We start from the raw sequence: 144,179 nt of genomic DNA, 5'->3' as shown, positions 1-144,179 counted from the left end.
ACTTCCAAATGGAGATTGTGACTCCAAAATCCTTCCTGATTCCCTTTAATTGTTTGGCTCAGGTAACCTAGAAAAACTAACCACCACATTTCTCCCCTGGTTGTTAAGGAGAACATCATTTTTTACACAGATACCGTAACAACAATATTAACCCTATTCCTAACAAACAGATTAAAGCATTTTTTTTTCCCTGAATACAATCTAAATTTAAAACCGATTCGCTTCTAATACAACTCATATATCTTTATATATTTTTAACTTTAGAGGTTGAACTTGTTCAGCTTTCCACATCTCTCGAGATACTGCTTTCACTTGGGTGTAACCTAAAAGTATAACTGGATGTACCTACGGAGAGAAGAACCTTTGCAATAGACAAGAGATAATCACTTAAAATTTGATCACCCTTAACGTGCATTTGAATTTCATTTCCAGTTAAATTTACAGTGTAAGGTTTACCATACAGAATCTCAAATGGACTAACTTTCTCCCTGACCCTTGGGGTTATTCTGGTTCTTAATAATGCCAGAGGTAAAACATCAGTCCATTTCATCTGAGTCTCCTGACACAATTTTCCTACCTGTCTCGTCTCTTAATTGTTTGATTAACTCTTTCCACTTTTCCACTGGATTGTGGCCTCCAGGGGGTATGTAAGTCCCATTTAATTTGTAGTATTTTTGAGATTTGCTGTACTATTTCTGCTATAAAATGAGGTCCCCTATCTGAAGAAAACCCTTCTGGTACCCTAAATCTTGGTAGATTTCTTTTAATAACATTTTCACTACCTCCCTTGCTTTAGTGGTACGACACGGGAAAGCCTCAGGCCATCCTGAAAAGGTGTCAACAATTACCAACAAATATTTATATCCATTACATCTTGGTAATTCAGAAAAATCAATTTGCCAGTAATCCCCAGGCATGAAGCCCCTTTTTACTTCCCCTGGGGGGCTTCTTCTGAATCTTGGGATTATTTCTAAGACAGATTTCACATTTTTGTGTAATACCCTTTGCAATTATTAACATACTAACTCCTACAGCAAATCTTTTAACTGTTTCAACCAATGCCTCAGCTCCCATGTGGGTACTATCATGTATTTGCTTCATCAGCTTCTTCATTATCAGCAAAGTTACCACACACTGTCCAGTAGATGTCACCCACCATCCTTCAGGAGTTTTTATGCATTTCAGTATTTCTGCTAATTTATTTTCTTTTTCAGTGTATACTGGGATTTCCATTTTTAACATTCTCTCTGGAACTAATGCTGCCACTGACACAGATAATGCTGCCCTTTTTGCAGCCTCATCGGCCTGTTATGGAAATTAAACTTGTCGGCCACCATAACAGAGTTCGACCCTAGGTTCCCCCAAGTAAAGTTCAGAGCCAAATCAAAACAAACTAAATTTTAATCACACGCGTGCCGTAATTACAGCTCGAGCTGGGTGCCTCTAAAGAGGGACCCTAACATAAACAAATCCTGGGTAATTATAGTCTTTTCGACTTCCACTTCCCACCCCTCACGCGATAGTTAGACCAATAGTAATTTTTTGGTCTGGGGGTCTCCTGCTCCTCATTGGGTCTCATCATCTTTCTGAGGCAAGCTGTTTTTCTCCTTATTCTTGTTTTTTTGCAGTCTCTGATGATGGTTGTACCTCTGTTTTTGTTGGGTCTGGCGGTTGCCTCCCAAGGTCTTATCTTCCCAGTTGTTTTGGCGTCTTCCCTCTCGGAGTCGGTGACACAGGTGCGCCGACTGCGTGTGGCGCCCTTATCTTCCCAGCCTGAACGAGCTCTGAGGCACTATTTTTTATTAAAATAAGTAAAGATTCGTTACTTTTCCCACGCTCGGCCTAAGGCTTCAGCAAATCTAGCCACTCATGCTAAGCAAGTTTTATGTAAGTTGTGCTAAGCAGCCATTTCTAGACAGTTTCAATTCACTATTCTTTAACAGTTTCCCCCCTTTGTTTTTATGAAGCATCCCTGCTAATATTTTAAACAGAGTTCTCGAAGCCTTTCGAGGCGTACTATCACTTTCCCTAATCTTATGTATAATATGATCGTAAGCAATAGGCATAACACAGTTAAACTGAATACAACTACTACCGGGTGCAATACATGATTATAAATCCCTGTTGCAGTTGGTGACCACCCTACAAGAGTTTCCCAGCCATGATGTTCTCCGTCCCTTTTTACCCTTTCTAAGATATGATGTATCTCTTTTGCATCATGGGGAACAGTGATTAGAGTTTTCTGTCCACTGTTCTGGATGCGCTCTAACAGTCGATGCAAATCATCATGTTGTAGTAGTTTCCTTACCAGGGTGAGATTCATCCCAATGGGGGTAGGTAGTAAATTTTGAATTAATGTATAATTAGATTGTAACAATTGATAAGACGTGATAGGAGCTGAATAATTAAAATCACATCCCATGATTTTGGTAAAGCTACAAATACAAATATTTCAATGATTACTTATATCTACTACAATGCCATCTATAACTACAAGACTACAAAAGGTTCTCATACATACGCATCCTCTCCCAATATATACAAGTATAGTTTCAGGTGTTTCATCAGGGTGTATTTCAAAATGACAAACATTTTGCTCAGCGTCAAGACAAATGTCTTGGGCTTTGATAGTATTACTTTCACAAATAAACCCTTGCTGTTCCTGTACAATACATGCGCTAACGTCCACAGTTTGCCATTTATTTCCATTTCGTTGGGCCCATACTCTATGTTCCAATGGATAGAGTATAGCTCCATTGTGATTTAATCCTAACGCAATGATTGGATATATTGTATATGTTGAAGCATTACGTATTGTTGAAACAAAGGCTGTGGCCTTAGTGTTGATAGGATCATAAGTAAAATTGACCAGATACCACCAGGATTGGAATTCCTTTTCAAATTTGGTCGCATTATCCCAAATTACCTTTCGAATTTCAGTGGGTAAGGTGCCCTCTTCCCCTTCCCTTATAATCGTTGCTACCATAGATTGCATCCACAGTTGAGCTTGGATGCAACTGAGGGCCAGGGAAATATTAATTTGGGTTTCCCCAAGTGCATCCACTATCAAGTGGTGATCTTTTTCATTCATTTTTTCCCATTGAGGTAATATCTCGGATGAAAGCCATTGGTTAGTTCCTAATGCTAATAAAGAAGCCCTCAATGGATGTTTTAATCTGCATAACTCACTTGTTGTTGTGCTCAGTTTATTTACGAGTACTTCAGCATCTATACTGTTTAGGACTCCCAATCCTGTTCCTATGATACCGGTCACATCTCTCCTTGTTCGTTTTGGAGAGGTGAGGGTTTGCCTATGTAACCACGCCGTCCATCCCACATAGGACGTACCTAAGAATGGTGAACAGGTCGGTTTGATTGTAGAGATATAATTTGCATTAACAGCTCTACTCGATTGAGAGACCATGATGGATTAAATAACACTCATTGTTGGCCTGTATTTCTAATCACATACGGTCCAATTTCAAAGATTTGTGGGGATAAGGTTTTCTTACTCTTCATGGTAACAGAGTTATTTATATTGGTGGAAATCATTGTAGTCAGGGTAGGTATTGCTGTACTGGGCTCAATAATGTCTATTTTAAATTTAAATGATAGTCCCACATTGTGGTGAGCCCACAGACAAACTATTAAAACAGGCTGTTCTAAGGTAAAATTGTACCAGCAATCCAGGTTTTCACTGGCACAAATTTTCCTTTCTTTTTCATTTGATTTGATTTTAGTGAGAGAGATTTGAGTCGCCTTCTCATGGGTGGACCCGCCGATCACTCGACACCCTCTTTATTTCCTTTCCTGTCCCTCCCAGGAGTTGGGGAAGTTGGTTAGTATTATCCCAGCTCCATTCATTTTCTGAGTATACTTCAGTTCCATGCATGATTTTTATCCATGATAATTTTAATCACGCGCGTGCAGTAATTACAGCTCGAGCTGGGTGCCTCCGAAGAGGGACCCTAACATAAACAAATCCTGGGTAATTATAGTCTTTTCGACTTCCAGTTCCCACCCTTCACGCGATAGTTAGACCAATAGCAATTTTTTGGTCTGGGGTCTCCTGCTCCTCATTGGGTCTCATCGTCTTTCTGAGGCAAGCTGTTTTTCTCCTTATTCTTGTTTGGCTGCTGGCTGTACTTGTGATGTCTCAGCAGCCTCAGTGTCTCATAGGCCAGTTGCAGGCCCATGGCTGCTGGCTGCATTTTGAGGTCAGCTTTGTCTCAGTGCCTCATACTCCAGTGGGATGCCCATGGCTGCTGGCTGTACTTTTGAGGTCACAGAAGGACCCTTTCCTGATAGCTCAGTGGCAGGCCCCCGGCTGCTGGCTGTCCTTGTGAGATCACAGCAGCCTCAGTGCTTCACAGGCCAGTGGCAGGCCAATGGCTGCTGACTGTACTTGTAAGGTCACATAAGCCTCCGTGCCATATAGGGCAGTGGAAGGCCCATAGCTGCTGTCTGTGCTTGTGAGGTCACAGAAGTACCAGTGCATGATAGGCCAGTGGCAGGCCTCTGGGTGCTGGCTGTGCTTGTTAGGTCACAGCAGCCTCCGTTCCCTATAGGCCAGTGGCAGGACCCTGGCTGCTGGCTGTGCTTGTGAGGTCACAGCAGTCCCATTGCATGATAGGCCAGGGGCAGGCCCCTGGGTGCTGGCTGTTTTTGTGAGGTCACAGCAGCCTCAGTGCCGCATAGGCCAGTGGGATGCCCTGGCTGCTGGCTGCTGGCTGTGCTTGTGAGGTCAGAGAAGCCTCAGTGCCCTATAGGGCAGTGGCAGGCCCATAGCTGCTGGCTCGGCTTGTGAGGTCACAGGAGCCTCAGTGCCTCACAGGCCTGTGGGAGGCCCGTAGCTGCTGGCTGTGCTTGTAAGGTCATAGCAGTCCTATTTCCTGATAGGCCCGTGGAAGGCCCCGTCTGCTGGCTGCCTTTTGAGGTCACATTTGTCTCTGTACCTTATAGGGCAGTGGGAGGCCCCTGGCTGCTTGCTGTGCTTGTGAGGTCACAGCAGCCTCCTTTTGCTGTAGGCCAGTGGCAGACCCATAGCTGCTGGCTGTGCTTGTGAGGTCACAGCAGTCCTATTTCCTGATAGGCCCGTGGAAGGCCCCGTCTGCTGGCTGCCTTTTGAGGTCACATTTGTCTCTGTACCTTATAGGGCAATGGCAGGCCTCTGGCTCCTCGCTGTGCTTGTCAGGTCACAGCAGCCTCAGTGCCCTATAGGGCAGTGGCAGGCCCATAGCTGCTGCCTGGGCTCGTGAGGTCATAGCAGCCTCAGTGCTTCACAGGCCAGTGGCAGGCCCCTGGCTGCTGGCTGTGCTTGTGAGGTTACAGAAGCCTCCCTGCCCTTGAGGGCAGTGGCAGGCCCATACCTCCTGCTGCTGTGCTTGTCAGGTCACAACACTCCTACAGCCTGGTAGGCCAGTGGCAGACCCACAGCTGCTGGCTTTGCTTGTTACGTCAGAGCAGCCTCAGTGTCTCATAGGGCAGTGGCAGGCCCCTGGCTGCTCGCTGTGCTTGTGAGGTCACAGCAGCCTCCTTTTCCTATAGGCCAGAGGGAGGCCCACAGCTGCTGGCTGTGCTTGTGAGGTCACAGCAGTCGTATTGCCTGATAGGCCTGTGGCAGGCCCTTGGCTGCTGGCTGTGCTTGTGAGGTCACAGCAGCCTCAGTGCCTGATAGGCCTGTGGGAGGCCAATGGCTGCTTGGTGTGCTTGTGAGGTCACAGCAGCCTCCGTGCCTCATAGGCCAGTGGCAGGCCCCTTGGTGCTGCCTGGGCTCGTGAGGTCACAGCAGCCTCCGTGCCTCATAGGCCAGTGGCAGGCCCGTAGCTGCTGGCTGTGCTTGTAAGGTCACAGCAGTCCTATTTTCTGATAGGCCCATGGCAGGCCTCTGTCTGCTGGCTGCCTTTTGAGGTCACATTTGTCTCTGTACCTTATAGGGCAGTGGGAGGTCCCTGGCTACTCGCTGTGCTTGTGAGGTCACAGCAGCCTCAGTGGTTAAATTTAAATCAGTTAAATTTAAATTTAAATGATAGTCCCATTTTGTGGTGAGACCACAGGCAAACTATAAAAACAGGTTGTTCTAAGGTAAATTTGTACCAGCAATCCAGGTTTTCACTGGCACAAATTTTCCTTTCTTTTTCATTTGATTTGATTTTAGTGAGAGAGATTTGAGTCGCCTTCTCATGGGTGGACCCGCTGATCACTCGACACCCTCTTTATTTCCTTTGCTGTCCCTCCCAGGAGTTGGGGAAGTTGGTTAGTATTATCCCAGCTCCATTCATTTTCTGAGTATACTTCAGTTCCATGCATGACCAGGGTTGAGAGGTTTAAGTTTTTATCAGAATTTAATCCCATACTTCCGGTATACTTAACACGGGCCTGGGACCTTGGCCACTCTAAGGTTCTTTGACCACAGTTTAGGGAAAGTAGCATTGCCAGGGTTTGAAACAGCAACATGAGCACGGCACTTCTGCCTGCCATCCTGCAGGGTGCAGTAAAGGCAAAGAGATTTGTGTTAGTGAGGCGAGTCCCAACAGATTACCCTGGGGAAGTCGTGTATCCCATCGAGCTTTACGTGGTTGTCTTCATTGTTCTGCTGCAAGCTCTGCTGTGTTTGCTTCTTGGACTGTCACTCGTTTCACGTGAGAGTGGTGAATCCAATTCTCTTTTCCTAGAATTTTAACAGCGTAGTAAGAACTTAACAATACAGTATAGGGTCCTTCCCATTTTGGTTCTAGTTTTGTTTTTCGCGAGAATACCTTTTTCAGCACTTTATCTCCAGGCTGTATATCATGTGCCTGAATGTCTGATGGCACCGGCTGAAACCACTGAGCCTGATTTTGCAAGGCCTTAAACTGTTCTTGTAAGGCTAGTACATATTGTGTCACTCATTCATCTCCGTCTAATAGGCTGGTCTTAGCAGGGATATAAGTCCCTGGTATCGCTAAATGTCTCCCAAAAAGAATTTCTGCTGGTGTTAGTCCTATGGGTTGCCGTGGAGAATTTCAAACATCCCATAGAGCTAAGTTTAATGCCTCTGGCCATTTTAGGCTAGCATGTGTGCATATTCTTGCTGTTTTCTCTTTTAATGCTCTATTCATTCTTTCTACTTGTCCTGAAGATTGTGGGTGATAAGGAGCATGTAGGTTTCTTTTTATTCCTAACGATTTGTATAACTGATTGATTATGCTTGCTGTAAAATAGGCACCCCTGTCTGAATCAATGGCTTCTGGGACCCCATACCTGGGTATGATTTCCTTCAGTAAGGTTTTTACCACTCCCCCTGTGTCAGCCTTTCTTGTTGGGAAAGCTTCTATCCAGCCTGATAACTGATCTACTATCACTAACAAGTGTTTGTATCCATAGACAGATGGCATATCTGCATAATCTATTTGCAGCTTCTGGAAAGGGAAGAAAGCCCATGGTCGCCCCCCCCAAATCTGAGCTTGGCTTGTTATTTGAAAACTTCAGGCAGGTCGGGCAGCTATTCGTTATTCTTGCAGCAGCTGCATAAATTCCTGGAGCAGCCCATACTTTCTGTACCTGTTTAGCTATTGCCTCGGCTCCCCCATGAGCTTTATCGTGAAACCACCTAGCTATAGTAATTAAATATTTTTTTGGTAGAATTGGTTTTTCCCCAATTGTCCATATTCCATCATCATTTTGTTTTGCTTCCCACTGTTCCCATTGTTTTTTCTCTTCCACTGAGCACTCTTTTTCATACATAGTTTTGGGGTCTATTAAGTTTGGCCACTCACTCTGGTCCATCCTTGGAACTGCCCCCATACATTCTCTCAGAGGTTGTTGAGCTGCAGCCCTCGCAGCAGCATTGGCTAGAGCATTTCCTCTGCTAATTTCTCTAGTGTCTTTAGTATGGGCTGGGCAGTGTATTACCGCAATTTCTTTGGGCAGTTGAACTGCTTCCAGCAAATTACGTATTTCTTCTCCATTAGCTAATTTCTTTCCTGATGATGAAAAGAATCCTTGTTCTTTCCATAACATCCCTGTTGCATGACACACTCCAAATGCATATTTAGAGTCGGTATAGATATTTACCCGCAAGCTCTTACCTATATTTTGCTGCTTGGGGCAATGCTATTAATTCTGCTCCTTGAGCACTTACTGATGGAGACAAAGGATTGGCCTCGAGCACCTCAAAGACGTTAGTGACAGCATAGCTGGAGTGACGTCTTCCGTCCAAATAATAGGATGACCCATCTGTAAACAGAACTAAGTCCGGGTTCTCCAAAGGTTCTTCTTTAAGGTCCTCCCGGGGCTTGCTCGAGCTGGCGACCACCTGCTCACAGGAATGATGTGGCTCTCTGTCCTCCGGTTGAGGCAATAGCGTTGCTGGATTCAAAATATTGCATCTTTTGAAAGTCACATTATCTGCATGCAGTATTATCAGTTCATAGCGGTGAGCTCTCTGTGGGGATAGTGCTTGAGTCGCATATTGCTTCATTAACAGTTCTACTTCATGTGGCACATACACAGTCAATGAATGACCCAAAACCACAGGTCGTGTTTTTTTCAATAAGAGCTGCAGTAGCTGCTATTGCTCTGATGCATCCTGGAGTGCCTTTAGCTACCTCATCTAGTTGCGTGGAGTAACAGGCCACTGGTCTACGGTGAGGGCCTAGTTTTTGGGTGAGTACCCCACTTGCTACTCCCTGTCGCTCATGGACAAATAATTCAAATAGTTTGCTATAATCTGGTAACCCGAGAGCAGGGGCTGAAACCAACGCTTTTTTCACAGATGTAAAAGCTTTCTCCCTTTCCCTGGGGCCTTGGGCCCCAGGCCAAAGGCTCTATCTCCTCCTTTTTTGTTGCCTGCACCAGAGGCTTAGTAAGTTCTGCTAACCCAGGAATCCACGGTCAGCAGAAGGGTCAGGCCCCTTGCTGCTGGCTGTGCTTGTGAGGTTACTGAAGCCTCAGTGCCTGATAGGCCAGTTCGAGGCCAATGAGTGCTGGGTGGGCTTGTGAGGTCAGAGAAGCCTCAGTGCCCTATAGGGCAGTGGCAGGCCCATAGCTGCTGGCTGTGCTTGTGAGGTCAGAGCAGCCTCCATGCCCTTGAGGGCAGTGGCAGGCCCCTGACTGTTTACTGTGCTTCTGAGTTGACAGCAGTGTCAGCGCCTCATCGGGCAGTGGGAGGCTAATGGCTGCTGTCTGTGCTTGTGAGGTCACAGCAGTCTCAGTGCCTGATAGGCCCGTGGGAGGCCAATGGCTGCTTGGTGTGCTTTTGAGGTCACAGCAGCCTCCGTGCCTCATAGGCCAGTGGCAGGCCCGTAGCTGCTGGCTGTGCTTGTAAGGTCACAGCAGTCCTATTTCCTGATAGGCCCATGGCAGGCCTCTGTCTGCTGGCTGCCTTTTGAGGTCACATTTGTCTCTGTACCTTATAGGGCAGTGGGTGGCCTCTGGCTCCTCGCTGTGCTTGTGAGGTCACATCAGCCTCCTTTTCCTGTAGGCCAGAGGGATGCCAATGGCTGCTTGGTGTGCTGGTGAGGTGAAGGCAGCCTGAGAGCCTGTTCGGACAGTGGCAGGCCAATGGCTGCTGGCTGTGCTTGTGAGGTCACATCAGCCTCTGTTCCCTATAGGCCAGTGGCAGGCCCATAGCTGCTGGCTGTGCTTGTGAGGTCACAACACTCCTACAGCGTGATAGGCCAGCAGCAGGCCAATGGCTGCTGACTGGGCTTGTGAGGTCACAGCAGCCTCAGTGCTTCACAGGCCAGTGGCAGGCCCCTGGCTGCTGGCTGTGCTTGTGAGGTCAGAGCAGCGTCAGTGCCTCATAGGCCAGTGGGCGGCCAATGGCTGTTTGGTGTGCTTGTGAGGTCACAGCAGCCTCAGTGCTTCACAGGCCAGTGGCAGGCCCCTTGCTGCTGGCTGTGCTTGTGAGGTCACAGCAGCCTCAGTGCCTGATAGGCCAGTTCGAGGCCAATGACTGCTGGGTGGGCTAGTGAGGTCAGAGGAGCCTCAGTGCCCTATAGGGCAGTGGCAGGCCCATAGCTGCTGGCTGTGCTCGTGAGGTCACTGCAGCCTCCATGCCCTTGAGGGCAGTGGCAGGCCCATGACTGTTTACTGTGCTTCTGAGTTGACAGCAGTGTCAGCGCCTCATCGGGCAGTGGGAGGCCAATGGCTGCTGCCTGTGCCTGTGAGGTCACAGCAGCCTCCTTTTCCTATAGGCCAGTGGCAGGCCCTTCACTGCTGGCTGTGCTTGTCAGGTCACAACACTCCTAGAGCCTGATTGGCCAGCAGCAGGCCCCTGGCTGCTGACTGTGCTTCTGAGGTCACAGCAGCCTCCGTGCCTCATAGGCCAGTTTGAGGCCCATAGCTGCTGCCTGGGCTCGTGAGGTCACAGCAGCCTCAGTGCTTCACAGGCCAGTGGCAGGCCCCTTGCTGCTGGCTGTGCTTGTGAGGTTACTGAAGCCTCAGTGCCTGATAGGCCAGTTCGAGGCCAATGACTGCTGGGTGGGCTTGTGAGGTCAGAGAAGCCTCAGTGCCCTATAGGGCAGTGGCAGGCCCATAGCTGCTGGCTGTGCTTGTGAGGTCAGAGCAGCCTCCATGTCCTTGAGGGCAGTGGCAGGCCCCTGACTGTTTACTGTGCTTCTGAGTTGACAGCAGTGTCAGCGCCTCATCGGGCAGTGGGAGGCTAATGGCTGCTGTCTGTGCTTGTGAGGTCAGAGCAGCCTCAGTGCCTGATAGGCCCGTGGGAGGCCAATGGCTGCTTGGTGTGCTTTTGAGGTCACAGCAGCCTCCGTGCCTCATAGGCCAGTGGCAGGCCCACAGCTGCTGACTGTGCTCGTGAGGTCACAGCAGCCTCAGTGATTCACAGGCCAGTGGCAGGCCCCTTGGTGCTGCCTGGGCTCGTGAGGTCACAGCAGCCTCCGTGCCTCATACGCCAGTGAACAGGCCCGTAGCTGCTGGCTGTGCTTGTAAGGTCACAGCAGTCCCATTTCCTGATAGGCCCGTGGCAGGCCTCTGTCTGCTGGCTGCCTTTTGAGGTCACATTTGTCTCTCTACCTTATAGGGCAATGGCAGGCCTCTGGCTCCTCGCTGTGCTTGTGAGGTCACATCAGCCTCCTTTTGCTGTAGGCCAGAGGGAGGCCAATGGCTGCTTGGTGTGCTGGTGAGGTCAGAGGAGCCTCCGTGCCTCTTCGGACAGTGGCAGGCCAATGGCGGCTGGCTGTGCTTGTGAGGTCACATCAACCTCTGTTCCCTATAGGCCAGTGGCAGGCCCATAGCTGCTGGCTGTGCTTGTCAGGTGACAACACTCCTGCAGCCCGATAGGCTAGCAGCAGGCCCCTGGCTGCTGGCTGCCGTTTGAGATCACATTTGTCTCTGTATCTTATAGGGCAATGGCAGGCCTCTGGCTCCTCGCTGTGCTTGCGAGGTCACAGCAGCCTCAGTGCCCTATAGGCCAGTGGCAGGCCCTTGGCTGCTGGCTGTGCTTGTAAGGTCACAGCAGTCCTATTTTCTGATAGGCCCATGGCAGGCCTCTGTCTGCTGGCTGCCTTTTGAGGTCACATTTGTCTCTGTACCTTATAGGGCAGTGGGAGGCCCCTGGCTACTCGCTGTGCTTGTCAGGTCACATCAGCCTCCTTTTGCTGTAGGCCAGAGGGAGGCCAATGGCTGCTTCGTGTGCTGGTGAGGTCAGAGGAGCCTCCGTGCCTCTTCGGACAGTGGCACGCCAATGGCTGCTGGCTGTGCTTGTCAGGTCACAGCACTCCTACAGCGTGATAGGCCAGCAGGAGGCCCCTGGCTGCTGACTGTGCTTGTGAGCTCACAGCAGCCTCAGTGCCTCATAGGCCAGTGGCAGGCCCATAGCTGCTGCCTGTGCTTGTGAAGTCACAGCAGCCTCCTTTTCCTATAGGCCAGTGGCAGACCCATAGCTGCTGCCTGTGCTTGTCAGGTCACAGCAGTCATATTGCCTGATAGGCCTGTGGTAGGCCCTTGGCTGCTGGCTGTGCTTGTGAGGTCACAGCAGCCTCAGTGCATGATAGGCCCCTGGGAGGCCAATGGCTGCTTGGTGTGCTTGTGAGGTCACAGCAGCCTCAGTGCCTCATAGGCCAGTGGAGGCCCGTAGCTGCTGTTTGTTCTTGTAAGGTCACAGCAGTCCCATTTCCTGATAGGCCCGTGGCAGGCCTCTGTCTGCTGGCTGCCTTTTGAGGTCACATTTGTCTCTGTACCTTATAGGGCAATGGCAGGCCTCTGGCTCCTCGCTGTGCTTGTGAGGTCACATCAGCCTCCTTTTGCTGTAGGCCAGAGGGAGGCCAATGGCTGCTTGGTGTGCTGGTGAGGTCACATCAACCTCTGTTCCCTATAGGTCAGGGGCAGGCCCATAGCTGCTGGCTGTGCTTGTAAGGTCACAGCAGTCCTATTGCCTGATAGGCCTGTGGCAAGCCCTTGGCTGCTGGCTGTGCTTGTGAGGTCACAGCAGTCGTATTGCCTGATAGGCCTGTGGCAGGCCCTTGGCTGCTGGCTGTGCTTGTGAGGTCACAGCAGCCGCAGTGCCTGATAGGCCCCTGGGAGGCCAATGGCTGCTTGGTGTGCTTTTGAGGTCACAGCAGCCTCCGTGCCTCATAGTCCAGTGGCAGGCCCATAGCTGCTGGCTGTGCTTGTAAGGTCACAGCAGTCCTATTTCCTGATAGGCCCGTGGCAGGCCTCTGTCTGCTGGCTGCCTTTTGAGGTCACATTTGTCTCTGTACCTTATAGGGCAGTGGGAGGTCCCTGGCTACTCGCTGTGCTTGTGAGGTCACAGCAGCCTCAGTGGTTAAATTTAAATCAGTTAAATTTAAATTTAAATGATAGTCCCACATTTTGGTGAGACCACAGGCAAACTATTAAAACAGGCTGTTCTAAGGTAAAATTGTACCAACAATCCAGGTTTTCACTGGCACAAATTTTCCTTTCTTTTTCATTTGATTTGATTTTAGTGAGAGAGATTTGAGTCGCCTTCTCATGGGTGGACCCGCTGATCACTCGACACCCTCTTTATTTCCTTTGCTGTCCCTCCCAGGAGTTGGGGAAGTTGGTTAGTATTATCCCAGCTCCATTCATTTTCTGAGTATACTTCAGTTCCATGCATGACCAGGGTTGAGAGGTTTAAGTTTTTATCAGAATTTAATCCCATACTTCCGGTATACTTAACACGGGCCTGGGACCATGGCCACTCTAAGGTTCTTTGACCACAGCTTAGGGAAAGTAGCATTGCCAGGGTTTGAAACAGCAACATGAGCACGGCACTTCTGCCTGCCATCCTGCAGGGTGCAGTAAAGGCAAAGAGATTTGTGTTAGTGAGGCGAGTCCCAACAGATTACCCTGGGGAAGTCGTGTATCCCATCGAGCTTTACGTGGTTGTCTTCATTGTTCTGCTGCAAGCTCTGCTGTGTTTGCTTCTTGGACTGTCACTCGTTTCACGTGAGAGTGGTGAATCCAATTCTCTTTTCCTAGAATTTTAACAGCGTAGTAAGAACTTAACAATACAGTATAGGGTCCTTCCCATTTTGGTTCTAGTTTTGTTTTTCGCGAGAATACCTTTTTCAGCACTTTATCTCCAGGCTGTATATCATGTGCCTGAATGTCTGATGGCACCGGCTGAAACCACTGAGCCTGATTTTGCAAGGCCTTAAACTGTTCTTGTAAGGCTAGTACATATTGTGTCACTCATTCATCTCCGTCTAATAGGCTGGTCTTAGCAGGGATATAAGTCCCTGGTATCGCTAAAGGTCTCCCAAAAAGAATTTCTGCTGGTGTTAGTCCTATGGGTTGCCGTGGAGAATTTCGAACTTCCCATAGAGCTAAGTTTAATGCCTCTGGCCATTTTAGGCTAGCATGTGTGCATATTCTTGCTATTTTCTCTTTTAATGCTCTATTCATTCTTTCTACTTGTCCTGAAGATTGTGGGTGATAAGGAGCATGTAGGTTTCTTTTTATTCCTAACGATTTGTATAACTGATTGATTATGCTTGCTGTAAAATGGGCACCCCTGTCTGAATCAATGGCTTCTGGGACCCCATACCTGGGTATGATTTCCTTCAGTAAGGTTTTTACCACTCCCCCTGTGTCAGCCTTTCTTGTTGGGAAAGCTTCTACCCAGCCTGATAACTGATCTACTATCACTAACAAGTGTTTGTATCCATAGACAGATGGCATATCTGCATAATCTATTTGCAGCTTCTGGAAAGGGAAGAAAGCCCATGGTCGCCCCCCCCAAATCTGAGCTTGGCTTGTTATTTGAAAACTTCAGGCAGGTCGGGCAGCTATTCGTTATTCTTGCAGCAGCTGCATAAATTCCTGGAGCAGCCCATACTTTCTGTACCTGTTTAGCTATTGCCTCGGCTCCCCCATGAGCTTTATCGTGAAACCACCTAGCTATAGTAATTAAATATTTTTTTGGTAGAATTAGTTTTTCCCCAATTGTCCATATTCCATCATCATTTTGTTTTGCTTCCCACTGTTCCCATTGTTTTTTCTCTTCCACTGAGCACTCTTTTTCATACATAGTTTTGGGGTCTATTAAGTTTGGCCACTCACTCTGGTCCATCCTTGGAACTGCCCCCATACATTCTCTCAGAGGTTGTTGAGCTGCAGCCCTCGCAGCAGCGTTGGCTAGAGCATTTCCTCTGCTAATTTCTGTAGTGTCTTTAGTATGGGCTGGGCAGTGTATTACCGCAATTTCTTTGGGCAGTTGAACTGCTTCCAGCAAATTACGTATTTCTTCTCCATTAGCTAATTTCTTTCCTGATGATGAAAAGAATCCTTGTTCTTTCCATAACATCCCTGTTGCATGACACACTCCAAATGCATATTTAGAGTCGGTATAGATATTTACCCGCAAGCTCTTACCTATATTTTGCTGCTTGGGGCAATGCTATTAATTCTGCTCCTTGAGCACTTACTGATGGAGACAAAGGATTGGCCTCGAGCACCTCAAAGACGTTAGTGACAGCATAGCTGGAGTGACGTCTTCCGTCCAAATAATAGGATGACCCATCTGTAAACAGAACTAAGTCCGGGTTCTCCAAAGGTTCTTCTTTAAGGTCCTCCCGGGGCTTGCTCGAGCTGACCACCACCTGCTCACAGGAATGATGTGGTTCTCTGTCCTCCGGTTGAGGCAATAGCGTTGCTGGATTCAAAATATTGCATCTTTTTAAAGTCACATTATCTGCATGCAGTATTATCAGTTCATAGCGGTGAGCTCTCTGTGGGGATAGTGCTTGAGTCGCATATTGCTTCATTAACAGTTCTACTTCATGTGGCACATACACAGTCAATGAATGACCCAAAACCACAGGTCGTGTTTTTTTCAATAAGAGCTGCAGTAGCTGCTATTGCTCTGATGCATCCTGGAGTGCCTTTAGCTACCTCATCTAGTTGCGTGGAGTAACAGGCCACTGGTCTACGGTGAGGGCCTAGTTTTTGGGTGAGTACCCCACTTGCTACTCCCTGTCGCTCATGGACAAATAATTCAAATAGTTTGCTATAATCTGGTAACCCGAGAGCAGGGGCTGAAACCAACGCTTTTTTCACAGATGTAAAAGCTTTCTCCCTTTCCCTGGGGCCTTGGGCCCCAGGCCAAAGGCTCTATCTCCTCCTTTTTTGTTGCCTGCACCAGAGGCTTAGTAAGTTCTGCTAACCCAGGAATCCACGGTCAGCAGAAGGGTCAGGCCCCTTGCTGCTGGCTGTGCTTGTGAGGTTACTGAAGCCTCAGTGCCTGATAGGCCAGTTCGAGGCCAATGAGTGCTGGGTGGGCTTGTGAGGTCAGAGGAGCCTCAGTGCCCTATAGGGCAGTGGCAGGCCCATAGCTGCTGGCTGTGCTTGTGAGGTCAGAGCAGCCTCCATGCCCTTGAGGGCAGTGGCAGGCCCCTGACTGTTTACTGTGCTTCTGAGTTGACAGCAGTGTCAGCGCCTCATCGGGCAGTGGGAGGCTAATGGCTGCTGTCTGTGCTTGTGAGGTCACAGCAGCCTCAGTGCCTGATAGGCCCCTGGGAGGCCAATGGCTGCTTGGTGTGCTTTTGAGGTCACAGCAGCCTCCGTGCCTCATAGGCCAGTGGCAGGCCCGTAGCTGCTGGCTGTGCTTGTAAGGTCACAGCAGTCCTATTTCCTGATAGGCCCGTGGCAGGCCTCTGTCTGCTGGCTGCCTTTTGAGGTCACATTTGTCTCTGTACCTTATAGGGCAGTGGGTGGCCTCTGGCTCCTCGCTGTGCTTGTGAGGTCACATCAGCCTCCTTTTCCTGTAGGCCAGAGGGAGGCCAATGGCTGCTTGGTGTGCTGGTGAGGTGAAGGCAGCCTGAGAGCCTGTTCGGACAGTGGCAGGCCAATGGCTGCTGGCTGTGCTTGTGAGGTCACATCAGCCTCTGTTCCCTATAGGCCAGTGGCAGGCCCATAGCTGCTGGCTGTGCTTGTGAGGTCACAACACTCCTACAGCGTGATAGGCCAGCAGCAGGCCAATGGCTGCTGACTGGGCTTGTGAGGTCACAGCAGCCTCAGTGCTTCACAGGCCAGTGGCAGGCCCCTTGCTGCTGGCTGTGCTTGTGAGGTCACAGCAGCCTCAGTGCCTGATAGGCCAGTTCGAGGCCAATGACTGCTGGGTGGGCTAGTGAGGTCAGAGGAGCCTCAGTGCCCTATAGGGCAGTGGCAGGCCCATAGCTGCTGCCTGGGCTCGTGAGGTCACTGCAGCCTCCATGCCCTTGAGGGCAGTGGCAGGCCCCTGACTGTTTACTGTGCTTCTGAGTTGACAGCAGTGTCAGCGCCTCATCGGGCAGTGGGAGGCCAATGGCTGCTGCCTGTGCCTGTGAGGTCACAGCAGCCTCCTTTTCCTATAGGCCAGTGGCAGGCCCTTCACTGCTGGCTGTGCTTGTCAGGTCACAGCAGTCGTATTGCCTGATAGGCCTGTGGCAGGCCCTTGGCTGCTGGCTGTGCTTGTGAGGTCACAGCAGCCTCAGTGCCTGATAGGCCCGTGGGAGGCCAATGGCTGCTTGGTGTGCTGGTGAGGTCACAGCAGCCTCCGTGCCTCATAGTCCAGTGGCAGGCCCCTAGCTGCTGGCTGTGCTTGTCAGGTCACAACACTCCTAGAGCCTGATTGGCCAGCAGCAGGCCCCTGGCTGCTGACTGTGCTTCTGAGGTCACAGCAGCCTCCGTGCCTCATAGGCCAGTTTGAGGCCCATAGCTGCTGCCTGGGCTCGTGAGGTCACAGCAGCCTCAGTGCTTCACAGGCCAGTGGCAGGCCCCTTGCTGCTGGCTGTGCTTGTGAGGTTACTGAAGCCTCAGTGCCTGATAGGCCAGTTCGAGGCCAATGAGTGCTGGGTGGGCTTGTGAGGTCAGAGAAGCCTCAGTGCCCTATAGGGCAGTGGCAGGCCCCTGACTGTTTACTGTGCTTCTGAGTTGACAGCAGTGTCAGCGCCTCATCGGGCAGTGGGAGGCTAATGGCTGCTGTCTGTGCTTGTGAGGTCAAGAGCAGCCTCAGTGCCTGATAGGCCAGAGGGAGGCCAATGGCTGCTTGGTGTGCTTTTGAGGTCACAGCAGCCTCAGTGCCTCATAGGCCAGTGGCAGGCCCATAGCTGCTGACTGTGCTCGTGAGGTCACAGCAGCCTCAGTGCTTCACAGGCCAGTGGCAGGCCCCTTGGTGCTGCCTGGGCTCGTGAGGTCACAGCAGCCTCCGTGCCTCATACGCCAGTGAACAGGCCCGTAGCTGCTGGCTGTGCTTGTAAGGTCACAGCAGTCCCATTTCCTGATAGGCCCGTGGCAGGCCTCTGTCTGCTGGCTGCCTTTTGAGGTCACATTTGTCTCTCTACCTTATAGGGCAATGGCAGGCCTCTGGCTCCTCGCTGTGCTTGTGAGGTCACATCAGCCTCCTTTTGCTGTAGGCCAGAGGGAGGCCAATGGCTGCTTGGTGTGCTGGTGAGGTCAGAGGAGCCTCCGTGCCTCTTCGGACAGTGGCAGGCCAATGGCGGCTGGCTGTGCTTGTGAGGTCACATCAACCTCTGTTCCCTATAGGCCAGTGGCAGGCCCATAGCTGCTGGCTGTGCTTGTCAGGTGACAACACTCCTGCAGCCCGATAGGCTAGCAGCAGGCCCCTGGCTGCTGGCTGCCGTTTGAGATCACATTTGTCTCTGTATCTTATAGGGCAATGGCAGGTCTCTGGCTCCTCGCTGTGCTTGCGAGGTCACAGCAGCCTCAGTGCCCTATAGGCCAGTGGCAGGCCCTTGGCTGCTGGCTGTGCTTGTGAGGTCACATCAACCTCTGTTCCCTATAGGCCAGTGGCAGGCCCATAGCTGCTGGCTGTGCTTGTCAGGTGACAACACTCCTGCAGCCCGATAGGCTAGCAGCAGGCCCCTGGCTGCTGGCTGCCGTTTGAGATCACATTTGTCTCTGTATCTTATAGGGCAATGGCAGGCCTCTGGCTCCTCGCTGTGCTTGCGAGGTCACAGCAGCCTCAGTGCCCTATAGGCCAGTGGCAGGCCCTTGGCTGCTGGCTGTGCTTGTAAGGTCACAGCAGTCCTATTTTCTGATAGGCCCATGGCAGGCCTCTGTCTGCTGGCTGCCTTTTGAGGTCACATTTGTCTCTGTACCTTATAGGGCAGTGGGAGGCCCCTGGCTACTCGCTGTGCTTGTCAGGTCACATCAGCCTCCTTTTGCTGTAGGCCAGAGGGAGGCCAATGGCTGCTTCGTGTGCTGGTGAGGTCAGAGGAGCCTCCGTGCCTCTTCGGACAGTGGCACGCCAATGGCTGCTGGCTGTGCTTGTCAGGTCACAGCACTCCTACAGCGTGATAGGCCAGCAGGAGGCCCCTGGCTGCTGACTGTGCTTGTGAGCTCACAGCAGCCTCAGTGCCTCATAGGCCAGTGGCAGGCCCATAGCTGCTGCCTGTGCTTGTGAAGTCACAGCAGCCTCCTTTTCCTATAGGCCAGTGGTAGGCCCTTGGCTGCTGGCTGTGCTTGTGAGGTCACAGCAGCCTCAGTGCATGATAGGCCCCTGGGAGGCCAATGGCTGCTTGGTGTGCTTTTGAGGTCACAGCAGCCTCCGTGCCTCATAGGCCAGTGGCAGGCCCTTGGCTGCTGGCTGTGCTTGTAAGGTCACAGCAGTCCTATTTCCTGATAGGCCCATGGCAGGCCTCTGTCTGCTGGCTGCCTTTTGAGGTCACATTTGTCTCTGTACCTTATAGGGCAATGGCAGGCCTCTGGCTCCTCGCTGTGCTTGTGAGGTCACATCAGCCTCCTTTTGCTGTAGGCCAGAGGGAGGCCAATGGCTGCTTGGTGTGCTGGTGAGGTCACATCAACCTCTGTTCCCTATAGGTCAGGGGCAGGCCCATAGCTGCTGGCTGTGCTTGTAAGGTCACAGCAGTCCTATTGCCTGATAGGCCTGTGGCAAGCCCTTGGCTGCTGGCTGTGCTTGTGAGGTCACAGCAGTCGTATTGCCTGATAGGCCTGTGGCAGGCCCTTGGCTGCTGGCTGTGCTTGTGAGGTCACAGCAGCCGCAGTGCCTGATAGGCCCCTGGGAGGCCAATGGCTGCTTGGTGTGCTTTTGAGGTCACAGCAGCCTCCGTGCCTCATAGTCCAGTGGCAGGCCCATAGCTGCTGGCTGTGCTTGTAAGGTCACAGCAGTCCCATTTCCTGATAGGCCCGTGGCAGGCCTCTGTCTGCTGGCTGCCTTTTGAGGTCACATTTGTCTCTGTACCTTATAGGGCAGTGGGAGGTCCCTGGCTACTCGCTGTGCTTGTGAGGTCACAGCAGCCTCAGTGGTTAAATTTAAATCAGTTAAATTTAAATTTAAATGATAGTCCCACATTTTGGTGAGACCACAGGCAAACTATTAAAACAGGCTGTTCTAAGGTAAAATTGTACCAACAATCCAGGTTTTCACTGGCACAAATTTTCCTTTCTTTTTCATTTGATTTGATTTTAGTGAGAGAGATTTGAGTTGCCTTCTCATGGGTGGACCCGCTGATCACTCGACACCCTCTTTATTTCCTTTGCTGTCCCTCCCAGGAGTTGGGGAAGTTGGTTAGTATTATCCCAGCTCCATTCATTTTCTGAGTATACTTCAGTTCCATGCATGACCAGGGTTGAGAGGTTTAAGTTTTTATCAGAATTTAATCCCATACTTCCGGTATACTTAACACGGGCCTGGGACCATGGCCACTCTAAGGTTCTTTGACCACAGCTTAGGGAAAGTAGCATTGCCAGGGTTTGAAACAGCAACATGAGCACGGCACTTCTGCCTGCCATCCTGCAGGGTGCAGTAAAGGCAAAGAGATTTGTGTTAGTGAGGCGAGTCCCAACAGATTACCCTGGGGAAGTCGTGTATCCCATCGAGCTTTACGTGGTTGTCTTCATTGTTCTGCTGCAAGCTCTGCTGTGTTTGCTTCTTGGACTGTCACTCGTTTCACGTGAGAGTGGTGAATCCAATTCTCTTTTCCTAGAATTTTAACAGCGTAGTAAGAACTTAACAATACAGTATAGGGTCCTTCCCATTTTGGTTCTAGTTTTGTTTTTCGCGAGAATACCTTTTTCAGCACTTTATCTCCAGGCTGTATATCATGTGCCTGAATGTCTGATGGCACCGGCTGAAACCACTGAGCCTGATTTTGCAAGGCCTTAAACTGTTCTTGTAAGGCTAGTACATATTGTGTCACTCATTCATCTCCGTCTAATAGGCTGGTCTTAGCAGGGATATAAGTCCCTGGTATCGCTAAAGGTCTCCCAAAAAGAATTTCTGCTGGTGTTAGTCCTATGGGTTGCCGTGGAGAATTTCGAACTTCCCATAGAGCTAAGTTTAATGCCTCTGGCCATTTTAGGCTAGCATGTGTGCATATTCTTGCTGTTTTCTCTTTTAATGCTCTATTCATTCTTTCTACTTGTCCTGAAGATTGTGGGTGATAAGGAGCATGTAGGTTTCTTTTTATTCCTAACGATTTGTATAACTGATTGATTATGCTTGCTGTAAAATGGGCACCCCTGTCTGAATCAATGGCTTCTGGGACCCCATACCTGGGTATGATTTCCTTCAGTAAGGTTTTTACCACTCCCCCTGTGTCAGCCTTTCTTGTTGGGAAAGCTTCTATCCAGCCTGATAACTGATCTACTATCACTAACAAGTGTTTGTATCCATAGACAGATGGCATATCTGCATAATCTATTTGCAGCTTCTGGAAAGGGAAGAAAGCCCATGGTCGCCCCCCCCAAATCTGAGCTTGGCTTGTTATTTGAAAACTTCAGGCAGGTCGGGCAGCTATTCGTTATTCTTGCAGCAGCTGCATAAATTCCTGGAGCAGCCCATACTTTCTGTACCTGTTTAGCTATTGCCTCGGCTCCCCCATGAGCTTTATCGTGAAACCACCTAGCTATAGTAATTAAATATTTTTTTGGTAGAATTGGTTTTTCCCCAATTGTCCATATTCCATCATCATTTTGTTTTGCTTCCCACTGTTCCCATTGTTTTTTCTCTTCCACTGAGCACTCTTTTTCATACATAGTTTTGGGGTCTATTAAGTTTGGCCACTCACTCTGGTCCATCCTTGGAACTGCCCCCATACATTCTCTCAGAGGTTGTTGAGCTGCAGCCCTCGCAGCAGCGTTGGCTAGAGCATTTCCTCTGCTAATTTCTGTAGTGTCTTTAGTATGGGCTGGGCAGTGTATTACCGCAATTTCTTTGGGCAGTTGAACTGCTTCCAGCAAATTACGTATTTCTTCTCCATTAGCTAATTTCTTTCCTGATGACGAAAAGAATCCTCGTTCTTTCCATAACATCCCTGTTGCATGACACACTCCAAATGCATATTTAGAGTCGGTATAGATATTTACCCGCAAGCTCTTACCTATATTTTGCTGCTTGGGGCAATGCTATTAATTCTGCTCCTTGAGCACTTACTGATGGAGACAAAGGATTGGCCTCGAGCACCTCAAAGACGTTAGTGACAGCATAGCTGGAGTGACGTCTTCCGTCCAAATAATAGGATGACCCATCTGTAAACAGAACTAAGTCCGGGTTCTCCAAAGGTTCTTCTTTAAGGTCCTCCCGGGGCTTGCTCGAGCTGACCACCACCTGCTCACAGGAATGATGTGGCTCTCTGTCCTCCGGTTGAGGCAATAGCGTTGCTGGATTCAAAATATTGCATCTTTTGAAAGTCACATTATCTGCATGCAGTATTATCAGTTCATAGCGGTGAGCTCTCTGTGGGGATAGTGCTTGAGTCGCATATTGCTTCATTAACAGTTCTACTTCATGTGGCACATACACAGTCAATGAATGACCCAAAACCACAGGTCGTGTTTTTTTCAATAAGAGCTGCAGTAGCTGCTATTGCTCTGATGCATCCTGGAGTGCCTTTAGCTACCTCATCTAGTTGCGTGGAGTAACAGGCCACTGGTCTACGGTGAGGGCCTAGTTTTTGGGTGAGTACCCCACTTGCTACTCCCTGTCGCTCATGGACAAATAATTCAAATAGTTTGCTATAATCTGGTAACCCGAGAGCAGGGGCTGAAACCAACGCTTTTTTCACAGATGTAAAAGCTTTCTCCCTTTCCCTGGGGCCTTGGGCCCCAGGCCAAAGGCTCTATCTCCTCCTTTTTTGTTGCCTGCACCAGAGGCTTAGTAAGTTCTGCTAACCCAGGAATCCACGGTCAGCAGAAGGGTCAGGCCCCTTGCTGCTGGCTGTGCTTGTGAGGTTACTGAAGCCTCAGTGCCTGATAGGCCAGTTCGAGGCCAATGAGTGCTGGGTGGGCTTGTGAGGTCAGAGAAGCCTCAGTGCCCTATAGGGCAGTGGCAGGCCCATAGCTGCTGGCTGTGCTTGTGAGGTCAGAGCAGCCTCCATGCCCTTGAGGGCAGTGGCAGGCCCCTGACTGTTTACTGTGCTTCTGAGTTGACAGCAGTGTCAGCGCCTCATCGGGCAGTGGGAGGCTAATGGCTGCTGTCTGTGCTTGTGAGGTCACAGCAGCCTCAGTGCCTGATAGGCCCCTGGGAGGCCAATGGCTGCTTGGTGTGCTTTTGAGGTCACAGCAGCCTCCGTGCCTCATAGGCCAGTGGCAGGCCCGTAGCTGCTGGCTGTGCTTGTAAGGTCACAGCAGTCCTATTTCCTGATAGGCCCATGGCAGGCCTCTGTCTGCTGGCTGCCTTTTGAGGTCACATTTGTCTCTGTACCTTATAGGGCAGTGGGTGGCCTCTGGCTCCTCGCTGTGCTTGTGAGGTCACATCAGCCTCCTTTTCCTGTAGGCCAGAGGGAGGCCAATGGCTGCTTGGTGTGCTGGTGAGGTGAAGGCAGCCTGAGAGCCTGTTCGGACAGTGGCAGGCCAATGGCTGCTGGCTGTGCTTGTGAGGTCACATCAGCCTCTGTTCCCTATAGGCCAGTGGCAGGACCATAGCTGCTGGCTGTGCTTGTGAGGTCACAACACTCCTACAGCGTGATAGGCCAGCAGCAGGCCAATGGCTGCTGACTGGGCTTGTGAGGTCACAGCAACCTCAGTGCTTCACAGGCCAGTGGCAGGCCCATTGCTGCTGGCTGTGCTTGTGAGGTCAGAGCAGCGTCAGTGCCTCATAGGCCAGTGGGCGGCCAATGGCTGTTTGGTGTGCTTGTGAGGTCACAGCAGCCTCAGTGCTTCACAGGCCAGTGGCAGGCCCCTTGCTGCTGGCTGTGCTTGTGAGGTCACAGCAGCCTCAGTGCCTGATAGGCCAGTTCGAGGCCAATGACTGCTGGGTGGGCTAGTGAGGTCAGAGGAGCCTCAGTGCCCTATAGGGCAGTGGCAGGCCCATAGCTGCTGCCTGGGCTCGTGAGGTCACTGCAGCCTCCATGCCCTTGAGGGCAGTGGCAGGCCCCTGACTGTTTACTGTGCTTCTGAGTTGACAGCAGTGTCAGCGCCTCATCGGGCAGTGGGAGGCCAATGGCTGCTGCCTGTGCCTGTGAGGTCACAGCAGCCTCCTTTTCCTATAGGCCAGTGGCAGGCCCTTCACTGCTGGCTGTGCTTGTCAGGTCACAGCAGTCGTATTGCCTGATAGGCCTGTGGCAGGCCCTTGGCTGCTGGCTGTGCTTGTGAGGTCACAGCAGCCTCAGTGTCTGATAGGCCCGTGGGAGGCCAATGGCTGCTTGGTGTGCTGGTGAGGTCACAGCAGCCTCATTGCCTCATAGGCCAGTGGCAGGCCCCTAGCTGCTGGCTGTGCTTGTCAGGTCACAACACTCCTAGAGCCTGATTGGCCAGCAGCAGGCCCCTGGCTGCTGACTGTGCTTCTGAGGTCACAGCAGCCTCCGTGCCTCATAGGCCAGTTTGAGGCCCATAGCTGCTGCCTGGGCTCGTGAGGTCACAGCAGCCTCAGTGCTTCACAGGCCAGTGGCAGGCCCCTTGCTGCTGGCTGTGCTTGTGAGGTTACTGAAGCCTCAGTGCCTGATAGGCCAGTTTGAGGCCCATAGCTGCTGCCTGGGCTCGTGAGGTCAGAGAAGCCTCAGTGCCCTATAGGGCAGTGGCAGGCCCATAGCTGCTGGCTGTGCTTGTGAGGTCAGAGCAGCCTCCATGTCCTTGAGGGCAGTGGCAGGCCCCTGACTGTTTACTGTGCTTCTGAGTTGACAGCAGTGTCAGCGCCTCATCGGGCAGTGGGAGGCTAATGGCTGCTGTCTGTGCTTGTGAGGTCAGAGCAGCCTCAGTGCCTGATAGGCCCGTGGGAGGCCAATGGCTGCTTGGTGTGCTTTTGAGGTCACAGCAGCCTCCGTGCCTCATAGGCCAGTGGCAGGCCCACAGCTGCTGACTGTGCTCGTGAGGTCACAGCAGCCTCAGTGATTCACAGGCCAGTGGCAGGCCCCTTGGTGCTGCCTGGGCTCGTGAGGTCACAGCAGCCTCCGTGCCTCATACGCCAGTGAACAGGCCCGTAGCTGCTGGCTGTGCTTGTAAGGTCACAGCAGTCCCATTTCCTGATAGGCCCGTGGCAGGCCTCTGTCTGCTGGCTGCCTTTTGAGGTCACATTTGTCTCTGTACCTTATAGGGCAGTGGGAGGCCCCTGGCTACTCGCTGTGCTTGTCAGGTCACATCAGCCTCCTTTTGCTGTAGGCCAGAGGGAGGCCAATGGCTGCTTCGTGTGCTGGTGAGGTCAGAGGAGCCTCCGTGCCTCTTCGGACAGTGGCACGCCAATGGCTGCTGGCTGTGCTTGTCAGGTCACAGCACTCCTACAGCGTGATAGGCCAGCAGGAGGCCCCTGGCTGCTGACTGTGCTTGTGAGCTCACAGCAGCCTCAGTGCCTCATAGGCCAGTGGCAGGCCCATAGCTGCTGCCTGTGCTTGTGAAGTCACAGCAGCCTCCTTTTCCTATAGGCCAGTGGCAGGCCCATAGCTGCTGCCTGTGCTTGTCAGGTCACAGCAGTCATATTGCCTGATAGGCCTGTGGTAGGCCCTTGGCTGCTGGCTGTGCTTGTGAGGTCACAGCAGCCTCAGTGCCTGATAGGCCCCTGGGAGGCCAATGGCTGCTTGGTGTGCTTGTGAGGTCACAGCAGCCTCAGTGCCTCATAGGCCAGTGGAGGCCCGTAGCTGCTGTTTGTTCTTGTAAGGTCACAGCAGTCCCATTTCCTGATAGGCCCGTGGCAGGCCTCTGTCTGCTGGCTGCCTTTTGAGGTCACATTTGTCTCTGTACCTTATAGGGCAATGGCAGGCCTCTGGCTCCTCGCTGTGCTTGTGAGGTCACATCAGCCTCCTTTTGCTGTAGGCCAGAGGGAGGCCAATGGCTGCTTGGTGTGCTGGTGAGGTCACATCAACCTCTGTTCCCTATAGGTCAGGGGCAGGCCCATAGCTGCTGGCTGTGCTTGTAAGGTCACAGCAGTCCTATTGCCTGACAGGCCTGTGGCAGGCCCTTGGCTGCTGGCTGTGCTTGTGAGGTCACAGCAGCCTCAGTGCCTGATAGGCCCCTGGGAGGCCAATGGCTGCTTGGTGTGCTTTTGAGGTCACAGCAGCCTCTGTGCCTCATAGTCCAGTGGCAGGCCCATAGCTGCTGGCTGTGCTTGTAAGGTCACAGCAGTCCTATTGCCTGATAGGCCCGTGGCAGGCCTCTGTCTGCTGGCTGCCTTTTGAGGTCACATTTGTCTCTGTACCTTACAGGGCAGTGGGAGGCCCCTGGCTACTCGCTGTGCTTGTCAGGTCACATCAGCCTCCTTTTGCTGTAGGCCAGAGGGAGGCCAATGGCTGCTTGGTGTGCTGGTGAGGTGATAGAAGCCTGAGTGCCTGTTTGGACAGTGGCAGGCCAATGGCTGCTGGCTGTGCTTGTAAGGTCACATCAGCCTCTGTTCCCTATAGGCCAGTGGCAGGCCCATAGCTGCTGGCTGTGCTTGTCAGGTGACAACACTCCTAGAGCCTGATAGGCCAGCAGCAGGCCCCTGGCTGCTGACTGTGCTTGTGAGGTCACAGCAGCCTCAGTGCCTCATAGGCCAGTGGCAGGCCCATAGCTGCTGGCTGTGCTTGTAAGGTCACAGCAGTCCTATTTCCTGATAGGCCTGTGGCAGGCCTCTGTCTGCTGGCTGCCTTTTGAGGTCACATTTGTCTCTGTACCTTATAGGGCAATGGCAGGCCTCTGGCTCCTCGCTGTGCTTGTAAGGTCACAGCAGTCCTATTTTCTGATAGGCCCATGGCATGCCTCTGTCTGCTGGCTGCCTTTTGAGGTCACATTTGTCTCTGTACCTTATAGGGCAGTGGGAGGTCCCTGGCTACTCGCTGTGCTTGTGAGGTCACAGCAGCCTCAGTGGTTAAATTTAAATCAGTTAAATTTAAATTTAAATGATAGTCCCACATTTTGGTGAGACCACAGGCAAACTATTAAAACAGGCTGTTCTAAGGTAAAATTGTACCAACAATCCAGGTTTTCACTGGCACAAATTTTCCTTTCTTTTTCATTTGATTTGATTTTAGTGAGAGAGATTTGAGTTGCCTTCTCATGGGTGGACCCGCTGATCACTCGACACCCTCTTTATTTCCTTTGCTGTCCCTCCCAGGAGTTGGGGAAGTTGGTTAGTATTATCCCAGCTCCATTCATTTTCTGAGTATACTTCAGTTCCATGCATGACCAGGGTTGAGAGGTTTAAGTTTTTATCAGAATTTAATCCCATACTTCCGGTATACTTAACACGGGCCTGGGACCTTGGCCACTCTAAGGTTCTTTGACCACAGTTTAGGGAAAGTAGCATTGCCAGGGTTTGAAACAGCAACATGAGCACGGCACTTCTGCCTGCCATCCTGCAGGGTGCAGTAAAGGCAAAGAGATTTGTGTTAGTGAGGCGAGTCCCAACAGATTACCCTGGGGAAGTCGTGTATCCCATCGAGCTTTACGTGGTTGTCTTCATTGTTCTGCTGCAAGCTCTGCTGTGTTTGCTTCTTGGACTGTCACTCGTTTCACGTGAGAGTGGTGAATCCAATTCTCTTTTCCTAGAATTTTAACAGCGTAGTAAGAACTTAACAATACAGTATAGGGTCCTTCCCATTTTGGTTCTAGTTTTGTTTTTCGCGAGAATACCTTTTTCAGCACTTTATCTCCAGGCTGTATATCATGTGCCTGAATGTCTGATGGCACCGGCTGAAACCACTGAGCCTGATTTTGCAAGGCCTTAAACTGTTCTTGTAAGGCTAGTACATATTGTGTCACTCATTCATCTCCGTCTAATAGGCTGGTCTTAGCAGGGATATAAGTCCCTGGTATCGCTAAAGGTCTCCCAAAAAGAATTTCTGCTGGTGTTAGTCCTATGGGTTGCCGTGGAGAATTTCGAACTTCCCATAGAGCTAAGTTTAATGCCTCTGGCCATTTTAGGCTAGCATGTGTGCATATTCTTGCTATTTTCTCTTTTAATGCTCTATTCATTCTTTCTACTTGTCCTGAAGATTGTGGGTGATAAGGAGCATGTAGGTTTCTTTTTATTCCTAACGATTTGTATAACTGATTGATTATGCTTGCTGTAAAATGGGCACCCCTGTCTGAATCAATGGCTTCTGGGACCCCATACCTGGGTATGATTTCCTTCAGTAAGGTTTTTACCACTCCCCCTGTGTCAGCCTTTCTTGTTGGGAAAGCTTCTACCCAGCCTGATAACTGATCTACTATCACTAACAAGTGTTTGTATCCATAGACAGATGGCATATCTGCATAATCTATTTGCAGCTTCTGGAAAGGGAAGAAAGCCTATGGTCGCCCCCCCCAAATCTGAGCTTGGCTTGTTATTTGAAAACTTCAGGCAGGTTGGGCAGCTATTCGTTATTCTTGCAGCAGCTGCATAAATTCCTGGAGCAGCCCATACTTTCTGTACCTGTTTAGCTATTGCCTCGGCTCCCCCATGAGCTTTATCGTGAAACCACCTAGCTATAGTAATTAAATATTTTTTTGGTAGAATTGGTTTTTCCCCAATTGTCCATATTCCATCATCATTTTGTTTTGCTTCCCACTGTTCCCATTGTTTTTTCTCTTCCACTGAGCACTCTTTTTCATACATAGTTTTGGGGTCTGTTAAGTTTGGCCACTCACTCTGGTCCATCCTTGGAACTGCCCCCATACATTCTCTCAGAGGTTGTTGAGCTGCAGCCCTCGCAGCAGCGTTGGCTAGAGCATTTCCTCTGCTAATTTCTGTAGTGTCTTTAGTATGGGCTGGGCAGTGTATTACCGCAATTTCTTTGGGCAGTTGAACTGCTTCCAGCAAATTACGTATTTCTTCTCCATTAGCTAATTTCTTTCCTGATGACGAAAAGAATCCTCGTTCTTTCCATAACATCCCTGTTGCATGACACACTCCAAATGCATATTTAGAGTCGGTATAGATATTTACCCGCAAGCTCTTACCTATATTTTGCTGCTTGGGGCAATGCTATTAATTCTGCTCCTTGAGCACTTACTGATGGAGACAAAGGATTGGCCTCGAGCACCTCAAAGACGTTAGTGACAGCATAGCTGGAGTGACGTCTTCCGTCCAAATAATAGGATGACCCATCTGTAAACAGAACTAAGTCCGGGTTCTCCAAAGGTTCTTCTTTAAGGTCCTCCCGGGGCTTGCTCGAGCTGACCACCACCTGCTCACAGGAATGATGTGGCTCTCTGTCCTCCGGTTGAGGCAATAGCGTTGCTGGATTCAAAATATTGCATCTTTTGAAAGTCACATTATCTGCATGCAGTATTATCAGTTCATAGCGGTGAGCTCTCTGTGGGGATAGTGCTTGAGTCGCATATTGCTTCATTAACAGTTCTACTTCATGTGGCACATACACAGTCAATGAATGACCCAAAACCACAGGTCGTGTTTTTTTCAATAAGAGCTGCAGTAGCTGCTATTGCTCTGATGCATCCTGGAGTGCCTTTAGCTACCTCATCTAGTTGCGTGGAGTAACAGGCCACTGGTCTACGGTGAGGGCCTAGTTTTTGGGTGAGTACCCCACTTGCTACTCCCTGTCGCTCATGGACAAATAATTCAAATAGTTTGCTATAATCTGGTAACCCGAGAGCAGGGGCTGAAACCAACGCTTTTTTCACAGATGTAAAAGCTTTCTCCCTGGCCAAAGGCTCTATCTCCTCCTTTTTTGTTGCCTGTACCAGAGGCTTAGTAAGTTCTGCTAACCCAGGAATCCACGGTTGGCAGAATCCTACAGCTCCTAAAAATCCCCTAAGCTGTTTTTTTGTTACAGGACGAGGCATATCAAGAATTGTCTTTACTCATTCTGGATCAACTAACCTGTGTCCTTCTCTTAAGATAAAACCCAAATATTTTACCTCTCTTTGACACAGCTGGAGTTTAGACAGAGATGCTCGATGCCCTTTTTCTGCAAGAGCGTTACATAGAGAAACAGTATCTTTCAAACATGTCTCATAATCTTTACTTGCTAATAACAAATCATCTACATATTGTATTAATACAGAATGTCCTGGAAGTTCGATATCTGAGAGGTCATTTTTAAGTATACGCGAAAAAATAGTCGGAGACCCAGTAAATCCCTGTGGCAGCCTTGTCCAAGTTAATTGTTGTCCCTTCCAAGTGAAAGCAAAGAGATCTTGGCTATCTTCAGCTATTGGTATACTAAAAAAGGCTGCTGTTAGGTCAATCACAGTAAAATAAGTTGCCCAATGGGGTATCTGTAGTAAAATGGTTGATGGGTCGGGGACTACTGGATGTGGAGCAACTACATGTTGGTTTATAGCCCTTAAGTCTTGTACAAAGCGATACTCTGGATCACCATCAGCATCTTGCCTGTTCTTTTTAGCTGGCAGAATTGGGGTGTTATATGGGGATTCACAGACTCTAAGGATATCCATTTTCAGATAATGATCAATTTGTTTTTGGATACTCTTCTCTGCTTCCTTCGGGATAGGATATTGTTTAACTGCAGGAGGCAATCCCCCCTTTGTTTTTATCGAGACTAGACTGGCTGATTTCAGTAGTCCCACATCCATTCCTGAAGAGCTCCATAATTTTTTAGAAACTGATTCTAAACCTGTTGGAATTTGCAGATTAGTTGACTCTGGTTCTGGTGTCTTAGCCAGAACACACGAACCCATAATTATTAGCTTTGTCCCTTCTGGCTGTAAGCAGATCTGAGTATCCAAGGCTTGCAGGAGATCCCTCCCCAAAAGGCATATAGGTGCGTCTGTGGAAATTATAAAACGTCCCCACACTGTTTTACCCCCAATAGTGAGTAATAAGGGCTTAGATAACTTCGTTTGCCCTTTCCCATCACTCCTTGCATCACTATTTTATCTGATGATTTGCATCCTTTAGGCTCAAAATTTAAAAGGGAAAGGGTGGCTCCAGTATCCACTAGAAAGGGAACTTCTAAACCTTCTGTATTTGCCATTACGTGACCCTCAAAATCCAAATCTACATCCCATAAATTTACTCCAATTTCCACAGTATTTTCTGAGTCTCCTGTTTCCTCTCATTGTGGATTGACTGGGAATCGCCTGGTCTCCTCCTTAGTGTTTGATTGTCTCATGCCGGTTCCTCTGTGCCTAACTACATGGGGCCTCACTGGGCACTCCCGCTGCCAGTGTCCTTGTTCCCCACAATTATAACAAACATCATTAACTCCTGACTGTACAGCACATTCACTTTGACTCCATCTATCTCTCCTGGCTCTTTCACGTCCCCTCCCCCTGGGTCCTCTAAATCCATCTCTTAACACAGCTGCTAACACACTAACTTCCTCTCTTTTTTGCTGTCTCTTTTCTTTTGCCCTCTCCTCCTCTCGACTGTTATACACAAATGTGGCTAAACGTAATATTTCATCCATTCGCTTTCCTGGCCAGTCAGGGACATGTTTGGAAAACTACTTTTTAATGTCCGGGGCTGCTTGGTCTACAAATGTGGAAATCATTAGCGGCCTGTTAGCCTCAGCTTCTGGGTCTAGTCCTCCCCCATACATTCTGACTTGCTTAATTAGCCTAGCAAAGTAAGCCGAGGGGTGTTCCTCTGCCTGTTGCTGACACTCCCTCACTTTAGACCAATTTGCAGTCTTTTGTCCTGCCAAAGGTATAGCTTCTTCTAAGTCCTCTCTGGCTAATTGCAACTGCCTGTAATCTGCATCTACATTATGATTCCATCCGGGGTCCACAGCTGGCCAGGCTGTTTGAGCAGTCCCGACACCCCCCTCTGCTGCCCAACGGCGGTTTGCATCCAAAATTGAGCACCTTTCATCTGGAGTGAACACAGATTCAAGGCGTGTTTGTACATCTCCCCAGGTAGGGCCATACGCCCGCATAATTCCCCTTATGATTTGTAACACTCTTTCTGGATCATCCCTAAGTCTGGGGAGCCGTTGACTCCATATAATTAAATCTTGGGGTCTCCAGGGTCGGTAAACTCGTGTAGTGGCGACCCGAGGTACCCCTTCCAGATCGGGTGGGGGCACTCCTGGCACAGGAAGGCCTTCCAGAGGAGCTTGAAAGGCGGGGGCGGAAGGCAAGCGGGGGTATAGGGAAGCTGAAGCAGAGGGTAGCGCATAGGGTGGAATAGTTTCCACAAGTGTTTCAGCAGCTGCGGTACTTACAGCATTCTGAGGAAAGATTCTCTCTTTCCTAGGCGCCTCTTTTCATCTAGCAAATGCCCAGTTGTCCCATAGATACCAGTAATCCATTTGTCTGGGGAACCTGTTCTCCAAATGATGACGCAGGAAAGTTAGTTCCTGGTAACCGAAGGTCCCCTGGGGCGGCCATCGCTCTGCCAGATTACCTTCCTTAGTCAGGAACGGCCAATCCTCCTGACATAGTTGGACTAACCTTTTTCTCCCTAAAGTTTTGGTACCATCAATCTTACTCCAGTTTACCAAAATTTCGGCTAAGGGCGTCCCCTTTTCTATGCCGAAATTATTTCCCATATTGAGTTCCTGAAAAGTGCGTCTTAAGCAAATCAGGCAGTGCACTTCCTTACCGGTAACACCAGATGCTGTAGCTGGTGTGATCACACGCACTATTTCTCTCTTTCTCTTTCTCTCGCTCCCTGGGAACCACACTCACACCACCCGAGTCTTTAACTGCTAGGACTGCTGTCCCTTCGCAGCGGGCGGCTTCTCAGTCGACGGGTGCCCCAATCGGTTCCCAGGCTACACGCACTCACACACACACACGCAAACACACAGTACTGTTTACACTCACACCAGTCACAGTGACTCTAGATTTCGGTCTTATAGTTTTGCAGTGCGCCTTATGCTGATCAGGCTGCACACCCCTCCTCCGGCCGAACCGAGCTGGGACTTAAAACCCACTCTAACCCTGGGGATGGGACTCCTACCTGTCCCCCTGGTATGCCTTACAGTGGCCAGCCCGCGTACACCCCCCCCCCACACACACCTGGTACGCCTTACGGTGATCAGCCCGCGTACCCCTTCAGTGCACTGTTACCAGACTAGATTTTAGAATTTAGGCGGGAGTTTAAGACTCACCTTCTCGGTGCCTCTCGTTGCCAAAGATCCCAGGTGAACTCACCCGATGGCGCCAGATGATTGTTTGGAGATGAGAGGCCCCGACAGTGGTCGCCTAGGGTCCCATCTGGGGTGCCAAACTGTTATGGAAAATAGGCTTGTCGGCCACCATAACAGGGCTCGACCCTAGGTTCCCGCAAGTAAAGTTCAGAGTCAAATCAAAACAAATTAGATAATTTTAATCACGCGTGTGCAGTAATTACAGCTCGAGCTGGGTGCCTCCGAAGAGGGACCCTAACATAAACAAATCCTGGGTAATTATAGTCTTTTCGACTTCCAGTTCCCACCCTTCACGCGATAGTTAGACCAATAGCAATTTTTTGGTCTGGGGTCTCCTGCTCCTCATTGGGTCTCATCGTCTTTCTGAGGCAAGCTGTTTTTCTCCTTATTCTTGTTTGGCTGCTGGCTGTACTTGTGATGTCTCAGCAGCCTCAGTGTCTCATAGGCCAGTTGCAGGCCCATGGCTGCTGGCTGCATTTTGAGGTCAGCTTTGTCTCAGTGCCTCATACTCCAGTGGGATGCCCATGGCTGCTGGCTGTACTTTTGAGGTCACAGAAGGACCCTTTCCTGATAGCTCAGTGGCAGGCCCCTGGCTGCTGGCTGTCCTTGTGAGATCACAGCAGCCTCAGTGCTTCACAGGCCAGTGGCAGGCCAATGGCTGCTGACTGTACTTGTAAGGTCACATAAGCCTCCGTGCCATATAGGGCAGTGGAAGGCCCATAGCTGCTGTCTGTGCTTGTGAGGTCACAGAAGTACCAGTGCCGCATAGGCCAGTGGGATGCCCTGGCTGCTGGCTGCTGGCTGTGCTTGTGAGGTCAGAGAAGCCTCAGTGCCCTATAGGGCAGTGGCAGGCCCATAGCTGCTGGCTTGGCTTGTGAGGTCAAATCAGCCTCCGTGCTGTATAGGCTAGTGGCAGGCCCTTGGCTGCTGGCTGTGCTTGTGAGGTCACAGCAGCCTCTGTGCCTCACAGGCCTGTGGGAGGCCCGTAGCTGCTGGCTGTGCTTGTAAGGTCATAGCAGTCCTATTTCCTGATAGACCCATGGCAGGCCCCTGTCTGCTGGCTGCCTTTTGAGGTCACATTTGTCTCCGTACCTTATAGGGCAATGGCAGGCCTCTGGCTCCTCGCTGTGCTTGTCAGGTCACAGCAGCCTCCCTGCCCTATAGGGCAGTGGGAGGCCCCTGGCTGCTCGCTGTGCTTGTGAGGTCAGAGAAGCCTCCCTGCCCTATAGGGCAGTGGCAGGCCCATAGCTGCTGGCTGTGCTTGTGAGGACACAGCAGTCCTATTTCCTGATAGGCCCGTGGAAGGCCCCGTCTGCTGGCTGACTTTTGAGGTCACATTTGTCTCTGTACCTTATAGGGCAATGGCAGGCCTCTGGCTCCTCGCTGTGCTTGTCAGGTCACAGCAGCCTCAGTGCCCTATAGGGCAGTGGCAGGCCCATAGCTGCTGCCTGGGCTCGTGAGGTCATAGCAGCCTCAGTGCTTCACAGGGCAGTGGCAGGCCCATAGCTGCTGCCTGGGCTCGTGAGGTCATAGCAGCCTCAGTGCTTCACAGGCCAGTGGCAGGCCCCTGGCTGCTGGCTGTGCTTGTGAGGTTACAGAAGCCTCCCTGCCCTTGAGGGCAGTGGCAGGCCCATTCCTCCTGCTGCTGTGCTTGTCAGGTCAGAACACTCCTACAGCCTGGTAGGCCAGTGGCAGACCCACAGCTGCTGGCTTTGCTTGTTACGTCACAGCAGCCTCAGTGTCTCATAGGGCAGTGGCAGGCCCCTGGCTGCTGGCTGTGCTTGTGAGGTCACAGCAGCCTCAGTGCTTCACAGGCCAGTGTCAGGCCCCTGGCTGCTGGCTGTGCTTGTCAGGTCACAGCAGCTTCCGTGCCCTTTATGGCAGTGGCAGGCCCGTGACAGTGTGCTGTGCTTGTGAGGTCAGAGCAGTGTCAGCGCCTCATCGGGCAGTGGAAGGCCAATGGCTGCTGGCTGTGTTTGTGAGGTAACATCAGCCTCCGTTCCCTATAGGCCAGTGGCAGGCCCTTCACTGCTGGCTGTGCTTGTGAGGTCACAGCAGCCTCAGTGCCTGATAGGCCAGTGGCAGGCCAATGGCTGTTTGCTGTGCTTGTGAGATCACAGCAGCCTCCCTGCCTGACAGGCCAGTGGCAGACCCACAGCTGCTGGCTTTGCTTGTGACATCACAGCAGCCTCAGTGCCGCATAGGCCAGTGGAATGCCCTGGCTGCTGGCTGTGCTTGTGAGGTCACAGCAGTCCTGTTGCCTGATAGGCCAGTGGCAGACCCACAGCTGCTGGCTGTGCTTGTGACGTCACAGCAGCCTCTGTGCCTCATAGGCCAGGGGCAGGCCTGTAGCTGCTGGCTGTGCTTCTCAGGTCACAGCAGTCCTATTTCCTGATAGGCCCGTGGCAGGCCCCTGTCTGCTGGCTGCCTTTTGAGGTCACATTTGTCTCTGTACCTTATAGGGCAGTGGGAGCCCCCTCGTTTTTCTCCTTATTTTTGTTTTTTTGCAGTCTCTGATGACGGTTGTACCTCTGTTTTTGTTGGGTCTGGCGGCTGTTTCCCAAGGTCTTATTTTTCCCCATTGTTTTGGCGTCTTCCCTCTCGGAGTCGGTGACACAGGAGCGCAGACTGCGTGTGGCTCCCTTATTTTCCCAGCCTGAACGAGCTCTGAGGCACTATTTTTTATTAAACTAGGTAAAGATTCGTTACTTTTCCCATGCTTGGCCTAAGGCTTCAGCAAATCTAGCCACTCATGCTAAGCAAGTTTTATGTAAGTTGTGCTAAGCAGCTATTTCTAGACAGTTTCTATTCACTATTCTTTAACACTCACAAACACAGCCAGCAGCCAGGGGCCTCTCTCTGGCCTATGAGGCACTGAGGCTTCTCTGACCTCACAAGCACAACCAGCAGCTATGGACCTCACACTGGCTATCAGGCACTCATAGTGCTGTGACCTCACAAGCACAGCCAGCAGCCATGGGCCTGCCCCGGTGTATGAGGAACTGGGACTCCTGTGCCTTCACAAGCACAGGCAGCAGCTGTGGGCCTGCCACTGAACTGTGAAGCACGGAGACGAACATGGCCTCACAAGCACAGCCAGCAGCCGGGGCATCCCACTGGCCTATGAGGCACTGAGACAAAGGCGACCTCAAAACACAGCCAGGAGCCAGGGGCCTGCCACTGCCCTATGAGACACTGAGGCTGCTGTGACCTCACAAGCAAAGCCAGCAGCCAGGGGACTCCCTTTGGCCTATGAGGCACTGAGGCTGCTATGACCTCACAAGGACAGCCAACAGCCAGGAGCCATCCCACTGGCCTATGAGGCTATAGGACTGCTGTGACCTCACAAGCACAGCCAGCAGCTATGGGCCTGCCAGTGACCTATCAGACACGTGTCACGGCCCGAAAGGAGTCATTCAGGACGACCTTCCTCCCCTTAGGACCAATGACCAAGTTCGTGATGCCCTTGGACTGATTTAAGGTGAAAACGACACCAGCCAACCAGTTTAAGATTTATTAAGGCAAAATGGAATCAACTAACCAGACACATCCCGCATGACATGTTTAGGGAAAAAGACAGGAAAAGGGGAAGAGAGAGAGAGAGAGAGAGAGAGAGAGAGAGAGAGAAAGATATCACCACCCGTGGATCCAGCGGCGTCCCGTTGGTCCTCTTCTTTTGGGAGTCTTGGCGGCGGGGGGGGCAGAGGGGGGAAGCTTCCGTCTGGTTCTGCTGACTCCGCTCGAGTTCTTCAGTCGTCGCAAGCAAGCCCCCCCATTCACACAGGCTGCAGTTTTTATAGGTTCTTGCCCGGCCTCTGGGAGGTGCTTCCTCGCTTCCCATGCAGATTAACGGTCATGTGCAGTCCGCCCTCTCGGAACCTCCAGAAACGGGCTGGGGCATCTGGGGCTCTCCTGCTCATGTGCAGATGGCAAATGAGTACGTGCGGTTCGTGCCCTAGAGACGACCTTCGGCCCTTTTCGCACCTTTTTTACACCGTGCAGGTGCACGAGGTTGTTTACTTCGCGGACGGCTCCCGGGGGCGCCAGCGTGGCATTACCTGACGCACCTTGGTAGCGGCGGCTTTGCAGCACCAGCAGAAATGTCGAGACAAAACCGCATTTAGCACCGGTCCTCTACAACACGGAGGCTGCTGTGACCTCACAAGCACAGCCGGCAGCCATTGGCCTCTCACTGGCCTCTCAGGTATTAAGGCTGCTGTTACCTAACAAGGAAAGCTAACAGCCAGGAGCCATCCCACTGGCCTATCACGCTATAGGACTGCTGTGACCTCACAAGCACAGCCAGGAGCTATGGGGCTGCCACTGGCCTATAGCAAACGGAGGCTGATGTGACCTGAGAAGCACAGCCAGCAGCCATCGGCCTCCCACTGGCCTATGAGGCGCTGACCCTGCTGTGACCTCACAAGCACAGCCAGCAGCCAAGGGCCTGCCAGTGACCTATCAGACACGGAGGCTGCTGTGACCTCACAAGCACACCAAGAAGCCAGAGGCCTGCCGCTCGCGTATCAGGCAATGGGAGTGCTGTGACCTCACAAGCACAGGCAGCAGCTATGGGCCTGCCACTGGCCTATGAGGCCCCGAGACAAACGTGATCTCACAACGCAGCCAGCAGGCATGGGCCTGCCACTGGCCTATAGGGAACCAAGGCTTCTGTGACCTCGCAAGCACAGCCAGCAGCCATTGGTCTCCCACGGGCCTATCAGGTAATAAGGCTGCTGTGACCTCACAAGCACAGCCAGCAGACAGGGGCCTACCACTGGCCTATGAGGCAATTGGACTGCTGTGACCTCACAGGCACAGCCAGCAGCTATGGATCTGCCACTGGCCTATAGGAAACCCAGGCTGATGTAACCTGACAAACACAGCCAGCAGCCTTTGGCCTCCCAATGGCCTATCAGGCACTGAGACTGCTGTGACCTCACAAGCACAGCCAGCAGACAGGGGCCTGCCACTGGCTTATAAGGCAATTGGACTGCTGTTGTTGTCCGAAAAGCGGATTCGTTGCCCGGTGTGCAATGAGCCAATAATTACACACTCAGGAGAGACATTTATTTATTTATTTCAGAGTTGCGCAAGCCTGGGTGCTCGGTGGTCTCCCACAAATCGAGCACACCCCCCCAACTTTTCAGGTAGCATTTATACAAACAAATTGCCAGATTTGCGACTTTCCCTTGTACACTGATTGGTTAGTGATTTCTTCATTCCCTGGGTCCCACCCCTGCTTCTCAAGGTCCTGATCAATTAACACTGCCCCAGCTAGGTCAGTAGACGTTATCTCCCAAGGTCCTGACGAAGAGGACATAATCCAGACCCCTTAATTAACACTGTTTCAACAGTGAGAGGAGGCTTTGCTTCCCAAGGTCCTGGCACCCAAACAGGCCTTATTTCTCAGCCTTGGCATCCTCCCTCCTGGAGAGTGGGGCACAGGAATGCAGACTGCTTGTAACTCCCTTATCTTTCCAGCCTGCACCAGCTCTGAGGCCTTTTCTTAACGAACTAGGAGCACGGCCTAAGGCTTCAGCAAATTTAGCTACTTATGCTAAGCAAGTGTGCGGCTACTCATGCTAAATAAATTCTGTCTAAGATAGAAGTTATCCAAATCTACCTACTTCAAACATTCTTTCTGAGCTTCTCAGGGTTGTCTTGTAACAACCTCACAAGCACAGCCAGCAGCCAGGGGCCTGCCACTGCCCTATAAGACACTGAGGCTGCTGTGACCTCACAAGCAAAGCCAGCAGCTGTGGCTCTGCCACTGGCCTATCAGCCTGTAGGAGTGTTGTGACCTGACAAGCACAGGCAGCAGCCAGGGGCCTGCCACTGGCCTGTGAAGCACTGAGGCTGCTGTGACCTCACAAGCACAGCCAGCAGCTATGGGCCTGCCACTGGCCTATGAGGCACTGAGGCTGCTGTGACCTCACAAGCACAGCGAGGAGCCAGAGGCCTGCCATTGCCCTATAAGGTACAGAGACAAATGTGACCTCAAAAGGCAGCCAGTAGACAGAGGCCTTCCACGGGCCTATCAGGAAATAGGACTGCTGTGACCTGACAAGCAGAGCCAGCAGCTATGGGCCTGCCACTGGCCTATAGGAAACGGACGCTGCTGTGACCTCGCAAGCATATCCAGCAGCTGTGGGTCTGCCACTGGCCTATCAGGCACGGAGGCTGCTGTGACCTCACCAGCACAGCCAGCAGCCATTGGCCTCCCACTGGCCTATCAGGTCCTGACGCTGCTGTGACCTCACAAGCACAGCCAGCAGTGAAGGGCCTGCCATGGCGCATCAAGCACGGAGAAAGAAGGGAACACCCAAGCAGACCAGCAGCCATGGGCGTGGCAGTGCATGCCATGCATGCCATGCATGCAATGGCATGCAGGTCAAAGTGACATCATAAGACACAACCAGCAACCATGGGCCTGCCACTGCCCTTTTTGGCATGGAGACACAAGTATCCTCACAAGCCCAGTCAGGAGGCATGGCCCTGCCACTGCCCTATCAAGCACAGAGGCAGAAGCAACCTCACAAGCAGAGCAAGGACTGATGGGCCTGACTGGCCTACCAGGCCGTGAGGCAGAAGTGACATGACTATCTCATCCAGCAGTGGTGGACCTGACAATATCATTTCAGGCAGAGGGTAAAGTGATATCACAGAACACTGAAGGACCATAACAGAACAAAAGGCACTTGGAGGCATGAGCACTGGGAAAAAAGGGCACTAGGAGGCGATGCACTGCAAAAATATGCACATGGAGGACACTATACTGGGAAAAAGGGCACTTTGGGAGCCTGCATCACAAAAATAGGCACTTGGAGGCCGCTAGGCCGGAGAAAAAGGCACTTAGATGCCCCTTCACTGCAAAAAAAAGGCACTCAGACAGCAGTGCACCTCAAACAAAGGCACTCGGTGGCCCCTGAACCACAAGGAAAGGCACTCGGTGGCTCCTACAGCACAAAAAAAGGCACTCGGGGGCTGCTGCAATGTGAAAAAAGGCACTCAGAGGCCCCTGAACCACAAGAAAAGGCACTCGGTGGCCTCTGAACCACAAGAAAAGGCACTTGGTGGACCCTACAGCACAATAAAAGGCACTTGGGGGCTGCTACAATGTGAAACAGTGCACCGGAGGGCCCAGCACCACCAAAAAAGGCACTCGGAGGCTCCTGCACTGGAAATAAAGGCACTTGGAGGCCCCTGCACCACAAAAAAAGTCACTCGGAAGCCCCTACATTGCAAAAAAAGGCACTTGGAGGCTACTACACTGCAAAAAAAATGCACCCTGAGGCCCCTGCACCGCAAAAAAAGGCACTTGGAGGCCCCTGCACCACAAAAAAAAGGCACTTGGAGGCCCCTACACCACAAAAAAAGGCACTCGGCTGCCCCTACAGTGGAAAAAAAGGCACTCGGAGGCCCCTACACCACAAAAAAAGGCACTTCGGGGCTGCTACACTGGAAAAAAGGCACTCGGAGGCCCCTTCACCAGAAACAAAGGCACTTGGAGGGCCCTGCACCACAAAAGAAGGCACTCGGAGGCCCCTACACCACAAGAAAAGGCACTCGGAGGCCGCTGCATCACAAAAAAAGGCACTTGGAGGCTAATACACTGCAAAAAAGGCACTCGGAGGACCATGCACGGCAAAAAAAGGCACTCGGTGGCCCCGACACCACAAAAAAAGGTACTCGGGGGCTGCTACAATGCGAAAACAGGCACTCCGATGCCCCTACACCAGAAAGAAAGGCACTCAGAGGGCCCTGCAGCACAAAAAAAGGCACTCAGCTGCCCTTACACTGGAAAAACAGGCACTCGGAGGCCTCTACACCCCAGAAAAAGGCACTCAGTGGCCCCTACACTGCAAAAAAAGGCACTCGGGGGCTACTACAATGTGAAACAAGGCACTCGGAGGGCCCAGCACCACCAAAAAAGGCACTCGGAGGCTCCTGCACTGGAAATAAAGGCACTTGGAGGCCCCTGCACCACAAAAAAAGTCACTCGGAAGCCCCTACATTGCAAAAAAAGGCACTTGGAGGCTACTACACTGCAAAAAAAATGCACCCTGAGGCCCCTGCACCGCAAAAAAAGGCACTTGGAGGCCCCTGCACCACAAAAAAAAGGCACATGGAGGCCCCTACACCACAAAAAAAGGCACTCAGCTGCCCCTACAGTGGAAAAAAAGGCACTCGGAGGCCCCTACACCACAAAAAAAGGCACTTCAGGGCTGCTACACTGGAAAAAAGGCACTCGGAGGCCCCTTCACCAGAAACAAAGGCACTTGGAGGGCCCTGCACCACAAAAGAAGGCACTCGGAGGCCCCTACACCACAAGAAAAGGCATTCGGAGGCCGCTGCATCACAAAAAAAGGCACTTGGAGGCTAATACACTGCAAAAAAGGCACTCGGAGGACCATGCACGGCAAAAAAAGGCACTCGGTGGCCCCGACACCACAAAACAAGGTACTCGGGGGCTGCTACAATGCGAAAACAGGCACTCCGATGCCCCTACACCAGAAAGAAAGGCACTCAGAGGGCCCTGCAGCACAAAAAAAGGCACTCAGCTGCCCTTACACTGGAAAAACAGGCACTCGGAGGCCTCTACACCCCAGAAAAAGGCACTCAGTGGCCCCTACACTGCAAAAAAAGGCACTCGGGGGCTACTACAATGTGAAACAAGGCACTCGGAGGGCCCTGCACCACCAAAAGAAGCACTCAGAGGCTCCTGCACTGGAAAAAGAGGCACTTGCAGGCCTGTACACCGGAAAAAAAGGCACTTGGAGGCCGCTACACCACAGAGAAAGGCACTCGGAGGCACCGGCAATGGAAAAAAATGCACTCGGAGGCCCCTACACCACAAAAAAAGGCACTTGGAGGCCCCTACACTGGAAAAAAAGGCACTCGGAGGCCCCTACACCACAAAAAAAGGCACTTGGGGGCTGCTACAATGCAAAAAAAGGCACTTGGAGGCCCCTGAACCACAAGAAAAGGCTCTCGGGGCCACTACACCGCAAAAAAAAGGTACATGGAGGACCACACACCCAAAAATAACAGCACTCGGTGGCCCCTGAACCACAAGGAAAGGCACTCGGTGGCCTCTGAACCACAAAAAAAGGCACTCGGGGGCTGCTACAATGTGAAAAAAGGCACTCAGAGGCCCCTGAACCACAAGAAAAGGCACTCGGTGGCCTCTGAACCACAAGAAAAGGCACTTGGTGGACCCTACAGCACAATAAAAGGCACTCGGGGGCTGCTACAACGTGAAACAAGGCACTCAGAGGGCCCAGCACCACCACAAAAAGCACTCGGAGGCTCCTGCACCACAAAAGAAGGCACTCAGAGGCCCCTACACCACCAAGAAAGGCACTCGGTGGCCCCCACATTGCAAAAAAAGGCACTTGGAGGCTACTACACTGCAAAAAAATGCACCCTGAGGCCCATGCTCAGCAAAAAAAGGCACTCAGTAGCCCCTGCATTGCAAAAAAAGGCACTCAGAGGCCTCCACACCGCAAAAAAAGGCACTCGGAGGCCTCCACACCGCAAAAAAAGGCACTTGGAGGCCGCTACACTGCAAAAAAAAAATGCACCCAGAGGCCTCGACACCACAAAAGAAAGGCACTCGGAGGACCACACCACAAAAAAAGGCACTCGGCTGCCCCTACACTGGAAAAAAAGGCACTCGGCTGCCCCTACACCACAAGAAAAGGCACTCAGTGGCCCCTACAGCACAAAAAAAGGCACTTGGTGGCTGCTAAAATGCAAAAAAAGGCACTCGGAGGCTGCTACAACGCGGAAAAAGGCACTCAGAGGGCCCTGCACCACAAAAAAAAGCACTCGGAGGCTCCTGCACTGGGAAAAGAGGCACTTGCAGGCCTGTACACCGGATATAAAGGCACTTGGAGGCCCCTGCACCAGAAACAAAGGCACTTGGAGGGCCCTGCACCACAAAAGAAGGCACTCGGAGGCCCCTGACCCACAAGAAAAGGCACTCGGTGGCCCCTACAGCACAATAAAAGGCACTCGGGGGCTGCTACAATGTGAAACAAGGCACTCGGAGGGCCCAGCACCACCAAAAAAGGCACTCGGAGGCCCCTGCACTGGGAAAAGAGCCACTTGCAGGCCTGTACACTGGAAATAAAGGCACTTGGAGGCCCCAGCACCACAAAAAAAGGCACTCGGAAGCCCCCACATTGCAAAAAAAGGCACTCGGTGGCCCCTGCACCGCAAAAAAAGGCACTCGGTGGCCCCTGCACCGCAAAAAAAGGCACTTGGAGGCCTCTACAACACCTTCCACTGCCCTATCAGACACAGAGGCTCATGTGACCTCACAAGGAAAGGAAGCCGCCAGGGGCCTGCCACTGGCCTGTCAGGCACTGGTACTTCTGTGAGCTCACAAGCAGAGTCAGCAGCCATGAGCATCCCACTGCCTGATGAGGCACTGAGACAAAGGTGACCTCAAAATGCAGCCAGCACGCAGAGGCCTGCCACTGGCCTATCAGGCAATAGGACTGCCGTGACCTCAAAAGGACAGCCAGCAGCCAATGGCCTCGCACTGGCCTATCAGGCAATAGGACTGCTGTGACCTCACGAGCACAGCCAGCAGCTATGGGCCTCCCACTGGCTATCAGGCACTCAGACTGCTGTGACCTCACAAGCACAGCAAACAGCCAGGGGCCTGCCACTGCCCTATAGGGCACAGAGGCTGCTGTGACCTCACAAGCACAGCCAGCAGTGAAGGGCCTGCCACTGGCCTATAGGGAACGGAGGCTGATGTTACCTCACAAACACAGCCAGCAGCCATTGGCCTTCCACTGCCCAATGAGGCGCTGACACTGCTCTGACCTCACAAGCACAGCACACTGTCACGGGCCTGCCACTGCCATAAACGGCACGGAGGCTGCTGTGACCTCACAAGCACAGCCAGCAGCCAGGGGCCTGACACTGGCCTGTGAAGCACTGAGGCTGCTGTGACCTCACAAGCACAGCCAGCAGCCAGGGGCCTGCCACTGCCCGATAAGACACTGAGGCTGCTGTGACGTAACAAGCAAAGCCAGCAGCTGTGGGTCTGCCACTGGCCTACCAGGCTGTAGGAGTGTTGTGACCTGACAAGCACAGCCAGCAGCAAGGGGCCTGCCACTGCCCTCAAGGGCACTGAGGCTGCTGTGACCTCACGAGCCCAGGCAGCAGCTATGGGCCTCCCACAGGCCTATGAGGCACGGAGGCTGCTGTGACCTCACAAGCACACCAAGCAGCCATTGGCCTCCCACGGGCCTATCAGGAAATAGGCTGCTGTGACCTGACAAGCACAGCCAGCAGTGAAGGGCCTGCCACAGGCCTATCAGGCAATACGACTGCTGTGACCTCACAAGCACAGCCAGCAGCTGTGGGTCTGCCACTGGCCTATGAGGCACGGAGGCTGCTGTGACCTAACAAGCACAGCCAGCAGCCATTGGCCTCCCACTGGCCTATGAGGCAATGAGGCTGCTGTGACCTAACAAGCAAAGCCAGCAGCCATTGGCCTCCCACTGGCCTATGAGGCAATGAGGCTGCTGTGACCTCACAAGCACAGCCAGCAGCCATTGGCCTCCCACTGGCCTATGAGGCACTGAGGCTGCTGTGACGTCACAAGCAAAGCCAGCAGCTGTGGGTCTGCCACTGGCCTATGAGGCTGTAGGAGTGTTGTGACCTGACAAGCACAGCCAGCAGCCATTGGGACTGCCACCACCCTCAAGGGCAGGGAGGCTTCTGTAACCTCACAAGCACAGCCAGCAGCCAGGGGCCTGCCACTGACCTATCAGGCAATAGGACTGCTCTGACCTCACAAGCACAGCCAGCAGCTATGGGCCTGCCACTGCCCTATGAGGTACAGAGACAAATGTGACCTCAAAACACGGCCAGCAGCCAGGGGCCTGCCACTGCCCTGTAAGACACTGAGGCTTCTCTGACCTGACAAGCACAGCCAGCAGCTGTGGGTCTGCCACTGGCCTATGAGGCACGGAGGCTGCTGTGACCTCACAAGCACAGCCAGCAGCCATTGGCCTCCCACTGGCCTATGAGGCACTGAGGCTGCTGTGACGTCACAAGCAAAGCCAGCAGCTGTGGGTCTGCCACTGGCCTATGAGGCTGTAGGAGTGTTGTGACCTGACAAGCACAGCCAGCAGCCATTGGGACTGCCACCACCCTCAAGGGCAGGGAGGCTTCTGTAACCTCACAAGCACAGCCAGCAGCCAGGGGCCTGCCACTGACCTATCAGGCAATAGGACTGCTCTGACCTCACAAGCACAGCCAGCAGCTATGGGCCTGCCACTGCCCTATGAGGTACAGAGACAAATGTGACCTCAAAACGCGGCCAGCAGCCAGGGGCCTGCCACTGCCCTGTAAGACACTGAGGCTTCTCTGACCTGACAAGCACAGCCAGCAGCTGTGGGTCTGCCACTGGCCTATGAGGCACGGAGGCTGCTGTGACCTCACAAGCACAGCCAGCAGCCATTGGCCTCCCACTGGCCTATCAGGTCCTGACGCTGCTGTGACCTCACAAGCACAGCCAAGCAGACAGGGGCCTGCCACTGGCCTATCAGGCACTGAGGCTGCTGTGACCTCACAAGCACAGCCAGCAGTGAAGGGCCTGCCATGGCGCATCAAGCACGGAGAAAGAAGGGAACACCCAAGCAGACCAGCAGCCATGGGCGTGGCAGTGCATGCCATGCATGCCATGCATGCAATGGCATGCAGGTCAAAGTGACATCATAAGACACAACCAGCAACCATGGGCCTGCCACTGCCCTTTTTGGCATGGAGACACAAGTATCCTCACAAGCCCAGTCAGGAGGCATGGCCCTGCCACTGCCCTATCAAGCACAGAGGCAGAAGCAACCTCACAAGCAGAGCAAGGACTGATGGGCCTGACTGGCCTACCAGGCCGTGAGGCAGAAGTGACATGACTATCTCATCCAGCAGTGGTGGACCTGACAATATCATTTCAGGCAGAGGGTAAAGTGATATCACAGAACACTGAAGGACCATAACAGAACAAAAGGCACTTGGAGGCATGAGCACTGGGAAAAAAGGGCACTAGGAGGCGATGCACTGCAAAAATATGCACATGGAGGACACTATACTGGGAAAAAGGGCACTTTGGGAGCCTGCATCACAAAAATAGGCACTTGGAGGCCGCTAGGCCGGAGAAAAAGGCACTTAGATGCCCCTTCACTGCAAAAAAAAGGCACTCAGACAGCAGTGCACCTCAAACAAAGGCACTCGGTGGCCCCTGAACCACAAGGAAAGGCACTCGGGGGCTCCTACAGCACAATAAAAGGCACTCGGGGGCTGCTACAACGTGAAAAAAGGCACTCAGAGGCCCCTGAACCACAAGAAAAGGCACTCGGTGGCCTCTGAACCACAAGAAAAGGCACTTGGTGGACCCTACAGTACAATAAAAGGCACTCGGGGGCTGCTACAACGTGAAACAAGGCACTCAGAGGGCCCAGCACCACCACAAAAAGCACTCGGAGGCTCCTGCACCACAAAAGAAGGCACTCAGAGGCCCCTACACCACCAAGAAAGGCACTCGGTGGCCCCCACATTGCAAAAAAAGGCACTTGGAGGCTACTACACTGCAAAAAAATGCACCCTGAGGCCCATGCTCAGCAAAAAAAGGCACTCAGTAGCCCCTGCATTGCAAAAAAAGGCACTCAGAGGCCTCCACACCGCAAAAAAAGGCACTCGGAGGCCTCCACACCGCAAAAAAAGGCACTTGGAGGCCGCTACACTGCAAAAAAAAAAAGCACCCAGAGGCCTCGACACCACAAAAGAAAGGCACTCGGAGGACCACACCACAAAAAAAGGCACTCGGCTGCCCCTACACTGGAAAAAAAGGCACTCGGCTGCCCCTACACCACAAGAAAAGGCACTCAGTGGCCCCTACAGCACAAAAAAAGGCACTTGGTGGCTGCTAAAATGCAAAAAAAGGCACTCGGAGGCTGCTACAACGCGGAAAAAGGCACTCAGAGGGCCCTGCACCACAAAAAAAAGCACTCGGAGGCTCCTGCACTGGGAAAAGAGGCACTTGCAGGCCTGTACACCGGATATAAAGGCACTTGGAGGCCCCTGCACCAGAAACAAAGGCACTTGGAGGGCCCTGCACCACAAAAGAAGGCACTCGGAGGCCCCTGACCCACAAGAAAAGGCACTCGGTGGCCCCTACAGCACAATAAAAGGCACTCGGGGGCTGCTACAATGTGAAACAAGGCACTCGGAGGGCCCAGCACCACCAAAAAAGGCACTCGGAGGCCCCTGCACTGGGAAAAGAGCCACTTGCAGGCCTGTACACTGGAAATAAAGGCACTTGGAGGCCCCAGCACCACAAAAAAAGGCACTCGGAAGCCCCCACATTGCAAAAAAAGGCACTCGGTGGCCCCTGCACCGCAAAAAAAGGCACTCGGTGGCCCCTGCACCGCAAAAAAAGGCACTTGGAGGCCTCTACAACACCTTCCACTGCCCTATCAGACACAGAGGCTCATGTGACCTCACAAGGAAAGGAAGCCGCCAGGGGCCTGCCACTGGCCTGTCAGGCACTGGTACTTCTGTGAGCTCACAAGCAGAGTCAGCAGCCATGAGCATCCCACTGCCTGATGAGGCACTGAGACAAAGGTGACCTCAAAATGCAGCCAGCACGCAGAGGCCTGCCACTGGCCTATCAGGCAATAGGACTGCCGTGACCTCAAAAGGACAGCCAGCAGCCAATGGCCTCGCACTGGCCTATCAGGCAATAGGACTGCTGTGACCTCACGAGCACAGCCAGCAGCTATGGGCCTCCCACTGGCTATCAGGCACTCAGACTGCTGTGACCTCACAAGCACAGCAAACAGCCAGGGGCCTGCCACTGCCCTATAGGGCACAGAGGCTGCTGTGACCTCACAAGCACAGCCAGCAGTGAAGGGCCTGCCACTGGCCTATAGGGAACGGACGCTGATGTTACCTCACAAACACAGCCAGCAGCCATTGGCCTTCCACTGCCCAATGAGGCGCTGACACTGCTCTGACCTCACAAGCACAGCACACTGTCACGGGCCTGCCACTGCCATAAACGGCACGGAGGCTGCTGTGACCTCACAAGCACAGCCAGCAGCCAGGGGCCTGACACTGGCCTGTGAAGCACTGAGGCTGCTGTGACCTCACAAGCACAGCCAGCAGCCAGGGGCCTGCCACTGCCCGATAAGACACTGAGGCTGCTGTGACGTAACAAGCAAAGCCAGCAGCTGTGGGTCTGCCACTGGCCTACCAGGCTGTAGGAGTGTTGTGACCTGACAAGCACAGCCAGCAGCAAGGGGCCTGCCACTGGCCTGTGAAGCACTGAGGCTGCTGTGACCTCACGAGCCCAGGCAGCAGCTATGGGCCTCCCACAGGCCTATGAGGCACGGAGGCTGCTGTGACCTCACAAGCACACCAAGCAGCCATTGGCCTCCCACGGGCCTATCAGGCACTGAGGCTGCTGTGACCTGACAAGCACAGCCAGCAGCCAAGGGCCTGCCACAGGCCTATCAGGCAATACGACTGCTGTGACCTGACAAGCACAGGCAGCAGCTGTGGGTCTGCCACTGGCCTATGAGGCACGGAGGCTGCTGTGACCTAACAAGCACAGCCAGCAGCCATTGGCCTCCCACTGGCCTATGAGGCAATGAGGCTGCTGTGACCTAACAAGCAAAGCCAGCAGCCATTGGCCTCCCACTGGCCTATGAGGCAATGAGGCTGCTGTGACCTCACAAGCACAGCCAGCAGCCATTGGCCTCCCACTGGCCTATGAGGCACTGAGGCTGCTGTGACGTCACAAGCAAAGCCAGCAGCTGTGGGTCTGCCACTGGCCTATGAGGCTGTAGGAGTGTTGTGACCTGACAAGCACAGCCAGCAGCCATTGGGACTGCCACCACCCTCAAGGGCAGGGAGGCTTCTGTAACCTCACAAGCACAGCCAGCAGCCAGGGGCCTGCCACTGACCTATCAGGCAATAGGACTGCTCTGACCTCACAAGCACAGCCAGCAGCTATGGGCCTGCCACTGCCCTATGAGGTACAGAGACAAATGTGACCTCAAAACGCGGCCAGCAGCCAGGGGCCTGCCACTGCCCTGTAAGACACTGAGGCTTCTCTGACCTGACAAGCACAGCCAGCAGTTGTGGGTCTGCCACTGGCCTATGAGGCACGGAGGCTGCTGTGACCTCACAAGCACAGCCAGCAGCCATTGGCCTCCCACTGGCCTATGAGGCACTGAGGCTGCTGTGACCTCACAAGCACAGCCAGCATCCATTGGCCTTCCACTGCCCAATGAGGCGCTGACACTGCTCTGACCTCACAAGCACAGCACACTGTCACGGGCCTGCCACTGCCCTAAATGGCACGGAGGCTGCTGTGACCTCACAAGCACAGCCAGCAGCCAGGGGCCTGACACTGGCCTGTGAAGCACTGAGGCTTCTGCAACCTCACAGGCACAGCCAGCAGCCAGGGGCATGCCACTGACCTATCAGGCAATAGGACTGCTCTGACACTTGGTGGACCCTACAGCACAAAAAAAGGCACTCGGGGGCTGCTGCAATGTGAAAAAAGGCACTCAGAGGCCCCTGAACCACAAGAAAAGGCACTCGGTGGCCTCTGAACCACAAGAAAAGGCACTTGGTGGACCCTACAGCACAATAAAAGGCACTCGGGGGCTGCTACAACGTGAAACAAGGCACTCAGAGGGCCCAGCACCACCACAAAAAGCACTCGGAGGCTCCTGCACCACAAAAGAAGGCACTCAGAGGCCCCTACACCACCAAGAAAGGCACTCGGTGGCCCCCACATTGCAAAAAAAGGCACTTGGAGGCTACTACACTGCAAAAAAATGCACCCTGAGGCCCATGCTCAGCAAAAAAAGGCACTCAGTAGCCCCTGCATTGCAAAAAAAGGCACTCAGAGGCCTCCACACCGCAAAAAAAGGCACTCGGAGGCCTCCACACCGCAAAAAAAGGCACTTGGAGGCCGCTACACTGCAAAAAAAAAAAGCACCCAGAGGCCTCGACACCACAAAAGAAAGGCACTCGGAGGACCACACCACAAAAAAAGGCACTCGGCTGCCCCTACACTGGAAAAAAAGGCACTCGGCTGCCCCTACACCACAAGAAAAGGCACTCAGTGGCCCCTACAGCACAAAAAAAGGCACTTGGTGGATGCTAAAATGCAAAAAAAGGCACTCGGAGGCTGCTACAACGCGGAAAAAGGCACTCAGAGGGCCCTGCACCACAAAAAAAAGCACTCGGAGGCTCCTGCACTGGGAAAAGAGGCACTCGCAGGCCTGTACACCGGATATAAAGGCACTTGGAGGCCCCTGCACCAGAAACAAAGGCACTTGGAGGGCCCTGCACCACAAAAGAAGGCACTCGGAGGCCCCTGACCCACAAGAAAAGGCACTCGGTGGCCCCTACAGCACAATAAAAGGCACTCGGGGGCTGCTACAATGTGAAACAAGGCACTCGGAGGGCCCAGCACCACCAAAAAAGGCACTCGGAGGCCCCTGCACTGGGAAAAGAGCCACTTGCAGGCCTGTACACTGGAAATAAAGGCACTTGGAGGCCCCAGCACCACAAAAAAAGGCACTCGGAAGCCCCCACATTGCAAAAAAAGGCACTCGGTGGCCCCTGCACCGCAAAAAAAGGCACTCGGTGGCCCCTGCACCGCAAAAAAAGGCACTTGGAGGCCTCTACAACACCTTCCACTGCCCTATCAGACACAGAGGCTCATGTGACCTCACAAGGAAAGGAAGCCGCCAGGGGCCTGCCACTGGCCTGTCAGGCACTGGTACTTCTGTGAGCTCACAAGCAGAGTCAGCAGCCATGAGCATCCCACTGCCTGATGAGGCACTGAGACAAAGGTGACCTCAAAATGCAGCCAGCACGCAGAGGCCTGCCACTGGCCTATCAGGCAATAGGACTGCCGTGACCTCAAAAGGACAGCCAGCAGCCAATGGCCTCGCACTGGCCTATCAGGCAATAGGACTGCTGTGACCTCACGAGCACAGCCAGCAGCTATGGGCCTCCCACTGGCTATCAGGCACTCAGACTGCTGTGACCTCACAAGCACAGCAAACAGCCAGGGGCCTGCCACTGCCCTATAGGGCACAGAGGCTGCTGTGACCTCACAAGCACAGCCAGCAGTGAAGGGCCTGCCACTGGCCTATAGGGAACGGAGGCTGATGTTACCTCACAAACACAGCCAGCAGCCATTGGCCTTCCACTGCCCAATGAGGCGCTGACACTGCTCTGACCTCACAAGCACAGCACACTGTCACGGGCCTGCCACTGCCATAAACGGCACGGAGGCTGCTGTGACCTCACAAGCACAGCCAGCAGCCAGGGGCCTGACACTGGCCTGTGAAGCACTGAGGCTGCTGTGACCTCACAAGCACAGCCAGCAGCCAGGGGCCTGCCACTGCCCGATAAGACACTGAGGCTGCTGTGACGTAACAAGCAAAGCCAGCAGCTGTGGGTCTGCCACTGGCCTACCAGGCTGTAGGAGTGTTGTGACCTGACAAGCACAGCCAGCAGCTATGGGCCTGCCACTGCCCTCAAGGGCAGGGAGGCTTCTGTAACCTCACAAGCACAGCCAGCAGCCAGGGGCCTGCCACTGGCCTGTGAAGCACTTAGGCTGCTATGACCTCACGAGCCCAGGCAGCAGCTATGGGCCTACCACTGCCCTATAGGGCAGGGAGGCTGCTGTGACCTGACAAGCACAGCGAGGAGCCAGAGGCCTGCCATTGCCCTATAAGGTACAGAGACAAATGTGACCTCAAAAGGCAGCCAGCAGACGGGGCCTTCCACGGGCCTATCAGGAAATAGGACTGCTGTGACCTCACAAGCACAGCCAGCAGCTATGGGCCTGCCACTGCCCTATAGGGCACTGAGGCTTCTCTGACCTCACAAGCCCACCCAGCAGTCATTGGCCTCAAACTGGCCTATCAGGCACTGAGGCTTCTGTAACCTCACAAGCAGAGCCAGCAGCAAGGGGCCTGCCACTGGCCTGTGAAGCACTGAGGCTGCTGTGACCTCACGAGCCCAGGCAGCAGCTATTGGCCTCCCACAGGCCTATGAGGCACGGAGGCTGCTGTGACCTCACAAGCACACCAAGCAGCCATTGGCCTCCCACGGGCCTATCAGGCACTGAGGCTGCTGTGACCTCACAAGCACAGCCAGCAGCCAAGGGCCTGCCACAGGCCTATCAGGCAATACGACTGCTGTGACCTCACAAGCACAGCCAGCAGCTGTGGGTCTGCCACTGGCCTATCAGGCACGGAGGCTGCTGTGACCTAACAAGCAAAGCCAGCAGCCATTGGCCTCCCACTGGCCTATGAGGCAATGAGGCTGCTGTGACCTCACAAGCACAGCCAGCAGCCATTGGCCTCCCACTGGCCTATGAGGCACTGAGGCTGCTGTGACGTCACAAGCAAAGCCAGCAGCTGTGGGTCTGCCACTGGCCTATGAGGCTGTAGGAGTGTTGTGACCTGACAAGCACAGCCAGCAGCCATTGGGACTGCCACCACCCTCAAGGGCAGGGAGGCTTCTGTAACCTCACAAGCACAGCCAGCAGCCAGGGGCCTGCCACTGACCTATCAGGCAATAGGACTGCTCTGACCTCACAAGCACAGCCAGCAGCTATGGGCCTGCCACTGCCCTATGAGGTACAGAGACAAATGTGACCTCAAAACGCGGCCAGCAGCCAGGGGCCTGCCACTGCCCTGTAAGACACTGAGGCTTCTCTGACCTGACAAGCACAGCCAGCAGCTGTGGGTCTGCCACTGGCCTATGAGGCACGGAGGCTGCTGTGACCTCACAAGCACAGCCAGCAGCCATTGGCCTCCCACTGGCCTATCAGGTCCTGACGCTGCTGTGACCTCACAAGCACAGCCAAGCAGACAGGGGCCTGCCACTGGCCTATCAGGCACTGAGGCTGCTGTGACCTCACAAGCACAGCCAGCAGTGAAGGGCCTGCCATGGCGCATCAAGCACGGAGAAAGAAGGGAACACCCAAGCAGACCAGCAGCCATGGGCGTGGCAGTGCATGCCATGCATGCCATGCATGCAATGGCATGCAGGTCAAAGTGACATCATAAGACACAACCAGCAACCATGGGCCTGCCACTGCCCTTTTTGGCATGGAGACACAAGTATCCTCACAAGCCCAGTCAGGAGGCATGGCCCTGCCACTGCCCTATCAAGCACAGAGGCAGAAGCAACCTCACAAGCAGAGCAAGGACTGATGGGCCTGACTGGCCTACCAGGCCGTGAGGCAGAAGTGACATGACTATCTCATCCAGCAGTGGTGGGCCTGACAATATCATTTCAGGCAAAGGATAAAGTGATATCACAGAACACTGAAGGACCATAACAGAAAAAAAGGCACTTGGAGGCATGAGCACTGGGAAAAAAGGGCACTAGGAAGCCATGCACTGCAAAAATATGCCCATGGAGGACACTATACTGGGAAAAAGGGCACTTTGGGAGCCTGCATCACAAAAATAGGCACTTGGAGGCCGCTAGGCCGGAGAAAAAGGCACTTAGATGCCCCTTCACTGCAAAAAAAAGGCACTCAGACAGCAGTGCACCTCAAACAAAGGCACTCGGTGGCCCCTGAACCACAAGGAAAGGCACTCGGTGGCTCCTACAGCACAAAAAAAGGCACTCGGGGGCTGCTGCAATGTGAAAAAAGGCACTCAGAGGCCCCTGAACCACAAGAAAAGGCACTCGGTGGCCTCTGAACCACAAGAAAAGGCACTTGGTGGACCCTACAGCACAATAAAAGGCACTTGGGGGCTGCTACAATGTGAAACAGTGCACCGGAGGGCCCAGCACCACCAAAAAAGGCACTCGGAGGCTCCTGCACTGGAAATAAAGGCACTTGGAGGCCCCTGCACCACAAAAAAAGTCACTCGGAAGCCCCTACAATGCAAAAAAAGGCATGTGGAGGCTACTACACTGCAAAAAAATGCACCCTGAGGCCCCTGCACCGCAAAAAAAGGCACTTGGAGGCCCCTGCACCACAAAAAAAAAAGGCACATGGAGGCCCCTACACCACAAAAAAAGGCACTCGGCTGCCCCTACAGTGGAAAAAAAGGCACTCGGAGGCCCCTACACCACAAAAAAAGGCACTTCGGGGCTGCTACACTGGAAAAAAGGCACTCGGAGGCCCCTGCACCAGAAACAAAGGCACTTGGAGGGCCCTGCACCACAAAAGAAGGCACTCGGAGGCCCCTACACCACAAGAAAAGGCACTCGGAGGCCGCTGCATCACAAAAAAAGGCACTTGGAGGCTAATACACTGCAAAAAAGGCACTCGGAGGACCATGCACGGCAAAAAAAGGCACTCGGTGGCCCCGACACCACAAAACAAGGTACTCGGGGGCTGCTACAATGCGAAAACAGGCACTCCGATGCCCCTACACCAGAAAGAAAGGCACTCAGAGGGCCCTGCAGCACAAAAAAAGGCACTCAGCTGCCCTTACACTGGAAAAACAGGCACTCGGAGGCCTCTACACCCCAGAAAAAGGCACTCAGTGGCCCCTACACTGCAAAAAAAGGCACTCGGGGGCTACTACAATGTGAAACAAGGCACTCGGAGGGCCCAGCACCACCACAAAAAGCACTCGGAGGCTCCTGCACCACAAAAGAAGGCACTCAGAGGCCCCTACACCACCAAGAAAGGCACTCGGTGGCCCCCACATTGCAAAAAAAGGCACTTGGAGGCTACTACACTGCAAAAAAATGCACCCTGAGGCCCATGCTCAGCAAAAAAAGGCACTCAGTAGCCCCTGCATTGCAAAAAAAGGCACTCAGAGGCCTCCACACCGCAAAAAAAGGCACTCGGAGGCCTCCACACCGCAAAAAAAGGCACTTGGAGGCCGCTACACTGCAAAAAAAAAATGCACCCAGAGGCCTCGACACCACAAAAGAAAGGCACTCGGAGGACCACACCACAAAAAAAGGCACTCGGCTGCCCCTACACTGGAAAAAAAGGCACTCGGCTGCCCCTGCACCACAAGAAAAGGCACTCAGTGGCCCCTACAGCACAAAAAAAGGCACTTGGTGGATGCTAAAATGCAAAAAAAGGCACTCGGAGGCTGCTACAACGCGGAAAAAGGCACTCAGAGGGCCCTGCACCACAAAAAAAAGCACTCGGAGGCTCCTGCACTGGGAAAAGAGGCACTAGCAGGCCTGTACACCGGATATAAAGGCACTTGGAGGCCCCTGCACCAGAAACAAAGGCACTTGGAGGGCCCTGCACCACAAAAGAAGGCACTCGGAGGCCCCTGACCCACAAGAAAAGGCACTCGGTGGCCCCTACAGCACAATAAAAGGCACTCGGGGGCTGCTACAATGTGAAACAAGGCACTCGGAGGGCCCAGCACCACCAAAAAAGGCACTCGGAGGCCCCTGCACTGGGAAAAGAGCCACTTGCAGGCCTGTACACTGGAAATAAAGGCACTTGGAGGCCCCAGCACCACAAAAAAAGGCACTCGGAAGCCCCCACATTGCAAAAAAAGGCACTTGGTGGCCCCTGCACCACAAAAAAAGGCACTCGGTGGCCCCTGCACCACAAAAAAAGGCACTTGGAGGCCTCTACAACACCTTCCACTGCCCTATCAGACACAGAGGCTCATGTGACCTCACAAGGAAAGGAAGCCGCCAGGGGCCTGCCACTGGCCTGTCAGGCACTGGTACTTCTGTGAGCTCACAAGCAGAGTCAGCAGCCATGAGCATCCCACTGCCTGATGAGGCACTGAGACAAAGGTGACCTCAAAATGCAGCCAGCACGCAGAGGCCTGCCACTGGCCTATCAGGCAATAGGACTGCCGTGACCTCAAAAGGACAGCCAGCAGCCAATGGCCTCGCACTGGCCTATCAGGCAATAGGACTGCTGTGACCTCACGAGCACAGCCAGCAGCTATGGGCCTCCCACTGGCTATCAGGCACTCAGACTGCTGTGACCTCACAAGCACAGCAAACAGCCAGGGGCCTGCCACTGCCCTATAGGGCACAGAGGCTGCTGTGACCTCACAAGCACAGCCAGCAGTGAAGGGCCTGCCACTGGCCTATAGGGAACGGAGGCTGATGTTACCTCACAAACACAGCCAGCAGCCATTGGCCTTCCACTGCCCAATGAGGCGCTGACACTGCTCTGACCTCACAAGCACAGCACACTGTCACGGGCCTGCCACTGCCATAAACGGCACGGAGGCTGCTGTGACCTCACAAGCACAGCCAGCAGCCAGGGGCCTGACACTGGCCTGTGAAGCACTGAGGCTGCTGTGACCTCACAAGCACAGCCAGCAGCCAGGGGCCTGCCACTGCCCGATAAGACACTGAGGCTGCTGTGACGTAACAAGCAAAGCCAGCAGCTGTGGGTCTGCCACTGGCCTACCAGGCTGTAGGAGTGTTGTGACCTGACAAGCACAGCCAGCAGCTATGGGCCTGCCACTGCCCTCAAGGGCAGGGAGGCTTCTGTAACCTCACAAGCACAGCCAGCAGCCAGGGGCCTGCCACTGGCCTGTGAAGCACTTAGGCTGCTATGACCTCACGAGCCCAGGCAGCAGCTATGGGCCTACCACTGCCCTATAGGGCAGGGAGGCTGCTGTGACCTGACAAGCACAGCGAGGAGCCAGAGGCCTGCCATTGCCCTATAAGGTACAGAGACAAATGTGACCTCAAAAGGCAGCCAGCAGACGGGGCCTTCCACGGGCCTATCAGGAAATAGGACTGCTGTGACCTCACAAGCACAGCCAGCAGCTATGGGCCTGCCACTGCCCTATAGGGCACTGAGGCTTCTCTGACCTCACAAGCCCACCCAGCAGTCATTGGCCTCAAACTGGCCTATCAGGCACTGAGGCTTCTGTAACCTCACAAGCAGAGCCAGCAGCAAGGGGCCTGCCACTGGCCTGTGAAGCACTGAGGCTGCTGTGACCTCACGAGCCCAGGCAGCAGCTATGGGCCTCCCACAGGCCTATGAGGCACGGAGGCTGCTGTGACCTCACAAGCACACCAAGCAGCCATTGGCCTCCCACGGGCCTATCAGGCACTGAGGCTGCTGTGACCTCACAAGCACAGCCAGCAGCCAAGGGCCTGCCACAGGCCTATCAGGCAATACGACTGCTGTGACCTCACAAGCACAGCCAGCAGCTGTGGGTCTGCCACTGGCCTATCAGGCACGGAGGCTGCTGTGACCTAACAAGCACAGCCAGCAGCCATTGGCCTCCCACTGGCCTATGAGGCACTGAGGCTGCTGTGACCTCACAAGCACAGCCAGCAGCCATTGGCCTCCCACTGGCCTATGAGGCACTGAGGCTGCTGTGACGTCACAAGCAAAGCCAGCAGCTGTGGGTCTGCCACTGGCCTATCAGGCTGTAGGAGTGTTGTGACCTGACAAGCACAGCCAGCAGCCATTGGGACTGCCACCACCCTCAAGGGCAGGGAGGCTTCTGTAACCTCACAAGCACAGCCAGCAGCCAGGGGCCTGCCACTGACCTATCAGGCAATAGGACTGCTCTGACCTCACAAGCACAGCCAGCAGCTATGGGCCTGCCACTGCCCTATGAGGTACAGAGACAAATGTGACCTCAAAACGCGGCCAGCAGCCAGGGGCCTGCCACTGCCCTGTAAGACACTGAGGCTTCTCTGACCTGACAAGCACAGCCAGCAGCTGTGGGTCTGCCACTGGCCTATGAGGCACGGAGGCTGCTGTGACCTCACAAGCACAGCCAGCAGCCATTGGCCTCCCACTGGCCTATGAGGCACTGAGGCTGCTGTGACGTCACAAGCAAAGCCAGCAGCTGTGGGTCTGCCACTGGCCTATCAGGCTGTAGGAGTGTTGTGACCTGACAAGCACAGCCAGCAGCCATTGGGACTGCCACCACCCTCAAGGGCAGGGAGGCTTCTGTAACCTCACAAGCACAGCCAGCAGCCAGGGGCCTGCCACTGACCTATCAGGCAATAGGACTGCTCTGACCTCACAAGCACAGCCAGCAGCTATGGGCCTGCCACTGCCCTATGAGGTACAGAGACAAATGTGACCTCAAAACGCGGCCAGCAGCCAGGGGCCTGCCACTGCCCTGTAAGACACTGAGGCTTCTCTGACCTGACAAGCACAGCCAGCAGCTGTGGGTCTGCCACTGGCCTATGAGGCACGGAGGCTGCTGTGACCTCACAAGCACAGCCAGCAGCCATTGGCCTCCCACTGGCCTATCAGGTCCTGACGCTGCTGTGACCTCACAAGCACAGCCAAGCAGACAGGGGCCTGCCACTGGCCTATCAGGCACTGAGGCTGCTGTGACCTCACAAGCACAGCCAGCAGTGAAGGGCCTGCCATGGCGCGTCAAGCACGGAGAAAGAAGGGAACACCCAAGCAGACCAGCAGCCATGGGCGTGGCAGTGCATGCCATGCATGCCATGCATGCAATGGCATGCAGGTCAAAGTGACATCATAAGACACAACCAGCAACCATGGGCCTGCCACTGCCCTTTTTGGCATGGAGACACAAGTATCCTCACAAGCCCAGTCAGGAGGCATGGCCCTGCCACTGCCCTATCAAGCACAGAGGCAGAAGCAACCTCACAAGCAGAGCAAGGACTGATGGGCCTGACTGGCCTACCAGGCCGTGAGGCAGAAGTGACATGACTATCTCATCCAGCAGTGGTGGACCTGACAATATCATTTCAGGCAGAGGGTAAAGTGATATCTCAGAACACTGAAGGACCATAACAGAAAAAAAGGCACTTGGAGGCATGAGCACTGGGAAAAAAGGGCACTAGGAGGCGATGCACTGCAAAAATATGCACATGGAGGACACTATACTGGGAAAAAGGGCACTTTGGGAGCCTGCATCACAAAAATAGGCACTTGGAGGCCGCTAGGCCGGAGAAAAAGGCACTTAGATGCCCCTTCACTGCAAAAAAAAGGCACTCAGACAGCAGTGCACCTCAAACAAAGGCACTCGGTGGCCCCTGAACCACAAGGAAAGGCACTCGGTGGCTCCTACAGCACAAAAAAAGGCACTCGGGGGCTGCTGCAATGTGAAAAAAGGCACTCAGAGGCCCCTGAACCACAAGAAAAGGCACTCGGTGGCCTCTGAACCACAAGAAAAGGCACTTGGTGGACCCTACAGCACAATAAAAGGCACTTGGGGGCTGCTACAATGTGAAACAGTGCACCGGAGGGCCCAGCACCACCAAAAAAGGCACTCGGAGGCTCCTGCACTGGAAATAAAGGCACTTGGAGGCCCCTGCACCACAAAAAAAGTCACTCGGAAGCCCCTACAATGCAAAAAAAGGCACTTGGAGGCTACTACACTGCAAAAAAATGCACCCTGAGGCCCCTGCACCGCAAAAAAAGGCACTTGGAGGCCCCTGCACCACAAAAAAAAAGGCACTTGGAGGCCCCTACACCACAAAAAAAGGCACTCGGCTGCCCCTACAGTGGAAAAAAAGGCACTCGGAGGCCCCTACACCACAAAAAAAGGCACTTCGGGGCTGCTACACTGGAAAAAAGGCACTCGGAGGCCCCTGCACCAGAAACAAAGGCACTTGGAGGGCCCTGCACCACAAAAGAAGGCACTCGGAGGCCCCTATACCACAAGAAAAGGCACTCGGAGGCCGCTGCATCACAAAAAAAGGCACTTGGAGGCTAATACACTGCAAAAAAGGCACTCGGAGGACCATGCACGGCAAAAAAAGGCACTCGGTGGCCCCGACACCACAAAACAAGGTACTCGGGGGCTGCTACAATGCGAAAACAGGCACTCCGATGCCCCTACACCAGAAAGAAAGGCACTCAGAGGGCCCTGCAGCACAAAAAAAGGCACTCAGCTGCCCTTACACTGGAAAAACAGGCACTCGGAGGCCTCTACACCCCAGAAAAAGGCACTCAGTGGCCCCTACACTGCAAAAAAAGGCACTCGGGGGCTACTACAATGTGAAACAAGGCACTCGGAGGGCCCTGCACCACCAAAAGAAGCACTCAGAGGCTCCTGCACTGGAAAAAGAGGCACTTGCAGGCCTGTACACCGGAAAAAAAGGCACTTGGAGGCCGCTACACCACAGAGAAAGGCACTCGGAGGCACCGGCAACGGAAAAAAATGCACTCGGAGGCCCCTACACCACAAAAAAAGGCACTTGGAGGCCCCTACACTGGAAAAAAAGGCACTCGGAGGCCCCTACACCACAAAAAAAGGCACTTGGGGGCTGCTACAATGCAAAAAAAGGCACTTGGAGGCCCCTGAACCACAAGAAAAGGCTCTCGGGGCCACTACACCGCAAAAAAAAGGTACATGGAGGACCACACACCCAAAAATAACAGCACTCGGTGGCCCCTGAACCACAAGGAAAGGCACTCGGTGGCTCCTACAGCACAAAAAAAGGCACTCGGGGGCTGCTACAATGTGAAAAAAGGCACTCAGAGGCCCCTGAACCACAAGAAAAGGCACTCGGTGGCCTCTGAACCACAAGAAAAGGCACTTGGTGGACCCTACAGCACAATAAATGGCACTCGGGGGCTGCTACAACGTGAAACAAGGCACTCAGAGGGCCCAGCACCACCACAAAAAGCACTCGGAGGCTCCTGCACCACAAAAGAAGGCACTCAGAGGCCCCTACACCACCAAGAAAGGCACTCGGTGGCCCCCACATTGCAAAAAAAGGCACTTGGAGGCTACTACACTGCAAAAAAATGCACCCTGAGGCCCATGCTCAGCAAAAAAAGGCACGCAGTAGCCCCTGCATTGCAAAAAAAGGCACTCAGAGGCCTCCACACCGCAAAAAAAGGCACTCGGAGGCCTCCACACCGCAAAAAAAGGCACTTGGAGGCCGCTACACTGCAAAAAAAAAATGCACCCAGAGGCCTCGACACCACAAAAGAAAGGCACTCGGAGGACCACACCACAAAAAAAGGCACTCGGCTGCCCCTACACTGGAAAAAAAGGCACTCGGCTGCCCCTACACCACAAGAAAAGGCACTCAGTGGCCCCTACAGCACAAAAAAAGGCACTTGGTGGCTGCTAAAATGCAAAAAAAGGCACTCGGAGGCTGCTACAACGCGGAAAAAGGCACTCAGAGGGCCCTGCACCACAAAAAAAAGCACTCGGAGGCTCCTGCACTGGGAAAAGAGGCACTTGCAGGCCTGTACACCGGATATAAAGGCACTTGGAGGCCCCTGCACCAGAAACAAAGGCACTTGGAGGGCCCTGCACCACAAAAGAAGGCACTCGGAGGCCCCTGACCCACAAGAAAAGGCACTCGGTGGCCCCTACAGCACAATAAAAGGCACTCGGGGGCTGCTACAATGTGAAACAAGGCACTCAGAGGGCCCAGCACCACCAAAAAAGGCACTCGGAGGCCCCTGCACTGGGAAAAGAGCCACTTGCAGGCCTGTACACTGGAAATAAAGGCACTGGGAGGCCCCAGCACCACAAAAAAAGGCACTCGGAAGCCCCCACATTGCAAAAAAAGGCACTCGGTGGCCCCTGCACCGCAAAAAAAGGCACTCGGTGGCCCCTGCACCGCAAAAAAAGGCACTTGGAGGCCTCTACAACACCTTCCACTGCCCTATCAGACACAGAGGCTCATGTGACCTCACAAGGAAAGGAAGCCGCCAGGGGCCTGCCACTGGCCTGTCAGGCACTGGTACTTCTGTGAGCTCACAAGCAGAGTCAGCAGCCATGAGCATCCCACTGCCTGATGAGGCACTGAGACAAAGGTGACCTCAAAATGCAGCCAGCACGCAGAGGCCTGCCACTGGCCTATCAGGCAATAGGACTGCCGTGACCTCAAAAGGACAGCCAGCAGCCAATGGCCTCGCACTGGCCTATCAGGCAATAGGACTGCTGTGACCTCACGAGCACAGCCAGCAGCTATGGGCCTCCCACTGGCTATCAGGCACTCAGACTGCTGTGACCTCACAAGCACAGCAAACAGCCAGGGGCCTGCCACTGCCCTATAGGGCACAGAGGCTGCTGTGACCTCACAAGCACAGCCAGCAGTGAAGGGCCTGCCACTGGCCTATAGGGAACGGACGCTGATGTTACCTCACAAACACAGCCAGCAGCCATTGGCCTTCCACTGCCCAATGAGGCGCTGACACTGCTCTGACCTCACAAGCACAGCACACTGTCACGGGCCTGCCACTGCCATAAACGGCACGGAGGCTGCTGTGACCTCACAAGCACAGCCAGCAGCCAGGGGCCTGACACTGGCCTGTGAAGCACTGAGGCTGCTGTGACCTCACAAGCACAGCCAGCAGCCAGGGGCCTGCCACTGCCCGATAAGACACTGAGGCTGCTGTGACGTAACAAGCAAAGTCAGCAGCTGTGGGTCTGCCACTGGCCTACCAGGCTGTAGGAGTGTTGTGACCTGACAAGCACAGCCAGCAGCAAGGGGCCTGCCACTGGCCTGTGAAGCACTGAGGCTGCTGTGACCTCACGAGCCCAGGCAGCAGCTATGGGCCTCCCACAGGCCTATGAGGCACGGAGGCTGCTGTGACCTCACAAGCACACCAAGCAGCCATTGGCCTCCCACGGGCCTATCAGGCACTGAGGCTGCTGTGACCTGACAAGCACAGCCAGCAGCCAAGGGCCTGCCACAGGCCTATCAGGCAATACGACTGCTGTGACCTGACAAGCACAGGCAGCAGCTGTGGGTCTGCCACTGGCCTATGAGGCACGGAGGCTGCTGTGACCTAACAAGCACAGCCAGCAGCCATTGGCCTCCCACTGGCCTATGAGGCAATGAGGCTGCTGTGACCTAACAAGCAAAGCCAGCAGCCATTGGCCTCCCACTGGCCTATGAGGCAATGAGGCTGCTGTGACCTCACAAGCACAGCCAGCAGCCATTGGCCTCCCACTGGCCTATGAGGCACTGAGGCTGCTGTGACCTCACAAGCACAGCCAGCATCCATTGGCCTTCCACTGCCCAATGAGGCGCTGACACTGCTCTGACCTCACAAGCACAGCACACTGTCACGGGCCTGCCACTGCCCTAAATGGCACGGAGGCTGCTGTGACCTCACAAGCACAGCCAGCAGCCAGGGGCCTGACACTGGCCTGTGAAGCACTGAGGCTTCTGCAACCTCACAAGCACAGCCAGCAGCCAGGGGCATGCCACTGACCTATCAGGCAATAGGACTGCTCTGACACTTGGTGGACCCTACAGCACAAAAAAAGGCACTCGGGGGCTGCTGCAATGTGAAAAAAGGCACTCAGAGGCCCCTGAACCACAAGAAAAGGCACTCGGTGGCCTCTGAACCACAAGAAAAGGCACTTGGTGGACCCTACAGCACAATAAAAGGCACTCGGGGGCTGCTACAACGTGAAACAAGGCACTCAGAGGGCCCAGCACCACCACAAAAAGCACTCGGAGGCTCCTGCACCACAAAAGAAGGCACTCAGAGGCCCCTACACCACCAAGAAAGGCACTCGGTGGCCCCCACATTGCAAAAAAAGGCACTTGGAGGCTACTACACTGCAAAAAAATGCACCCTGAGGCCCATGCTCAGCAAAAAAAGGCACTCAGTAGCCCCTGCATTGCAAAAAAAGGCACTCAGAGGCCTCCACACCGCAAAAAAAGGCACTCGGAGGCCTCCACACCGCAAAAAAAGGCACTCGGAGGCCGCTACACTGCAAAAAAAAAAAGCACCCAGAGGCCTCGACACCACAAAAGAAAGGCACTCGGAGGACCACACCACAAAAAAAGGCACTCGGCTGCCCCTACACTGGAAAAAAAGGCACTCGGCTGCCCCTACACCACAAGAAAAGGCACTCAGTGGCCCCTACAGCACAAAAAAAGGCACTTGGTGGCTGCTAAAATGCAAAAAAAGGCACTCGGAGGCTGCTACAACGCGGAAAAAGGCACTCAGAGGGCCCTGCACCACAAAAAAAAGCACTCGGAGGCTCCTGCACTGGGAAAAGAGGCACTAGCAGGCCTGTACACCGGATATAAAGGCACTTGGAGGCCCCTGCACCAGAAACAAAGGCACTTGGAGGGCCCTGCACCACAAAAGAAGGCACTCGGAGGCCCCTGACCCACAAGAAAAGGCACTCGGTGGCCCCTACAGCACAATAAAAGGCACTCGGGGGCTGCTACAATGTGAAACAAGGCACTCGGAGGGCCCAGCACCACCAAAAAAGGCACTCGGAGGCCCCTGCACTGGGAAAAGAGCCACTTGCAGGCCTGTACACTGGAAATAAAGGCACTTGGAGGCCCCAGCACCACAAAAAAAGGCACTCGGAAGCCCCCACATTGCAAAAAAAGGCACTCGGTGGCCCCTGCACCGCAAAAAAAGGCACTCGGTGGCCCCTGCACCGCAAAAAAAGGCACTTGGAGGCCTCTACAACACCTTCCACTGCCCTATCAGACACAGAGGCTCATGTGACCTCACAAGGAAAGGAAGCCGCCAGGGGCCTGCCACTGGCCTGTCAGGCACTGGTACTTCTGTGAGCTCACAAGCAGAGTCAGCAGCCATGAGCATCCCACTGCCTGATGAGGCACTGAGACAAAGGTGACCTCAAAATGCAGCCAGCACGCAGAGGCCTGCCACTGGCCTATCAGGCAATAGGACTGCCGTGACCTCAAAAGGACAGCCAGCAGCCAATGGCCTCGCACTGGCCTATCAGGCAATAGGACTGCTGTGACCTCACGAGCACAGCCAGCAGCTATGGGCCTCCCACTGGCTATCAGGCACTCAGACTGCTGTGACCTCACAAGCACAGCAAACAGCCAGGGGCCTGCCACTGCCCTATAGGGCACAGAGGCTGCTGTGACCTCACAAGCACAGCCAGCAGTGAAGGGCCTGCCACTGGCCTATAGGGAACGGAGGCTGATGTTACCTCACAAACACAGCCAGCAGCCATTGGCCTTCCACTGCCCAGTGAGGCGCTGACACTGCTCTGACCTCACAAGCACAGCACACTGTCACGGGCCTGCCACTGCCATAAACGGCACGGAGGCTGCTGTGACCTCACAAGCACAGCCAGCAGCCAGGGGCCTGACACTGGCCTGTGAAGCACTGAGGCTGCTGTGACCTCACAAGCACAGCCAGCAGCCAGGGGCCTGCCACTGCCCGATAAGACACTGAGGCTGCTGTGACGTAACAAGCAAAGCCAGCAGCTGTGGGTCTGCCACTGGCCTACCAGGCTGTAGGAGTGTTGTGACCTGACAAGCACAGCCAGCAGCTATGGGCCTGCCACTGCCCTCAAGGGCAGGGAGGCTTCTGTAACCTCACAAGCACAGCCAGCAGCCAGGGGCCTGCCACTGGCCTGTGAAGCACTTAGGCTGCTATGACCTCACGAGCCCAGGCAGCAGCTATGGGCCTACCACTGCCCTATAGGGCAGGGAGGCTGCTGTGACCTGACAAGCACAGCGAGGAGCCAGAGGCCTGCCATTGCCCTATAAGGTACAGAGACAAATGTGACCTCAAAAGGCAGCCAGCAGACGGGGCCTTCCACGGGCCTATCAGGAAATAGGACTGCTGTGACCTCACAAGCACAGCCAGCAGCTATGGGTCTGCCACTGCCCTATAGGGCACTGAGGCTTCTCTGACCTCACAAGCCCACCCAGCAGTCATTGGCCTCAAACTGGCCTATCAGGCACTGAGGCTTCTGTAACCTCACAAGCAGAGCCAGCAGCAAGGGGCCTGCCACTGGCCTGTGAAGCACTGAGGCTGCTGTGACCTCACGAGCCCAGGCAGCAGCTATGGGCCTCCCACAGGCCTATGAGGCACGGAGGCTGCTGTGACCTCACAAGCACACCAAGCAGCCATTGGCCTCCCACGGGCCTATCAGGCACTGAGGCTGCTGTGACCTCACAAGCACAGCCAGCAGCCAAGGGCCTGCCACAGGCCTATCAGGCAATACGACTGCTGTGACCTCACAAGCACAGCCAGCAGCTGTGGGTCTGCCACTGGCCTATCAGGCACGGAGGCTGCTGTGACCTAACAAGCACAGCCAGCAGCCATTGGCCTCCCACTGGCCTATGAGGCAATGAGGCTGCTGTGACCTAACAAGCAAAGCCAGCAGCCATTGGCCTCCCACTGGCCTATGAGGCACTGAGGCTGCTGTGACCTCACAAGCACAGCCAGCAGCCATTGGCCTCCCACTGGCCTATGAGGCACTGAGGCTGCTGTGACGTCACAAGCAAAGCCAGCAGCTGTGGGTCTGCCACTGGCCTATCAGGCTGTAGGAGTGTTGTGACCTGACAAGCACAGCCAGCAGCCATTGGGACTGCCACCACCCTCAAGGGCAGGGAGGCTTCTGTAACCTCACAAGCACAGCCAGCAGCCAGGGGCCTGCCACTGACCTATCAGGCAATAGGACTGCTCTGACCTCACAAGCACAGCCAGCAGCTATGGGCCTGCCACTGCCCTATGAGGTACAGAGACAAATGTGACCTCAAAACGCGGCCAGCAGCCAGGGGCCTGCCACTGCCCTGTAAGACACTGAGGCTGCTCTGACCTGACAAGCACAGCCAGCAGCTGTGGGTCTGCCACTGGCCTATGAGGCACGGAGGCTGCTGTGACCTCACAAGCACAGCCAGCAGCCATTGGCCTCCCACGGGCCTATCAGGTCCTGACGCTGCTGTGACCTCACAAGCACAGCCAAGCAGACAGGGGCCTGCCACTGGCCTATCAGGCACTGAGGCTGCTGTGACCTCACAAGCACAGCCAGCAGTGAAGGGCCTGCCATGGCGCATCAAGCACGGAGAAAGAAGGGAACACCCAAGCAGACCAGCAGCCATGGGTGTGGCAGTGCATGCCATGCATGCCATGCATGCAATGGCATGCAGGTCAAAGTGACATCATAAGACACAACCAGCAACCATGGGCCTGCCACTGCCCTTTTTGGCATGGAGACACAAGTATCCTCACAAGCCCAGCCAGGAGGCATGGCCCTGCCACTGCCCTATCAAGCACAGAGGCAGAAGCAACCTCACAAGCAGAGCAAGGACTGATGGGCCTGACTGGCCTACCAGGCCGTGAGGCAGAAGTGACATGACTATCTCATCCAGCAGTGGTGGACCTGACAATATCATTTCAGGCAGAGGGTAAAGTGATATCACAGAACACTGAAGGACCATAACAGAACAAAAGGCACTTGGAGGCATGAGCACTGGGAAAAAAGGGCACTAGGAGGCGATGCACTGCAAAAATATGCACATGGAGGACACTATACTGGAAAAAAGGGCACTTTGGGAGCCTGCATCACAAAAATAGGCACTTGGAGGCCGCTAGGCCGGAGAAAAAGGCACTTAGATGCCCCTTCACTGCAAAAAAAAGGCACTCAGACAGCAGTGCACCTCAAACAAAGGCACTCGGTGGCCCCTGAACCACAAGGAAAGGCACTCGGTGGCTCCTACAGCACAAAAAAAGGCACTCGGGGGCTGCTACAATGTGAAAAAAGGCACTCAGAGGCCCCTGAACCACAAGAAAAGGCACTCGGTGGCCTCTGAACCACAAGAAAAGGCACTTGGTGGACCCTACAGCACAACAAAAGGCACTTGGGGGCTGCTACAATGTGAAACAGTGCACCGGAGGGCCCAGCACCACCAAAAAAGGCACTCGGAGGCTCCTGCACTGGAAATAAAGGCACTTGGAGGCCCCTGCACCACAAAAAAAGTCACTCGGAAGCCCCTACATTGCAAAAAAAGGCACTTGGAGGCTACTACACTGCAAAAAAATGCACCCTGAGGCCCCTGCACCGCAAAAAAAGGCACTTGGAGGCCCCTGCACCACAAAAAAAAGGCACATGGAGGCCCCTACACCACAAAAAAAGGCACTCGGCTGCCCCTACAGTGGAAAAAAAGGCACTCGGAGGCCCCTACACCACAAAAAAAGGCACTTCGGGGCTGCTACACTGGAAAAAAGGCACTCGGAGGCCCCTTCACCAGAAACAAAGGCACTTGGAGGGCCCTGCACCACAAAAGAAGGCACTCGGAGGCCCCTACACCACAAGAAAAGGCACTCGGAGGCCCCTACACCACAAGAAAAGGCACTCGGAGGCCGCTGCATCACAAAAAAAGGCACTTGGAGGCTAATACACTGCAAAAAAGGCACTCGGAGGACCATGCACGGCAAAAAAAGGCACTCGGTGGCCCCGACACCACAAAACAAGGTACTCGGGGGCTGCTACAATGCGAAAACAGGCACTCCGATGCCCCTACACCAGAAAGAAAGGCACTCAGAGGGCCCTGCAGCACAAAAAAAGGCACTCAGCTGCCCTTACACTGGAAAAACAGGCACTCGGAGGCCTCTACACCCCAGAAAAAGGCACTCAGTGGCCCCTACACTGCAAAAAAAGGCACTCGGGGGCTACTACAATGTGAAACAAGGCACTCGGAGGGCCCTGCACCACCAAAAGAAGCACTCAGAGGCTCCTGCACTGGAAAAAGAGGCACTTGCAGGCCTGTACACCGGAAAAAAAGGCACTTGGAGGCCGCTACACCACAGAGAAAGGCACTCGGAGGCACCGGCAACGGAAAAAAATGCACTCGGAGGCCCCTACACCACAAAAAAAGGCACTTGGAGGCCCCTACACTGGAAAAAAAGGCACTCGGAGGCCCCTACACCACAAAAAAAGGCACTTGGGGGCTGCTACAATGCAAAAAAAGGCACTTGGAGGCCCCTGAACCACAAGAAAAGGCTCTCGGGGCCACTACACCGCAAAAAAAAGGTACATGGAGGACCACACACCCAAAAATAACAGCACTCGGTGGCCCCTGAACCACAAGGAAAGGCACTCGGTGGCTCCTACAGCACAAAAAAAGGCACTCGGGGGCTGCTGCAATGTGAAAAAAGGCACTCAGAGGCCCCTGAACCACAAGAAAAGGCACTCGGTGGCCTCTGAACCACAAGAAAAGGCACTTGGTGGACCCTACAGCACAATAAAAGGCACTTGGGGGCTGCTACAATGTGAAACAGTGCACCGGAGGGCCCAGCACCACCAAAAAAGGCACTCGGAGGCTCCTGCACTGGAAATAAAGGCACTTGGAGGCCCCTGCACCACAAGAAAAGTCACTCGGAAGCCCCTACATTGCAAAAAAAGGCACTTGGAGGCTACTACACTGCAAAAAAATGCACCCTGAGGCCCCTGCACCGCAAAAAAAGGCACTTGGAGGCCCCTACACTGGAAAAAAAGGCACTCGGAGGCCCCTACACCACAAAAAAAGGCACTTGGGGGCTGCTACAATGCAAAAAAAGGCACTTGGAGGCCCCTGAACCACAAGAAAAGGCTCTCGGGGCCACTACACCGCAAAAAAAAAGGTACATGGAGGACCACACACCCAAAAATAACAGCACTCGGTGGCCCCTGAACCACAAGGAAAGGCACTCGGTGGCTCCTACAGCACAAAAAAAGGCACTCGGGGGCTGCCACAATGTGAAAAAAGGCACTCAGAGGCCCCTGAAGCACAAGAAAAGGCACTCGGTGGCCTCTGAACCACAAGAAAAGGCACTTGGTGGACCCTACAGCACAATAAAAGGCACTCGGGGGCTGCTACAACGTGAAACAAGGCACTCAGAGGGCCCAGCACCACCACAAAAAGCACTCGGAGGCTCCTGCACCACAAAAGAAGGCACTCAGAGGCCCCTACACCACCAAGAAAGGCACTCGGTGGCCCCCACATTGCAAAAAAAGGCACTTGGAGGCTACTACACTGCAAAAAAATGCACCCTGAGGCCCATGCTCAGCAAAAAAAGGCACTCAGTAGCCCCTGCATTGCAAAAAAAGGCACCCAGAGGCCTCGACACCACAAAAGAAAGGCACTCGGAGGACCACACCACAAAAAAAGGCACTCGGCTGCCCCTACACTGGAAAAAAAGGCACTCGGCTGCCCCTACACCACAAGAAAAGGCACTCAGTGGCCCCTACAGCACAAAAAAAGGCACTTGGTGGCTGCTAAAATGCAAAAAAAGGCACTCGGAGGCTGCTACAATGCGGAAAAAGGCACTCAGAGGGCCCTGCACCACAAAAAAAAGCACTCGGAGGCTCCTGCACTGGGAAAAGAGGCACTTGCAGGCCTGTACACCGGATATAAAGGCACTTGGAGGCCCCTGCACCAGAAACAAAGGCACTTGGAGGGCCCTGCACCACAAAAGAAGGCACTCGGAGGCCCCTGACCCACAAGAAAAGGCACTCGGTGGCCCCTACAGCACAATAAAAGGCACTCGGGGGCTGCTACAATGTGAAACAAGGCACTCGGAGGGCCCAGCACCACCAAAAAAGGCACTCGGAGGCCCCTGCACTGGGAAAAGAGCCACTTGCAGGCCTGTACACTGGAAATAAAGGCACTTGGAGGCCCCAGCACCACAAAAAAAGGCACTCGGAAGCCCCCACATTGCAAAAAAAGGCACTCGGTGGCCCCTGCACCGCAAAAAAAGGCACTCGATGGCCCCTGCACCGCAAAAAAAGGCACTTGGAGGCCTCTACAACACCTTCCACTGCCCTATCAGACACAGAGGCTCATGTGACCTCACAAGGAAAGGAAGCCGCCAGGGGCCTGCCACTGGCCTGTCAGGCACTGGTACTTCTGTGAGCTCACAAGCAGAGTCAGCAGCCATGAGCATCCCACTGCCTGATGAGGCACTGAGACAAAGGTGACCTCAAAATGCAGCCAGCACGCAGAGGCCTGCCACTGGCCTATCAGGCAATAGGACTGCCGTGACCTCAAAAGGACAGCCAGCAGCCAATGGCCTCGCACTGGCGTATCAGGCAATAGGACTGCTGTGACCTCACGAGCACAGCCAGCAGCTATGGGCCTCCCACTGGCTATCAGGCACTCAGACTGCTGTGACCTCACAAGCACAGCAAACAGCCAGGGGCCTGCCACTGCCCTATAGGGCACAGAGGCTGCTGTGACCTCACAAGCACAGCCAGCAGTGAAGGGCCTGCCACTGGCCTATAGGGAACGGAGGCTGATGTTACCTCACAAACACAGCCAGCAGCCATTGGCCTTCCACTGCCCAATGAGGCGCTGACACTGCTCTGACCTCACAAGCACAGCACACTGTCACGGGCCTGCCACTGCCATAAACGGCACGGAGGCTGCTGTGACCTCACAAGCACAGCCAGCAGCCAGGGGCCTGACACTGGCCTGTGAAGCACTGAGGCTGCTGTGACCTCACAAGCACAGCCAGCAGCCAGGGGCCTGCCACTGCCCGATAAGACACTGAGGCTGCTGTGACGTAACAAGCAAAGCCAGCAGCTGTGGGTCTGCCACTGGCCTACCAGGCTGTAGGAGTGTTGTGACCTGACAAGCACAGCCAGCAGCTATGGGCCTGCCACTGCCCTCAAGGGCAGGGAGGCTTCTGTAACCTCACAAGCACAGCCAGCAGCCAGGGGCCTGCCACTGGCCTGTGAAGCACTTAGGCTGCTATGACCTCACGAGCCCAGGCAGCAGCTATGGGCCTACCACTGCCCTATAGGGCAGGGAGGCTGTGTGACCTGACAAGCACAGCGAGGAGCCAGAGGCCTGCCATTGCCCTATAAGGTACAGAGACAAATGTGACCTCAAAAGGCAGCCAGCAGACGGGGCCTTCCACGGGCCTATCAGGAAATAGGACTGCTGTGACCTCACAAGCACAGCCAGCAGCTATGGGCCTGCCACTGCCCTATAGGGCACTGAGGCTTCTCTGACCTCACAAGCCCACCCAGCAGTCATTGGCCTCAAACTGGCCTATCAGGCACTGAGGCTTCTGTAACCTCACAAGCAGAGCCAGCAGCAAGGGGCCTGCCACTGGCCTGTGAAGCACTGAGGCTGCTGTGACCTCACGAGCCCAGGCAGCAGCTATGGGCCTCCCACAGGCCTATGAGGCACGGAGGCTGCTGTGACCTCACAAGCACACCAGGCAGCCATTGGCCTCCCACGGGCCTATCAGGCACTGAGGCTGCTGTGACCTCACAAGCACAGCCAGCAGCCAAGGGCCTGCCACAGGCCTATCAGGCAATACGACTGCTGTGACCTCACAAGCACAGCCAGCAGCTGTGGGTCTGCCACTGGCCTATCAGGCACGGAGGCTGCTGTGACCTAACAAGCACAGCCAGCAGCCATTGGCCTCCCACTGGCCTATGAGGCAATGAGGCTGCTGTGACCTAACAAGCAAAGCCAGCAGCCATTGGCCTCCCACTGGCCTATGAGGCACTGAGGCTGCTGTGACCTCACAAGCACAGCCAGCAGCCATTGGCCTCCCACTGGCCTATGAGGCACTGAGGCTGCTGTGACGTCACAAGCAAAGCCAGCAGCTGTGGGTCTGCCACTGGCCTACCAGGCTGTAGGAGTGTTGTGACCTGACAAGCACAGCCAGCAGCTATGGGCCTGCCACTGCCCTCAAGGGCAGGGAGGCTTCTGTAACCTCACAAGCACAGCCAGCAGCCAGGGGCCTGCCACTGACCTATCAGGCAATAGGACTGCTCTGACCTCACAAGCACAGCCAGCAGCTATGGGCCTGCCACTGCCCTATGAGGTACAGAGACAAATGTGACCTCAAAACGCGGCCAGCAGCCAGGGGCCTGCCACTGGCCTGTGAAGCACTGAGGCTGCTGTGACCTCACGAGCCCAGGCAGCAGCTATGGGCCTCCCACTGGCCTATGAGGCACGGAGGCTGCTGTGACCTCACAAGCACAGCCAGCAGCCATTGGCCTCCCACGGGCCTATCAGGCACTGAGGCTGCTGTGACCTCACAAGCACAGCCAGCAGCCAAGGGCATGCCACAGGCCTATCAGGCAATACGACTGCTGTGACCTCAGAAGCACAGGCAGCAGCTATGGGCCTGCCACTGGCCTATAGGAAAAGGAGGCTGCTGTGACTTCACAAGCACAGGCAGCAGCTATGGGCCTGCCACTGGCCTATGAGGCCCCGAGACAAACGTGATCTCACAACGCAGCTAGCAGGCATGGGCCTGCCACTGGCCTATAGGGAACCAAGGCTTCTGTGACCTCGCAAGCACAGCCAGCAGCCATTGGTCTCCCACAGGCCTATCAGGTAATAAGGGTGCTGTGACCTCACAAGCACAGCCAGTAGACAAGGGCCTACCACTGGCCTATGAGGCAATTGGACTGCTGTGACCTCACAGGCACAGCCAGCAGCTATGGATCTGCCACTGGCCTATAGGAAACCCAGGCTGATGTAACCTGACAAACACAGCCAGCAGCCATTCGCCTACCACTGCCCGATGAGGCGCTGACGCTGCTGTCAACTGAGAAGCACAGTAACAGTCGATGCCTGCCACTGCACTAAAGGGCATAGAGGCTGCTGTGACCTCAGAAGCCCAGCGAGCAGCTATGGGCCTGCCACTGCCCTATAGGGCACTGAGGCTTCTCTGACCTCAGAAGCCCACCCAGCAGTGGAACTGGCCTCGAACTGGCCTATCAGGCACGGAGGCTGCTGTGACCTCACAAGTACAACCAGCAGCCATGGGCATCCCACTGGCCAATGAGGCACTAAGACAAAGGTGACCTCAAAATGCAGCCAGCAGCCATGGGCCTCCCACTGGCCTATCAGGCAACAGGACTGCTGTGACCTCACCAGCACAGCCAGCAGCCAGGGCATCGCACTGGCCTATGAGGCACTGAGGCTGCTGTCACCTCACAAAAACAGCCAGCACCCAGAGGCCTGCCACTTGCCTATCAGTAACTCAGACTGCTGTGAACTCAAAAGGACAGCCAGCAGCCAGGGGCCTGCCACTGACCTATCAGGCAATAGGACTGCTGTGACCTCACAAGCACAGCCAGCAGCCAGGGGCCTGCCACTGCCCTATGAGGTACAGAGACAAATGTGACCTCAAAATGCGGCCAGCAGCCAGGGCCCTGCCACTGCCCTACAAGATACTGAAGCTGATTTCACCTAACAAGTAAAGCCAGCAGCTGTGGGTATGCCACTGGCCTATGAGGCACGGAGGCTGCTGTGACCTAACAAGCACAGAAAGCAGCCAGTGGCCTGCCCTTGGCCTAGGAGGCACTGAGGCTGCTCTGACCTCACAAGCACAGCCAGCAGCCATGAGCCTGCCACTAGCCTAGGAGGCACTGAGACTGCTGTGACCGCACAAGCACGGCCAGCGGCCATTAGTCTGCCACTGGCCTAGGAGGCATGGAGGGTGCTATGACCTCACAAGCACAGCCAGCAGCCAGAAGCCTCCCACTGCCCTTTGAGGCACTGAGGGTGCTGTGACCTCACAAGCACAGCCAGCAGCCATGAGCCTGCCACTGGCCTAGGAGGCACGGTGGCTGCTGTTACTTCACAAGCACAGCCAGCAGCCAGGAGCCTGCCACTGCCCTGTGTGGCACTGAGGCTGCTGTGACCTGACAAGCACAGCCAGCCGCTATGGGCCTCCACTGGCCTATGAGGCACGGAGGCTACTGTGACCTCACAAGCACAGTCAGCAGCCAAGGGCCTGCCACTGTCCTATTAGATACAGAGACAAATGTGACCTCAAAACGCGGCAAGCTGCCAGGGGCCTGCCACTGCCCTATAAGACACTGAGGCTGCTGTGACCTCACAAGCACAGCCAGCAGTGAAGGGCCTGCCACTGGCCTATGAGGCACGGAGGCTGCTATGACCTGACAAGCACAGCCAGCAGCCATTGGCCTCCAACTTCCCGATCAGGTGCTGATGCTGCTGTCAACTCAGAAGCACAGTAAACAGTCAGGGGCCTGCCACTGCCCTAAAGGGCATGGAGGCTGCTGTGATATCACAAGCCCAGCCAGCAGCTATGGGCCTGCCACTGGCCTATAGGACACTGAGGCTTCTCTGACCTCACAAGCCCACCCAGCAGTCATTGGCCTCGAACTGGCCTATGAGGCAACAGGACTGCTGTGACCTCACAAGCATGGCCAGCAGGCATGGGCATCCAACTGCCCTATGAGGCCCGAGGCAAACATGACCTCATAACACAGCCAGCAGGCATGGAGCTGTCACTGGCCTATCAGGCAACAGGACTGCTGTGACCTCACAAGCACAGCCAGCAGCCAGCAGCCATGGCATCCAACCTGCCGATGAGCCACTGAGGCTGCTGTCACCTCACAAAAACAGCCAGCACCCAGAGGCCTGCCACTGGCCTATGAGGCAATGTGACTGCTGTGACCTCAGAAGGACAGCCAGCAGCCATTGGCCTGCCACTGACCTATCAGGGAATAGGACTGCTCTGACCTCACAAGCACAGCCAGCAGCCATTGGCCTCCCACTGGCTATCAGGCACTCAGACTGCTGTGACCTGACAAGCACAGCCAGCAGACAGGGGCCTGCCACCACCCTCAAGGGCAGGGAGGCTTCTGTAACATCACAAGCACAGCCAGCAGCCAGAGGCCTGCCACTGGCCTGTGAAGCACTGAGGCTGCTGTGACCTCACAAGCACAGACAGCAGCTATGGGCCTGCCACTGCCCTATAGGGCACTGAGGCTGCTGTGACCTCACAAGCACAGCGAGGAGCCAGAGGCCTCCCACTGCCCTATAAGGTACAGAGACAAATGTGACCTCAAAAGGCAGCCAGTAGACAGGGGCCTTCCACGGGCCTATCAGGCACTGAGGCTGCTGTGACCTGACAAGCACAGCCAGCAGCTATGGGCCTGCCATTGTCCTACAGGGAATGGAGGCTGATGTGACCTCAGATGCACAGCCAGCAGCCAAGGGCCTGCCACTGTACGATCAAGCACTGAGGCTGCTGTGACCTCACCAGCACACCAAGCAGCCTTTGGCCTCCCTCTGGCCTACAGGAAAAGGAGGCTGCTGTGACCTCACAAGCACAGCGAGGAGCCACGGGCCTCCCACTGCCCTATAAGGTACAGAGACAAATGTGACCTCAAAAGGCAGCCAGCAGACAGGGGCCTGCCACAGGCCTATCAGGAAATACGACTGCTGTGACCTGAGAAGCACAGCCAGCAGCTACAGGCCTGCCCCTGGCCTATGAGGCACAGAGGCTGCTGTGACGTCACAAGCAAAGCCAGCAGCTGTGGGTCTGCCACTGGCCTATCAGGCACGGAGGCTGCTGTGACCTAACAAGCACAGCCAGCAGCCATTGGCCTCCCACTGGCCTATGAGGCAATGAGGCTGCTGTGACCTAACAAGCAAAGCCAGCAGCCATTGGCCTCCCACTGGCCTATGAGGCACTGAGGCTGCTGTGACCTCACAAGCACAGCCAGCATCCATTGGCCTTCCACTGCCCAATGAGGCGCTGACACTGCTCTGACCTCACAAGCACAGCACACTGTCACGGGCCTGCCACTGCCCTAAATGGCACGGAGGCTGCTGTGACCTGACAAGCACAGCCAGCAGCCATTGGCCTCCCACTGGCCTGTGAAGCACTGAGGCTGCTGTGACCTCACAAGCACAGCCAGCAGCCAGGGGCCTGCCACTGCCCGATAAGACACTGAGGCTGCTGTGACGTAACAAGCAAAGCCAGCAGCTGAGGGTCTGCCACTGGCCTACCAGGCTGTAGGAGTGTTGTGACCTCACAAGCACAGCCAGCAGCCATTGGGACTGCCACCACCCTCAAGGGCAGGGAGGCTTCTGTAACCTCACAAGCACAGCCAGCAGCTATGGGCCTGCCACTGCCCTATGAGGTACAGAGACAAATGTGACCTCAAAACGCGGCCAGCAGCCAGGGGCCTGCCACTGCCCTGTAAGACACTGAGGCTTCTCTGACCTGACAAGCACAGCCAGCAGCTGTGGGTCTGCCACTGGCCTATGAGGCACGGAGGCTGCTGTGACCTCACAAGCACAGCCAGCAGCCATTGGCCTCCCACTGGCCTATCAGGTCCTGACGCTGCTGTGACCTCACAAGCACAGCCAAGCAGACAGGGGCCTGCCACTGGCCTATCAGGCACTGAGGCTGCTGTGACCTCACAAGCACAGCCAGCAGTGAAGGGCCTGCCATGGCGCATCAAGCACGGAGAAAGAAGGGAACACCCAAGCAGACCAGCAGCCATGGGTGTGGCAGTGCATGCCATGCATGCCATGCATGCAATGGCATGCAGGTCAAAGTGACATCATAAGACACAACCAGCAACCATGGGCCTGCCACTGCCCTTTTTGGCATGGAGACACAAGTATCCTCACAAGCCCAGTCAGGAGGCATGGCCCTGCCACTGCCCTATCAAGCACAGAGGCAGAAGCAACCTCACAAGCAGAGCAAGGACTGATGGGCCTGACTGGCCTACCAGGCCGTGAGGCAGAAGTGACATGACTATCTCATCCAGCAGTGGTGGACCTGACAATATCATTTCAGGCAGAGGGTAAAGTGATATCACAGAACACTGAAGGACCATAACAGAAAAAAAGGCACTTGGAGGCACGAGCACTGGGAAAAAAGGGCACTAGGAGGCGATGCACTGCAAAAATATGCACATGGAGGACACTATACTGGAAAAAAGGGCACTTTGGGAGCCTGCATCACAAAAATAGGCACTTGGAGGCCGCTAGGCCGGAGAAAAAGGCACTTAGATGCCCCTTCACTGCAAAAAAAAGGCACTCAGACAGCAGTGCACCTCAAACAAAGGCACTCGGTGGCCCCTGAACCACAAGGAAAGGCACTCGGTGGCTCCTACAGCACAAAAAAAGGCACTCGGGGGCTGCTGCAATGTGAAAAAAGGCACTCAGAGGCCCCTGAACCACAAGAAAAGGCACTCGGTGGCCTCTGAACCACAAGAAAAGGCACTTGGTGGACCCTACAGCACAATAAAAGGCACTTGGGGGCTGCTACAATGTGAAACAAGGCACTCACAGGGCCCAGCACCACCACAAAAAGCACTCGGAGGCTCCTGCACCACCAAAAAAGGCACTCGGAGGCTCCTGCACTGGAAATAAAGGCACTTGGAGGCCCCTGCACCACAAGAAAAGTCACTCGGAAGCCCCTACATTGCAAAAAAAGGCACTTGGAGGCTACTACACTGCAAAAAAATGCACCCTGAGGCCCCTGCACCACAAAAAAAGGCACTTGGAGGCCCCTGCACCACAAAAAAAAGGCACATGGAGGCCCCTACAGTGGAAAAAAAGGCACTCGGAGGCCCCTACACCACAAAAAAAGGCACTTCAGGGCTGCTACACTGGAAAAAAGGCACTCGGAGGCCCCTGCACCAGAAACAAAGGCACTTGGAGGGCCCTGCACCACAAAAGAAGGCACTCGGAGGCCCCGACCCACAAGAAAAGGCACTCGGAGGCCGCTGCATCACAAAAAAAGGCACTTGGAGGCTAATACACTGCAAAAAAGGCACTCAGAGGACCATGCACGGCAAAAAAAGGCACTCGGTGGCCCCGACACCACAAAAAAAGGTACTCGGGGGCTGCTACAATGCGAAAACAGGCACTCCGATGCCCCTACACCAGAAAGAAAGGCACTCAGAGGGCCCTGCAGCAGAAAAAAAGGCACTCGGCTGCCCTTACACTGGAAAAACAGGCACTCGGAGGCCTCTACACCCCAGAAAAAGGCACTCAGTGGCCCCTACACTGCAAAAAAAGGCACTCGGGGGCTACTACAATGTGAAACAAGGCACTCGGAGGGCCCTGCACCACCAAAAGAAGCACTCAGAGGCTCCTGCACTGGAAAAAGAGGCACTTGCAGGCCTGTACACCGGAAAAAAAGGCACTTGGAGGCCGCTACACCACAGAGAAAGGCACTCGGAGGCACCGGCAACGGAAAAAAATGCACTCGGAGGCCCCTACACCACAAAAAAAGGCACTTGGAGGCCCCTACACTGGAAAAAAAGGCACTCGGAGGCCCCTACACCACAAAAAAAGGCACTTGGGGGCTGCTACAATGCAAAAAAAGGCACTTGGAGGCCCCTGAACCACAAGAAAAGGCTCTCGGGGCCACTACACCGCAAAAAAAGGTACATGGAGGACCACACACCCAAAAATAACAGCACTCGGTGGCCCCTGAACCACAAGGAAAGGCACTCGGTGGCTCCTACAGCACAAAAAAAGGCACTCGGGGGCTGCTACAATGTGAAAAAAGGCACTCAGAGGGCCCAGCACCACCACAAAAAGCACTCGGAGGCTCCTGCACCACAAAAGAAGGCACTCAGAGGCCCCTACACCACCAAGAAAGGCACTCGGTGGCCCCCACATTGCAAAAAAAGGCACTTGGAGGCTACTACACTGCAAAAAAATGCACCCTGAGGCCCATGCTCAGCAAAAAAAGGCACTCAGTAGCCCCTGCATTGCAAAAAAAGGCACTCGGAGGCCTCCACACCGCAAAAAAAGGCACTTGGAGGCCGCTACACTGCAAAAAAAAAAATGCACCCAGAGGCCTCGACACCACAAAAGAAAGGCACTCGGAGGACCACACCACAAAAAAAGGCACTCGGCTGCCCCTACACTGGAAAAAAAGGCACTCGGCTGCCCCTACACCACAAGAAAAGGCACTCAGTGGCCCCTACAGCACAAAAAAAGGCACTTGGTGGATGCTAAAATGCAAAAAAAGGCACTCGGAGGCTGCTACAACGCGGAAAAAGGCACTCAGAGGGCCCTGCACCACAAAAAAAAGCACTCGGAGGCTCCTGCACTGGGAAAAGAGGCACTAGCAGGCCTATACACCGGATATAAAGGCACTTGGAGGCCCCTGCACCACATAAGAAGGCACTTGGAGGCCCCTACACTGCAAAAAAAAAGGCACTCGGAGGCCCCTACACCACAAAAAAAGGCACTCGGCTGCCCCTACAGTGGAAAAAAAGGCACTCGGAGGCCCCTACACAACAAAAAAAGGCACTTGGAGGCTGCTACAATGCAAAAAATGGCACTTGGAGGCCCCTGCACCAGAAACAAAGGCACTTGGAGGGCCCTGCACCACAAAAGAAGGCACTCGGAGGCCCCTGACCCACAAGAAAAGGCACTCGGTGGCCCCTACAGCACAATAAAAGGCACTCGGGGGCTGCTACAATGTGAAACAAGGCACTCGGAGGGCCCAGCACCACCAAAAAAGGCACTCGGAGGCCCCTGCACTGGGAAAAGAGCCACTTGCAGGCCTGTACACTGGAAATAAAGGCACTTGGAGGCCCCAGCACCACAAAAAAAGGCACTCGGAAGCCCCCACATTGCAAAAAAAGGCACTCGGTGGCCCCTGCACCGCAAAAAAAGGCACTCGGTGGCCCCTGCACCGCAAAAAAAGGCACTTGGAGGCCTCTACAACACCTTCCACTGCCCTATCAGACACAGAGGCTCATGTGACCTCACAAGGAAAGGAAGCCGCCAGGGGCCTGCCACTGGCCTGTCAGGCACTGGTACTTCTGTGAGCTCACAAGCAGAGTCAGCAGCCATGAGCATCCCACTGCCTGATGAGGCACTGAGACAAAGGTGACCTCAAAATGCAGCCAGCACGCAGAGGCCTGCCACTGGCCTATCAGGCAATAGGACTGCCGTGACCTCAAAAGGACAGCCAGCAGCCAATGGCCTCGCACTGGCCTATCAGGCAATAGGACTGCTGTGACCTCACGAGCACAGCCAGCAGCTATGGGCCTCCCACTGGCTATCAGGCACTCAGACTGCTGTGACCTCACAAGCACAGCAAACAGCCAGGGGCCTGCCACTGCCCTATAGGGCACAGAGGCTGCTGTGACCTCACAAGCACAGCCAGCAGTGAAGGGCCTGCCACTGGCCTATAGGGAACGGAGGCTGATGTTACCTCACAAACACAGCCAGCAGCCATTGGCCTTCCACTGCCCAATGAGGCGCTGACACTGCTCTGACCTCACAAGCACAGCACACTGTCACGGGCCTGCCACTGCCATAAACGGCACGGAGGCTGCTGTGACCTCACAAGCACAGCCAGCAGCCAGGGGCCTGACACTGGCCTGTGAAGCACTGAGGCTGCTGTGACCTCACAAGCACAGCCAGCAGCCAGGGGCCTGCCACTGCCCGATAAGACACTGAGGCTGCTGTGACGTAACAAGCAAAGCCAGCAGCTGTGGGTCTGCCACTGGCCTACCAGGCTGTAGGAGTGTTGTGACCTGACAAGCACAGCCAGCAGCTATGGGCCTGCCACTGCCCTCAAGGGCAGGGAGGCTTCTGTAACCTCACAAGCACAGCCAGCAGCCAGGGGCCTGCCACTGGCCTGTGAAGCACTTAGGCTGCTATGACCTCACGAGCCCAGGCAGCAGCTATGGGCCTACCACTGCCCTATAGGGCAGGGAGGCTGTGTGACCTGACAAGCACAGCGAGGAGCCAGAGGCCTGCCATTGCCCTATAAGGTACAGAGACAAATGTGACCTCAAAAGGCAGCCAGCAGACGGGGCCTTCCACGGGCCTATCAGGAAATAGGACTGCTGTGACCTCACAAGCACAGCCAGCAGCTATGGGCCTGCCACTGCCCTATAGGGCACTGAGGCTTCTCTGACCTCACAAGCCCACCCAGCAGTCATTGGCCTCAAACTGGCCTATCAGGCACTGAGGCTTCTGTAACCTCACAAGCAGAGCCAGCAGCAAGGGGCCTGCCACTGGCCTGTGAAGCACTGAGGCTGCTGTGACCTCACGAGCCCAGGCAGCAGCTATGGGCCTCCCACAGGCCTATGAGGCACGGAGGCTGCTGTGACCTCACAAGCACACCAAGCAGCCATTGGCCTCCCACGGGCCTATCAGGCACTGAGGCTGCTGTGACCTCACAAGCACAGCCAGCAGCCAAGGGCCTGCCACAGGCCTATCAGGCAATACGACTGCTGTGACCTCACAAGCACAGCCAGCAGCTGTGGGTCTGCCACTGGCCTATCAGGCACGGAGGCTGCTGTGACCTAACAAGCACAGCCAGCAGCCATTGGCCTCCCACTGGCCTATGAGGCAATGAGGCTGCTGTGACCTAACAAGCAAAGCCAGCAGCCATTGGCCTCCCACTGGCCTATGAGGCACTGAGGCTGCTGTGACCTCACAAGCACAGCCAGCAGCCATTGGCCTCCCACTGGCCTATGAGGCACTGAGGCTGCTGTGACGTCACAAGCAAAGCCAGCAGCTGTGGGTCTGCCACTGGCCTACCAGGCTGTAGGAGTGTTGTGACCTGACAAGCACAGCCAGCAGCTATGGGCCTGCCACTGCCCTCAAGGGCAGGGAGGCTTCTGTAACCTCACAAGCACAGCCAGCAGCCAGGGGCCTGCCACTGACCTATCAGGCAATAGGACTGCTCTGACCTCACAAGCACAGCCAGCAGCTATGGGCCTGCCACTGCCCTATGAGGTACAGAGACAAATGTGACCTCAAAACGCGGCCAGCAGCCAGGGGCCTGCCACTGGCCTGTGAAGCACTGAGGCTGCTGTGACCTCACGAGCCCAGGCAGCAGCTATGGGCCTCCCACTGGCCTATGAGGCACGGAGGCTGCTGTGACCTCACAAGCACAGCCAGCAGCCATTGGCCTCCCACGGGCCTATCAGGCACTGAGGCTGCTGTGACCTCACAAGCACAGCCAGCAGCCAAGGGCATGCCACAGGCCTATCAGGCAATACGACTGCTGTGACCTCACAAGCACAGGCAGCAGCTATGGGCCTGCCACTGGCCTATAGGAAAAGGAGGCTGCTGTGACTTCACAAGCACAGGCAGCAGCTATGGGCCTGCCACTGGCCTATGAGGCCCCGAGACAAACGTGATCTCACAACGCAGCTAGCAGGCATGGGCCTGCCACTGGCCTATAGGGAACCAAGGCTTCTGTGACCTCGCAAGCACAGCCAGCAGCCATTGGTCTCCCACAGGCCTATCAGGTAATAAGGGTGCTGTGACCTCACAAGCACAGCCAGTAGACAAGGGCCTACCACTGGCCTATGAGGCAATTGGACTGCTGTGACCTCACAGGCACAGCCAGCAGCTATGGATCTGCCACTGGCCTATAGGAAACCCAGGCTGATGTAACCTGACAAACACAGCCAGCAGCCATTCGCCTACCACTGCCCGATGAGGCGCTGACGCTGCTGTCAACTGAGAAGCACAGTAACAGTCGATGCCTGCCACTGCACTAAAGGGCATAGAGGCTGCTGTGACCTCAGAAGCCCAGCGAGCAGCTATGGGCCTGCCACTGCCCTATAGGGCACTGAGGCTTCTCTGACCTCAGAAGCCCACCCAGCAGTGGAACTGGCCTCGAACTGGCCTATCAGGCACGGAGGCTGCTGTGACCTCACAAGTACAACCAGCAGCCATGGGCATCCCACTGGCCAATGAGGCACTAAGACAAAGGTGACCTCAAAATGCAGCCAGCAGCCATGGGCCTCCCACTGGCCTATCAGGCAACAGGACTGCTGTGACCTCACCAGCACAGCCAGCAGCCAGGGCATCGCACTGGCCTATGAGGCACTGAGGCTGCTGTCACCTCACAAAAACAGCCAGCACCCAGAGGCCTGCCACTTGCCTATCAGTAACTCAGACTGCTGTGAACTCAAAAGGACAGCCAGCAGCCAGGGGCCTGCCACTGACCTATCAGGCAATAGGACTGCTGTGACCTCACAAGCACAGCCAGCAGCCAGGGGCCTGCCACTGCCCTATGAGGTACAGAGACAAATGTGACCTCAAAATGCGGCCAGCAGCCAGGGCCCTGCCACTGCCCTACAAGATACTGAAGCTGATTTCACCGAACAAGTAAAGCCAGCAGCTGTGGGTATGCCACTGGCCTATGAGGCACGGAGGCTGCTGTGACCTAACAAGCACAGAAAGCAGCCAGTGGCCTGCCCTTGGCCTAGGAGGCACTGAGGCTGCTCTGACCTCACAAGCACAGCCAGCAGCCATGAGCCTGCCACTAGCCTAGGAGGCACTGAGACTGCTGTGACCGCACAAGCACGGCCAGCGGCCATTAGTCTGCCACTGGCCTAGGAGGCATGGAGGGTGCTATGACCTCACAAGCACAGCCAGCAGCCAGAAGCCTCCCACTGCCCTTTGAGGCACTGAGGGTGCTGTGACCTCACAAGCACAGCCAGCAGCCATGAGCCTGCCACTGGCCTAGGAGGCACGGTGGCTGCTGTTACTTCACAAGCACAGCCAGCAGCTACGAGCCTGCCACTGCCCTGTGTGGCACTGAGGCTGCTGTGACCTGACAAGCACAGCCAGCCGCTATGGGCCTCCACTGGCCTATGAGGCACGGAGGCTACTGTGACCTCACAAGCACAGTCAGCAGCCAAGGGCCTGCCACTGTCCTATTAGATACAGAGACAAATGTGACCTCAAAACGCGGCAAGCTGCCAGGGGCCTGCCACTGCCCTATAAGACACTGAGGCTGCTGTGACCTCACAAGCACAGCCAGCAGTGAAGGGCCTGCCACTGGCCTATGAGGCACGGAGGCTGCTATGACCTGACAAGCACAGCCAGCAGCCATTGGCCTCCAACTTCCCGATCAGGTGCTGATGCTGCTGTCAACTCAGAAGCACAGTAAACAGTCAGGGGCCTGCCACTGCCCTAAAGGGCATGGAGGCTGCTGTGATATCACAAGCCCAGCCAGCAGCTATGGGCCTGCCACTGGCCTATAGGACACTGAGGCTTCTCTGACCTCACAAGCCCACCCAGCAGTCATTGGCCTCGAACTGGCCTATGAGGCAACAGGACTGCTGTGACCTCACAAGCATGGCCAGCAGGCATGGGCATCCAACTGCCCTATGAGGCCCGAGGCAAACATGACCTCATAACACAGCCAGCAGGCATGGAGCTGTCACTGGCCTATCAGGCAACAGGACTGCTGTGACCTCACAAGCACAGCCAGCAGCCAGCAGCCATGGCATCCAACCTGCCGATGAGCCACTGAGGCTGCTGTCACCTCACAAAAACAGCCAGCACCCAGAGGCCTGCCACTGGCCTATGAGGCAATGTGACTGCTGTGACCTCAGAAGGACAGCCAGCAGCCATTGGCCTGCCACTGACCTATCAGGGAATAGGACTGCTCTGACCTCACAAGCACAGCCAGCAGCCATTGGCCTCCCACTGGCTATCAGGCACTCAGACTGCTGTGACCTGACAAGCACAGCCAGCAGACAGGGGCCTGCCACCACCCTCAAGGGCAGGGAGGCTTCTGTAACATCACAAGCACAGCCAGCAGCCAGAGGCCTGCCACTGGCCTGTGAAGCACTGAGGCTGCTGTGACCTCACAAGCACAGACAGCAGCTATGGGCCTGCCACTGCCCTATAGGGCACTGAGGCTGCTGTGACCTCACAAGCACAGCGAGGAGCCAGAGGCCTCCCACTGCCCTATAAGGTACAGAGACAAATGTGACCTCAAAAGGCAGCCAGTAGACAGGGGCCTTCCACGGGCCTATCAGGCACTGAGGCTGCTGTGACCTGACAAGCACAGCCAGCAGCTATGGGCCTGCCATTGTCCTACAGGGAATGGAGGCTGATGTGACCTCAGATGCACAGCCAGCAGCCAAGGGCCTGCCACTGTACGATCAAGCACTGCGGCTGCTGTGACCTCACCAGCACACCAAGCAGCCTTTGGCCTCCCTCTGGCCTACAGGAAAAGGAGGCTGCTGTGACCTCACAAGCACAGCGAGGAGCCACGGGCCTCCCACTGCCCTATAAGGTACAGAGACAAATGTGACCTCAAAAGGCAGCCAGCAGACAGGGGCCTGCCACAGGCCTATCAGGAAATACGACTGCTGTGACCTGAGAAGCACAGCCAGAAGCTACAGGCCTGCCCCTGGCCTATGAGGCACAGAGGCTGCTGTGACGTCACAAGCAAAGCCAGCAGCTGTGGGTCTGCCACTGGCCTATCAGGCACGGAGGCTGCTGTGACCTAACAAGCACAGCCAGCAGCCATTGGCCTCCCACTGGCCTATGAGGCAATGAGGCTGCTGTGACCTAACAAGCAAAGCCAGCAGCCATTGGCCTCCCACTGGCCTATGAGGCACTGAGGCTGCTGTGACCTCACAAGCACAGCCAGCATCCATTGGCCTTCCACTGCCCAATGAGGCGCTGACACTGCTCTGACCTCACAAGCACAGCACACTGTCACGGGCCTGCCACTGCCATAAACGGCACGGAGGCTGCTGTGACCTCACAAGCACAGCCAGCAGCCATTGGCCTCCCACTGGCCTGTGAAGCACTGAGGCTGCTGTGACCTCACAAGCACAGCCAGCAGCCAGGGGCCTGCCACTGCCCGATAAGACACTGAGGCTGCTGTGACGTAACAAGCAAAGCCAGCAGCTGTGGGTCTGCCACTGGCCTACCAGGCTGTAGGAGTGTTGTGACCTGACAAGCACAGCCAGCAGCCATTGGGACTGCCACCACCCTCAAGGGCAGGGAGGCTTCTGTAACCTCACAAGCACAGCCAGCAGCTATGGGCCTGCCACTGCCCTATGAGGTACAGAGACAAATGTGACCTCAAAACGCGGCCAGCAGCCAGGGGCCTGCCACTGCCCTGTAAGACACTGAGGCTTCTCTGACCTGACAAGCACAGCCAGCAGCTGTGGGTCTGCCACTGGCCTATGAGGCACGGAGGCTGCTGTGACCTCACAAGCACAGCCAGCAGCCATTGGCCTCCCACTGGCCTATCAGGTCCTGACGCTGCTGTGACCTCACAAGCACAGCCAAGCAGACAGGGGCCTGCCACTGGCCTATCAGGCACTGAGGCTGCTGTGACCTCACAAGCAAAGCCAGCAGTGAAGGGCCTGCCATGGCGCATCAAGCACGGAGAAAGAAGGGAACACCCAAGCAGACCAGCAGCCATGGGTGTGGCAGTGCATGCCATGCATGCCATGCATGCAATGGCATGCAGGTCAAAGTGACATCATAAGACACAACCAGCAACCATGGGCCTGCCACTGCCCTTTTTGGCATGGAGACACAAGTATCCTCACAAGCCCAGTCAGGAGGCATGGCCCTGCCACTGCCCTATCAAGCACAGAGGCAGAAGCAACCTCACAAGCAGAGCAAGGACTGATGGGCCTGACTGGCCTACCAGGCCGTGAGGCAGAAGTGACATGACTATCTCATCCAGCAGTGGTGGACCTGACAATATCATTTCAGGCAGAGGGTAAAGTGATATCACAGAACACTGAAGGACCATAACAGAAAAAAAGGCACTTGGAGGCACGAGCACTGGGAAAAAAGGGCACTAGGAGGCGATGCACTGCAAAAATATGCACATGGAGGACACTATACTGGAAAAAAGGGCACTTTGGGAGCCTGCATCACAAAAATAGGCACTTGGAGGCCGCTAGGCCGGAGAAAAAGGCACTTAGATGCCCCTTCACTGCAAAAAAAAGGCACTCAGACAGCAGTGCACCTCAAACAAAGGCACTCGGTGGCCCCTGAACCACAAGGAAAGGCACTCGGTGGCTCCTACAGCACAAAAAAAGGCACTCGGGGGCTGCTGCAATGTGAAAAAAGGCACTCAGAGGCCCCTGAACCACAAGAAAAGGCACTCGGTGGCCTCTGAACCACAAGAAAAGGCACTTGGTGGACCCTACAGCACAATAAAAGGCACTTGGGGGCTGCTACAATGTGAAACAAGGCACTCACAGGGCCCAGCACCACCACAAAAAGCACTCGGAGGCTCCTGCACCACCAAAAAAGGCACTCGGAGGCTCCTGCACTGGAAATAAAGGCACTTGGAGGCCCCTGCACCACAAGAAAAGTCACTCGGAAGCCCCTACATTGCAAAAAAAGGCACTTGGAGGCTACTACACTGCAAAAAAATGCACCCTGAGGCCCCTGCACCGCAAAAAAAGGCACTTGGAGGCCCCTGCACCACAAAAAAAAGGCACATGGAGGCCCCTACAGTGGAAAAAAAGGCACTCGGAGGCCCCTACACCACAAAAAAAGGCACTTCAGGGCTGCTACACTGGAAAAAAGGCACTCGGAGGCCCCTTCACCAGAAACAAAGGCACTTGGAGGGCCCTGCACCACAAAAGAAGGCACTCGGAGGCCCCTACACCACAAGAAAAGGCACTCGGAGGCCGCTGCATCACAAAAAAAGGCACTTGGAGGCTAATACACTGCAAAAAAGGCACTCGGAGGACCATGCACGGCAAAAAAAGGCACTCGGTGGCCCCGACACCACAAAAAAAGGTACTCGGGGGCTGCTACAATGCGAAAACAGGCACTCCGATGCCCCTACACCAGAAAGAAAGGCACTCAGAGGGCCCTGCAGCAGAAAAAAAGGCACTCGGCTGCCCTTACACTGGAAAAACAGGCACTCGGAGGCCTCTACACCCCAGAAAAAGGCACTCAGTGGCCCCTACACTGCAAAAAAAGGCACTCGGGGGCTACTACAATGTGAAACAAGGCACTCGGAGGGCCCTGCACCACCAAAAGAAGCACTCAGAGGCTCCTGCACTGGAAAAAGAGGCACTTGCAGGCCTGTACACCGGAAAAAAAGGCACTTGGAGGCCGCTACACCACAGAGAAAGGCACTCGGAGGCACCGGCAACGGAAAAAAATGCACTCGGAGGCCCCTACACCACAAAAAAAGGCACTTGGAGGCCCCTACACTGGAAAAAAAGGCACTCGGAGGCCCCTACACCACAAAAAAAGGCACTTGGGGGCTGCTACAATGCAAAAAAAGGCACTTGGAGGCCCCTGAACCACAAGAAAAGGCTCTCGGGGCCACTACACCGCAAAAAAAGGTACATGGAGGACCACACACCCAAAAATAACAGCACTCGGTGGCCCCTGAACCACAAGGAAAGGCACTCGGTGGCTCCTACAGCACAAAAAAAGGCACTCGGGGGCTGCTACAATGTGAAAAAAGGCACTCAGAGGCCCCTGAACCACAAGAAAAGGCACTTGGTGGCCTCTGAACCACAAGAAAAGGCACTTGGTGGACCCTACAGTACAATAAAAGGCACTCGGGGGCTGCTGCAACGTGAAACAAGGCACTCAGAGGGCCCAGCACCACCACAAAAAGCACTCGGAGGCTCCTGCACCACAAAAGAAGGCACTCAGAGGCCCCTACACCACCAAGAAAGGCACTCGGTGGCCCCCACATTGCAAAAAAAGGCACTTGGAGGCTACTACACTGCAAAAAAATGCACCCTGAGGCCCATGCTCAGCAAAAAAAGGCACTCAGTAGCCCCTGCATTGCAAAAAAAGGCACTCGGAGGCCTCCACACCGCAAAAAAAGGCACTTGGAGGCCGCTACACTGCAAAAAAAAAAATGCACCCAGAGGCCTCGAAACCACAAAAGAAAGGCACTCGGAGGACCACACCACAAGAAAAGGCACTCAGTGGCCCCTACAGCACAAAAAAAGGCACTTGGTGGATGCTAAAATGCAAAAAAAGGCACTCGGAGGCTGCTACAACGCGGAAAAAGGCACTCAGAGGGCCCTGCACCACAAAAAAAAGCACTCGGAGGCTCCTGCACTGGGAAAAGAGGCACTAGCAGGCCTATACACCGGATATAAAGGCACTTGGAGGCCCCTGCACCACATAAGAAGGCACTTGGAGGCCCCTACACTGCAAAAAAAAAGGCACTCGGAGGCCCCTACACCACAAAAAAAGGCACTCGGCTGCCCCTACAGTGGAAAAAAAGGCACTCGGAGGCCCCTACACCACAAAAAAAGGCACTTGGAGGCTGCTACAATGCAAAAAATGGCACTTGGAGGCCCCTGCACCAGAAACAAAGGCACTTGGAGGGCCCTGCACCACAAAAGAAGGCACTCGGAGGCCCCTGACCCACAAGAAAAGGCACTCGGTGGCCCCTACAGCACAATAAAAGGCACTCGGGGGCTGCTACAATGTGAAACAAGGCACTCGGAGGGCCCAGCACCACCAAAAAAGGCACTCGGAGGCCCCTGCACTGGGAAAAGAGCCACTTGCAGGCCTGTACACTGGAAATAAAGGCACTTGGAGGCCCCAGCACCACAAAAAAAGGCACTCGGAAGCCCCCACATTGCAAAAAAAGGCACTCGGTGGCCCCTGCACCGCAAAAAAAGGCACTCGGTGGCCCCTGCACCGCAAAAAAAGGCACTTGGAGGCCTCTACAACACCTTCCACTGCCCTATCAGACACAGAGGCTCATGTGACCTCACAAGGAAAGGAAGCCGCCAGGGGCCTGCCACTGGCCTGTCAGGCACTGGTACTTCTGTGAGCTCACAAGCAGAGTCAGCAGCCATGAGCATCCCACTGCCTGATGAGGCACTGAGACAAAGGTGACCTCAAAATGCAGCCAGCACGCAGAGGCCTGCCACTGGCCTATCAGGCAATAGGACTGCTGTGACCTCACGAGCACAGCCAGCAGCTATGGGCCTCCCACTGGCTATCAGGCACTCAGACTGCTGTGACCTCACAAGCACAGCAAACAGCCAGGGGCCTGCCACTGCCCTATAGGGCACAGAGGCTGCTGTGACCTCACAAGCACAGCCAGCAGTGAAGGGCCTGCCACTGGCCTGTGAAGCACTGAGGCTGCTGTGACCTCACAAGCACAGACAGCAGCTATGGGCCTGCCACTGCCCTATAGGGCACAGAGGCTGCTGTGACCTCACAAGCACAGCGAGGAGCCAGAGGCCTGCCATTGCCCTATAAGGTACAGAGACAAATGTGACCTCAAAAGGCAGCCAGTAGACAGGGGCCTTCCACGGGCCTATCAGGCACTGAGGCTGCTGTGACCTGACAAGCACAGCCAGCAGCTATGGGCCTGCCATTGTCCTACAGGGAATGGAGGCTGATGTGACCTCAGATGCACAGCCAGCAGCCAAGGGCCTGCCACTGTACGATCAAGCACTGCGGCTGCTGTGACCTCACCAGCGCACCAAGCAGCCTTTGGCCTCCCTCTGGCCTACAGGAAAAGGAGGCTGCTGTGACCTCACAAGCACAGCGAGGAGCCACGGGCCTCCCACTGCCCTATAAGGTACAGAGACAAATGTGACCTCAAAAGGCAGCCAGCAGACAGGGGCCTGCCACAGGCCTATCAGGAAATACGACTGCTGTGACCTGAGAAGCACAGCCAGCAGCTACAGGCCTGCCCCTGGCCTATGAGGCACAGAGGCTGCTGTGACGTCACAAGCACAGGCAGCAGCTGTGGGTCTGCCACTGGCCTATCAGGCACGGAGGCTGCTGTGACCTAACAAGCACAGCCAGCAGCCATTGGCCTCCCACTGGCCTATGAGGCAATGAGGCTGCTGTGACCTCACAAGCACAGCCAGCAGCCATTGGCCTCCCACTGGCCTGTGAGGCACTGAGGCTGCTGTGACGTCACAAGCAAAGCCAGCAGCTGTGGGTCTGCCACTGGCCTATCAGGCTGTAGGAGTGTTGTGACCTGACAAGCACAGCCAGCAGCCATTGGGCCTGCCACCACCCTCAAGGGCAGGGAGGCTTCTCTGACCTCACAAGCACAGCCAGCAGCCAGGGGCCTGCCACTGACCTATCAGGCAATAGGACTGCTCTGACCTCACAAGCACAGCCAGCAGCTATGGGCCTGCCACTGCCCTATGAGGTACAGAGACAAATGTGACCTCAAAACGCGGCCAGCAGCCAGGGGCCTGCCACTGCCCTGTAAGACACTGAGGCTTCTCTGACCTGACAAGCACAGCCAGCAGCTGTGGGTCTGCCACTGGCCTATGAGGCACGGAGGCTGCTGTGACCTCACAAGCACAGCCAGCAGCCATTGGCCTCCCACTGGCCTATCAGGTCCTGACGCTGCTGTGACCTCGCAAGCACAGCCAAGCAGACAGGGGCCTGCCACTGGCCTATCAGGCACTGAGGCTGCTGTGACCTCACAAGCACAGCCAGCAGTGAAGGGCCTGCCATGGCGCGTCAAGCACGGAGAAAGAAGGGAACACCCAAGCAGACCAGCAGCCATGGGCGTGGCAGTGCATGCCATGCATGCCATGCATGCAATGGCATGCAGGTCAAAGTGACATCATAAGACACAACCAGCAACCATGGGCCTGCCACTGCCCTTTTTGGCATGGAGACACAAGTATCCTCACAAGCCCAGTCAGGAGGCATGGCCCTGCCACTGCCCTATCAAGCACAGAGGCAGAAGCAACCTCACAAGCAGAGCAAGGACTGATGGGCCTGACTGGCCTACCAGGCCGTGAGGCAGAAGTGACATGACTATCTCATCCAGCAGTGGTGGACCTGACAATATCATTTCAGGCAGAGGGTAAAGTGATATCACAGAACACTGAAGGACCATAACAGAACAAAAGGCACTTGGAGGCATGAGCACTGGGAAAAAAGGGCACTAGGAGGCGATGCACTGCAAAAATATGCACATGGAGGACACTATACTGGGAAAAAGGGCACTTTGGGAGCCTGCATCACAAAAATAGGCACTTGGAGGCCGCTAGGCCGGAGAAAAAGGCACTTAGATGCCCCTTCACTGCAAAAAAAAGGCACTCAGACAGCAGTGCACCTCAAACAAAGGCACTCGGTGGCCCCTGAACCACAAGGAAAGGCACTCGGTGGCTCCTACAGCACAAAAAAAGGCACTCGGGGGCTGCTGCAATGTGAAAAAAGGCACTCAGAGGCCCCTGAACCACAAGAAAAGGCACTCGGTGGCCTCTGAACCACAAGAAAAGGCACTTGGTGGACCCTACAGCACAATAAAAGGCACTTGGGGGCTGCTACAATGTGAAACAGTGCACCGGAGGGCCCAGCACCACCAAAAAAGGCACTCGGAGGCTCCTGCACTGGAAATAAAGGCACTTGGAGGCCCCTGCACCACAAAAAAAGTCACTCGGAAGCCCCTACAATGCAAAAAAAGGCACTTGGAGGCTACTACACTGCAAAAAAATGCACCCTGAGGCCCCTGCACCGCAAAAAAAGGCACTCGGAGGCCCCTGCACTGCAAAAAAAAGGCACATGGAGGCCCCTACACCACAAAAAAAGGCACTCGGCTGCCCCTACAGTGGAAGAAAAGGCACTCGGAGGCCCCTACACCACAAAAAAAGGCACTTCGGGGCTGCTACACTGGAAAAAAGGCACTCGGAGGCCCCTGCACCAGAAACAAAGGCACTTGGAGGGCCCTGCACCACAAAAGAAGGCACTCGGAGGCCCCTACACCACAAGAAAAGGCACTCGGAGGCCGCTGCATCACAAAAAAAGGCACTTGGAGGCTAATACACTGCAAAAAAGGCACTCGGAGGACCATGCACGGCAAAAAAAGGCACTCGGTGGCCCCGACACCACAAAAAAAGGCACTTCAGGGCTGCTACACTGGAAAAAAGGCACTCGGAGGCCCCTTCACCAGAAACAAAGGCACTTGGAGGGCCCTGCACCACAAAAGAAGGCACTCGGAGGCCCCTACACCACAAGAAAAGGCACTCGGAGGCCGCTGCATCACAAAAAAAGGCACTTGGAGGCTAATACACTGCAAAAAAGGCACTCGGAGGACCATGCACGGCAAAAAAAGGCACTCGGTGGCCCCGACACCACAAAAAAAGGTACTCGGGGGCTGCTACAATGCGAAAACAGGCACTCCGATGCCCCTACACCAGAAAGAAAGGCACTCAGAGGGCCCTGCAGCAGAAAAAAAGGCACTCGGCTGCCCTTACACTGGAAAAACAGGCACTCGGAGGCCTCTACACCCCAGAAAAAGGCACTCAGTGGCCCCTACACTGCAAAAAAAGGCACTCGGGGGCTACTACAATGTGAAACAAGGCACTCGGAGGGCCCTGCACCACCAAAAGAAGCACTCAGAGGCTCCTGCACTGGAAAAAGAGGCACTTGCAGGCCTGTACACCGGAAAAAAAGGCACTTGGAGGCCGCTACACCACAGAGAAAGGCACTCGGAGGCACCGGCAACGGAAAAAAATGCACTCGGAGGCCCCTACACCACAAAAAAAGGCACTTGGAGGCCCCTACACTGGAAAAAAAGGCACTCGGAGGCCCCTACACCACAAAAAAAGGCACTTGGGGGCTGCTACAATGCAAAAAAAGGCACTTGGAGGCCCCTGAACCACAAGAAAAGGCTCTCGGGGCCACTACACCGCAAAAAAAGGTACATGGAGGACCACACACCCAAAAATAACAGCACTCGGTGGCCCCTGAACCACAAGGAAAGGCACTCGGTGGCTCCTACAGCACAAAAAAAGGCACTCGGGGGCTGCTACAATGTGAAAAAAGGCACTCAGAGGCCCCTGAACCACAAGAAAAGGCACTTGGTGGCCTCTGAACCACAAGAAAAGGCACTTGGTGGACCCTACAGTACAATAAAAGGCACTCGGGGGCTGCTGCAACGTGAAACAAGGCACTCAGAGGGCCCAGCACCACCACAAAAAGCACTCGGAGGCTCCTGCACCACAAAAGAAGGCACTCAGAGGCCCCTACACCACCAAGAAAGGCACTCGGTGGCCCCCACATTGCAAAAAAAGGCACTTGGAGGCTACTACACTGCAAAAAAATGCACCCTGAGGCCCATGCTCAGCAAAAAAAGGCACTCAGTAGCCCCTGCATTGCAAAAAAAGGCACTCGGAGGCCTCCACACCGCAAAAAAAGGCACTTGGAGGCCGCTACACTGCAAAAAAAAAAATGCACCCAGAGGCCTCGAAACCACAAAAGAAAGGCACTCGGAGGACCACACCACAAGAAAAGGCACTCAGTGGCCCCTACAGCACAAAAAAAGGCACTTGGTGGATGCTAAAATGCAAAAAAAGGCACTCGGAGGCTGCTACAACGCGGAAAAAGGCACTCAGAGGGCCCTGCACCACAAAAAAAAGCACTCGGAGGCTCCTGCACTGGGAAAAGAGGCACTAGCAGGCCTATACACCGGATATAAAGGCACTTGGAGGCCCCTGCACCACATAAGAAGGCACTTGGAGGCCCCTACACTGCAAAAAAAAAGGCACTCGGAGGCCCCTACACCACAAAAAAAGGCACTCGGCTGCCCCTACAGTGGAAAAAAAGGCACTCGGAGGCCCCTACACCACAAAAAAAGGCACTTGGAGGCTGCTACAATGCAAAAAATGGCACTTGGAGGCCCCTGCACCAGAAACAAAGGCACTTGGAGGGCCCTGCACCACAAAAGAAGGCACTCGGAGGCCCCTGACCCACAAGAAAAGGCACTCGGTGGCCCCTACAGCACAATAAAAGGCACTCGGGGGCTGCTACAATGTGAAACAAGGCACTCGGAGGGCCCAGCACCACCAAAAAAGGCACTCGGAGGCCCCTGCACTGGGAAAAGAGCCACTTGCAGGCCTGTACACTGGAAATAAAGGCACTTGGAGGCCCCAGCACCACAAAAAAAGGCACTCGGAAGCCCCCACATTGCAAAAAAAGGCACTCGGTGGCCCCTGCACCGCAAAAAAAGGCACTCGGTGGCCCCTGCACCGCAAAAAAAGGCACTTGGAGGCCTCTACAACACCTTCCACTGCCCTATCAGACACAGAGGCTCATGTGACCTCACAAGGAAAGGAAGCCGCCAGGGGCCTGCCACTGGCCTGTCAGGCACTGGTACTTCTGTGAGCTCACAAGCAGAGTCAGCAGCCATGAGCATCCCACTGCCTGATGAGGCACTGAGACAAAGGTGACCTCAAAATGCAGCCAGCACGCAGAGGCCTGCCACTGGCCTATCAGGCAATAGGACTGCTGTGACCTCACGAGCACAGCCAGCAGCTATGGGCCTCCCACTGGCTATCAGGCACTCAGACTGCTGTGACCTCACAAGCACAGCAAACAGCCAGGGGCCTGCCACTGCCCTATAGGGCACAGAGGCTGCTGTGACCTCACAAGCACAGCCAGCAGTGAAGGGCCTGCCACTGGCCTGTGAAGCACTGAGGCTGCTGTGACCTCACAAGCACAGACAGCAGCTATGGGCCTGCCACTGCCCTATAGGGCACAGAGGCTGCTGTGACCTCACAAGCACAGCGAGGAGCCAGAGGCCTGCCATTGCCCTATAAGGTACAGAGACAAATGTGACCTCAAAAGGCAGCCAGTAGACAGGGGCCTTCCACGGGCCTATCAGGCACTGAGGCTGCTGTGACCTGACAAGCACAGCCAGCAGCTATGGGCCTGCCATTGTCCTACAGGGAATGGAGGCTGATGTGACCTCAGATGCACAGCCAGCAGCCAAGGGCCTGCCACTGTACGATCAAGCACTGCGGCTGCTGTGACCTCACCAGCGCACCAAGCAGCCTTTGGCCTCCCTCTGGCCTACAGGAAAAGGAGGCTGCTGTGACCTCACAAGCACAGCGAGGAGCCACGGGCCTCCCACTGCCCTATAAGGTACAGAGACAAATGTGACCTCAAAAGGCAGCCAGCAGACAGGGGCCTGCCACAGGCCTATCAGGAAATACGACTGCTGTGACCTGAGAAGCACAGCCAGCAGCTACAGGCCTGCCCCTGGCCTATGAGGCACAGAGGCTGCTGTGACGTCACAAGCACAGGCAGCAGCTGTGGGTCTGCCACTGGCCTATCAGGCACGGAGGCTGCTGTGACCTAACAAGCACAGCCAGCAGCCATTGGCCTCCCACTGGCCTATGAGGCAATGAGGCTGCTGTGACCTCACAAGCACAGCCAGCAGCCATTGGCCTCCCACTGGCCTGTGAGGCACTGAGGCTGCTGTGACGTCACAAGCAAAGCCAGCAGCTGTGGGTCTGCCACTGGCCTATCAGGCTGTAGGAGTGTTGTGACCTGACAAGCACAGCCAGCAGCCATTGGGCCTGCCACCACCCTCAAGGGCAGGGAGGCTTCTCTGACCTCACAAGCACAGCCAGCAGCCAGGGGCCTGCCACTGACCTATCAGGCAATAGGACTGCTCTGACCTCACAAGCACAGCCAGCAGCTATGGGCCTGCCACTGCCCTATGAGGTACAGAGACAAATGTGACCTCAAAACGCGGCCAGCAGCCAGGGGCCTGCCACTGCCCTGTAAGACACTGAGGCTTCTCTGACCTGACAAGCACAGCCAGCAGCTGTGGGTCTGCCACTGGCCTATGAGGCACGGAGGCTGCTGTGACCTCACAAGCACAGCCAGCAGCCATTGGCCTCCCACTGGCCTATCAGGTCCTGACGCTGCTGTGACCTCGCAAGCACAGCCAAGCAGACAGGGGCCTGCCACTGGCCTATCAGGCACTGAGGCTGCTGTGACCTCACAAGCACAGCCAGCAGTGAAGGGCCTGCCATGGCGCGTCAAGCACGGAGAAAGAAGGGAACACCCAAGCAGACCAGCAGCCATGGGCGTGGCAGTGCATGCCATGCATGCCATGCATGCAATGGCATGCAGGTCAAAGTGACATCATAAGACACAACCAGCAACCATGGGCCTGCCACTGCCCTTTTTGGCATGGAGACACAAGTATCCTCACAAGCCCAGTCAGGAGGCATGGCCCTGCCACTGCCCTATCAAGCACAGAGGCAGAAGCAACCTCACAAGCAGAGCAAGGACTGATGGGCCTGACTGGCCTACCAGGCCGTGAGGCAGAAGTGACATGACTATCTCATCCAGCAGTGGTGGACCTGACAATATCATTTCAGGCAGAGGGTAAAGTGATATCACAGAACACTGAAGGACCATAACAGAACAAAAGGCACTTGGAGGCATGAGCACTGGGAAAAAAGGGCACTAGGAGGCGATGCACTGCAAAAATATGCACATGGAGGACACTATACTGGGAAAAAGGGCACTTTGGGAGCCTGCATCACAAAAATAGGCACTTGGAGGCCGCTAGGCCGGAGAAAAAGGCACTTAGATGCCCCTTCACTGCAAAAAAAAGGCACTCAGACAGCAGTGCACCTCAAACAAAGGCACTCGGTGGCCCCTGAACCACAAGGAAAGGCACTCGGTGGCTCCTACAGCACAAAAAAAGGCACTCGGGGGCTGCTGCAATGTGAAAAAAGGCACTCAGAGGCCCCTGAACCACAAGAAAAGGCACTCGGTGGCCTCTGAACCACAAGAAAAGGCACTTGGTGGACCCTACAGCACAATAAAAGGCACTTGGGGGCTGCTACAATGTGAAACAGTGCACCGGAGGGCCCAGCACCACCAAAAAAGGCACTCGGAGGCTCCTGCACTGGAAATAAAGGCACTTGGAGGCCCCTGCACCACAAAAAAAGTCACTCGGAAGCCCCTACAATGCAAAAAAAGGCACTTGGAGGCTACTACACTGCAAAAAAATGCACCCTGAGGCCCCTGCACCGCAAAAAAAGGCACTCGGAGGCCCCTGCACTGCAAAAAAAAGGCACATGGAGGCCCCTACACCACAAAAAAAGGCACTCGGCTGCCCCTACAGTGGAAGAAAAGGCACTCGGAGGCCCCTACACCACAAAAAAAGGCACTTCGGGGCTGCTACACTGGAAAAAAGGCACTCGGAGGCCCCTGCACCAGAAACAAAGGCACTTGGAGGGCCCTGCACCACAAAAGAAGGCACTCGGAGGCCCCTACACCACAAGAAAAGGCACTCGGAGGCCGCTGCATCACAAAAAAAGGCACTTGGAGGCTAATACACTGCAAAAAAGGCACTCGGAGGACCATGCACGGCAAAAAAAGGCACTCGGTGGCCCCGACACCACAAAAAAAGGCACTTCAGGGCTGCTACACTGGAAAAAAGGCACTCGGAGGCCCCTTCACCAGAAACAAAGGCACTTGGAGGGCCCTGCACCACAAAAGAAGGCACTCGGAGGCCCCTACACCACAAGAAAAGGCACTCGGAGGCCGCTGCATCACAAAAAAAGGCACTTGGAGGCTAATACACTGCAAAAAAGGCACTCGGAGGACCATGCACGGCAAAAAAAGGCACTCGGTGGCCCCGACACCACAAAAAAAGGTACTCGGGGGCTGCTACAATGCGAAAACAGGCACTCCGATGCCCCTACACCAGAAAGAAAGGCACTCAGAGGGCCCTGCAGCAGAAAAAAAGGCACTCGGCTGCCCTTACACTGGAAAAACAGGCACTCGGAGGCCTCTACACCCCAGAAAAAGGCACTCAGTGGCCCCTACACTGCAAAAAAAGGCACTCGGGGGCTACTACAATGTGAAACAAGGCACTCGGAGGGCCCTGCACCACCAAAAGAAGCACTCAGAGGCTCCTGCACTGGAAAAAGAGGCACTTGCAGGCCTGTACACCGGAAAAAAAGGCACTTGGAGGCCGCTACACCACAGAGAAAGGCACTCGGAGGCACCGGCAACGGAAAAAAATGCACTCGGAGGCCCCTACACCACAAAAAAAGGCACTTGGAGGCCCCTACACTGGAAAAAAAGGCACTCGGAGGCCCCTACACCACAAAAAAAGGCACTTGGGGGCTGCTACAATGCAAAAAAAGGCACTTGGAGGCCCCTGAACCACAAGAAAAGGCTCTCGGGGCCACTACACCGCAAAAAAAGGTACATGGAGGACCACACACCCAAAAATAACAGCACTCGGTGGCCCCTGAACCACAAGGAAAGGCACTCGGTGGCTCCTACAGCACAAAAAAAGGCACTCGGGGGCTGCTACAATGTGAAAAAAGGCACTCAGAGGCCCCTGAACCACAAGAAAAGGCACTTGGTGGCCTCTGAACCACAAGAAAAGGCACTTGGTGGACCCTACAGTACAATAAAAGGCACTCGGGGGCTGCTGCAACGTGAAACAAGGCACTCAGAGGGCCCAGCACCACCACAAAAAGCACTCGGAGGCTCCTGCACCACAAAAGAAGGCACTCAGAGGCCCCTACACCACCAAGAAAGGCACTCGGTGGCCCCCACATTGCAAAAAAAGGCACTTGGAGGCTACTACACTGCAAAAAAATGCACCCTGAGGCCCATGCTCAGCAAAAAAAGGCACTCAGTAGCCCCTGCATTGCAAAAAAAGGCACTCGGAGGCCTCCACACCGCAAAAAAAGGCACTTGGAGGCCGCTACACTGCAAAAAAAAAAATGCACCCAGAGGCCTCGAAACCACAAAAGAAAGGCACTCGGAGGACCACACCACAAGAAAAGGCACTCAGTGGCCCCTACAGCACAAAAAAAGGCACTTGGTGGATGCTAAAATGCAAAAAAAGGCACTCGGAGGCTGCTACAACGCGGAAAAAGGCACTCAGAGGGCCCTGCACCACAAAAAAAAGCACTCGGAGGCTCCTGCACTGGGAAAAGAGGCACTAGCAGGCCTATACACCGGATATAAAGGCACTTGGAGGCCCCTGCACCACATAAGAAGGCACTTGGAGGCCCCTACACTGCAAAAAAAAAGGCACTCGGAGGCCCCTACACCACAAAAAAAGGCACTCGGCTGCCCCTACAGTGGAAAAAAAGGCACTCGGAGGCCCCTACACCACAAAAAAAGGCACTTGGAGGCTGCTACAATGCAAAAAATGGCACTTGGAGGCCCCTGCACCAGAAACAAAGGCACTTGGAGGGCCCTGCACCACAAAAGAAGGCACTCGGAGGCCCCTGACCCACAAGAAAAGGCACTCGGTGGCCCCTACAGCACAATAAAAGGCACTCGGGGGCTGCTACAATGTGAAACAAGGCACTCGGAGGGCCCAGCACCACCAAAAAAGGCACTCGGAGGCCCCTGCACTGGGAAAAGAGCCACTTGCAGGCCTGTACACTGGAAATAAAGGCACTTGGAGGCCCCAGCACCACAAAAAAAGGCACTCGGAAGCCCCCACATTGCAAAAAAAGGCACTCGGTGGCCCCTGCACCGCAAAAAAAGGCACTCGGTGGCCCCTGCACCGCAAAAAAAGGCACTTGGAGGCCTCTACAACACCTTCCACTGCCCTATCAGACACAGAGGCTCATGTGACCTCACAAGGAAAGGAAGCCGCCAGGGGCCTGCCACTGGCCTGTCAGGCACTGGTACTTCTGTGAGCTCACAAGCAGAGTCAGCAGCCATGAGCATCCCACTGCCTGATGAGGCACTGAGACAAAGGTGACCTCAAAATGCAGCCAGCACGCAGAGGCCTGCCACTGGCCTATCAGGCAATAGGACTGCTGTGACCTCACGAGCACAGCCAGCAGCTATGGGCCTCCCACTGGCTATCAGGCACTCAGACTGCTGTGACCTCACAAGCACAGCAAACAGCCAGGGGCCTGCCACTGCCCTATAGGGCACAGAGGCTGCTGTGACCTCACAAGCACAGCCAGCAGTGAAGGGCCTGCCACTGGCCTGTGAAGCACTGAGGCTGCTGTGACCTCACAAGCACAGACAGCAGCTATGGGCCTGCCACTGCCCTATAGGGCACAGAGGCTGCTGTGACCTCACAAGCACAGCGAGGAGCCAGAGGCCTGCCATTGCCCTATAAGGTACAGAGACAAATGTGACCTCAAAAGGCAGCCAGTAGACAGGGGCCTTCCACGGGCCTATCAGGCACTGAGGCTGCTGTGACCTGACAAGCACAGCCAGCAGCTATGGGCCTGCCATTGTCCTACAGGGAATGGAGGCTGATGTGACCTGACATGCACAGCCAGCAGCCAAGGGCCTGCCACTGTACGATCAAGCACTGCGGCTGCTGTGACCTCACCAGCGCACCAAGCAGCCTTTGGCCTCCCTCTGGCCTACAGGAAAAGGAGGCTGCTGTGACCTCACAAGCACAGCGAGGAGCCACGGGCCTCCCACTGCCCTATAAGGTACAGAGACAAATGTGACCTCAAAAGGCAGCCAGCAGACAGGGGCCTGCCACAGGCCTATCAGGAAATACGACTGCTGTGACCTGAGAAGCACAGCCAGCAGCTACAGGCCTGCCCCTGGCCTATGAGGCACAGAGGCTGCTGTGACGTCACAAGCACAGGCAGCAGCTGTGGGTCTGCCACTGGCCTATCAGGCACGGAGGCTGCTGTGACCTAACAAGCACAGCCAGCAGCCATTGGCCTCCCACTGGCCTATGAGGCAATGAGGCTGCTGTGACCTCACAAGCACAGCCAGCAGCCATTGGCCTCCCACTGGCCTGTGAGGCACTGAGGCTGCTGTGACGTCACAAGCAAAGCCAGCAGCTGTGGGTCTGCCACTGGCCTATCAGGCTGTAGGAGTGTTGTGACCTGACAAGCACAGCCAGCAGCCATTGGGCCTGCCACCACCCTCAAGGGCAGGGAGGCTTCTCTGACCTCACAAGCACAGCCAGCAGCCAGGGGCCTGCCACTGACCTATCAGGCAATAGGACTGCTCTGACCTCACAAGCACAGCCAGCAGCTATGGGCCTGCCACTGCCCTATGAGGTACAGAGACAAATGTGACCTCAAAACGCGGCCAGCAGCCAGGGGCCTGCCACTGCCCTGTAAGACACTGAGGCTTCTCTGACCTGACAAGCACAGCCAGCAGCTGTGGGTCTGCCACTGGCCTATGAGGCACGGAGGCTGCTGTGACCTCACAAGCACAGCCAGCAGCCATTGGCCTCCCACTGGCCTATCAGGTCCTGACGCTGCTGTGACCTCGCAAGCACAGCCAAGCAGACAGGGGCCTGCCACTGGCCTATCAGGCACTGAGGCTGCTGTGACCTCACAAGCACAGCCAGCAGTGAAGGGCCTGCCATGGCGCGTCAAGCACGGAGAAAGAAGGGAACACCCAAGCAGACCAGCAGCCATGGGCGTGGCAGTGCATGCCATGCATGCCATGCATGCAATGGCATGCAGGTCAAAGTGACATCATAAGACACAACCAGCAACCATGGGCCTGCCACTGCCCTTTTTGGCATGGAGACACAAGTATCCTCACAAGCCCAGTCAGGAGGCATGGCCCTGCCACTGCCCTATCAAGCACAGAGGCAGAAGCAACCTCACAAGCAGAGCAAGGACTGATGGGCCTGACTGGCCTACCAGGCCGTGAGGCAGAAGTGACATGACTATCTCATCCAGCAGTGGTGGACCTGACAATATCATTTCAGGCAGAGGGTAAAGTGATATCACAGAACACTGAAGGACCATAACAGAACAAAAGGCACTTGGAGGCATGAGCACTGGGAAAAAAGGGCACTAGGAGGCGATGCACTGCAAAAATATGCACATGGAGGACACTATACTGGGAAAAAGGGCACTTTGGGAGCCTGCATCACAAAAATAGGCACTTGGAGGCCGCTAGGCCGGAGAAAAAGGCACTTAGATGCCCCTTCACTGCAAAAAAAAGGCACTCAGACAGCAGTGCACCTCAAACAAAGGCACTCGGTGGCCCCTGAACCACAAGGAAAGGCACTCGGTGGCTCCTACAGCACAAAAAAAGGCACTCGGGGGCTGCTGCAATGTGAAAAAAGGCACTCAGAGGCCCCTGAACCACAAGAAAAGGCACTCGGTGGCCTCTGAACCACAAGAAAAGGCACTTGGTGGACCCTACAGCACAATAAAAGGCACTTGGGGGCTGCTACAATGTGAAACAGTGCACCGGAGGGCCCAGCACCACCAAAAAAGGCACTCGGAGGCTCCTGCACTGGAAATAAAGGCACTTGGAGGCCCCTGCACCACAAAAAAAGTCACTCGGAAGCCCCTACAATGCAAAAAAAGGCACTTGGAGGCTACTACACTGCAAAAAAATGCACCCTGAGGCCCCTGCACCGCAAAAAAAGGCACTCGGAGGCCCCTGCACTGCAAAAAAAAGGCACATGGAGGCCCCTACACCACAAAAAAAGGCACTCGGCTGCCCCTACAGTGGAAGAAAAGGCACTCGGAGGCCCCTACACCACAAAAAAAGGCACTTCGGGGCTGCTACACTGGAAAAAAGGCACTCGGAGGCCCCTGCACCAGAAACAAAGGCACTTGGAGGGCCCTGCACCACAAAAGAAGGCACTCGGAGGCCCCTACACCACAAGAAAAGGCACTCGGAGGCCGCTGCATCACAAAAAAAGGCACTTGGAGGCTAATACACTGCAAAAAAGGCACTCGGAGGACCATGCACGGCAAAAAAAGGCACTCGGTGGCCCCGACACCACAAAAAAAGGCACTTCAGGGCTGCTACACTGGAAAAAAGGCACTCGGAGGCCCCTTCACCAGAAACAAAGGCACTTGGAGGGCCCTGCACCACAAAAGAAGGCACTCGGAGGCCCCTACACCACAAGAAAAGGCACTCGGAGGCCGCTGCATCACAAAAAAAGGCACTTGGAGGCTAATACACTGCAAAAAAGGCACTCGGAGGACCATGCACGGCAAAAAAAGGCACTCGGTGGCCCCGACACCACAAAAAAAGGTACTCGGGGGCTGCTACAATGCGAAAACAGGCACTCCGATGCCCCTACACCAGAAAGAAAGGCACTCAGAGGGCCCTGCAGCAGAAAAAAAGGCACTCGGCTGCCCTTACACTGGAAAAACAGGCACTCGGAGGCCTCTACACCCCAGAAAAAGGCACTCAGTGGCCCCTACACTGCAAAAAAAGGCACTCGGGGGCTACTACAATGTGAAACAAGGCACTCGGAGGGCCCTGCACCACCAAAAGAAGCACTCAGAGGCTCCTGCACTGGAAAAAGAGGCACTTGCAGGCCTGTACACCGGAAAAAAAGGCACTTGGAGGCCGCTACACCACAGAGAAAGGCACTCGGAGGCACCGGCAACGGAAAAAAATGCACTCGGAGGCCCCTACACCACAAAAAAAGGCACTTGGAGGCCCCTACACTGGAAAAAAAGGCACTCGGAGGCCCCTACACCACAAAAAAAGGCACTTGGGGGCTGCTACAATGCAAAAAAAGGCACTTGGAGGCCCCTGAACCACAAGAAAAGGCTCTCGGGGCCACTACACCGCAAAAAAAGGTACATGGAGGACCACACACCCAAAAATAACAGCACTCGGTGGCCCCTGAACCACAAGGAAAGGCACTCGGTGGCTCCTACAGCACAAAAAAAGGCACTCGGGGGCTGCTACAATGTGAAAAAAGGCACTCAGAGGCCCCTGAACCACAAGAAAAGGCACTTGGTGGCCTCTGAACCACAAGAAAAGGCACTTGGTGGACCCTACAGTACAATAAAAGGCACTCGGGGGCTGCTGCAACGTGAAACAAGGCACTCAGAGGGCCCAGCACCACCACAAAAAGCACTCGTGGCTCCTGCACCACAAAAGAAGGCACTCAGAGGCCCCTACACCACCAAGAAAGGCACTCGGTGGCCCCCACATTGCAAAAAAAGGCACTTGGAGGCTACTACACTGCAAAAAAATGCACCCTGAGGCCCATGCTCAGCAAAAAAAGGCACTCAGTAGCCCCTGCATTGCAAAAAAAGGCACTCGGAGGCCTCCACACCGCAAAAAAAGGCACTTGGAGGCCGCTACACTGCAAAAAAAAAAATGCACCCAGAGGCCTCGAAACCACAAAAGAAAGGCACTCGGAGGACCACACCACAAGAAAAGGCACTCAGTGGCCCCTACAGCACAAAAAAAGGCACTTGGTGGATGCTAAAATGCAAAAAAAGGCACTCGGAGGCTGCTACAACGCGGAAAAAGGCACTCAGAGGGCCCTGCACCACAAAAAAAAGCACTCGGAGGCTCCTGCACTGGGAAAAGAGGCACTAGCAGGCCTATACACCGGATATAAAGGCACTTGGAGGCCCCTGCACCACATAAGAAGGCACTTGGAGGCCCCTACACTGCAAAAAAAAAGGCACTCGGAGGCCCCTACACCACAAAAAAAGGCACTCGGCTGCCCCTACACTGGAAAAAAAGGCACTCGGAGGCCCCTACACCACAAAAAAAGGCACTTGGAGGCTGCTACAATGCAAAAAATGGCACTTGGAGGCCCCTGCACCAGAAACAAAGGCACTTGGAGGGCCCTGCACCACAAAAGAAGGCACTCGGAGGCCCCTGACCCACAAGAAAAGGCACTCGGTGGCCCCTACAGCACAATAAAAGGCACTCGGGGGCTGCTACAATGTGAAACAAGGCACTCGGAGGGCCCAGCACCACCAAAAAAGGCACTCGGAGGCCCCTGCACTGGGAAAAGAGCCACTTGCAGGCCTGTACACTGGAAATAAAGGCACTTGGAGGCCCCAGCACCACAAAAAAAGGCACTCGGAAGCCCCCACATTGCAAAAAAAGGCACTCGGTGGCCCCTGCACCGCAAAAAAAGGCACTCGGTGGCCCCTGCACCGCAAAAAAAGGCACTTGGAGGCCTCTACAACACCTTCCACTGCCCTATCAGACACAGAGGCTCATGTGACCTCACAAGGAAAGGAAGCCGCCAGGGGCCTGCCACTGGCCTGTCAGGCACTGGTACTTCTGTGAGCTCACAAGCAGAGTCAGCAGCCATGAGCATCCCACTGCCTGATGAGGCACTGAGACAAAGGTGACCTCAAAATGCAGCCAGCACGCAGAGGCCTGCCACTGGCCTATCAGGCAATAGGACTGCTGTGACCTCACGAGCACAGCCAGCAGCTATGGGCCTCCCACTGGCTATCAGGCACTCAGACTGCTGTGACCTCACAAGCACAGCAAACAGCCAGGGGCCTGCCACTGCCCTATAGGGCACAGAGGCTGCTGTGACCTCACAAGCACAGCCAGCAGTGAAGGGCCTGCCACTGGCCTGTGAAGCACTGAGGCTGCTGTGACCTCACAAGCACAGACAGCAGCTATGGGCCTGCCACTGCCCTATAGGGCACAGAGGCTGCTGTGACCTCACAAGCACAGCGAGGAGCCAGAGGCCTGCCATTGCCCTATAAGGTACAGAGACAAATGTGACCTCAAAAGGCAGCCAGTAGACAGGGGCCTTCCACGGGCCTATCAGGCACTGAGGCTGCTGTGACCTGACAAGCACAGCCAGCAGCTATGGGCCTGCCATTGTCCTACAGGGAATGGAGGCTGATGTGACCTCAGATGCACAGCCAGCAGCCAAGGGCCTGCCACTGTACGATCAAGCACTGCGGCTGCTGTGACCTCACCAGCACACCAAGCAGCCTTTGGCCTCCCTCTGGCCTACAGGAAAAGGAGGCTGCTGTGACCTCACAAGCACAGCGAGGAGCCACGGGCCTCCCACTGCCCTATAAGGTACAGAGACAAATGTGACCTCAAAAGGCAGCCAGCAGACAGGGGCCTGCCACAGGCCTATCAGGAAATACGACTGCTGTGACCTGAGAAGCACAGCCAGCAGCTACAGGCCTGCCCCTGGCCTATGAGGCACAGAGGCTGCTGTGACGTCACAAGCACAGGCAGCAGCTGTGGGTCTGCCACTGGCCTATCAGGCACGGAGGCTGCTGTGACCTAACAAGCACAGCCAGCAGCCATTGGCCTCCCACTGGCCTATGAGGCAATGAGGCTGCTGTGACCTCACAAGCACAGCCAGCAGCCATTGGCCTCCCACTGGCCTGTGAGGCACTGAGGCTGCTGTGACGTCACAAGCAAAGCCAGCAGCTGTGGGTCTGCCACTGGCCTATCAGGCTGTAGGAGTGTTGTGACCTGACAAGCACAGCCAGCAGCCATTGGGCCTGCCACCACCCTCAAGGGCAGGGAGGCTTCTCTGACCTCACAAGCACAGCCAGCAGCCAGGGGCCTGCCACTGACCTATCAGGCAATAGGACTGCTCTGACCTCACAAGCACAGCCAGCAGCTATGGGCCTGCCACTGCCCTATGAGGTACAGAGACAAATGTGACCTCAAAACGCGGCCAGCAGCCAGGGGCCTGCCACTGCCCTGTAAGACACTGAGGCTTCTCTGACCTGACAAGCACAGCCAGCAGCTGTGGGTCTGCCACTGGCCTATGAGGCACGGAGGCTGCTGTGACCTCACAAGCACAGCCAGCAGCCATTGGCCTCCCACTGGCCTATCAGGTCCTGACGCTGCTGTGACCTCGCAAGCACAGCCAAGCAGACAGGGGCCTGCCACTGGCCTATCAGGCACTGAGGCTGCTGTGACCTCACAAGCACAGCCAGCAGTGAAGGGCCTGCCATGGCGCGTCAAGCACGGAGAAAGAAGGGAACACCCAAGCAGACCAGCAGCCATGGGCGTGGCAGTGCATGCCATGCATGCCATGCATGCAATGGCATGCAGGTCAAAGTGACATCATAAGACACAACCAGCAACCATGGGCCTGCCACTGCCCTTTTTGGCATGGAGACACAAGTATCCTCACAAGCCCAGTCAGGAGGCATGGCCCTGCCACTGCCCTATCAAGCACAGAGGCAGAAGCAACCTCACAAGCAGAGCAAGGACTGATGGGCCTGACTGGCCTACCAGGCCGTGAGGCAGAAGTGACATGACTATCTCATCCAGCAGTGGTGGACCTGACAATATCATTTCAGGCAGAGGGTAAAGTGATATCACAGAACACTGAAGGACCATAACAGAACAAAAGGCACTTGGAGGCATGAGCACTGGGAAAAAAGGGCACTAGGAGGCGATGCACTGCAAAAATATGCACATGGAGGACACTATACTGGGAAAAAGGGCACTTTGGGAGCCTGCATCACAAAAATAGGCACTTGGAGGCCGCTAGGCCGGAGAAAAAGGCACTTAGATGCCCCTTCACTGCAAAAAAAAGGCACTCAGACAGCAGTGCACCTCAAACAAAGGCACTCGGTGGCCCCTGAACCACAAGGAAAGGCACTCGGTGGCTCCTACAGCACAAAAAAAGGCACTCGGGGGCTGCTGCAATGTGAAAAAAGGCACTCAGAGGCCCCTGAACCACAAGAAAAGGCACTCGGTGGCCTCTGAACCACAAGAAAAGGCACTTGGTGGACCCTACAGCACAATAAAAGGCACTTGGGGGCTGCTACAATGTGAAACAGTGCACCGGAGGGCCCAGCACCACCAAAAAAGGCACTCGGAGGCTCCTGCACTGGAAATAAAGGCACTTGGAGGCCCCTGCACCACAAGAAAAGTCACTCGGAAGCCCCTACATTGCAAAAAAAGGCACTTGGAGGCTACTACACTGCAAAAAAATGCACCCTGAGGCCCCTGCACCGCAAAAAAAGGCACATGGAGGCCCCTACACCACAAAGAAAGGCACTCGGCTGCCCCTACAGTGGAAAAAAAGGCACTCGGAGGCCCCTACACCACAAAAAAAGGCACTTCGGGGCTGCTACACTGGAAAAAAGGCACTCGGAGGCCCCTTCACCAGAAACAAAGGCACTTGGAGGGCCCTGCACCACAAAAGAAGGCACTCGGAGGCCCCTACACCACAAGAAAAGGCACTCGGAGACCCCTACACCACAAGAAAAGGCACTCGGAGGCCGCTGCATCACAAAAAAAGGCACTTGGAGGCTAATACACTGCAAAAAAGGCACTCGGAGGACCATGCACGGCAAAAAAAGGCACTCGGTGGCCCCGACACCACAAAAAAAGGTACTCGGGGGCTGCTACAATGCGAAAACAGGCACTCCGATGCCCCTACACCAGAAAGAAAGGCACTCAGAGGGCCCTGCAGCAGAAAAAAAGGCACTCAGCTGCCCTTACACTGGAAAAACAGGCACTCGGAGGCCTCTACACCCCAGAAAAAGGCACTCAGTGGCCCCTACACTGCAAAAAAAGGCACTCGGGGGCTACTACAATGTGAAACAAGGCACTCGGAGGGCCCTGCACCACCAAAAGAAGCACTCAGAGGCTCCTGCACTGGAAAAAGAGGCACTTGCAGGCCTGTACACCGGAAAAAAAGGCACTTGGAGGCCGCTACACCACAGAGAAAGGCACTCGGAGGCACCGGCAACGGAAAAAAATGCACTCGGAGGCCCCTACACCACAAAAAAAGGCACTTGGAGGCCCCTACACTGGAAAAAAAGGCACTCGGAGGCCCCTACACCACAAAAAAAGGCACTTGGGGGCTGCTACAATGCAAAAAAAGGCACTTGGAGGCCCCTGAACCACAAGAAAAGGCTCTCGGGGCCACTACACCGCAAAAAAAAGGTACATGGAGGACCACACACCCAAAAATAACAGCACTCGGTGGCCCCTGAACCACAAGGAAAGGCACTCGGTGGCTCCTACAGCACAAAAAAAGGCACTCGGGGGCTGCTACAATGTGAAAAAAGGCACTCAGAGGCCCCTGAACCACAAGAAAAGGCACTTGGTGGCCTCTGAACCACAAGAAAAGGCACTTGGTGGACCCTACAGTACAATAAAAGGCACTCGGGGGCTGCTGCAACGTGAAACAAGGCACTCAGAGGGCCCAGCACCACCACAAAAAGCACTCGGAAGCTCCTGCACCACAAAAGAAGGCACTCAGAGGCCCCTACACCACCAAGAAAGGCACTCGGTGGCCCCCACATTGCAAAAAAAGGCACTTGGAGGCTACTACACTGCAAAAAAATGCACCCTGAGGCCCATGCTCAGCAAAAAAAGGCACTCAGTAGCCCCTGCGTTGCAAAAAAAGGCACTCAGAGGCCTCCACACCGCAAAAAAAGGCACTCGGAGGCCTCCACACCGCAAAAAAAGGCACTTGGAGGCCGCTACACTGCAAAAAAAAAATGCACCCAGAGGCCTCGACACCACAAAAGAAAGGAACTCGGAGGACCACACCACAAAAAAAGGCACTCGGCTGCCCCTACACTGGAAAAAAAGGCACTCGGCTGCCCCTACACCACAAGAAAAGGCACTCAGTGGCCCCTACAGCACAAAAAAAGGCACTTGGTGGATGCTAAAATGCAAAAAAAGGCACTCGGAGGCTGCTACAACGCGGAAAAAGGCACTCAGAGGGCCCTGCACCACAAAAAAAAGCACTCGGAGGCTCCTGCACTGGGAAAAGAGGCACTCTCAGGCCTGTACACCGGATATAAAGGCACTTGGAGGCCCCTGAACCACATAAGAAGGCACTCGGAGGCCCCTACACTGCAAAAAAAGAAGCACTCGGAGGCCCCTACACCACAAAAAAAGGCACTCGGCTGCCCCTACACTGGAAAAAAAGGCACTCGGCTGCCCCTACACCACAAGAAAAGGCACTCAGTGGCCCCTACAGCACAAAAAAAGGCACTTGGTGGATGCTAAAATGCAAAAAAAGGCACTCGGAGGCTGCTACAACGCGGAAAAAGGCACTCAGAGGGCCCTGCACCACAAAAAAAAGCACTCGGAGGCTCCTGCACTGGGAAAAGAGGCACTAGCAGGCCTATACACCGGATATAAAGGCACTTGGAGGCCCCTGCACCACATAAGAAGGCACTTGGAGGCCCCTACACTGCAAAAAAAAAGGCACTCGGAGGCCCCTACACCACAAAAAAAGGCACTCGGCTGCCCCTACAGTGGAAAAAAAGGCACTCGGAGGCCCCTACACCACAAAAAAAGGCACTTGGAGGCTGCTACAATGCAAAAAATGGCACTTGGAGGCCCCTGCACCAGAAACAAAGGCACTTGGAGGGCCCTGCACCACAAAAGAAGGCACTCGGAGGCCCCTGACCCACAAGAAAAGGCACTCGGTGGCCCCTACAGCACAATAAAAGGCACTCGGGGGCTGCTACAATGTGAAACAAGGCACTCGGAGGGCCCAGCACCACCAAAAAAGGCACTCGGAGGCCCCTGCACTGGGAAAAGAGCCACTTGCAGGCCTGTACACTGGAAATAAAGGCACTTGGAGGCCCCAGCACCACAAAAAAAGGCACTCGGAAGCCCCCACATTGCAAAAAAAGGCACTCGGTGGCCCCTGCACCGCAAAAAAAGGCACTCGGTGGCCCCTGCACCGCAAAAAAAGGCACTTGGAGGCCTCTACAACACCTTCCACTGCCCTATCAGACACAGAGGCTCATGTGACCTCACAAGGAAAGGAAGCCGCCAGGGGCCTGCCACTGGCCTGTCAGGCACTGGTACTTCTGTGAGCTCACAAGCAGAGTCAGCAGCCATGAGCATCCCACTGCCTGATGAGGCACTGAGACAAAGGTGACCTCAAAATGCAGCCAGCACGCAGAGGCCTGCCACTGGCCTATCAGGCAATAGGACTGCTGTGACCTCACGAGCACAGCCAGCAGCTATGGGCCTCCCACTGGCTATCAGGCACTCAGACTGCTGTGACCTCACAAGCACAGCAAACAGCCAGGGGCCTGCCACTGCCCTATAGGGCACAGAGGCTGCTGTGACCTCACAAGCACAGCCAGCAGTGAAGGGCCTGCCACTGGCCTGTGAAGCACTGAGGCTGCTGTGACCTCACAAGCACAGACAGCAGCTATGGGCCTGCCACTGCCCTATAGGGCACAGAGGCTGCTGTGACCTCACAAGCACAGCGAGGAGCCAGAGGCCTGCCATTGCCCTATAAGGTACAGAGACAAATGTGACCTCAAAAGGCAGCCAGTAGACAGGGGCCTTCCACGGGCCTATCAGGCACTGAGGCTGCTGTGACCTGACAAGCACAGCCAGCAGCTATGGGCCTGCCATTGTCCTACAGGGAATGGAGGCTGATGTGACCTCAGATGCACAGCCAGCAGCCAAGGGCCTGCCACTGTACGATCAAGCACTGCGGCTGCTGTGACCTCACCAGCGCACCAAGCAGCCTTTGGCCTCCCTCTGGCCTACAGGAAAAGGAGGCTGCTGTGACCTCACAAGCACAGCGAGGAGCCACGGGCCTCCCACTGCCCTATAAGGTACAGAGACAAATGTGACCTCAAAAGGCAGCCAGCAGACAGGGGCCTGCCACAGGCCTATCAGGAAATACGACTGCTGTGACCTGAGAAGCACAGCCAGCAGCTACAGGCCTGCCCCTGGCCTATGAGGCACAGAGGCTGCTGTGACGTCACAAGCACAGGCAGCAGCTGTGGGTCTGCCACTGGCCTATCAGGCACGGAGGCTGCTGTGACCTAACAAGCACAGCCAGCAGCCATTGGCCTCCCACTGGCCTATGAGGCAATGAGGCTGCTGTGACCTCACAAGCACAGCCAGCAGCCATTGGCCTCCCACTGGCCTGTGAGGCACTGAGGCTGCTGTGACGTCACAAGCAAAGCCAGCAGCTGTGGGTCTGCCACTGGCCTATCAGGCTGTAGGAGTGTTGTGACCTGACAAGCACAGCCAGCAGCCATTGGGCCTGCCACCACCCTCAAGGGCAGGGAGGCTTCTCTGACCTCACAAGCACAGCCAGCAGCCAGGGGCCTGCCACTGACCTATCAGGCAATAGGACTGCTCTGACCTCACAAGCACAGCCAGCAGCTATGGGCCTGCCACTGCCCTATGAGGTACAGAGACAAATGTGACCTCAAAACGCGGCCAGCAGCCAGGGGCCTGCCACTGCCCTGTAAGACACTGAGGCTTCTCTGACCTGACAAGCACAGCCAGCAGCTGTGGGTCTGCCACTGGCCTATGAGGCACGGAGGCTGCTGTGACCTCACAAGCACAGCCAGCAGCCATTGGCCTCCCACTGGCCTATCAGGTCCTGACGCTGCTGTGACCTCGCAAGCACAGCCAAGCAGACAGGGGCCTGCCACTGGCCTATCAGGCACTGAGGCTGCTGTGACCTCACAAGCACAGCCAGCAGTGAAGGGCCTGCCATGGCGCGTCAAGCACGGAGAAAGAAGGGAACACCCAAGCAGACCAGCAGCCATGGGCGTGGCAGTGCATGCCATGCATGCCATGCATGCAATGGCATGCAGGTCAAAGTGACATCATAAGACACAACCAGCAACCATGGGCCTGCCACTGCCCTTTTTGGCATGGAGACACAAGTATCCTCACAAGCCCAGTCAGGAGGCATGGCCCTGCCACTGCCCTATCAAGCACAGAGGCAGAAGCAACCTCACAAGCAGAGCAAGGACTGATGGGCCTGACTGGCCTACCAGGCCGTGAGGCAGAAGTGACATGACTATCTCATCCAGCAGTGGTGGACCTGACAATATCATTTCAGGCAGAGGGTAAAGTGATATCACAGAACACTGAAGGACCATAACAGAACAAAAGGCACTTGGAGGCATGAGCACTGGGAAAAAAGGGCACTAGGAGGCGATGCACTGCAAAAATATGCACATGGAGGACACTATACTGGGAAAAAGGGCACTTTGGGAGCCTGCATCACAAAAATAGGCACTTGGAGGCCGCTAGGCCGGAGAAAAAGGCACTTAGATGCCCCTTCACTGCAAAAAAAAGGCACTCAGACAGCAGTGCACCTCAAACAAAGGCACTCGGTGGCCCCTGAACCACAAGGAAAGGCACTCGGTGGCTCCTACAGCACAAAAAAAGGCACTCGGGGGCTGCTGCAATGTGAAAAAAGGCACTCAGAGGCCCCTGAACCACAAGAAAAGGCACTCGGTGGCCTCTGAACCACAAGAAAAGGCACTTGGTGGACCCTACAGCACAATAAAAGGCACTTGGGGGCTGCTACAATGTGAAACAGTGCACCGGAGGGCCCAGCACCACCAAAAAAGGCACTCGGAGGCTCCTGCACTGGAAATAAAGGCACTTGGAGGCCCCTGCACCACAAAAAAAGTCACTCGGAAGCCCCTACAATGCAAAAAAAGGCACTTGGAGGCTACTACACTGCAAAAAAATGCACCCTGAGGCCCCTGCACCGCAAAAAAAGGCACTCGGAGGCCCCTGCACTGCAAAAAAAAGGCACATGGAGGCCCCTACACCACAAAAAAAGGCACTCGGCTGCCCCTACAGTGGAAGAAAAGGCACTCGGAGGCCCCTACACCACAAAAAAAGGCACTTCGGGGCTGCTACACTGGAAAAAAGGCACTCGGAGGCCCCTGCACCAGAAACAAAGGCACTTGGAGGGCCCTGCACCACAAAAGAAGGCACTCGGAGGCCCCTACACCACAAGAAAAGGCACTCGGAGGCCGCTGCATCACAAAAAAAGGCACTTGGAGGCTAATACACTGCAAAAAAGGCACTCGGAGGACCATGCACGGCAAAAAAAGGCACTCGGTGGCCCCGACACCACAAAAAAAGGCACTTCAGGGCTGCTACACTGGAAAAAAGGCACTCGGAGGCCCCTTCACCAGAAACAAAGGCACTTGGAGGGCCCTGCACCACAAAAGAAGGCACTCGGAGGCCCCTACACCACAAGAAAAGGCACTCGGAGGCCGCTGCATCACAAAAAAAGGCACTTGGAGGCTAATACACTGCAAAAAAGGCACTCGGAGGACCATGCACGGCAAAAAAAGGCACTCGGTGGCCCCGACACCACAAAAAAAGGTACTCGGGGGCTGCTACAATGCGAAAACAGGCACTCCGATGCCCCTACACCAGAAAGAAAGGCACTCAGAGGGCCCTGCAGCAGAAAAAAAGGCACTCGGCTGCCCTTACACTGGAAAAACAGGCACTCGGAGGCCTCTACACCCCAGAAAAAGGCACTCAGTGGCCCCTACACTGCAAAAAAAGGCACTCGGGGGCTACTACAATGTGAAACAAGGCACTCGGAGGGCCCTGCACCACCAAAAGAAGCACTCAGAGGCTCCTGCACTGGAAAAAGAGGCACTTGCAGGCCTGTACACCGGAAAAAAAGGCACTTGGAGGCCGCTACACCACAGAGAAAGGCACTCGGAGGCACCGGCAACGGAAAAAAATGCACTCGGAGGCCCCTACACCACAAAAAAAGGCACTTGGAGGCCCCTACACTGGAAAAAAAGGCACTCGGAGGCCCCTACACCACAAAAAAAGGCACTTGGGGGCTGCTACAATGCAAAAAAAGGCACTTGGAGGCCCCTGAACCACAAGAAAAGGCTCTCGGGGCCACTACACCGCAAAAAAAGGTACATGGAGGACCACACACCCAAAAATAACAGCACTCGGTGGCCCCTGAACCACAAGGAAAGGCACTCGGTGGCTCCTACAGCACAAAAAAAGGCACTCGGGGGCTGCTACAATGTGAAAAAAGGCACTCAGAGGCCCCTGAACCACAAGAAAAGGCACTTGGTGGCCTCTGAACCACAAGAAAAGGCACTTGGTGGACCCTACAGTACAATAAAAGGCACTCGGGGGCTGCTGCAACGTGAAACAAGGCACTCAGAGGGCCCAGCACCACCACAAAAAGCACTCGGAGGCTCCTGCACCACAAAAGAAGGCACTCAGAGGCCCCTACACCACCAAGAAAGGCACTCGGTGGCCCCCACATTGCAAAAAAAGGCACTTGGAGGCTACTACACTGCAAAAAAATGCACCCTGAGGCCCATGCTCAGCAAAAAAAGGCACTCAGTAGCCCCTGCATTGCAAAAAAAGGCACTCGGAGGCCTCCACACCGCAAAAAAAGGCACTTGGAGGCCGCTACACTGCAAAAAAAAAAATGCACCCAGAGGCCTCGAAACCACAAAAGAAAGGCACTCGGAGGACCACACCACAAGAAAAGGCACTCAGTGGCCCCTACAGCACAAAAAAAGGCACTTGGTGGATGCTAAAATGCAAAAAAAGGCACTCGGAGGCTGCTACAACGCGGAAAAAGGCACTCAGAGGGCCCTGCACCACAAAAAAAAGCACTCGGAGGCTCCTGCACTGGGAAAAGAGGCACTAGCAGGCCTATACACCGGATATAAAGGCACTTGGAGGCCCCTGCACCACATAAGAAGGCACTTGGAGGCCCCTACACTGCAAAAAAAAAGGCACTCGGAGGCCCCTACACCACAAAAAAAGGCACTCGGCTGCCCCTACACTGGAAAAAAAGGCACTCGGAGGCCCCTACACCACAAAAAAAGGCACTTGGAGGCTGCTACAATGCAAAAAATGGCACTTGGAGGCCCCTGCACCAGAAACAAAGGCACTTGGAGGGCCCTGCACCACAAAAGAAGGCACTCGGAGGCCCCTGACCCACAAGAAAAGGCACTCGGTGGCCCCTACAGCACAATAAAAGGCACTCGGGGGCTGCTACAATGTGAAACAAGGCACTCGGAGGGCCCAGCACCACCAAAAAAGGCACTCGGAGGCCCCTGCACTGGGAAAAGAGCCACTTGCACTGCAAAAAAAAGGCACATGGAGGCCCCTACACCACAAAAAAAGGCACTCGGAGGCCCCTACACCACAAAAAAAGGCACTTCGGGGCTGCTACACTGGAAAAAAGGCACTCGGAGGCCCCTGCACCAGAAACCCCTTCACCAGAAACAAAGGCACTTGGAGGGCCATGCACCACAAAAGAAGGCACTCGGAGGCCCCTACACCACAAGAAAAGGCACTCGGAGGCCGCTGCATCACAAAAAAAGGCACTTGGAGGCTAATACACTGCAAAAAAGGCACTCGGAGGACCATGCACGGCAAAAAAAGGCACTCGGTGGCCCCGACACCACAAAAAAAGGTACTCGGGGGCTGCTACAATGCGAAAACAGGCACTCCGATGCCCCTACACCAGAAAGAAAGGCACTCGGAGGCCCCTGACCCACAAGAAAAGGCACTCGGTGGCCCCTACAGCACAATAAAAGGCACTCGGGGGCTGCTACAATGTGAAACAAGGCACTCGGAGGGCCCAGCACCACCAAAAAAGGCACTCGGAGGCCCCTGCACTGGGAAAAGAGCCACTTGCAGGCCTGTACACTGGAAATAAAGGCACTTGGAGGCCCCAGCACCACAAAAAAAGGCACTCGGAAGCCCCCACATTGCAAAAAAAGGCACTCGGTGGCCCCTGCACCGCAAAAAAAGGCACTCGGTGGCCCCTGCACCGCAAAAAAAGGCACTTGGAGGCCTCTACAACACCTTCCACTGCCCTATCAGACACAGAGGCTCATGTGACCTCACAAGGAAAGGAAGCCGCCAGGGGCCTGCCACTGGCCTGTCAGGCACTGGTACTTCTGTGAGCTCACAAGCAGAGTCAGCAGCCATGAGCATCCCACTGCCTGATGAGGCACTGAGACAAAGGTGACCTCAAAATGCAGCCAGCACGCAGAGGCCTGCCACTGGCCTATCAGGCAATAGGACTGCTGTGACCTCACGAGCACAGCCAGCAGCTATGGGCCTCCCACTGGCTATCAGGCACTCAGACTGCTGTGACCTCACAAGCACAGCAAACAGCCAGGGGCCTGCCACTGCCCTATAGGGCACAGAGGCTGCTGTGACCTCACAAGCACAGCCAGCAGTGAAGGGCCTGCCACTGGCCTGTGAAGCACTGAGGCTGCTGTGACCTCACAAGCACAGACAGCAGCTATGGGCCTGCCACTGCCCTATAGGGCACAGAGGCTGCTGTGACCTCACAAGCACAGCGAGGAGCCAGAGGCCTGCCATTGCCCTATAAGGTACAGAGACAAATGTGACCTCAAAAGGCAGCCAGTAGACAGGGGCCTTCCACGGGCCTATCAGGCACTGAGGCTGCTGTGACCTGACAAGCACAGCCAGCAGCTATGGGCCTGCCATTGTCCTACAGGGAATGGAGGCTGATGTGACCTCAGATGCACAGCCAGCAGCCAAGGGCCTGCCACTGTACGATCAAGCACTGCGGCTGCTGTGACCTCACCAGCACACCAAGCAGCCTTTGGCCTCCCTCTGGCCTACAGGAAAAGGAGGCTGCTGTGACCTCACAAGCACAGCGAGGAGCCACGGGCCTCCCACTGCCCTATAAGGTACAGAGACAAATGTGACCTCAAAAGGCAGCCAGCAGACAGGGGCCTGCCACAGGCCTATCAGGAAATACGACTGCTGTGACCTGAGAAGCACAGCCAGCAGCTACAGGCCTGCCCCTGGCCTATGAGGCACAGAGGCTGCTGTGACGTCACAAGCACAGGCAGCAGCTGTGGGTCTGCCACTGGCCTATCAGGCACGGAGGCTGCTGTGACCTAACAAGCACAGCCAGCAGCCATTGGCCTCCCACTGGCCTATGAGGCAATGAGGCTGCTGTGACCTCACAAGCACAGCCAGCAGCCATTGGCCTCCCACTGGCCTGTGAGGCACTGAGGCTGCTGTGACGTCACAAGCAAAGCCAGCAGCTGTGGGTCTGCCACTGGCCTATCAGGCTGTAGGAGTGTTGTGACCTGACAAGCACAGCCAGCAGCCATTGGGCCTGCCACCACCCTCAAGGGCAGGGAGGCTTCTCTGACCTCACAAGCACAGCCAGCAGCCAGGGGCCTGCCACTGACCTATCAGGCAATAGGACTGCTCTGACCTCACAAGCACAGCCAGCAGCTATGGGCCTGCCACTGCCCTATGAGGTACAGAGACAAATGTGACCTCAAAACGCGGCCAGCAGCCAGGGGCCTGCCACTGCCCTGTAAGACACTGAGGCTTCTCTGACCTGACAAGCACAGCCAGCAGCTGTGGGTCTGCCACTGGCCTATGAGGCACGGAGGCTGCTGTGACCTCACAAGCACAGCCAGCAGCCATTGGCCTCCCACTGGCCTATCAGGTCCTGACGCTGCTGTGACCTCGCAAGCACAGCCAAGCAGACAGGGGCCTGCCACTGGCCTATCAGGCACTGAGGCTGCTGTGACCTCACAAGCACAGCCAGCAGTGAAGGGCCTGCCATGGCGCGTCAAGCACGGAGAAAGAAGGGAACACCCAAGCAGACCAGCAGCCATGGGCGTGGCAGTGCATGCCATGCATGCCATGCATGCAATGGCATGCAGGTCAAAGTGACATCATAAGACACAACCAGCAACCATGGGCCTGCCACTGCCCTTTTTGGCATGGAGACACAAGTATCCTCACAAGCCCAGTCAGGAGGCATGGCCCTGCCACTGCCCTATCAAGCACAGAGGCAGAAGCAACCTCACAAGCAGAGCAAGGACTGATGGGCCTGACTGGCCTACCAGGCCGTGAGGCAGAAGTGACATGACTATCTCATCCAGCAGTGGTGGACCTGACAATATCATTTCAGGCAGAGGGTAAAGTGATATCACAGAACACTGAAGGACCATAACAGAACAAAAGGCACTTGGAGGCACGAGCACTGGGAAAAAAGGGCACTAGGAGGCGATGCACTGCAAAAATATGCACATGGAGGACACTATACTGGGAAAAAGGGCACTTTGGGAGCCTGCATCACAAAAATAGGCACTTGGAGGCCGCTAGGCCGGAGAAAAAGGCACTTAGATGCCCCTTCACTGCAAAAAAAAGGCACTCAGACAGCAGTGCACCTCAAACAAAGGCACTCGGTGGCCCCTGAACCACAAGGAAAGGCACTCGGTGGCTCCTACAGCACAAAAAAAGGCACTCGGGGGCTGCTGCAATGTGAAAAAAGGCACTCAGAGGCCCCTGAACCACAAGAAAAGGCACTCGGTGGCCTCTGAACCACAAGAAAAGGCACTTGGTGGACCCTACAGCACAATAAAAGGCACTTGGGGGCTGCTACAATGTGAAACAGTGCACCGGAGGGCCCAGCACCACCAAAAAAGGCACTCGGAGGCTCCTGCACTGGAAATAAAGGCACTTGGAGGCCCCTGCACCTAAAGAAAAGTCACTCGGAAGCCCCTACATTGCAAAAAAAGGCACTTGGAGGCTACTACATTGCAAAAAAATGCACCCTGAGGCCCCTGCACCGCAAAAAAAGGCACTTGGAGGCCCCTGCACCACAAAAAAAAGGCACATGGAGGCCCCTACACCACAAAAAAAGGCACTCGGCTGCCCCTACAGTGGAAGAAAAGGCACTCGGAGGCCCCTACACCACAAAAAAAGGCACTTCGGGGCTGCTACACTGGAAAAAAGGCACTCGGAGGCCCCTTCACCAGAAACAAAGGCACTTGGAGGGCCCTGCACCACAAAAGAAGGCACTCGGAGGCCCCTACACCACAAGAAAAGGCACTCGGAGGCCCCTACACCACAAGAAAAGGCACTCGGAGGCCGCTGCATCACAAAAAAAGGCACTCGGAGGCTAATACACTGCAAAAAAGGCACTCGGAGGACCATGCACGGCAAAAAAAGGCACTCGGTGGCCCCGACACCACAAAAAAAGGTACTCGGGGGCTGCTACAATGCGAAAACAGGCACTCCGATGCCCCTACACCAGAAAGAAAGGCACTCAGAGGGCCCTGCAGCAGAAAAAAAGGCACTCGGCTGCCCTTACACTGGAAAAACAGGCACTCGGAGGCCTCTACACCCCAGAAAAAGGCACTCAGTGGCCCCTACACTGCAAAAAAAGGCACTCGGGGGCTACTACAATGTGAAACAAGGCACTCGGAGGGCCCTGCACCACCAAAAGAAGCACTCAGAGGCTCCTGCACTGGAAAAAGAGGCACTTGCAGGCCTGTACACCGGAAAAAAAGGCACTTGGAGGCCGCTACACCACAGAGAAAGGCACTTGGAGGCCCCTACACTGGAAAAAAATGCACTCGGAGGCCCCTACACCACAAAAAAAGGCACTTGGAGGCCCCTACACTGGAAAAAAAGGCACTCGGAGGCCCCTACACCACAAAAAAAGGCACTTGGGGGCTGCTACAATGCAAAAAAAGGCACTTGGAGGCCCCTGAACCACAAGAAAAGGCTCTCGGGGCCACTACACCGCAAAAAAAAGGTACATGGAGGACCACACACCCAAAAATAACAGCACTCGGTGGCCCCTGAACCACAAGGAAAGGCACTCGGTGGCTCCTACAGCACAAAAAAAGGCACTCGGGGGCTGCTGCAATGTGAAAAAAGGCACTCAGAGGCCCCTGAACCACAAGAAAAGGCACTCGGTGGCCTCTGAACCACAAGAAAAGGCACTTGGTGGACCCTACAGCACAATAAAAGGCACTCGGGGGCTGCTACAACGTGAAACAAGGCACTCAGAGGGCCCAGCACCACCACAAAAAGCACTCGGAGGCTCCTGCACCACAAAAGAAGGCACTCAGAGGCCCCTACACCACCAAGAAAGGCACTCGGTGGCCCCCACATTGCAAAAAAAGGCACTTGGAGGCTACTACACTGCAAAAAAATGCACCCTGAGGCCCATGCTCAGCAAAAAAAGGCACTCAGTAGCCCCTGCATTGCAAAAAAAGGCACTCGGAGGCCTCCACACCGCAAAAAAAGGCACTCGGAGGCCTCCACACCGCAAAAAAAGGCACTCGGAGGCCTCCACACTGCAAAAAAAGGCACTTGGAGGCCGCTACACTGCAAAAAAAAAATGCACCCAGAGGCCTCGACACCACAAAAGAAAGGCACTCGGAGGACCACACCACAAAAAAAGGCACTCGGCTGCCCCTACACTGGAAAAAAAGGCACTCGGCTGCCCCTACACCACAAGAAAAGGCACTCAGTGGCCCCTACAGCACAAAAAAAGGCACTTGGTGGCTGCTAAAATGCAAAAAAAGGCACTCGGAGGCTGCTACAACGCGGAAAAAGGCACTCAGAGGGCCCTGCACCACAAAAAAAAGCACTCGGAGGCTCCTGCACTGGGAAAAGAGGCACTAGCAGGCCTGTACACCGGATATAAAGGCACTTGGAGGCCCCTGCACCAGAAACAAAGGCACTTGGAGGGCCCTGCACCACAAAAGAAGGCACTCGGAGGCCCCTACACCACAAAAAAAGGCACTCGGCTGCCCCTACACTGGAAAAAAAGGCACTCGGAGGCCCCTACACCACAAAAAAAGGCACTTGGAGGCTGCTACAATGCAAAAAATGGCACTTGGAGGCCCCTGCACCAGAAACAAAGGCACTTGGAGGGCCCTGCACCACAAAAGAAGGCACTCGGAGGCCCCTGACCCACAAGAAAAGGCACTCGGTGGCCCCTACAGCACAATAAAAGGCACTCGGGGGCTGCTACAATGTGAAACAAGGCACTCGGAGGGCCCAGCACCACCAAAAAAGGCACTCGGAGGCCCCTGCACTGGGAAAAGAGCCACTTGCAGGCCTGTACACTGGAAATAAAGGCACTTGGAGGCCCCAGCACCACAAAAAAAGGCACTCGGAAGCCCCCACATTGCAAAAAAAGGCACTCGGTGGCCCCTGCACCGCAAAAAAAGGCACTCGGTGGCCCCTGCACCGCAAAAAAAGGCACTTGGAGGCCTCTACAACACCTTCCACTGCCCTATCAGACACAGAGGCTCATGTGACCTCACAAGGAAAGGAAGCCGCCAGGGGCCTGCCACTGGCCTGTCAGGCACTGGTACTTCTGTGAGCTCACAAGCAGAGTCAGCAGCCATGAGCATCCCACTGCCTGATGAGGCACTGAGACAAAGGTGACCTCAAAATGCAGCCAGCACGCAGAGGCCTGCCACTGGCCTATCAGGCAATAGGACTGCCGTGACCTCAAAAGGACAGCCAGCAGCCAATGGCCTCGCACGGGCCTATCAGGCAATAGGACTGCTGTGACCTCACGAGCACAGCCAGCAGCTATGGGCCTCCCACTGGCTATCAGGCACTCAGACTGCTGTGACCTCACAAGCACAGCAAACAGCCAGGGGCCTGCCACTGCCCTATAGGGCACAGAGGCTGCTGTGACCTCACCAGCACACCAAGCAGCCTTTGGCCTCCCTCTGGCCTACAGGAAAAGGAGGCTGCTGTGACCTCACAAGCACAGCGAGGAGCCACGGGCCTCCCACTGCCCTATAAGGTACAGAGACAAATGTGACCTCAAAAGGCAGCCAGCAGACAGGGGCCTGCCACAGGCCTATCAGGAAATACGACTGCTGTGACCTGAGAAGCACAGCCAGCAGCTACAGGCCTGCCCCTGGCCTATGAGGCACAGAGGCTGCTGTGACGTCACAAGCACAGCCAGCAGCTGTGGGTCTGCCACTGGCCTATGAGGCACGGAGGCTGCTGTGACCTAACAAGCACAGCCAGCAGCCATTGGCCTCCCACTGGCCTATGAGGCAATGAGGCTGCTGTGACCTAACAAGCACAGCCAGCAGCCATTGGCCTCCCACTGGCCTATGAGGCACTGAGGCTGCTGTGACCTCACAAGCACAGCCAGCAGCCATTGGCCTCCCACTGGCCTATGAGGCACTGAGGCTGCTGTGACGTCACAAGCAAAGCCAGCAGCTGTGGGTCTGCCACTGGCCTATCAGGCTGTAGGAGTGTTGTGACCTGACAAGCACAGCCAGCAGCCACTGGGACTGCCACCACCCTCAAGGGCAGGGAGGCTTCTGTAACCTCACAAGCACAGCCAGCAGCTGTGGGTCTGCCACTGGCCTATGAGGCACGGAGGCTGCTGTGACCTAACAAGCACAGCCAGCAGCCATTGGCCTCCCACTGGCCTATGAGGCAATGAGGCTGCTGTGACCTAACAAGCAAAGCCAGCAGCCATTGGCCTCCCACTGGCCTATGAGGCACTGAGGCTGCTGTGACCTCACAAGCACAGCCAGCAGCCATTGGCCTCCCACTGGCCTATGAGGCACGGAGGCTGCTGTGACCTCACAAGCACAGCAAACAGCCAGGGGCCTGCCACTGCCCTATAGGGCACAGAGGCTGCTGTGACCTCACAAGCACAGCCAGCAGTGAAGGGCCTGCCACTGGCCTGTGAAGCACTGAGGCTGCTGTGACCTCACAAGCACAGACAGCAGCTATGGGCCTGCCACTGCCCTATAGGGCACTGAGGCTGCTGTGACCTCACAAGCACAGCGAGGAGCCAGAGGCCTGCCATTGCCCTATAAGGTACAGAGACAAATGTGACCTCAAAAGGCAGCCAGCAGACAGGGGCCTTCCACGGGCCTATCAGGCACGGAGGCTGCTGTGACCTAACAAGCACAGCCAGCAGCCATTGGCCTCCCACAGGCCTATGAGGCAATGAGGCTGCTGTGACCTAACAAGCAAAGCCAGCAGCCATTGGCCTCCCACTGGCCTATGAGGCACTGAGGCTGCTGTGACCTCACAAGCACAGCCAGCAGCCATTGGCCTCCCACTGGCCTATGAGGCACTGAGGCTGCTGTGACCTCACAAGCACAGCCAGCAGCCAGGGGCCTGCCACTGCCCTATGAGGTACAGAGACAAATGTGACCTCAAAATGCGGCCAGCAGCCAGGGCCCTGCCACTGCCCTACAAGATACTGAAGCTGATTTCACCGAACAAGTAAAGCCAGCAGCTGTGGGTATGCCACTGGCCTATGAGGCACGGAGGCTGCTGTGACCTAACAAGCACAGAAAGCAGCCAGTGGCCTGCCCTTGGCCTAGGAGGCACTGAGGCTGCTCTGACCTCACAAGCACAGCCAGCAGCCATGAGCCTGCCACTAGCCTAGGAGGCACTGAGACTGCTGTGACCGCACAAGCACAGCCAGCAGTGAAGGGCCTGCCACTGGCCTGTGAAGCACTGAGGCTGCTGTGACCTCACAAGCACAGCGAGGAGCCAGAGGCCTGCCACTGCCCTATAAGGTACAGAGACAAATGTGACCTCAAAAGGCAGCCAGTAGACAGGGGCCTTCCACGGGCCTATCAGGCACTGAGGCTGCTGTGACCTGACAAGCACAGCCAGCAGCTATGGGCCTGCCATTGTCCTACAGGGAATGGAGGCTGATGTGACCTCAGATGCACAGCCAGCAGCTATGGGCCTGCCACTGTACGATCAAGCACTGCGGCTGCTGTGACCTCACCAGGGCACCAAGCAGCCTTTGGCCTCCCTCTGGCCTACAGGAAAAGGAGGCTGCTGTGACCTCACAAGCACAGCGAGGTGCCACGGGCCTCCCACTGCCCTATAAGGTACAGAGACAAATGTGACCTCAAAAGGCAGCCAGCAGACAGGGGCCTGCCACAGGCCTATCAGGAAATACGACTGCTGTGACCTGAGAAGCACAGCCAGCAGCTACAGGCCTGCCCCTGGCCTATGAGGCACAGAGGCTGCTGTGACGTCACAAGCACAGCCAGCAGCTGTGGGTCTGCCACTGGCCTATGAGGCACGGAGGCTGCTGTGACCTAACAAGCACAGCCAGCAGCCATTGGCCTCCCACTGGCCTATGAGGCAATGAGGCTGCTGTGACCTCACAAGCAAAGCCAGCAGCCATTGGCCTCCCACTGGCCTATGAGGCACTGAGGCTGCTGTGACGTCACAAGCAAAGCCAGCAGCTGTGGGTCTGCCACTGGCCTATCAGGCTGTAGGAGTGTTGTGACCTGACAAGCACAGCCAGCAGCCATTGGGACTGCCACCACCCTCAAGGGCAGGGAGGCTTCTCTGACCTCACAAGCACAGCCAGCAGCCAGGGGCCTGCCACTGACCTATCAGGCAATAGGACTGCTCTGACCTCACAAGCACAGCCAGCAGCTATGGGCCTGCCACTGCCCTATGAGGTACAGAGACAAATGTGACCTCAAAACGCGGCCAGCAGCCAGGGGCCTGCCACTGCCCTGTAAGACACTGAGGCTTCTCTGACCTGACAAGCACAGCCAGCAGCTGTGGGTCTGCCACTGGCCTATGAGGCACGGAGGCTGCTGTGACCTCACAAGCACAGCCAGCAGCCATTGGCCTCCCACTGGCCTATCAGGTCCTGACGCTGCTGTGACCTCACAAGCACAGCCAAGCAGACAGGGGCCTGCCACTGGCCTATCAGGCACTGAGGCTGCTGTGACCTCACAAGCACAGCCAGCAGTGAAGGGCCTGCCATGGCGCGTCAAGCACGGAGAAAGAAGGGAACACCCAAGCAGACCAGCAGCCATGGGCGTGGCAGTGCATGCCATGCATGCCATGCATGCAATGGCATGCAGGTCAAAGTGACATCATAAGACACAACCAGCAACCATGGGCCTGCCACTGCCCTTTTTGGCATGGAGACACAAGTATCCTCACAAGCCCAGTCAGGAGGCATGGCCCTGCCACTGCCCTATCAAGCACAGAGGCAGAAGCAACCTCACAAGCAGAGCAAGGACTGATGGGCCTGACTGGCCTACCAGGCCGTGAGGCAGAAGTGACATGACTATCTCATCCAGCAGTGGTGGACCTGACAATATCATTTCAGGCAGAGGGTAAAGTGATATCACAGAACACTGAAGGACCATAACAGAACAAAAGGCACTTGGAGGCATGAGCACTGGGAAAAAAGGGCACTAGGAGGCGATGCACTGCAAAAATATGCACATGGAGGACACTATACTGGAAAAAAGGGCACTTTGGGAGCCTGCATCACAAAAATAGGCACTTGGAGGCCGCTAGGCCGGAGAAAAAGGCACTTAGATGCCCCTTCACTGCAAAAAAAAGGCACTCAGACAGCAGTGCACCTCAAACAAAGGCACTCGGTGGCCCCTGAACCACAAGGAAAGGCACTCGGTGGCTCCTACAGCACAAAAAAAGGCACTCGGGGGCTGCTGCAATGTGAAAAAAGGCACTCAGAGGCCCCTGAACCACAAGAAAAGGCACTCGGTGGCCTCTGAACCACAAGAAAAGGCACTTGGTGGACCCTACAGTACAATAAAAGGCACTTGGGGGCTGCTACAATGTGAAAACAGGCACTCCGATGCCCCTACACCAGAAAGAAAGGCACTCAGAGGGCCCTGCAGCACAAAAAAAGGCACTCAGCTGCCCTTACACTGGAAAAACAGGCACTCGGAGGCCTCTACACCCCAGAAAAAGGCACTCAGTGGCCCCTACACTGCAAAAAAAGGCACTCGGGGGCTACTACAATGTGAAACAAGGCACTCGGAGGGCCCTGCACCACCAAAAGAAGCACTCAGAGGCTCCTGCACTGGAAAAAGAGGCACTTGCAGGCCTGTACACCGGAAAAAAAGGCACTTGGAGGCCGCTACACCACAGAGAAAGGCACTCGGAGGCACCGGCAACGGAAAAAAATGCACTCGGAGGCCCCTACACCACAAAAAAAGGCACTTGGAGGCCCCTACACTGGAAAAAAAGGCACTCGGAGGCCCCTACACCACAAAAAAAGGCACTTGGGGGCTGCTACAATGCAAAAAATGGCACTTGGAGGCCCCTGAACCACAAGAAAAGGCTCTCGGGGCCACTACACCGCAAAAAAAAGGTACATGGAGGACCACACACCCAAAAATAACAGCACTCGGTGGCCCCTGAACCACAAGGAAAGGCACTCGGTGGCTCCTACAGCACAAAAAAAGGCACTCGGGGGCTGCTACAATGTGAAAAAAGGCACTCAGAGGCCCCTGAACCACAAGAAAAGGCACTTGGTGGCCTCTGAACCACAAGAAAAGGCACTTGGTGGACCCTACAGTACAATAAAAGGCACTCGGGGGCTGCTACAACGTGAAACAAGGCACTCAGAGGGCCCAGCACCACCAAAAAAAGCACTCGGAAGCTCCTGCACCACAAAAGAAGGCACTCAGAGGCCCCTACACCACCAAGAAAGGCACTCGGTGGCCCCCACATTGCAAAAAAAGGCACTTGGAGGCTACTACACTGCAAAAAAATGCACCCTGAGGCCCATGCTCAGCAAAAAAAGGCACTCAGTAGCCCCTGCGTTGCAAAAAAAGGCACTCAGAGGCCTCCACACCGCAAAAAAAGGCACTCGGAGGCCTCCACACCGCAAAAAAAGGCACTTGGAGGCCGCTACACTGCAAAAAAAAAAATGCACCCAGAGGCCTCGACACCACAAAAGAAAGGCACTCGGAGGACCACACCACAAAAAAAGGCACTCGGCTGCCCCTACACTGGAAAAAAAGGCACTCGGCTGCCCCTACACCACAAGAAAAGGCACTCAGTGGCCCCTACAGCACAAAAAAAGGCACTTGGTGGATGCTAAAATGCAAAAAAAGGCACTCGGAGGCTGCTACAACGCGGAAAAAGGCACTCAGAGGGCCCTGCACCACAAAAAAAAGCACTCGGAGGCTCCTGCACTGGGAAAAGAGGCACTCGCAGGCCTGTACACCGGATATAAAGGCACTTGGAGGCCCCTGCACCACATAAGAAGGCACTCGGAGGCCCCTACACTGCAAAAAAAAGGCACTCGGAGGCCCCTACACCACAAAAAAAGGCACTCGGCTGCCCCTACAGTGGAAAAAAAGGCACTCGGAGGCCCCTACACCACAAAAAAAGGCACTTGGAGGCTGCTACAATGCAAAAAATGGCACTTGGAGGCCCCTGCACCAGAAACAAAGGCACTTGGAGGGCCCTGCACCACAAAAGAAGGCACTCGGAGGCCCCTGACCCACAAGAAAAGGCACTCGGTGGCCCCTACAGCACAATAAAAGGCACTCGGGGGCTGCTACAATGTGAAACAAGGCACTCGGAGGGCCCAGCACCACCAAAAAAGGCACTCGGAGGCCCCTGCACTGGGAAAAGAGCCACTTGCAGGCCTGTACACTGGAAATAAAGGCACTTGGAGGCCCCAGCACCACAAAAAAAGGCACTCGGAAGCCCCCACATTGCAAAAAAAGGCACTCGGTGGCCCCTGCACCGCAAAAAAAGGCACTCGGTGGCCCCTGCACCGCAAAAAAAGGCACTTGGAGGCCTCTACAACACCTTCCACTGCCCTATCAGACACAGAGGCTCATGTGACCTCACAAGGAAAGGAAGCCGCCAGGGGCCGGCCACTGGCCTGTCAGGCACTGGTACTTCTGTGAGCTCACAAGCAGAGTCAGCAGCCATGAGCATCCCACTGCCTGATGAGGCACTGAGACAAAGGTGACCTCAAAATGCAGCCAGCACGCAGAGGCCTGCCACTGGCCTATCAGGCAATAGGACTGCCGTGACCTCAAAAGGACAGCCAGCAGCCAATGGCCTCGCACTGGCCTATCAGGCAATAGGACTGCTGTGACCTCACGAGCACAGCCAGCAGCTATGGGCCTCCCACTGGCTATCAGGCACTCAGACTGCTGTGACCTCACAAGCACAGCAAACAGCCAGGGGCCTGCCACTGCCCTATAGGGCACAGAGGCTGCTGTGACCTCACAAGCACAGCCAGCAGTGAAGGGCCTGCCACTGGCCTGTGAAGCACTGAGGCTGCTGTGACCTCACAAGCACAGCGAGGAGCCAGAGGCCTGCCATTCCCCTATAAGGTACAGAGACAAATGTGACCTCAAAAGGCAGCCAGCAGACAGGGGCCTTCCACGGGCCTATCAGGCACTGAGGCTGCTGTGACCTGACAAGCACAGCCAGCAGCTATGGGCCTGCCATTGTCCTACAGGGAATGGAGGCTGATGTGACCTCAGATGCACAGCCAGCAGCCAAGGGCCTGCCACTGTACGATCAAGCACTGCGGCTGCTGTGACCTCACCAGCACACCAAGCAGCCTTTGGCCTCCCTCTGGCCTACAGGAAAAGGAGGCTGCTGTGACCTCACAAGCACAGCGAGGAGCCACGGGCCTCCCACTGCCCTGTAAGGTACAGAGACAAATGTGACCTCAAAAGGCAGCCAGCAGACAGGGGCCTGCCACAGGCCTATCAGGAAATACGACTGCTGTGACCTGAGAAGCACAGCCAGCAGCTACAGGCCTGCCCCTGGCCTATGAGGCACAGAGGCTGCTGTGACGTCACAAGCACAGCCAGCAGCTGTGGGTCTGCCACTGGCCTATCAGGCACGGAGGCTGCTGTGACCTAACAAGCACAGCCAGTAGCCATTGGCCTCCCACAGGCCTATGAGGCAATGAGGCTGCTGTGACCTCACAAGCACAGCCAGCAGCCATTGGCCTCCCACTGGCCTATGAGGCACTGAGGCTGCTGTGACCTCACAAGCACAGCCAGCAGCCATTGGCCTCCCACTGGCCTATGAGGCACTGAGGCTGCTGTGACCTCACAAGCACAGCCAAGCAGACAGGGGCCTGCCACTGGCCTATCAGGCTGTAGGAGTGTTGTGACCTCACAAGCACAGCCAGCCTCACAAGCACAGCCAGCAGTGAAGGGCCTGGCATGGCGCATCAAGCACGGAGAAAGAAGGGAACACCCAAGCAGACCAGCAGCCATGGGCGTGGCAGTGCATGCCATGCATGCCATGCATGCAATGGCATGCAGGTCAAAGTGACATCATAAGACACAACCAGCAACCATGGGCCTGCCACTGCCCTTTTTGGCATGGAGACACAAGTATCCTCACAAGCCCAGTCAGGAGGCATGGCCCTGCCACTGCCCTATCAAGCACAGAGGCAGAAGCAACCTCACAAGCAGAGCAAGGACTGATGGGCCTGACTGGCCTACCAGGCCGTGAGGCAGAAGTGACATGACTATCTCATCCAGCAGTGGTGGACCTGACAATATCATTTCAGGCAGAGGGTAAAGTGATATCACAGAACACTGAAGGACCATAACAGAACAAAAGGCACTTGGAGGCACGAGCACTGGGAAAAAAGGGCACTAGGAGGCGATGCACTGCAAAAATATGCACATGGAGGACACTATACTGGAAAAAAGGGCACTTTGGGAGCCTGCATCACAAAAATAGGCACTTGGAGGCCGCTAGGCACTTAGATGCCCCTTCACTGCAAAAAAAAGGCACTCAGACAGCAGTGCACCTCAAACAAAGGCACTCGGTGGCCCCTGAACCACAAGGAAAGGCACTTGGTGGACCCTTCAGCACAATAAAAGGCACTTGGGGGCTGCTACAATGTGAAACAAGGCACTCACAGGGCCCAGCACCACCACAAAAAGCACTCGGAGGCTCCTGCACTGGAAATAAAGGCACTTGGAGGCCCCTGCACCACAAAAAAAGTCACTCGGAAGCCCCTACATTGCAAAAAAAGGCACTTGGAGGCTACTACACTGCAAAAAAATGCACCCTGAGGCCCCTGCACCGCAAAAAAAGGCACTTGGAGGCCCCTGCACTGCAAAAAAAAGGCACATGGACGCCCCTACACCACAAAAAAAGGCACTCGGAGGCCCCTACACCACAAAAAAAGGCACTTCGGGGCTGCTACACTGGAAAAAAGGCACTCGGAGGCCCCTGCACCAGAAACCCCTTCACCAGAAACAAAGGCACTTGGAGGGCCCTGCACCACAAAAGAAGGCACTCGGAGGCCCCTACACCACAAGAAAAGGCACTCGGAGGCCGCTGCATCACAAAAAAAGGCACTTGGAGGCTAATACACTGCAAAAAAGGCACTCGGAGGACCATGCACGGCAAAAAAAGGCACTCGGTGGCCCCGACACCACAAAAAAAGGTACTCGGGGGCTGCTACAATGCGAAAACAGGCACTCCGATGCCCCTACACCAGAAAGAAAGGCACTCAGAGGGCCCTGCAGCACAAAAAAAGGCACTCAGCTGCCCTTACACTGGAAAAACAGGCACTCGGAGGCCTCTACACCCCAGAAAAAGGCACTCAGTGGCCCCTACACTGCAAAAAAAGGCACTCGGGGGCTACTACAATGTGAAACAAGGCACTCGGAGGGCCCTGCACCACCAAAAGAAGCACTCAGAGGCTCCTGCACTGGAAAAAGAGGCACTTGCAGGCCTGTACACCGGAAAAAAAGGCACTTGGAGGCCGCTACACCACAGAGAAAGGCACTCGGAGGCACCGGCAACGGAAAAAAATGCACTCGGAGGCCCCTACACCACAAAAAAAGGCACTTGGAGGCCCCTACACTGGAAAAAAAGGCACTCGGAGGCCCCTACACCACAAAAAAAGGCACTTGGGGGCTGCTACAATGCAAAAAAAGGCACTTGGAGGCCCCTGAACCACAAGAAAAGGCTCTCGGGGCCACTACACTGTGGAGGACTGGCTTGAGGGCAGAGGTCATGTGAAGATTGAACAACTAAAGGAAGCAGAACTAAGTGCATATCGCACACAGTTGATGTGAACCAAGTCCCGTATGAGAGTAAAAACAGCTAGAGCCAAGGACACATTGTCCTTGGCTCCAAGGTGTTATCAATGATTAGTCCTGGGAACTTGCGGGTGATGTAATGCAGAAGTTGCTGGGTAAACCAAATTGCTGTTACCAATAAGGAGCTCAGCTTTTGCAATATGTATGAGCCTGATTAGTCCTATACTATATAAAGAAAGACCACACCTAATAAAGTTGAAGTACACTGATCACTCATATTGAGCGTCTGGGTCTTCCCTCCGTCGGCTCCTCCCGTGCAAGTTTCCAACAAATGGCGCCCGAACAGGGACCCTGCCGGTCAGGGACTCGGTGATTAAAAACTCAGGAGTCGACAGAGTGCTAGAGACAGCTGGTCCTGCTGTGCTAAAGGCGACGAGACACAAAAGGGGGTCTACGTGCCAGAGTTACAGAGGCGGTGGAGAGGACACAAACAAAGGGGGTCCGTGCCCAGGACGAGACGGGGTCCTGCCAGAAAGTCTCGCTGCAGGTCTTGCAAAGGTTGCAACGGTAAGTGAGTAACCACGGCGCGACAAGCGGCTTATTATTTATTAAGATGCTTTTTAGAAAAGCGAGGTACTCAAGGAATAGAATGTTATAAGGAACTCCCAGGGCTATTAGCTTACGGAGTGGCTAAGGGGTGTTTTGTTAACCCAGATACCATGTTCGAACAAACTGAATGGAAAAAATTTGGGGACAAGTTGTTTGATGAAGTAATAAGTGACAACAAGACAGTAAAAAAGCTGATGAAGCCGTGGAGGGCAGTTACTAATGCTCTCGCACCTCAAAAAAAAAAAAAAAAAAAAAAAAAAAAAAAAAAAGGTAGCTGCCGCCGCCGCGGAGCATTTGGGAAGCCCTGATGGGTTCAAGGAACCCCCGCATGCAGAGGTGTCCCCTGTGTCCCCATACCCATCACCCCCCTCGAACCTTTAATATTGCCCAGGGAGGGTCTGGGAACACAGGCCTGCCAAAAGGAGCAACATTGACCATGCGGCAGATCCCCCCTCCTCCCTCAGCGCCTCCCCCCCTCCCTCCCCCCCCTCTCTCCCTCCCCCCCCTCCCTCTCTCTCCCCCCCCCTCCCTCCCCCCCCCCTTTTTCTCCTCTCCTCCTTCTCCTCTTCCTTTGGCCACAGTTATCTGAGGACACCCATCTCAGGCTATCAATGTGAAATAAGTTTTTCTCTATGATATTAATGGTCAGAAACCACTAATAAAAGCAGTTTGAAAAAAAAATAATAAAGAAAAAAAAAAAAGAAAAAAAAAAAGAAAAAAAAAGGAAAAAAAAAAGAAAAAAAAAAGAAAAAAAAAAGAAAAAAAAAAGAAAAAAAAAATAAAGGGGGTATCCCATCTTATATGGGAATAAAGCAGGGCCGGGAAGAGCCTTTCGGCTTGTTTATTGACAGAGTAGCCAATGCTATACAAGCAGCAGGGGTACCAGATTACCTGAAAGGGACTATCTTGAAACAATGTGCAATACAAAATAGTAACCCTTCAACGCGTAGTATTTTAGCCACACTCCCGGGAACATGGACTATTGAGGAGGGGCTAGAAAGAATGGCGCAGGTACCTGTAGGACCGCAAGCTATGCTAGTAGAGGCGGTGAAACAATTAGGAGAGAGCATGAGAGAGCAAGCACAGGCGTTGCGGGATAATATGCAACAGAATCAAAGACAGGTATTCGCTGCCCTTGCTCCTTTGCAAAATCCCGGCGGAAATATCCCCCCTAATCGACGATCGGCACACTGCTACCGATGCGGCGTTGTTGGTCATCTTCGCAGAGAATGCCAAGCTAGTAGAGTATGGTGTCCCAACTGCAAAAGCAACAAACATGATGGAGCGGCTTGCTGGAAGGCTGGCTCGGGAAACGCCCGGAGAAGCGGGACGAGCCGCCCCGCGACGACACAAAAGGCGGCCTTCACCACAACAACTCAGCAACCCCCGCAGTTAACACAACCACCGACCCCCCCGGCGCCCAGCTCCACTCCGAACAGCATGAATCCCTTTGTCTTCGACCAGCCACCAGTGGGAGTCTCGGACTGGACTTGGCAACAGCAGTAGATGCCACCTTATTGGATACAAAGCCAACAAGAATCCGGACGAATGTCTATGGACCAGTAACTATTAATCATGAGCCGATAGGTGCCTTACTGATTGGAAGATCGTCCGCTACAATGAAAGGATTACAAGTTTTGACAGGATTGATCGACAAGGACTATTTCGGGGAAATACAAATTGTGGTTTCAGCAATGTTTCCACCTATGCACATACCACAAGGATCGAGAATAGCTCAACTTATTCCGCTTCCCCACCTGACTGAAGGGGTGGCACCAGCGAAAGAGCAACCACGAGGCTATGGTGCTTTTGGTTCCACTGGAAGTGTAGTATTACTGACTGTCGGAATGCATCAAAGGTCCCGACAAACCGTGACTGTAAAGTATAAAGAAGAATCTATACGCACTAATGCCTTATTGGACACTGGAGCGGATGTATCAATAATTAGCACTAAGATTTGGCCCCAGCATTGGCCAACCCGAGAGACCAGCTCTACGGTAGCTGGAGTAGGCGGGGTCACCCTCGCCCGAAAATCATCGACGCTACAATGGACTATAGGGAACAAGGTGGTTAATTGCTCCGTTTCCATTTTACCCCTACCTGAAGGAGTGCAAGCATTAATAGGGCGCGATATCCTTGCCCAGATGGGTATGGTGCTTACCTCGGAACACCCTTTATAGCACCGGCCATTGCCTGGACTTTCCCAATCCCACTCAGCTGGAGGACTGATCAGCCTGTGTGGGTAGAGCAATGGCCGCTTAAACGGGAAAGTCTCATTCAAGCACATGAACTAGTAAAGGAACAGTACAAACAAGGTCATCTAAGACTATCTACCAGCCCTTGGAATACCCCAATATTTGTGATCAAGAAAAAATCCGGCAAATACAGACTTTTACACGATCTACGTGCCGTAAACAGACAGATGCATGACATGGGTGCTTTACAACCGGGGTTACCCAACCCAGCAATGATCCCAGAAGGCTGGCACCTGCTAATCGTAGATTTAAAGGACTGTTTCTTTACTATAGCCCTCCATGAAGATGATAAACAGCGATTTGCATTTACACTCCCTGCTATCAATAGAGAGGGGCCAGACCAAAGATTTGAATGGACAGTACTACCGCAGGGTATGCGAAACTCACCAACCCTCTGTCAACTCTATGTCGATGCGGCACTTCAACCGTTACGTCAACAGTGGCCAGAGACCATAATATATCACTACATGGACGATATATTGTTGGCACAAAAAAACCCCTTTTCTCCTGAACAAAAATTTGATCTAATCACACAATTAAAGAAAAAGGAACTTGTGATGGCCCCGGAAAAGGTACAGGAATCCAGCCCCTGGCAGTATCTAGGTTGGCATATTTCGAATGCCACCATCAGACCACAGAAACTGACAATCAGGACTGACATAAGAACACTCAATGATGCTCAAAAACTACTAGGAGACCTCCAATGGATCCGTCCGGTTGTCGGCATTCCTAATGAACTTTTAAATCTGTCGGCATTCCTAATGAACTTTTAAATCTGCTACGCCCCTTGCTGAAGGGAACAGACCCAGCGGCTGCCGTCACGCTCACAGAGGAACAGCAACGGGTACTCCAGGAAATTGCATCGCTAATTACTACGCGTGCTACGCACCGACGCCTGGAAAATCAGCCACTTGATCTTACTATTTTATGTGGCCCACAATACCTAATGGGAGCCATTACACAACACAAAATAAAAACGGGGGAAAAAAGAGGGTTGGCGGAACCCATTGTACTAGAATGGATAGCACCACCGTTACAACCAAAACGAACTATTCAAGAAAAAATTTCAACGCTGGCCGAACTCATTAGGACACTCTTCGCCCCTGACTTACATGATCAGCGTTGGTCAAATCTGACTGCAGCAATCAAACATAGAAGAAGTGAGAATCGTCGAGGCAAACGTGAATTGAAAAAACTAGGTTCAGATTGTGCTGATGATGTAGAATTATGGGGGCCTGCGGAAAGGTTTTTCGCCGCAGCTTTAGCTCCTAGCGTTGCAGTTGCGCATGCCATGTCTAATCTAAATAAACTTGCTTGTTGGGCTGTTAAGCAATCAAATGTTACTACACAAATTCTGAAATGTCACAGGATATGGATAGCCTGAGACATGCAGTGTTGCAAAATAGAGCAGCTATAGACTTTCTGCTTTTAGCACAGGGACGCGGGTGTGAGGATTTTGAAGGAATGTGTTGTTTTAATCTTTCTGATCATGGACAGTCAATCCATGAGCAATTGAAATGGCTAAAGGACCACACCCAGAGAATCACCGTACAGTATAATTGGTTTGATGATCTGTTTAGAAAGATGTTTGGCAATGTGAGTACCTGGATTTTGAGCTTGATCAAAGAAGGGCTACGTATTCTATTCATAATTGTATTAGTTTTAATTGTTGTAAGAGTGATTTTTAGCTGCTTAACACAAAAGCTTGAACAATTAACTAAAAAGGTCTTTCTTGCACAAAATAAAAACGGGGGAATTGTGGAGGACTGGCTTGAGGGCAGAGGTCATGTGAAGATTGAACAACTAAAGGAAGCAGAACTAAGTGCATATCGCACACAGTTGATGTGAACCAAGTCCCGTATGAGAGTAAAAACAGCTAGAGCCAAGGACACATTGTCCTTGGCTCCAAGGTGTTATCAATGATTAGTCCTGGGAACTTGCGGGTGATGTAATGCAGAAGTTGCTGGGTAAACCAAATTGCTGTTACCAATAAGGAGCTCAGCTTTTGCAATATGTATGAGCCTGATTAGTCCTATACTATATAAAGAAAGACCACACCTAATAAAGTTGAAGTACACTGATCACTCATATTGAGCGTCTGGGTCTTCCCTCCGTCGGCTCCTCCCGTGCAAGTTTCCAACACTACACCGCAAAAAAAAGGTACATGGAGGACCACACACCCAAAAATAACAGCACTCGGTGGCCCCTGAACCACAAGGAAAGGCACTCGGTGGCTCCTACAGCACAAAAAAAGGCACTCGGGGGCTGCTACAATGTGAAAAAAGGCACTCAGAGGCCCCTGAACCACAAGAAAAGGCACTTGGTGGCCTCTGAACCACAAGAAAAGGCACTTGGTGGACCCTACAGTACAATAAAAGGCACTCGGGGGCTGCTACAACGTGAAACAAGGCACTCAGAGGGCCCAGCACCACCACAAAAAGCACTCGGAAGCTCCTGCACCACAAAAGAAGGCACTCAGAGGCCCCTACACCACCAAGAAAGGCACTCGGTGGCCCCCACATTGCAAAAAAAGGCACTTGGAGGCTACTACACTGCAAAAAAATGCACCCTGAGGCCCATGCTCAGCAAAAAAAGGCACTCAGTAGCCCCTGCGTTGCAAAAAAAGGCACTCAGAGGCCTCCACACCGCAAAAAAAGGCACTCGGAGGCCTCCACACCGCAAAAAAAGGCACTTGGAGGCCGCTACACTGCAAAAAAAAAATGCACCCAGAGGCCTCGACACCACAAAAGAAAGGCACTCGGAGGACCACACCACAAAAAAAGGCACTCGGCTGCCCCTACACTGGAAAAAAAGGCACTCGGCTGCCCCTACACCACAAGAAAAGGCACTCAGTGGCCCCTACAGCACAAAAAAAGGCACTTGGTGGATGCTAAAATGCAAAAAAAGGCACTCGGAGGCTGCTACAACGCGGAAAAAGGCACTCAGAGGGCCCTGCACCACAAAAAAAAGCACTCGGAGGCTCCTGCACTGGGAAAAGAGGCACTCGCAGGCCTGTACACCGGATATAAAGGCACTTGGAGGCCCCTGCACCACATAAGAAGGCACTCGGAGGCCCCTACACTGCAAAAAAAGAAGCACTCGGAGGCCCCTACACCACAAAAAAAGGCACTCGGCTGCCCCTACACTGGAAAAAAAGGCACTCGGAGGCCCCTACACCACAAAAAAAGGCACTTGGAGGCTGCTACAATGCAAAAAATGGCACTTGGAGGCCCCTGCACCAGAAACAAAGGCACTTGGAGGGCCCTGCACCACAAAAGAAGGCACTCGGAGGCCCCTGACCCACAAGAAAAGGCACTCGGTGGCCCCTACAGCACAATAAAAGGCACTCGGGGGCTGCTACAATGTGAAACAAGGCACTCGGAGGGCCCAGCACCACCAAAAAAGGCACTCAGAGGCCCCTGCACTGGGAAAAGAGCCACTTGCAGGCCTGTACACTGGAAATAAAGGCACTTGGAGGCCCCAGCACCACAAAAAAAGGCACTCGGAAGCCCCCACATTGCAAAAAAAGGCACTCGGTGGCCCCTGCACCGCAAAAAAAGGCACTTGGAGGCCTCTACAACACCTTCCACTGCCCTATCAGACACAGAGGCTCATGTGACCTCACAAGGAAAGGAAGCCGCCAGGGGCCTGCCACTGGCCTGTCAGGCACTGGTACTTCTGTGAGCTCACAAGCAGAGTCAGCAGCCATGAGCATCCCACTGCCTGATGAGGCACTGAGACAAAGGTGACCTCAAAATGCAGCCAGCACGCAGAGGCCTGCCACTGGCCTATCAGGCACTGAGGCTGCTGTGACCTGACAAGCACAGCCAGCAGCTATGGGCCTGCCATTGTCCTACAGGGAATGGAGGCTGATGTGACCTCAGATGCACAGCCAGCAGCCAAGGGCCTGCCACTGTACGATCAAGCACTGCGGCTGCTGTGACCTCACCAGCACACCAAGCAGCCTTTGGCCTCCCTCTGGCCTACAGGAAAAGGAGGCTGCTGTGACCTCACAAGCACAGCGAGGAGCCACGGGCCTCCCACTGCCCTATAAGGTACAGAGACAAATGTGACCTCAAAAGGCAGCCGGCAGACAGGGGCCTGCCACAGGCCTATCAGGAAATACGACTGCTGTGACCTGAGAAGCACAGCCAGCAGCTACAGGCCTGCCCCTGGCCTATGAGGCACAGAGGCTGCTGTGACGTCACAAGCACAGGCAGCAGCTGTGGGTCTGCCACTGGCCTATCAGGCACGGAGGCTGCTGTGACCTAACAAGCACAGCCAGCAGCCATTGGCCTCCCACTGGCCTATGAGGCAATGAGGCTGCTGTGACCTCACAAGCACAGCCAGCAGCCATTGGCCTCCCACTGGCCTATGAGGCACTGAGGCTGCTGTGACGTCACAAGCACAGCCAGCAGCTGTGGGTCTGCCACTGGCCTATCAGGCTGTAGGAGTGTTGTGACCTGACAAGCACAGCCAGCAGCCATTGGGACTGCCACCACCCTCAAGGGCAGGGAGGCTTCTCTGACCTCACAAGCACAGCCAGCAGCCAGGGGCCTGCCACTGACCTATCAGGCAATAGGACTGCTCTGACCTCACAAGCACAGCCAGCAGCTATGGGCCTGCCACTGCCCTATGAGGTACAGAGACAAATGTGACCTCAAAACGCGGCCAGCAGCCAGGGGCCTGCCACTGCCCTGTAAGACACTGAGGCTTCTCTGACCTGACAAGCACAGCCAGCAGCTGTGGGTCTGCCACTGGCCTATGAGGCACGGAGGCTGCTGTGACCTCACAAGCACAGCCAGCAGCCATTGGCCTCCCACTGGCCTATCAGGTCCTGACGCTGCTGTGACCTCACAAGCACAGCCAAGCAGACAGGGGCCTGCCACTGGCCTATCAGGCACTGAGGCTGCTGTGACCTCACAAGCACAGCCAGCAGTGAAGGGCCTGCCATGGCGCGTCAAGCACGGAGAAAGAAGGGAACACCCAAGCAGACCAGCAGCCATGGGCGTGGCAGTGCATGCCATGCATGCCATGCATGCAATGGCATGCAGGTCAAAGTGACATCATAAGACACAACCAGCAACCATGGGCCTGCCACTGCCCTTTTTGGCATGGAGACACAAGTATCCTCACAAGCCCAGTCAGGAGGCATGGCCCTGCCACTGCCCTATCAAGCACAGAGGCAGAAGCAACCTCACAAGCAGAGCAAGGACTGATGGGCCTGACTGGCCTACCAGGCCGTGAGGCAGAAGTGACATGACTATCTCATCCAGCAGTGGTGGACCTGACAATATCATTTCAGGCAGAGGGTAAAGTGATATCACAGAACACTGAAGGACCATAACAGAACAAAAGGCACTTGGAGGCACGAGCACTGGGAAAAAAGGGCACTAGGAGGCGATGCACTGCAAAAATATGCACATGGAGGACACTATACTGGGAAAAAGGGCACTTTGGGAGCCTGCATCACAAAAATAGGCACTTGGAGGCCGCTAGGCCGGAGAAAAAGGCACTTAGATGCCCCTTCACTGCAAAAAAAAGGCACTCAGACAGCAGTGCACCTCAAACAAAGGCACTCGGTGGCCCCTGAACCACAAGGAAAGGCACTCGGTGGCTCCTACAGCACAAAAAAAGGCACTCGGGGGCTGCTGCAATGTGAAAAAAGGCACTCAGAGGCCCCTGAACCACAAGAAAAGGCACTTGGTGGACCCTACAGCACAATAAAAGGCACTTGGGGGCTGCTACAATGTGAAACAGTGCACCGGAGGGCCCAGCACCACCAAAAAAGGCACTCGGAGGCTCCTGCACTGGAAATAAAGGCACTTGGAGGCCCCTGCACCACAAAAAAAGTCACTCGGAAGCCCCTACATTGCAAAAAAAGGCACTTGGAGGCTACTACACTGCAAAAAAATGCACCCTGAGGCCCCTGCACCACAAAAAAAGGCACTTGGAGGCCCCTGCACCACAAAAAAAAGGCACATGGAGGCCCCTACACCACAAAAAAAGGCACTCGGCTGCCCCTACACTGGAAAAAAAGGCACTCGGAGGCCCCTACACCACAAAAAAAGGCACTTCGGGGCTGCTACACTGGAAAAAAGGCACTCGGAGGCCCCTTCACCAGAAACAAAGGCACTTGGAGGGCCCTGCACCACAAAAGAAGGCACTCGGAGGCCCCTACACCACAAGAAAAGGCACTCGGAGGCCGCTGCATCACAAAAAAAGGCACTTGGAGGCTAATACACTGCAAAAAAGGCACTCGGAGGACCATGCACGGCAAAAAAAGGCACTCGGTGGCCCCGACACCACAAAAAAAGGTACTCGGGGGCTGCTACAATGCGAAAACAGGCACTCTGATGCCCCTACACCAGAAAGAAAGGCACTCAGAGGGCCCTGCAGCACAAAAAAAGGCACTCGGCTGCCCTTACACTGGAAAAACAGGCACTCGGAGGCCTCTACACCCCAGAAAAAGGCACTCAGTGGCCCCTACACTGCAAAAAAAGGCACTCGGGGGCTACTACAATGTGAAACAAGGCACTCGGAGGGCCCTGCACCACCAAAAGAAGCACTCAGAGGCTCCTGCACTGGAAAAAGAGGCACTTGCAGGCCTGTACACCGGAAAAAAAGGCACTTGGAGGCCGCTACACCACAGAGAAAGGCACTCGGAGGCACCGGCAACGGAAAAAAATGCACTCGGAGGCCCCTACACCACAAAAAAAGGCACTTGGAGGCCCCTACACTGGAAAAAAAGGCACTCGGAGGCCCCTACACCACAAAAAAAAGGCACTTGGGGGCTGCTACAATGCAAAAAAAGGCACTTGGAGGCCCCTGAACCACAAGAAAAGGCTCTCGGGGCCACTACACCGCAAAAGAAAGGTACATGGAGGACCACACACCCAAAAATAACAGCACTCGGTGGCCCCTGAACCACAAGGAAAGGCACTCGGTGGCTCCTACAGCACAAAAAAAGGCACTCGGGGGCTGCTACAATGTGAAAAAAGGCACTCAGAGGCCCCTGAACCACAAGAAAAGGCACTCGGTGGCCTCTGAACCACAAGAAAAGGCACTTGGTGGACCCTACAGTACAATAAAAGGCACTCGGGGGCTGCTACAACGTGAAACAAGGCACTCAGAGGGCCCAGCACCACCACAAAAAGCACTCGGAGGCTCCTGCACCACAAAAGAAGGCACTCAGAGGCCCCTACACCACCAAGAAAGGCACTCGGTGGCCCCCACATTGCAAAAAAAGGCACTTGGAGGCTACTACACTGCAAAAAAATGCACCCTGAGGCCCATGCTCAGCAAAAAAAGGCACTCAGTAGCCCCTGCGTTGCAAAAAAAGGCACTCAGAGGCCTCCACACCGCAAAAAAAGGCACTCGGAGGCCTCCACACCGCAAAAAAAGGCACTCGGAGGCCTCCACACCACAAAAAAAGGCACTCGGCTGCCCCTACACTGGAAAAAAAGGCACTCGGCTGCCCCTACACCACAAGAAAAGGCACTCAGTGGCCCCTACAGCACAAAAAAAGGCACTTGGTGGCTGCTAAAATGCAAAAAAAGGCACTCGGAGGCTGCTACAACGCGGAAAAAGGCACTCAGAGGGCCCTGCACCACAAAAAAAAAGCACTCGGAGGCTCCTGCACTGGGAAAAGAGGCACTTGCAGGCCTGTACACCGGATATAAAGGCACTTGGAGGCCCCTGCACCACATAAGAAGGCACTCGGAGGCCCCTACACTGCAAAAAAAAAGGCACTCGGAGGCCCCTACACCACAAAAAAAGGCACTCGGCTGCCCCTACACTGGAAAAAAAGGCACTCGGAGGCCCCTACACCACAAAAAAAGGCACTTGGAGGCTGCTACAATGCAAAAAATGGCACTTGGAGGCCCCTGCACCAGAAACAAAGGCACTTGGAGGGCCCTGCACCACAAAAGAAGGCACTCGGAGGCCCCGACCCACAAGAAAAGGCACTCGGTGGCCCCTACAGCACAAAAAAAGGCACTCGGGGGCTGCTACAATGTGAAACAAGGCACTCGGAGGGCCCAGCACCACCAAAAAAGGCACTCGGAGGCCCCTGCACTGGGAAAAGAGCCACTTGCAGGCCTATACACTGGAAATAAAGGCACTTGGAGGCCCCAGCACCACAAAAAAAGGCACTCGGAAGCCCCCACATTGCAAAAAAAGGCACTCGGTGGCCCCTGCACCGCAAAAAAAGGCACTCGGTGGCCCCTGCACCGCAAAAAAAGGCACTTGGAGGCCTCTACAACACCTTCCACTGCCCTATCAGACACAGAGGCTCATGTGACCTCACAAGGAAAGGAAGCCGCCAGGGGCCTGCCACTGGCCTGTCAGGCACTGGTACTTCTGTGAGCTCACAAGCAGAGTCAGCAGCCATGGGCATCCCACTGCCTGATGAGGCACTGAGACAAAGGTGACCTCAAAATGCAGCCAGCACGCAGAGGCCTGCCACTGGCCTATCAGGCAATAGGACTGCCGTGACCTCAAAAGGACAGCCAGCAGCCAATGGCCTCGCACTGGCCTATCAGGCAATAGGACTGCTGTGACCTCACGAGCACAGCCAGCAGCTATGGGCCTCCCACTGGCTATCAGGCACTCAGACTGCTGTGACCTCACAAGCACAGCAAACAGCCAGGGGCCTGCCACTGCCCTATAGGGCACAGAGGCTGCTGTGACCTCACAAGCACAGCCAGCAGTGAAGGGCCTGCCACTGGCCTATAGGGAACGGAGGCTGATGTTACCTCACAAACACAGCCAGCAGCCATTGGCCTTCCACTGCCCAATGAGGCGCTGACACTGCTCTGACCTCACAAGCACAGCACACTGTCACGGGCCTGCCACTGCCATAAACGGCACGGAGGCTGCTGTGACCTCACAAGCACAGCCAGCAGCCAGGGGCCTGACACTGGCCTGTGAAGCACTGAGGCTGCTGTGACCTCACAAGCACAGCCAGCAGCCAGGGGCCTGCCACTGCCCGATAAGACACTGAGGCTGCTGTGACGTAACAAGCAAAGCCAGCAGCTGTGGGTCTGCCACTGGCCTACCAGGCTGTAGGAGTGTTGTGACCTGACAAGCACAGCCAGCAGCTATGGGCCTGCCACTGCCCTCAAGGGCAGGGAGGCTTCTGTAACCTCACAAGCACAGCCAGCAGCCAGGGGCCTGCCACTGGCCTGTGAAGCACTTAGGCTGCTATGACCTCACGAGCCCAGGCAGCAGCTATGGGCCTACCACTGCCCTATAGGGCAGGGAGGCTGTGTGACCTGACAAGCACAGCGAGGAGCCAGAGGCCTGCCATTGCCCTATAAGGTACAGAGACAAATGTGACCTCAAAAGGCAGCCAGCAGACGGGGCCTTCCACGGGCCTA

Source organism: Dromaius novaehollandiae, chromosome 11 (genome assembly GCF_036370855.1).
Source record: "Dromaius novaehollandiae isolate bDroNov1 chromosome 11, bDroNov1.hap1, whole genome shotgun sequence".
Taxonomy (NCBI): domain Eukaryota; kingdom Metazoa; phylum Chordata; class Aves; order Casuariiformes; family Dromaiidae; genus Dromaius; species Dromaius novaehollandiae.
Note: the sequence above shows the minus strand (reverse complement) of the source record.